The 126,125-nt window shown below is 43.0% G+C and overlaps 1 protein-coding gene across 7 annotated transcripts; it reads right to left on the bottom strand.

Moving 5' to 3' along the window:
• Positions 1 to 18,698: 18,698 nt before the first annotated feature.
• On the bottom strand, positions 18,699 to 111,937 carry SGMS1 (sphingomyelin synthase 1). 7 transcript variants are annotated; one of them, XM_077350385.1, is made up of 8 exons: positions 111,718 to 111,838; positions 71,510 to 71,581; positions 64,370 to 64,444; positions 30,668 to 31,515; positions 25,683 to 25,800; positions 22,820 to 22,973; positions 21,549 to 21,715; positions 18,699 to 20,338 (listed from the first exon to the last, which is right to left on the bottom strand). In XM_077350385.1, exons 4-8 carry the CDS (start codon positions 31,288 to 31,290, stop codon positions 20,159 to 20,161), a joined length of 1,242 nt encoding a protein of 413 aa, XP_077206500.1. In that variant the 5' UTR covers positions 31,291 to 31,515; positions 64,370 to 64,444; positions 71,510 to 71,581; positions 111,718 to 111,838; the 3' UTR covers positions 18,699 to 20,158. The 7 variants fall into 7 exon arrangements, with proteins under 7 accessions (XP_077206500.1, XP_077206498.1, XP_077206497.1 ...); XM_077350383.1 differs by lacking the exon at positions 111,718 to 111,838 and adding an exon at positions 72,012 to 72,090; XM_077350382.1 differs by lacking the exon at positions 71,510 to 71,581 and having other exon boundaries at positions 111,718 to 111,937.
• Positions 111,938 to 126,125: the final 14,188 nt, after the last annotated feature.

Genomic DNA, 126,125 nt, shown 5'->3' with positions numbered 1-126,125 from the left:
TGTTATATCTTGTCTGCCACTCAATACTGAACATTTTCTCATATATTATCAAATATTCACTATTACGGACAAAATAATTGCATACTGATCATGTATGAAATACTCATTTCATATTAGGTAGAACAGTCTGAAATCAAATATCATGGGATGGCAACTGCAGATTAAATGTTCAGTGAATATTCAATAACATCTACATTTATAAGGAGAATTTTGGGGAGCAAATCAATTCCATTTCTAATGCAGAACATGTATTTTAAAAACCAGTGAAGTAAATTGTGAGTAATAATCTGTAAACAGCTATTTTTTATTCCATTGTGGTGCTACAGTTATATGATAGAGACTTTCTAAATAATTTAAAACAGTGGTCCCCAACCCGTGGGCCGCAGCCCTGTGCCGGGCCGCGAAGGCCTTGGCGCCGGGCCGCAGCTCCCTTTTCCTGCCCCCCCCCCCGCGAGCAAAGCAGCCGCCAAAGCAGCCCGGCAAGCTTCTTGTTTTGGGAGGGGGGGGAAGAGAAGCTTGCCGAGCCGCAAGCTAATCGGCCGCTTTGGCGGCCAATTTGCTGGCGGCCCAGAGGGGCCGGGAGAGGGAGCCGCGGCCACCGGCATGGCGGCGGCGCAAATGCGCATGCGTGGACTGCCGCGCACAAGCGTTTGAGCCCCTGCTGGGCGCAAACGCGTGTGTACGACAGTCCGTGCATGCGTGTTTGTGCTGGGGCTGCCGCGCGGGGCCCCGGGCCGCCCTCTCCCACCACTCTGGAGCAGCGGTCCACGGCAACCGGAAGGTTGCGGACCACTTATTTTAAACGCTTTTATAAGTGTGGTGCATAACAGCTGCCTGAACCCTGAACATTTTCACATAGCTGCAAACTATGGCATGAATTCTGAAGGCCCCACTTATGGAACACTAAGTGCTGACATTATAAAATGATGTTCAATAATCACTGCGTCTTACAAGGAAGCACTAAGCTGAATGGAGATGACCCTTGAATAGGGCTGCCACCCTCCTGATGGCACTGAGAGATCTCCCACTATTACAACTGATCTGCAGATGACCAAGATTAGTTCCCCTGGATTAAATGGCTGCTTTGGAGGGTGGAGTCTATTACATCACTGAGGGCAAGCCTACATTAAGATAGGCATCCATCATGTTGTATAAGGACATAAATAGCAAGGCTGAAGTTAAGAAAATGCCTAGTAGACAACCAAGCAAACAGAAAGCCATATTCATCAGGTGGGGCCTGAAAATGTCCCTGATTTACAACTGGTATCCAGACTACAGAGATCAGTTCCCCTGGAGAAAATGGCTACTTTGGATGGAGACGTCTATAGAATTGTAACTCAACGAGGTTCCTCTTGTCCCCAGGCTCCCCCCCCCCAATCTCCAGGAATTTCCCATCACAGAGTTGGCAACCCTATGTGAAACTAGTTCCAAATTAGCCAGACAGAAAATGCTGAACCAGAAAAAGAAGGCCCGGGAGCCAGTCTCACCCATTTATCATTGATTAAGCACAAGCACTGGGCAAGGCAGGTGAAAACACAGCGTAATTGCAGTTCTCTAGATGAACACAGCAGGCCAGCCAGCAGATCAAGGTCATGATTTGCAGCTGCACTAAGATGTCTGAATAATTCCAAAGGAAAACGGGGTCTTGCTTCTGTTGCATTGGGGGGGGGGGGGAGTTAAAGTGTCTGACTTCAGCAACACACCTTTATGCCAGCAGAGTGCCTTCACCCCTCACAGCAAGTCCTGCTCACTAACATCTGAAAGCCCTGGTTCATTTGAAAACTGGGTCTGCAAAAGTTTGGGTTTCTGTATCACTTCCCCGCTGTCCTCTAACCGTCACAGTCTTGGGTAAAACGGCGCCTGAAGCCAGCTACTGTGCTGACAAATGGTAATAGTGTCATTATTGCCTCTAAAGATAACACCAGGCTATTGATGCATTCTGATGCACAACACATTTAACCTTGCCCTGCGCTGGCTGCCAGAATTTCCACTAGAAACATTGACCTACTTACTGTGAGGCGTCGATGGGCAACAGGGATGTTCAGCCCGGAGATAAAGGCAGGAAGTTAGATGCTACAAAACTCTGCTCTCCCTTTCCCCCCTTCCTTTTTGGGGTAGTCTTAAGGATGAGCTACATCCACAGCAGTTTTTCCTGGACTGTACCATTTCAGACTGCAGGATGGGAGCATTTAATCTTCTGGCACTCCTGCAGGAAAACATGGAAAGGCTGCACATCAGGGAGAATTGTTCTAACTTAGATTTTCCTTGGTGCTAATTTAGATTTTCCTTGGTGCTAGGTTTCTATATGCAGGGAATCTGGGTGCTCCCTATTAGAAAATAATAAATATGTAATTTTCCAGATCTCATTTTGAAGTACCACAGACACTGCCAAAATTAGTACCGTGCTATTCTGCTGTTATTGGGTAGCTTGTTTTTCCCCACATTTATCTCCAATAAGGGGACCCAGTGCAGCTATGGCACCATCTGTCTCCTCTCATAACCCCTTGATGAGGGACCAAGAGAATGTCCCTGCCCTCTAGGTAACTGCACGTTTCCATGACAACATGGGAATTCCACCTTGGATCGCCTGGTCCCAGAATCCAGACTCACTACTGTGATCCAGAAATGATTGAGGAACAGGTAAATCTATTAAAGAAATGTATATAAGCCCACTAGAACCACGGTCCTTTAACAGATAAAAAAGGTATTCAAAATCCATGCAAGGCAAAAATGCATTTTGACTCAACGTTTTTAGCACAGGTAGTCAACCTGTGGTCCTCCAGATGTCCATGGACTACAATTCCCATGAGACCCTGCCAGCATTTGCTGTTCTTCAGGGTCTCTAACCGATAAAAGTCCTATTTCTTCATAAAGCAATATATCTGCAAAAGGTATACACTGAGAGCTTAAACGTAATATTAATAGCTCATTACACAACTGGACTAAGCCATTTGAAGAGAAAAATAATAATAATTTGTGAACTCAAAATGCCATGTCATCAATTTGTACTGAGTGGAAATACTGTTTGCAAAAAAAACAAAAACAAAAAACACTAGCTGTTGTCTCCATTTAAAACAAAGCCAAGGACTTGCTAGTAGCACAATGACTCAACAGGCACGTAAACTTCATGCATACGCCAGGCCCGACTACTAGCGCCCTACCTGTCCCCCGAACACCTAGCCACAGTGATCCATGCAACGGTCACCTCCAGAATAGATTTCTGTAACTCGCTCTACGCGGGCCTTCCCTTGTCCTTAGTCCGGAAACTCCAGCTAGTGCAAAACGCAGCTGCCAGGGTCCTCACTGGTACACCTTGGAGGGCCCACATTCAGCCAGTGCTGAGGCAGCTGCACTGGTTGCCAATTGCTGCCCGGATCCGGTTCAAGGTTTTGGTTTTAACCTTCAAGGCTTTACGCGAGTTGGGACCCACATACCTGAGGGACCGCCTATCGCCCTATGCTCCCCGCAGAGCCTTACGTTCTGCGGGAGAAAATCTGCTGGTCGTTCCCGGCCCCAGGGAAGCACGCCTGGCCTCGACCAGGACCAGGGCCTTTTCGGTCCTGGCCCCTACCTGGTGGAATGAGCTCCCGGGAGAGCTGTGGGCCCTGCAAGATCTTCCATCATTCCGCAGGGCCTGCAAGACGGAGCTCTTCCGCCAGGTTTACGGTTGAGGCCGAGGCTAACATCTATGCCCCCCCCCGGGGACCCGGGACCCGGGACCTGGGATTGAGATTGGGGATTAGTACCATCAGTATCCCCTCTCCACCTGCTTGTAGTAGGAGGGGGAGGTTGATTAGCCTATCTTGCCAGGTTAGCTTGCTAACCGATAATGTTATATTGTAATTGTTGTTGAGGGATTTTAATGGATTTTATTGGGGGTTTTAAAATGTTGTAACCCGCTACGAGCCGTAAGGGAGTGGCGGGCAATAAATTGAAAGATGATAATAATAATAATAATAATAATAATAATAATAATATATCTAAAGCGACAGCCAACTATTCCCAAAGGCCTGCATCCCAAATAATACCCATAATCCCTAAAGGCTCTCCATGTGGAAACTCCAGCCATTGTATGACCACAGTGATTCTCCAGCCAAGCCGTCTACTAACAGATTTGACAAGTCAACAAGAGCCAGCCTACAAATGGGTTCTTTGCACCCAGTCCTTTGATTCTACACTACCCCAGATGGTAAATTGGGAGGGAAACCTATTAGAAAGCTTCCTCCTTCTTAAACAAAACACAAACCTTCCTGGACTTATAGAACTGATTTGTCCACAAAGGTCCTTGTCTCCCTATCACGCTATGTGACAGACCCCATGCTCTCTGGGGTCTGAAGTATACACCACTACTCTCCATTCTCCAACGCCCTTGATTGGGTAGGGGGACAGTGGTATTTTCTGCCATGTTGGGAATTTTTTTTAAGTCTTTTAATGGGAATTTTAATGGGGGATTTTAAGACTGCTGTTACCTGCCACAAGCCTATATAAATAAATAAATATGTTTAAATGTGCAGGGAGTTTTTCTTCTTCCATGCAGACAACCATTTAGACATCCACGCTGAGTCTCCAATGGTGCAGTCCAGCTAGAGAGATACCACGTGCAGAGGGTGCTGTGAGACTTTAAGGGCAGATTCTTGTGAGAGGCAGATTCCGCTGTAGGGTACCTGCTCTGTGCCAAGCCTATTTTTACAATGCCCAACTCATGACCACCCCTGTATGCCTGAGGAGAACATGCAGGGATCAGTATTGTGTGTCTGAACAGCAGAATTCAGCCAACCTGCAGCAGCACAAAATGATCCTGCACTGAGCAAAGGGTTGGAATAGATGTCCTGTCTGGCCTCTTCCATCATTCTAGTCCCATTATGCACACACAGAAGTAGATTTTCCTGTTCTACACAGGAAATTCCAGCTGCAAAAGCACACTGAAAGCGCATTATCCAACGTGTACATAATGGGCCTGTGATTCTAAGCTTCCTTTGTCCTAGCCCTTGGCAATTGCCCCCTGCTCTTATTTGGATACAACAAACTCCTTGTGCCGAATCATCCCACTGATTCATTTCATCCAGTGCTGCCGCGTCTGACCGGCATTGGACCACAAAGGGCAGAGGTCTTTCCAACAGGGAAAAGCTGACTGATGCCTTCCAAGCTTGTAAGGCTCTCCTGATAAATTTACAACCCCATTTAAAGAAGGTACCCAGACGCATCCCTCCCTGATGTGGCCAGGAGCTCTTTTTCCCCTGGTCTGGCTTGTGAACAAGGGAAACCTAGGTGGGCAGAGAGGAAGAGGTGGGAAAGGGGAGGGGGTGGAAGCAAATTGAAATCCCACTGAACCATCATTCCGGGTGTGGGGTTGAGCCTTTGCCTGCATAACCATCAACTTCTGCTGTGCTGCTCCCTGGTTTTTGTCTTGGTGATGAGAGCCAGCTATTTATAGCTTCTGGTTGCGGCACTAATTCTGAATTCCGAATGAACCAAGTGGCGCTTTGCCTCCCAGTGGGAGAAACAGGGAGCTTACAATTAGGCCCTCCCTGCCTCCTTAATGAGGGTCCTTGATTTATTATAGAAGTGTTGCTCTCCCCACCACACTGGTTTCGACTGCCTGGGCTCATTTCCTGTGAGGAGGCCTCAAAATAGCCTCACACTTGTTACCAGAGAAGACCTAGAAAAGAATCAGCTGTTTTTAAGAACAAAGAAGTACAGACACCTCCTTTTCGGTCCTAAATATACCTGAAGCACAAGACACAATCCAGCGGGTGTCAGGTGGTGAGCTCACCCACTGGAGACCCACCCTGTCCTGTGACACTCCCTGGTACAGCTGGCAAAGCAAGGAAGCTGCTGTTTCTCCCATCTGTCCATCCACTCTCTGTTTGCCCCCATGATCCTCTCCCCTGCTTGCTGCTGCAGGGACCCCAGCCTGTGAGGGAGGAGTTGGTAAGAGAACCAGGGGAGAGTTGAGGGAAGGGGGCACAACTGCAGGGAGCCTGTGCTGAGAACACAAAATGCAGGGGGCGATATGGCCTTGTTCTATCTTCCGGGAGGCTGAAGCATTCATTTATCATAGGGACTGTGTTCTGTAGCCAGGAGATCCGAAGATTGTCCGGATGCCAGGCAAGGGACATTCAGAGGTGGTTTGCCATGGCCTGCCTCCACATCACGACCTCTAGTGTTCTTTGGAGGAACTACCACCCAAACCCTTGGTGCTCTCCCATCCAAACACAAGCCAGGTCGACCCTGCTTAGTTTCCAAGATCTGACAGGATCAGGCTTGCCCAAGCCATCCAGCTCAGGGCTGGAGGCTTAAGCGTGATGTACAAGAGGCAGAGCCTTTTGGCAGCTGAGCCAGCTCCTGCCCTCCTCAGGGCGACCCAAGCAGCTGTGTTCCCCTGGGTAGCGATCCCCAACCTGTGGGCGGCGGACCACATGTGGTCCGTCGACTAATTGGAGGTGGGCCGTGAAGCATGCCTCCCCCCCCCCTGGCCCTTTACAACACACTTTGGGTGTCATTGTCTCCCATCACTCCCAGATGGGACTATCTCGTTGCAGAGAAACAAGCTCAGGGTTCCCATTGATTTGTCATTGTCATGAGTTAAAATTTCCATGAAAATAAAATGTTCCTTATGTTCATTGTTGTGGCGTGTCTGTATCTTATTTTGAAGGGATGTTTAAACATTACCATAGCGATCAGAGAGCGTTAGGGCAGTGGTTGAGAGTAGAGGAGTAAACTACTCCCCCCCCCACCAGGCCTCAGTAAAATTGTCAAGCGTTGAGTGGTCCCCGGTGTTTAAAAGGTTGGGGACCACTGCCCCTGGGGACAGCTCAGAGTGCCAGCAAAGGGACTGAGGGTGGAGGGACAGCACTTGCAAGAAGCAGGGCCGCCAGAGCGTCCCTCCTTGCCCACTTTCCTAGAATCCCTCCTGATGGACATAACATTTGCTTGCTCCTTCTGCAAAAGCACTAACGTTTATATTACGTTGGTGCTTCATTTATATCTTGGGGCTGTTAACACCCTTTTTGGGAAAACATTTTCAGCTGGTGCCTAGAAAACCAGAGAGCCAACCACTTCTCAGACATGCCACCCACATCCAAAATATGCAAGCATGCCAGACGGCTAAGTACACATTGGCACACATGCAGGCTGCCCTTCCTGCTGGCAGCCCAGGTGCCAACCAGAAAGCAGCTGGAACATCAGCGCACTAAACAAACTTTGGGCTCTTTCAACTGACCCATCATTCGCTCGGGCATTTCATGGGGAAGGCAGAGAACCGGCCCATGAATTGCACTTGGTTTTTCAATAAAGATATTTGCCAAGAAGCCGCTGAACAGTGTAAAGATTTTGCAAAGGACTCTGCTTTCGACGGCAGATATGGGCTCATGCAACTGGGTTCTTTGTCTTTCTCACACACAGACACAAACAAAGTCCCACTGCATGGAGACAACTTGCCTGCCAGTCGAATAATAATAATAATTAAATAATAATAATTTATAACCTGCCCTTCCCAGAAGGCTCCAGGCGGGTACATAATATTAACACGTTATAATCATATATAGACGTAAGGATTACAATCATAAATGAAGTACAATCCTGTTTACACTCTACTCCTAAAGCTACATCCTTCCCTCTGATGAGAGAAATAATGTAAACATAATTTCCTCAATTAGGTGATAATTTGCCTGATGTTTGAGCAGGGAGACCAGAATTTTGATGTTATTTTTGACCTCAACTGTACCCCTGGTGGAACAACTCGGTTTTGCAGGCCCCGCAGAAATGTCCTAGGTTCCACAGGGCCAGGTCTTGGCAGGGAGAGCATCCCACCAAGCTGAGCCAGGGCCAAAAAGGCCCAGCCCTTGTTTAAGGCCAATTTCAGATCCTTGGGGCTAGGGATCTTGAGCAAACTTTGTCCACTTGATCTTAGTCTCCTTTGGGGACATAGTGGAGGAGGCAGCCTTGCAGATACAAAGGTCCAAGATCATTTAGGGCTTCAAAGATGATGACCAGACCCTTGAACCTGATTTGGTCCTCAGTCTGGGGCCAGCACAGCTGGGAGAGCACAGGTCAAATATGCACTCTCCACTGGGTCCCATTAAGGATCTGCGTTATTGAATTCTGGCCCCAACAAAAAGGTGAAAACATCCTGTCCCAGGTCAAGAACACCCCACCCCCCTCAAAAAATAAGGAATATGTGTTCAAGCCTCTATAGGGTAGAAGGTAATGTAAAACTGAATATTGATATTTATTAAAATTAAAAACCCAAGGATTAAAGTATAGCCTCATTAAAATCCCTGTGTACATTCATACTAATGCTTCCACTGGCCAGATGCATTTTGACAGGGCTGCCTTTATCAATGGTCAGGCATAAATAGAAGAGCATACATAAAATATAGGGCAAGAAAGATTAAATATACAGTAGGCTCCTTTACACACAAGGATATGAAATGTTTAATAGTTAGGACACGAAGGACCTTAATCAATTCTATGGACCAGAAGGGCAGATAAGATTATTTGAGGCTTCTTATGTTCCTAATCGCTGAGGGTCGGATACGACTGAATGGATGACACCATCATCATGTTTCTAAAGCAGTCCCTGGTCCCAATGAGTGTCCAGTGAGTGTCCTATAGGAGCCAGCCTTTCCCCAAAGTATGCACACTTCCCCAAACCTTCCTGTACACCTCAATTCAGATCAGGACAACAGCACCTCCAGGGCAGTTTTAGATCAGGAAAATGGTGCACTGGGGGGTGGCTTTGTCTCCCCCTGCACTGCAGTCCCAAACCAAATAGATCGCCACCTGCCTGGGCATTGAATCCCCAACAGGGAACGAGTAGCCCTGCGTATGCAGTTAGCCCCTCATCTATGAACCTGGGGCCAGTCACTCCTCCTTGGCCGAAGCCACCCCATAAGATTGTCATTTGGGTACAATGGGGGAAGGGAGACCCATGAAAGCAGCCCCAAACTTCTTGGAGAAATGGTGGGATAAATGGACTAGCTTCCATCACCAGAAAAGTACCTCCCCCCCCCCATTTATAAATAGGTATATCATGAGAATGGTTACAAAAACATTTTCTTTCTTTGCATCAAACTCCAGTCCAAAGCAGCTTAACGAACTGGCTGCCATGTTTTCCCTCTCTGAGGATCCCGGAAAAAAAGCTCAACTCTGCTCTTCCCTTGACAACTTTATTTCAGAAGGGCTTTGATTTTACATGGAACATCAGTGACACCCAGTGGCCAAATGCATACATTACAGTTTTACCTTTTGAATATGCCAAACAGCTTTCTATGCCTGAAAAGGGTCCTTACTTGCCTTTGCTTGCATTACTGAACCCGTACCCCCCCCCCCATCCATTCAATCTAGATGACATTTCACCCAAAGTCACCTTCCTGGTTTCCTTCTGGTGTAGTTCTCAAGAGCTTGTTTGTAGCAGGGGAGCAAAATTTTCAGGTGTGTGAACTAGGAAGCCCTGCTCCCCCCCCCCCTCACCCTGTGCAATTGTATGGTTTGTGTGGCCTCTCCATGTTGCCTGCTCACTGGTCAATGCCACCGTCCTCCCTTTCTGTTCACTGGAGGAACTGAAAAGTGACAAGGGAAGGAGGATTTAAAGGGATCGGGCACAGAGAGGCTACTCACTGCACCCTGCAGGGGCAGGGCCCTTAAAAAGCCAGGCAGAGTCTCTCCCCATCAGGAGAGGGGCTGCACTGTTCTCTGGCCCCTGTGCAGCCCCTGCAGGGCACAGAAGGAAGTCCCTCTGCACCCTGCACAGGTGGAGCACTTCAAGAGCAGGGCTGTAACGCAAAGTGGGGGCTCCTTTGAAGGCTCCCTTCCTTGGGCAGGAGCTTTGAAAGACTGCAGATCCTTCCTTTGCATTGCAGCTGGCTGTAACATGAAGGGCAAAGGCTCATGGGAAGGCTCCCAGGCAGTTAAAGAGCTAGGCAGCATCTCTCCCCATCATGGGAGATGCTGCCCAGATCCCTGGCCCAGAGCCACCTCCACTGGGCATAGAGCAGCTTTGTTTGCACCCTGAAAGTTCAGAAGGCTCCTGGTGGGTGAGGCTTGCCTGTGAGCCTTTTGAACATTCAGCACATTATCGAAATTGGGAATCAGTCTTTATATATACAAGATTAAATGCTCATATCTTGAATGCTGTGAGTCTGGTCTCTGGAAACAAACCCATGCCTAATGGATTGTGCTATATGAAGTGTGGCAGTGAAGGAGGGACAGGTCATCTCACCTCTCCATCCTTAGAGCCTGAAAGGTTCTGTAGAGTTGACACTCAAATCCTTACAGCCCTATAGTTTTGGCATTTCAACTCATATAACCTGTGCAAAACCACCTGATTCTTCTAACCTCCTATATCAAGGGTACTCACACTGCGGCCCTCCAGATGTCCATGGACTACAAGTCCCATGAGCCCCTGCCAGCATCCGCTGGCAGGGGCTCATGGGAATTGTAGTCCATGGACATCTGGAGGGCCGCAGTTTGACTACCCCTGTCCTATATGCTTGAATGTCCAACTTGCAGCTTGTGTGGGGTAGCGTCTAACCCCTTATTACTACTTTGCCAGCTCCCCAAGAATCGCTGTAGTAATGCCAAAATGTGCATTGTCAAGATGCTTCTTGCTGCCTTTCCTTCCTGTGCCCCACCACTCTAGGAGGGCTCCTGGCTTAGTCCCTTCAAGAGCACATCTGTAGATCAGGTTCTGTGGTTGTCGTCCTTTCTAACATTTGCCAAAGAACTGGCCCACAAGTCACAGGATTCAAAACATAGATCTTCCTTAGGATACAAAGCACGTCTCAATCCAAGGACCTTTCAATCAGGTTTAGCAAAACGTTTTTCTTATGGTAAGTATGAAAACAGCAAAAGGAAGATGCAAGCAGAGGAGAACTGACAATGAATGTCATGGCAAAAATGTCACGGCCTGATCCAGCACTCGTTTCATGCAACCTTTCACGTGCAAGATAATAGTTGGTATACCCCATCTGGATCAGGAGGGGAATCCAACAAGTTCAGTGTGGCCCAGGTGAGACCCACCATACAGGTGCACAATTCTCATCAAAGGCAAAGAGGTGTGCAATCGAAGTCTCTCATGGCAGGACAGAAGCCAAGAGCTGGCTCCAAAGCGTATACTGTCAAGTCAAGCCACTTTGAGTCAAAGGCAATCAAGTCAGCATACAAGAAGGTGCACTTTCTCCCCCTGATACTGTCAGTGTGTGTCTGTTTAAGGGAAATGTGTGGTTTGACATATCCAGTCCTCTTGGGATTCGCTATATAATACCCTAGTTAAAATCACAGCCGTGTCTTGTTTGATACACAGGAGATCTCAGAGGAATTGCTCACCTGCTATCTCAAGAGGCGTCGTTATACACGGTTCTTGCCAATTTCCTGAAGTGCTGCCTCGCTGCAAGGGAAGTGTGATCAGGCTGGGATCAAAATGCACACAGCCAGGCAGATGCTGCATCGCAAGACCCCATTGTTTGGATGCGCAACTTTATAACCTGGAGAACAGAATTTTTGTCATGGAGCAAAGAGCTCTTTGGCAGCAATTACACGATGCTACAGGAAAGAACAGCATTCTTTCCCCTGCTTTGAAAAACACCTGAAGTTCTCAGGAATGTCAAGTAGCGCCCCTCGGCTTTGCTGCAAGGGGTTTTAATACTGAAATACTCCTCCCCCCCCTTCACCATGATCAGTGCAGCAGTGCTTAATTAATACAATTAATCAAAGACAATGTCAAGCAATTTTTTTTAATGCCACCATTAATCAGGTGCTGTCTCACACAAGGCCTCCTTCTGAATTGGAACCCAGTTTTTCTGTCCCCCACGTCTACTTAGGAGACGGGTAGGGAAAAGGAACTGAGAGACAGAACTGGATCCCATGAATAATTTCTTTAGTGGAAGTAGGGAAGGGATTCCATTTTCTACTCCCAGTGCAGTCTTCTTGCTGCTCTCTTGCTATTCCAGCGGTTTCCTCTACCTACCAGGAATGATAGGTGAAGACCTTCTGTTGCACAAAGATCCCTTCTGTCAACAGAGATTTCCCATAAACCCCACCCTACTGGGTGGTGTCCATTTCAGATTGTGGATTGTTGGGGCAATTCTGCACTTGTTAAATGTAGTGAAATGTTTAACTCATGAAACTGCTACATTTTTGGTGTTTTGCATGCCACCTCCAACATCCAGTGTCCAAGCAGCAAGCTGGTAGCTACATTTTAAAATCCTACATTTTAAAATCCTAAAATCCTACATTTTAAAGTGCTAGCTGGGGAATCGCATCAAGTGGATTTCCCAACCTAAAAAGCACAAGCTAGAACCAGCAGGCCACATGCTAAAGAAATGTGTGGAGGCAAAAAAGCCCTATCTCCGCCTCCAATGTCCCATCCTTGCACCCACCTCCCTCTCCCAGGGACGTGTTTTTTTGTTTGTTTTTTAAGCAAACTGCCTGGAGCAATGAATAGGCATTCAATTCATGCAGGCAAAGCAAATAATAATTTTCTCCACAGGTTAAACATGAGGCATACATCTTTAACATTTTCCCCCACCCCCAAATACCTTTCTTTTCCTCTCCCCACAACAGATACCCTGTGATGTGGATGAGGCTGAGAGAGCTCTGAGAGAACTGTGACTGGCCAAGGGCACCCAGAATTATTGGTCCAAGGGGTCCATGTCTAGGGGTTCCCAAAGAGGAGCCCCTCCCAAACACCATCCATTATATGCAGCCAGCACCGTGTTGCGGGGCGGAGGGGAGGTGCGGATGTTGATGAACCAACCATTGCACACATGCCTGTGTGTGTGTGCTGACAGGCGCATCGATGCCTGCATCTCTCCCCCACCCCGTGATGCAGCACTGGCTGCTTCAGGCACGAGTGGCCACTTCAGACACTGAAGTGCCCAACCCTATCCCATAGCATATAATGGAAGGATGGGAGCACCCTCTTTGGGAGTCCCTAGATATGGACCCCTTGGCCAGTCACAGTTCTCTCAGAGCTCCCTCAGCCTCACCCACCTCACAGGGTATCTGTTGTGGGGAGAAGAAAAGAAAGGTATTTGTAAGCCACTTTGAGACTCCTTTTGGTAGTGAAAAGTGGGGTGTAAAAAACCCAGCTCTTCTTCCTCTTAAATAATTAGTTAGGAACTTGTTGGTTAAGTGACAAACTTTACTTACCACACAAGATACTTGTGGCATCACACACACTTTTTCACATTTGTTATCATTTAGATACATTTTTCAGTTTATTTTTAAAGAATTGAGCTCCCCCTCCTCTTCAGGTTTATTTTGAAGCTGACACTTTCCACATTAGGCACAGCATGACTGATTTTCGAGTTAATTAAAATGCCGGTAGAACGCAAGCCAGGTTGGAGAGTTGGCCACTTGAGGGAACTAAACGTGTTACATCTCCCCGTGCTCACAAGGGCGCTGAAGTGCTATTTCAGTTACCTTGGGTTGAATTTTGATGAATTTATTTTTGCTTGCCTTATAGCCAGGAGTCTGTTAATGCTCTGTCAGGGTTATTTGCAATGAATAATACATTGACATTTTATTCTCCTGGGGGAAACACTGAATTTTTTAAGCCTTTGTTTTGTGTGTTCATCGAGGCTGGAACATTTTGTACGTAAAGCTGTAGGAAGCAGACTCTCTGGCAGCACACTTCTGCTCAAGTACTACTTATTGGTGGAATCCCAGCTATAAAACACTCTCGTTTCATGTAATTATGTTCCTATTTACTGTTGATCATTTCAATTCAGATTGATCCCAGAACCCTTCTGAAAAACAAATGAAACCCCCTCCCCCAAAAAGAATCTTTCCCCTAGCCTGCCTTGCTCCTCCATCTAAATTCTCACGGCCATATTTTACTCAAAATTAATGTTGATGGTTCCACCATATTGTAGAGTGGATTAAAGAACTACACCTGCTTGAACTTAAACCAAAACTTTCCCAGGGTTAGATTAAGGCCCCAAAGTATTGTCAAAAATGAGTATTATTCTAACATTGAATTATAGTATTTTTTCTGTATATAAACATCCCTCATAATCTGAAGCCACAAACTGTAACTTCTGTTTCCCATTGGGTGGCCGGGCCCTCGCGGAGGAGGACATTCCAGGGAAAGGAATAGGTGGCTAGTGCTGTGCCTGTTCAATGTTGCTTTGTGGAAAAGCTGGTGTTGAAAGGCCCAGTCACCACTTAACAAGGAGACTGGTTTCTCTCCATTCCCTGTGCCCCAAATGTAGTGGAGGCAGTGTGTTTTCCCAAATTTACCCATGCTCACACAAACATGAGCAAACTACCGCCAGGCTCAGATGCAGTGAATTCAGGAGAAAAAAGCAAAAAAAAACATTTTTTTTCCTCAATATCAATTGTAAGACTGGCAGACCACCTCTTTGGTATGTTTGGGATGATACAGGTAGTAGGCTAAGTTTTCAAAAATAAGCATCACACTGCCTCAATTAGTGTTCTTGGGTAGTGAGGTAGAGTGAAGAAGAAGAGTTGGTTTTTATACCCCGCTTTTTACTGCCTAAAGGAGTCTCAAAGTGCTTTACAATCACCTTCCCTTCCTCTCCCCACTGCAGACACCCTGTGAAGTAGGTGGGGCTGAGAGAGCTCTGACAAGACTGCTTGGTTAGAACAGCACTATCAAGACTATGACAAGCCCAAGATCACCCAGCTGTCTGCATGTGGAGGAGTGGCTCACCACATTATAAATCAGCACTCCTAACTACTACACCATGGATAGATAGATCCACATGCACTCATTTGGCAACTGTTCAGCAGCTGTTCTTGAAGACAGCATTACAGGGCATGTCCAGTTTCTTCATGGAAAGATGGGTGGGTAGAGTTAGGAAAGGACTGTAAGTCACTGTGCCGTTCCTTTTCTCCAGTCATCAAATGTCAGCATATCTGGCTAATGAAATACTGAGGGCCAGTGAGATGTAGTGGTTAAGAACAGCAGACTCTAATCTGGAGAACAAGTTTGATTCCCTACTCCACCACAGGAAGCCTGCTGGGTGACCTTGGGCCAGCAACTGTTCTCTCAGCCCCACCTACCTCACAGGGTGCCTGTGGAGAGAAGAGAAAGGGAAGGTAATTGTAAGCCTCTTTGAAATCCCTTCAAGTAGAGAAAAGCTGGGCATAAAAAACTGCTCTTCTTCTGGAGGTAAAGTGATGGCCATGTATTTCAACACAGCCATAATAAAAAGCATATGCTGATAGCAGAATCTACCATTTCTCTGCTGAGTTACAAAATTAGGTTATGAAGCATTCTACTGCAATAGTCTAGCTATCAAATATAAAATGTGCATCACTGGTACTCAAGAGATGGAATGTTTCCTCTAAATATTTAAGATTTACCTCAGTTGACAAATTTCTTCTTAAAATGGAATTAAGCAGCCCCACAGCAAATGGAAGAGATATCATTTTTAAAAGCAGTTGTAGCTACAATACAGGGCAGAAATGCCTCTTCCTGAGTAAAGCTTGTGTGCATGTATATACACAACCGAAGTGCAGACTCCACACTGGAGATTCAAATGACCCAATGCAACAGCAAAGGGGAGGTCACCGCCTAACATAAGGGCAGTCTTGGTTTCATGGGCATCAAATACTGTCATGGGAGTAGAATGATGCAGCAAACCTCCAAGGTAACCCCTATTATTATTTGCAGAGGTCCTTCTTGGACCCCTGTCCCCCCACGCCTGCTTTTCTTTGCTGCAACTAAATAAAAACATAAACGGCTTTCCAATCTGGTGTGTTTTGGGATAATGTCATGCTCAGCAAAGGACCCTGTTAGGCCTGCAGGACCATCAGAATGAGAATATTGTTAATTTAGTACCTTTTTGTCTCATCTTTCATCCCCAAGAGACCAGGGCAGTAACCATTCTTTGTTGCTCCTCTGTTGTATCCTCTTAGCCAGACTGTGCAATAAGTTGCACTGAGAAAGAGTACCTGGCACTAGAACAGCCAGTGAGTTCCATTCAGTACCTCAACCACTATGGCTACTGTGGCTTTATCACCTACCACACGTGTGTCTTACTCACAGGCTCTTTTGCCCACCTTTTCACTTGACCAGTCCTTGCTAAAGCTTCCAGATTGTGTTTTTTGGGGGTGGGGGAATGACAATTGGAAGCATTTAAATCAAAACCAAATCAGAAAACTCTGAATTTCTTTCAGCGGGCTATTTTTAAGACTAACTTGCACATAAATAAACCCAACATGGCAAAGTTCTCAAGCAAGCTACCCATGAAAAGCCACCAGGGGGCTCCAAGGGGCAGTTCATCTCCAAATAGTTCTGCAGTTCCTCATCAAACCTTAGCATCTTTTCAGTAAAACAAACTACCATTGAGGTCAACAACATTGTTTGTGGCAATAAACACCATGCGTTCAGATCACGTCCCTTAAAGCAGGGGTAGTCAACCTGTGGTCCTCCAGATGTCCATGGACTACAATTTCCATGAGCCCCTGCCAGCAAATGCTGGCAGGGGCTCATGGGAATTGTAGTCCATGGTCATCTGGAGGACCACAGGTTGACTACCCCTGCCTTAAAGAGTTCCAACTCAAGCTATGCCTAACCACTGCCATGGATTACAGCAACAGAACTTTTCAGTGGAACTTTTTCAATCACGTTTATGATTATACCTGTGATGACAAGAATATCTTTAAGTATCTAACTCATCCTTTGCTGCAAATTTCCCCCTTCTGGTTGCAGCACATCAGCTCCTACCTAGCGCTGTCTCACAAATTCTTTCCACATTACTTAATTCTAGTCAGCAACATTCATTCCATTTCTTAAGAGAAAAGCAACTGGATTCACTGTCCATGATGGGAAAGCACTACAAAACGCTCCCCACACCCTTCTGCAGAAGTATTCATCTGTGAATGCGCCATTAAAATCAAGTGGCCAGATCAGCTTTTAAAATACTTGACCTTGAAACAAAAGAACCAATAAGGCTCTCCATCATTCTCTTAAATTGCAAATGGATTAGGGAAGGGAGATCTATGACCTGTCCTTCTGAGACCTTACATTATGTTCAAAACAATACCAGGGCCTCCTGTGTTCAATAGGAACCAAGGAATGGCAGAAATGGTTTATTTTCCTATCCTAATCCCCACCCCCACCCACTTTTTGCCAGACTGGTGTAAATGATCTCTGGACCTATACATTTGGGGAGCAAATAGCTCTGGAGGGTGGTGGAATTCAGACTGGGGCTAGGGTACAGGGTGGGAGAACACACCTCTCAGCTCTGTTTTGATTCTCCTGCTCCAGCAGCTGCTTTTACTTAAAACTCAAGGCAGCAGGCAGCCTGTTAACAGAGCTCATGCCCTATCTGGTGGAGGCTTCAAATAACACACAAAAGGCCTGGTGCCAGGGAAAGGCTAGAGAGGGAACACACTCACCAGAGAGCAGGAAGCACGCCTCTTGAGGAAAGCCCTCAGGCAGGTCTGGAAGCAAGCAAGTTCAGCAGCAGCTCCGAGAACTTTGCCCAGAGAAGGCCAGACAAAGCCCAGGTGAAACTGGTGATGGCTAATCAACCTGGAGACAAGCCAAGCTGGCAATCATTAGCAGCAGCTGGGGAGAGGTGGGGCAGCAGGTCAGACAAGCCAGGCTTAAAACCAGGAGGGGAGGGGGAGAGAGAGATGGCAGATAGAGTAGCTAGGAGGGGTGGTTTAGCCAGGAAGAGTACTGGGAACTGTTTCCTTGCACTGTATATCTGGAAGACTGAATAAATGTCCAACTGAACTGGTCGGAGAATCCAGTGCATACTTAGGGTAATGGGACCAAAGGATGTTAGACCCTTACCCAGCTGTCTACAGGCTGCAGTATGAGAGGTCACCTGGATATAAAATGACCTGTCCTGCCACAGACATCCTTTGGAGAGAAGAGGCAGCCCTTTGAGAATCTGTTCTTCTGAGTAAGTGGTTTCATGGCAGGATTACTCCAATCAGTAGAGCCAGTTTTTTCTAAATGTGGAATCAAACCCATAGTAGTCACCAGCAGTGCAAGAGATCCCCACAGAAGGCAAGATTACTTAAGGGAATACTACTGGCTTTCAACTAGGATAGCTAAGGAAGCATGACATTACGTAGAAATCCATCTCCTGAGTGACATCATTTCACACACGCTACTGGGCACAAAGAAACAGCAGTGGGTCCAATTAGAATGTAAGACGAGCTGAACATCCCATCCTAGACGCATCTCAGTCAGGTTTCCAGCCTGGCCATGGGGTAGAAACAGTGCTAGTCCCCCTGATGGACAGTCAAATGTAAGTGGCAAATGTAAATAGAAAGGTGTGTGACACAGCTTATATCTGAAGCATGGCCTAGCTGCCAGTCAGGGCCCACCTAATGAAGACCATTTGCTTGGAACAGGGGTGGCCAAACTGTGGCTCTCCAGATGTCCCTAGACTAGTTTCCATGAGTCCCCGCCAGTAGCATGCTAGCAGGGGCTCATGGGACTTGTAGTCCATGGACATCTGGAGAGCTGCATTTTGGCCACCCCTGCCTTAGGAGCACACTACAACTGTACAAAGACTGAAAAACAGAAACTTTATGAAAGCCAGACTTCCAAACTTGTCTGGTTTGAACATCATTGAATGGGCAGACTTCAGAATAACTCTGACCACAGATGAACATGTAACTGTATGTATCAAAGCAAAAAAGGAAAAGGAAAAAGATATAACCAGTTGCTAAACAAAGGAAAACCATCCGACACAAGCAGTAAGAATTGTTTAAAAGCTGTTTTTATTTTCCTTCACCATTATTGTTTTACAATACAAATTTCACCTTGTTTGGAACACACAAAAAACCCTACAGAAGATAACTCTGCTTCACGTAAAATACAGAATGGATATATATATATATTTATATATATATAGATATATATATGCTTCTTCATTCTTAAAAAACTATTTTGTTCTGCACATTGGCAAGTATAGGATAGAATATGCTCCCCCCCCCCAACACAATATGTATGGCAGGACTGAAATTTTTAGTTACATGCAGTTTCTGCACAATTCTGTTTTCAAGAAATCAATTATTTTTCAATAATATTTTCATTCAGGGAATGAGACATTGTTTATACTGTTTGATTTCTGATTCACTGATCATCTGGAAGAAAAATAAGAAACCTTATAAAGAAGGAATTCATGGCTGTGTTCTTGCTATAGTTAAAATTCATATATGGAGTAGACAATAAAACAACTTAAAAAGCACGTTTCACTCCAACCTGCCAAAAATGTGTGAAGATCATATTTGGTTTTCCCTTCTGATTCAGTCATTTCAACATTGCAAGCAGATTTCCAGGTCAATTTAGATATAAAATCAAAATGTAGTTATGTGTACAATACATATATAACCTTGGATTCATTGAATATTTTATTTTAAATAAAAACTTCTGAAGACTGCCTACTGACCATACAATCAAGACAAGAAAGGCACTAGAAACGGACAAATCTTTCTCCCAAGAAGCATTTTTTTTTATTTTAACTCTTTTCTCTGACATGTAAAAATCTTTTTAGATTTTATTTTTACGCATATCATTTTGAAAAATAAAGTTAGGAAATACTTAGAAAATCACTTTACAACAGAATAAATTTTTTTTGCACTTTTTGACACTGTCACTGCAGATTTACAAAATCAAAGTTTACCAAACCTTTCTGTGTCTATCATTTGTAACTTCGGCAAACAGGTAGAAAGATTCCTGTGTTATTATCCCAGTCAGGTATTTAGAAACCTTCATATAGACATTATCTAGAAAATGGCTTACAGCCCAATCTTTGGGGCAAGAGATATGAAAATTATGTTTTCCCAAGAAAATAATACGCTTTATTCCCAGACGAGACTGGAAAGACCAGAACTTATGATATAAAAGCCTCTCTTTTTTGTTTATGCCGCTGCATCATATACAAAGAAACATGGTGATGAGCAATGCAAATCCAAAATCTATTAACAATAAATGTGTACAGTGCATGAGAAGTTACCATTTCTTTTATTGTTGTCCATCGCAGATCCTTTGGAGAGAAAAAAAGATCACAGTGCTTACCAGGTAAGAGAATAGATTAAAGTCAAGGTAATTTGTTAAAAGGTTAAAGGAGAGGGAGCAGTTCAATTTGTATGGCATCTTCTCTCGGGGAGTTCTTAGCACTTTTGGACAGTTCTCTTGCCACTTCCCATGGTGTAGCTGTTATGTGCCATTCACCAGTCTGCTGTACTTCGGTTGTCTGCCCACATGTAGTGCTGGCCAAGGAAATGGCCAATGATAGGAACGGGGTACAATGCCTCGAACATTCTTTTCAAAGTACTGGAAGGGCCTGTACCACCACACCTGTGCAAGAAGGTTTGTCTGGGATGCTTCTTTTAGCACCTGCAAAGAAGTATTTTTAAGAGTTAAAAGAAAACAAACAAACAAAATCCTTACACAGTAATTAAATGTATCCTTCAGTGTTCTACTGACAGATTACTTGCATTTAATTGTCCTATAATAACTTTTTTTTGAGGCAGATGGCTTGCATTTCAGCAGGACAGCAACTAAGAAAATGTGATTAGAGTACTGATCCCCAGCAGCCATCTCTGTAAACATTTTCCATGTACCAGTTTTTCCTTATTGACTGAGAAAAGATGCACAGTCGTGGATCTATCCATCACCTATCAATTTATTGGCTGAGATCTTAGCTTGTGTATGTGTGTGTACACTTCCAGCATCCAGAAGAGAAAACCTGTATGCAAACAATGCATGTGACCCTAAGGTATATACTATTTATGTATCTTTCCACGAAAGTCTGACTTCCCCCAAAGATGCTCAAGACACATTGGAGAAAAATGCACCATTGATTCTCTTGTCTTCTTTCCAGCTTTGTATTCCATAGAAATAAGTTCTAAGTTACTGTTTAAGAACATCTGATTACTTTTGTAGTCACACAGAGCTTACAAAAGAAAATCAATCCCCTCTCTATAAACACAATTAAGATTTAAAAAATAGTTTAAGAACAAACGTACTGAGTGTGTATAGCTTATGCTACTGAAATTTCAAGCTGCTGCCACATGTAAACATTTCATTCATTCCACCCATCTAGCATGACTGATTTGAAGAATAACAACCCTGATAACTAGATAGATTATGTTTACACGAGCAAGAAAGCCCATTGCAACCAGGAATGCAATGGGCGCTAGGACCCAGGGGACACCGACAGGTGCAGATCTCTCTCTCTCTCCCCCTCTCCACCACAGCAGAAGCCATAAGAGGTAATCAGGGCTGTTTGCAGCAGGGCTGGTTTGCGGTTTGGCAAAGGCTCTCTGTTTCTCTCTCACACACGCTGGCTCTTGCAGCATCTGAGAGCAAAGTGGCTAGCATCCAGGGAGGGAGGGTGGGAGCTGTAGGTACAGGGCCAATCAGGGTGCGGCCAGAGGAACAATGGATAAGGATATACAGGGCAAAACATTTTGTGTAGGGAAATATAGCACCAGATTTTTTTTTACCTCACATTACTGATCACAACGTTCAGAAATGGATCAGCCTAAGCCAAAGTGTCATCAACCCAGTGACAAATATGGAAGAAAAGGAGAGACAAACTCACTTGTTGATTGGCCATTGTGTGATACCACCAAAAAAGTCTTGTAGTGATGTAGTAAGCCACCACCACATCCACAGTGTAGTGGTCATGAGCCAAGAGAATACAGAACATCCCAACTATGCTGAGAATCCAGCAAATCCAGTGATACCACCAGAGTCGCCGAGGTGAATCTGAAACCAAGGAATAAATTCTGTTAGTCTGGTTCAGCCTCCTCTGCAAGAATAAGGTTGATCAAATATCACAACATGAAAAATCGACAAATGGGACACTGAGAATTTTGTTATCATGCCATTTAAGAATACATTTTTGCTACTGATGTTACAACATTCAATCTGAAAAAGCTGACCTTGCAATGTAAGCTGAAGTTAAATCACAAGTGGCATTTTAACAAGGAAATTCAGCATTGTTAAACAGAACCATTTAAAATGAGCTTTTCAGGTCAAAGACCAAACTGAATTTCTGGACCTGAATTCAGGCCAGTTTCCAGACACACTGTCATATCCAGTGATATTTTAAAAGCTGCTTCCACTTCTCTGAACACGCACTTCCCAATGACTTAATAATATTTACTTCTGATGCCAAACCTGCCAAGGTGTAAGCAAGTAGCTCATTAAGAGACCAACATGGCAAACAGAACCAAAGACCAAGGCTCTGTCCCTCTTCTTCCTCTCATATTCTTTTGATCTGAGCCCTTCTCATATTATATTGGTTTGCCTATGAATCTTGGGATGCAGAAGTGATCTACCAAGTCACTTTAATTATATCATTTGAACTCATTCTTTGACTTGATGGTCAAATTCATTTCCAGCAAATATTTTGTACAAAAATTATAAAATATTATAATTTTGATATTTGATATCAAAAAATATCTAAATCCAACCCCACCAAATAAGCTGTTTAACTCTTTTTGATAATGAAACGGACAGAATTGGGAATATAATGCATGGGGACTGGAGAGCAAGATTAATATAGGCTAACGTGGATCCTGTCGTTCTGAAGGGGTACCATACTTGTGGAAGCAAGATTTCTGATCCCCTTCCACTGGCAGAAGAGCCCTCTGTCCAATGAAAACACAGTTAGAATACAGACCCATTATATCCCTTTTAGCGATCTTCCAAAATGTCAACCAAAGATTAACACATGTGGCAGGTTCTGCATTAGCTTTCCTTGTTGGCATACTTATATTCTAAGGTACTCAAATAGAGAGGGAGTGATCTCAGATTAAAATGGCCAACAAACATTTCAACTCTGGTATTGAGAAAGATTATACTTACACTCTTTGATAAATAAATACGTCAAGGTTAACATAACCGTATGACCGCTGTACAGGTAATCGCCACACATATCATGGGCCCCTGTGATAGAAAGCCCTCCTCCAGCAAGCAACTTCATTATTCTCCTCATGTGCGATTCCCAGTCCCCAAGGAGCTAGTAGAACATTAAAAGAAAGAAAAAAACAATTTAGCATTTGTTATCTTGTAGTGAGGTACGCTTTGATTAGAACTGTAACAGAAAATGTGTTTATATCTAGTACATGCCTGATAAGACCAATTTGCCTATAGAACCATTTCTCTGATCTTGCATTGAGCAGGGGGTTGGACTAGATGGCTTGTATGGCCCTTTCCAGTTCTATGATTCTAGATCGTATGGGTTTAAGGTTGCAGAAGGATTCAAACTGAACATGAGTGGGGACCTGGGAGATGGCTTTCCCTTTCCTAGTCAAAGATTCCGATGTCTCAGTGATTCAACTGGAAAAGGATTAAACATGCATTTCATGTGCAAAGGAACTGGCAAGTAAAAGTGTGTAGTGCTGGTTGACCATACCCCAACTGAATTCCTTGGAGCCATATTACAGCTTCCAAAATGTATATTGAATTCCTGGTTAAGACTAGAAACAGGATTTATGAAATTTGAAGCCCAAATTTTCTTCGCTTCCATTTCTCTCTGGCTAAAGGCACACTGGACTCTTACAGGGCTATTGCCCCTAACCCCGTGTGACAATTACATATCAAAGTGGGGCCTAGCTAAGGAAATTAAAAGACTTTCTCCCCCCATGTTCTGCTAGGCATAGCGGTAGATCAGGTGAAAATAGCAATTAAACAAAGGACAAAAGATTCCAAGCACCAACAGGATCTTGCTTGTACCCCAAAATACCTTGTTCCACACAATACTAGATATGTACAAGCCCCAGCAGAGTGTCTATCCTTACTAGAAGCCAAACATCTTAGGAGGGCCTTCTCATTAGCAAGGGGATTAGCATTGCCTTCTGTGTTTCTGGAGGGCTGTTATAAGAAAGTGCCTAGAGCAGAAAGATTCTGCCCTGGGGAGGTGGAATCTCCTGCTCATATGATCCTTAGGTGTCCCTTCTATATAGCTGCCAGAACTTGGCTAATTTCCCCCCTACTTGAAAATACTCCAAGTTATACGGAGGAGGAAAAAAATCAAACTCCCTATGGAAAGGATCACACAGGTTGCCAAACATTGCGTCCAAGTCTACAGAGTCTGAAACACTCAGCTAAGGAGCTATAAAAATGACCTAAAGGAGAATAAATAACAATTTTAATGCTAACTTTTAATTTTCATATGCACATGTCAAATTTTAATCTTTTATACATTTTATTTAGTTATAAAATTTCAAAATTGTTAATCTTATTTATTTGCTGTACTTCTCTCACATACAGTGAAATGTTTATATTTTATCTTATATTCATGAAATATTTTGCACTTGTATTTGTTAACTAATTTTATCTGGCCAAAGTGCTCTACTGAATAAACTGAACTGAACATACCCCAATTGAATGGTTTGTTTGCAAACCTAACTGGTTCATGGCTATGACAGGCCGCGCTTTTAAAAGTTTAGCTACATGAACAGCTGAAGGACTGTGAAGAGTTAATTTGTCATAGAGCCAGAGAGTCTTGGATAACAGGCTGCGCCAAAAGAGCTAATTGGTTAGCATCAGCTGAGCAGAGAAAGACTAGAGAGCTGCATACCCAGCCACCACCGTGCCCATTCCCTCTCTACCTGCACTCCTGGCAGCAGGGCTAGGTGCAGATGACGGGTAGCTGAGGTGGCGGCAGTGGAGGACTGAGCAGAACTCAGTGCCAGCCCTGGCCAGCCACCACTGTGCCCATTCCTCCTTCACCTGTGCCAAACTCCACCTGAGGCTGAGGGCCCCAAAGGAGACAGCCATGGGTGGAAAGAGCAGGCGGCAGAGGACTGAGTAGGGCTCAGTGCTGGGCCTGCCCAGCCACTGTCGTGCCCATTCCCCTTCCACCTGTACTCCTGGTGGTGGGGCTGGCGTGGAAGATGGGTGGCTGAGGCGACGGAGGACTGAGCGGGGCTCAGCACCAGCCTTGGCTAACCACTGCCATGTCCATTCCCCCTCAACCCACACCAGGCTGCACCCTAGGCCTAAAGGAGAAAGCCGCAGGCCAGCCAGCTGAAGCGGTGGAAGACCAAGTGGGCTATACCTCCTCCTCCCAGACTCTTAGCCCACTGAGGCTGCAATCTACAGCCTCATGATAGCTTGTGGCTGTGTTTCCTTTGGAATCTGGGCAAACCTGGTAAGAAAGGCCAATGAAATGGTCTGGAATTGCAAAGCAGCGAGAAAGCCAGTCTGAGATTTTTATAGTGATAGTCGTAGAATTTATGGTCTGAAATCAACAGGGCAGGATTCCCATTCCTGATTCTTGTGTATGTACCTCTCACACCTTACAACAAACTGCATGGTTAATTTGAAGAGCTGGAGGTGTGGCTTAAATGGAAGGCAACTAGGGTGGAGCATACAGATTTCATTAAGCAGCCGCTACACCTTCTCCCTCATAAATTAAGCACTGGTTGAAGAGGACATGAGATAGAATCCCCCGTCATAATGCAACAATAGCTCTCCAAATGAAAACCAAAAGGATAATCACCCCAGTCAGCAAGAGAAGATGGAATAGTTATAGGATCTGGTCATTAGCTTCCTCTAAGGCTGAACAACAAGCAATATGGATTAGCTTTGCAATAAATGCTGCCAATTTTCTTTGGCAAGCGGTTCATGTCATATGGGCTGAACTGTTCCAAATGCTTGTGAGCTATTCAGAAAACCAGGGGGACAGGGGACTAAGTAATGATCAGAAGGGGAAACAAATTACCTTCGGAGAACAGTTGAAATGCATGCCAGGTACTGGAAGTGTCGTTACATACATTGTAATACACCGGTATAGGTACAGCGTGCCAACTATAAAAAAAAATCTTCTGCCAATAATAGACCTGAAGGGAAAAAAACAGTTCATCACTTGAAACGCTTAAGATTTCGGCATAAAATAAACATGTCAGCCCGCTTGTCATCCATGTACTATAGCACAATATGTTATTCCAATTCATTTTTATAATAAAAACATTAAACATGAACAATAGTTTACCCTTACTGAAAGCTTTTGTTTCCATTTAATAGGGGCAAAAAAAGACAAGTAAATGAACTAAGAGGACTGTTGAAAAAATCAGCGGCAGAATGCCAGACGTTTGAAACCCCCCAACACTCTGTCTTTACATGATATAGAAGAGAACCACAGCCAGAGTTATGCCAGTAAGAGCAGCCGTAATTCACAGTTCCCTTGAATTCTAATAGACAAATATCAGGACATGACCAAAATCCTGATATTTGTCCCACCAGGGCAGAATGCAAATTTAACTCTTCCTACAGGTAGCATTTTATTACTGCCATTCATTCCTACAAGAATAGGAAATGCTACATGAGGGATAATTTGTTTTATGTATCGCCGACTGTGCTTCACCACAACTGAAATTGATTTATAAGGCAAAGATCATACCTTATTCCATCCACAAAATGTAAATTGCTGGGAGTCTAGTCTCAGTTTGCCCCAGGGTCATGTGCAGAAAGGTTTCAACTCTTCAATTTCCACTTGTTTTTCATTTTTTGGAATCTGGTTCACACACCACTTCTCTAAAGCAGCCAGTTTCAAAAAGCAAAACCTAGTAGAGCCTGAAAGTTTCCACTCCCTCTTCCTTCCCTGCTCAGCTTCAGGGCAAACCGAGGATGCATGAACCTGAAATTTGCAACTGAACTATAGGCTGAGGCAATGATCTTCATCCTAAGTACCAAATCCCCAGTAGTCCCAGTATAGAAATTTATAGAGCAAGATCTGATGATGTCAAGGGTGGGGTCTAAGGTAAAGGTAAAGGTAAAGGTATCCCCTGTGCAAGCAACGAGTCATGTCTGACCCTTGGGGTGACGCCCTCTAGCGTTTTCATGGCAGACTCAATATGGGGTGGTTTGCCAGTGCCTTCCCCAGTCATTACCGTTTACCCCCCAGCAGCAAGCCGGGTACTCATTTTACCGACCTCGGAAGGATGGAAGGCTGAGTCAACCTTGAGCCGGCTGCTGGGATCGAACTCCCAACCTCATGGGCAAAGCTTTCAGGCAGCTGCCTTACCACTCTGCGCCACAAGAGGCTCTCTTGCCACAAGGGTGGGGTCTAGTTATATTTTATACCTTGACAATATTGCCCATGAAACTGTTTCAGTTTTGAATCCCTCATGTAAAGAGTTGTTTTGAGATTGTTCATGCCCATGGGATTCCCCCCCCCTGTTTTATTTGGCATACCCCCATCCTTTTACCCATATCATACTATATTTTAAAATCATTCACTCATTGACTTAATTGGTTCCTTATTTACTTACTTATATATATTTAATATAATACCCTCCCTTTTGGCTCAGGGTGGTTTAAATAGAACACGAGAGAACACAGGAGTGGGTATAATACAATTCAGCAACAACGTGAAATACAACAACTCTACATTTGGGACTGCTGTTTGAGAAAAGTCCCAAACTCCCATAAATCATGGAAAAAGTTTCTTCATATCCAGGCTATTAAGGTCTTCTCAGCCAGGGTGTCATGAAACCCTGAGGTTTCCTGACACCCCTGGAAAGGTTTCCCAAATTGGTGAGAGTTACATTTTTGTATATTTTTTAATTTGTTAAACATTGGGTGATATGACTATGTATAGTCATAGTGACCTACCCACGCCTCCCAAAAATGGCCAGTGATGGGCCTGGTGTGGGAAAGGGAGGGTTCCTCAGTAGATGTGTACACAGCTATACTTCCAAACCGTATTCTGCATGATCACACCAATACTGCAGTTTCTCAAAGCTTGAAGAATGTTTCAGGGGTATCTCAATGGTAAAAAAGTTGAGAAAAGCTTGTCTAAAAAGTCTAAAGTTATTTTTAATGTATTCTAACTGTATTTTAAAACTCTGTTTAAATCCATTTTCACTAACTTCACTAAAATAAATTTCGAACTCTTTGAGACAATGATGATCTGTCAGTGCTTATATTTTGGAAATCTTGTTTGTCTCTAAGATGCTACTGGACTTGAATCTAGCTCTTTTAATGCAGAGCAACATGGCCTTCTGAAACCAATTTTAGGGAAATGAACATATTATGGTCATCATAGGGAAGCTGGTTTGAATTTGCTTCCTTCTGTGCAGCAATCCACTCCTTTAAGTGGAGTGATTTTCTACACGCTTCTATGGATAATGCTTGTGAGCACTGTGGCACTACATCCATGTTAGAAGCTCATATAAAAGCATTATTTGATTCAATTCAGTTTAGTTTATTAATATGTACTATTCAGGTTGCTGGCAATGTGAAAATTGTTACATGATGCATTTTATAATTTGTAAATATGGATGTGACTTAAGAACTCCAGAACTCCCTGATTCTGAGAGGACCCAGGAACATGCCCTCAGTGTTCATTCACCAAAGCAGGTGGAATCTGTACGGAAAAGCCTGGAATGCAGACTTGAGTGATGGGTAGGAAACAACGAGAACACAAGAAGCTGCCTCATATGGAATAAAGACTCTAGATCAGTGGTCCCCAACCTTTTTATCACCAGGGACCGGTCAACACTTGACAATTTTACTGCCTGAGCCCCTGCTCTGCTTGCTTTCCCACCAATGCCCCTGACTTCCCACTGCTCACTGGGGGGCGCTGCCAGCAGTGCCACACCAAGGGGGAGCCCCAGCCATGGTGGCCACTGGAGAACACCAAAGGTGAGCCAGCGGCAGGACAGCCCCCAAGGCAGCAGCTGGGGAGGACGAGGAGGAGCCGCGGCCTGGTACTGACTGATCTACGGACCGGGACCGGTCCACGGACCGGGACCGGTCCACGGACCGGGGATTGGGGACCACTGCTCTAGATCATCCAAGTCAGTAGTTCATTCAGACTGGCTGTGACTCCCCAGACTCTCAGGTAGATGTCTTCCCCATTTCTTATTGCCAAAGCCTTTAACTGGAGATGGATTGAACCTGAGACCTTCTACATGACAAGCATATGCTCCACCACTGAGCTAGAGCCCCTTTCCAAAATATTAATATCAATATAAAAGCTGGTTCTGTTTCTGGACTTCAGGGATATCATTGTAACTATTATCCAGATGGTCAACAATTAAGCCCTAGGTCAGGGGACCTGTGGTCCTCCAGATGTTCATGGACTACAATTCCCATTAGCCACTGCCAGCAAATGAACATCTGGAGGACCACAGGTTGACTACCCCTGCCCTAGATCATCGGATACTTGTTCTTAGGCTCTGAGATCAACATACAATCAAACTACAAAGTCTTTTGAAATGATAAAAGCTCTTTTTTTTTGCTCAAATACAACCATTAGTTCAATATTGTTTGGTTTTAAATAGCTAATTCTTGGCATAACTTTGTCTGCCATCTCTGATATAGGCAACTGCATACAAATGTGCAGCAATACAAAAGTGGCGTTTATATAGGACCGGTAAAAATGTGCGCTATGCAAACATCCAAGTAGCAAACCATGCAGCATTGAGATCATTGCATGAATGTTTCCCTCTCTAATTCCTCAAGATAACTGCAAATGTTGGCATGATGTCAGATGCATACACAGCTCAAATTCTCTTCCTAGCTTATGAAGGCAAAACTTCACTAAGCCTTCAGAGCAGGGATTCCCAACCAGGGTTGGGGTTACACAAGAGCTTCCCTGGGATTACGTAGCCTTTTCCAGAAGTTTGAATAGCTGCTTACATCACTAGTCATCACAAGAGCCCACTTTCCCTGGAGCTTTACAGGCCTAGTCTCTTTCTCCACAATAGAAATAGTAAATGATTGACTGGCTGGCTCCTGCGTTGGCTGTATCATGTGGCTGCTAGAGTCCTCACAGGAACACCTTAGAGGGCCTACATCCAGCCCGTACTGAGGCGGCTGCATTGGTTGTGAGCTGCTGCCTGGCCTCAATTAGGGTCAGGGAACTTTTGGTCCTGGCCCCTAAATGGTGGAATGAGCTCTATGTTCCACAGGGCCTGCAAAATGGAGCTCTTCCACCAGGTCTATGGTTGAGGCTGGGGCGGCGAGGAAGATCAGATCGGGGCCCTCTGCTGGTGTTGAGCAACACTTACGCCATGTGTCATCTATGGTTTTGGGTCATGGCTCCTCTTACCACTTCCTCTACTGGATGTTGCTATTGGGGGGATGGGTACTGGCGTTATACCGCCATGTTTGTTTCATGTTGTAATTTTTATGTCCTTGCATTGATTTTAATTGAGTTTTTATTGAGTTTTTGTTTGGACTATTTGTAACCCGCCACAAGCCGGTTCTGGGAGTGGCGGGAAAGCTAAATCTAAATAAATCTATCTAAATAAATAAATAAATCTTACTTCTACGCCCCGTTCTCTGAAGGGGCATGTCACTACTTCTGGGGTTTCTCAAAGCCTGAAAAATATTTCAGGGGTTCCTCCATGATCAAAAGGTTGAAAGAGGTTGCTTTAGAATCATGAAAACAACAGAAAGAGCAGAAGGGCCTGAGGAGGTGACATGGCACTATTAACACAGGCGAGAACTGCTTAATAGCAGCTAGCAGATAACTTGCTTCTAAATAAGGACTTGCAAGTCAGATAACATTAAGAACACTGGAAAATATTTAAACACATCTCTCCTGTCTTTGGGTACTTTGTAAACCTTCTTAAAATAAAAATAGTTTCCTAAAGCAAATTCTGTGAGGGTTTTTTAAACACACTAAATTATTTCATAGTAGAAGACAAAGACCAAATAAGGATGACCAGAAGGTCCACTTCCAAAGGTTTTACTTACTTGTATTTTAAGAACAGCCACTGAAGAAACCAAAGCCCTACAAGGATCAAACCATTAATTTCACAGATAGAAAAGGCCCACTGCACCCGGTCAAAATGATCAAAAAAAGCATCTGGTAGGGGCGGCTGCACCTCCTTGGAAGGCACTCGTTCATGGACCACTGAGATTGTCACTGTGGTAAAGGTGAAGCAGCAAAGTGCATAAAGGAAAGCCAGAAATGTCTTCGTCCACTCCATGGGATACTGGGAACGGTCTGGCTCTGGCATGGGGATTTGTATCATTTCTTTTCTATAACCATTTGGCATCCCATTCAGTTTAGTTTTGTCACTAAAGCCATTTTCACCGGAGGGGGCTTCCGTACTGATAATCAAGTGCCCGTTGGCATGGCCGTTTTTGTGTGCCTCGATGTGGTGCTCCATTTTTAAGGTTTCTATCATGTAAAGCAGGCGCTGGCCATTGTCCGAAGATACACGCGACAAGGGGGGCTTCTCAAAATCCTCCTTTGTTAGACTGATCAGGTCCTGCCCAGTGTAATGTTCCAATGGTTCACAGTATTCTGGCACAGCATTCTCCAACAGCCAGTCTGACACCTCCTTGGGTGACCAGAGCACGACTTCTTTCATTTCGTCCAAAAACGTGCATCCAGTCTTAAAATCAACTCAGGCAGGGCGGCTGACCCTAGTTTTGTTGAACAGGAAACTGTTCTTTTGCTAGCTCATCCTGTCTGAAGGTTATCCGGAACCAGTTTTGCAAACTCATGCAGAGCAGTTTCAAATCACCTCGTGCAATTATCCACATGTGGCATATAAAGGAAATGTTCACTTCATTTTGGGTTTGCAGCTGCTTTTCTAAAATTTCGGAGTGAAAAAGAAAGAAAAATATTGTTAGAATACTGTTTACTTTTCATAGTCGCTATTGTAAAAAAAATTTTTTTTTTTTACTAGACTGGATCACTAAATCAGACAATTTATGCCTTACAGCAGGGGTAGTCAAACTGCGGCCCTCCAGATGTCCATGGACTACAATTCCCAGAAGCCCCTACCAGCATTTGCTGGCAGGGGCTTCTGGGAAATGTAGTCCATGGACATCTGGAGGGCCGCAGTTTGACTACCCCTGCCTTATGGCAATAAGATGAGTAGTTTTCATTTTTTCTTGTGCCAACAGCTAACTGATGCTAATGGCTTCTTGATCTACCTATCACTTTGCATTCTGTAATGCTAGACCTTGGGTGTCCTTTTTTTACATTGAGAAATACAGAAGCAGGTTTTTCCTAGCAGCTGTCCTAAAATGTTGTGCAGCACAGCTGTATGATGCATATAATTTGGGACAAAACCATCATCATAATTAGAGGTTTAAATCTACATAAGTCAAGTGCTACTTGAGATCCTATCGGGAAAACTCTGAGAATATATGCCGGCACGTCAAGGAGTAGAAGTACAGTTAACAAACCAACCATATTTTTAAATCAAATTTAATTTCTTGCTTTAAAATCTTTTAGATTTTATAATAATAATATTATAATAATACAAAAATAATACAATAATAGTACAATAATAATAATACAATAATAGAATTAAATCCTCCTTCCCCGAAAAAAGACCACCGTAAGGGATGTTAGAGCTTTCTTTGTCTGACTCAATGCCAGCAAAAACAGGAATTCTTATAGAAACTGAAGGAATCAAATTCTACACAATGTTTAAATTATGGCAGAGGAGCCCTTCCTACATGCACAGCTTAATGCACAGCTTAATTCCCTCCCCTCAATTTCGATTCTAGTCAGGAATTACTCCTCGGTACAGTATGATTCCTATTTGTTTGTTTGTTTGTTTTTTATAAAACCTCATCAGAGAAACCTTTACATGTTATTTATCTGCCTTAAAGTTCAGCTTACACTACAGCTCAATTTGAAAGCCCATAGCCTAACAATTAGAATATTATGGGTTCAAAACTAACTGTGGGTATAATTATTTTTCTTCTCACAGAAATGGCCATGCTGATTCAGTTTATATTTTTGCTCATGTTTTTTTTATCGAGAAGATATCATTACAGATGTTTGAATTTGCAGTTCTCAAAGCTGAGAACTTCTGTCTACATTGATAACATGCATTTCTTAACAACAAGAAATATTTTAAATAAACATCTACAACTGAGAAATCTATATGAGCAGAATCTATCCCATATCTCTTAAATGCTACATTTCAAGAAATTCAATGAGTGGAAGACGGAATAGATCTGGATAAACAGGAGATGTTAACAGCTAAGTGTGAGAAGGGAAGGGCATGAAAATGAAACTTTGAGGAGGGTACTCCAAAAGTCTTGAGATCTTTGTGAGTGTAGCCACACGGATATTCAAACAAATACAATAATATATATGCTACACAATGTTACTGTTTTAGTTAAATAAAACAATTTAAATGTCTATTTTTCTTTCCATTAAACACAGCAGAAAAGTTGTCTAAATACTAATTATAGTATTATTAAATTGGAGATCAATAATTATGACATCATTGTGAACTGAACTATTTCAGATAGTAATTAATCGATCATTAATTTTCTGGAATAACTATAAAACTAGCCTGAAAATTATTCTAAAAATGAAAACTTAATTTCAGCTTTCAATATGAAGGGAATAAGAAAGTAGTAGTAATAGTAGTAGTACTACTTATATCCTGCTTTTCACTACCTGAAGGAGTTTCAAAGTGGCTTACCTTCCTTTCCTCTCCCCACAACAGACACCCTGTGAAGTAGGTGAGGCTGAGAGAGCTTTGACAGAATTGCTCTGCGAGAAAAGCTCTAACAGAACTGTGACTAGCTCAAGGTCATTCAGCTGGTTGTATGTGGAGAAGTGGGGAATCAAACCCAGTTCTCCAGATTAGAGGCCAACATTCTTAACTACTCCGCCAAGCTGGTTCTCAGCAGCAAGAATAAGTCTTAATGTAGAAACTCATGCTTTACATTGAGTCTTTAATGGTTTAAATCAATTTGATTTAAATCAAATCCATCCTGCTCACTGTATTTACTTTCTCCTACAGTATAAATTTAACTGAACTGTAAGATCACAGAGCTTATCTAAAACAAAATACATGATTGGTAAACTGCTCAGGTTAGGAACACCAAGTCCACAAGCTGCTGTCATGCAAACCTATAATGCAATTATCTTTTTTTTTTTTGTTTTTTTCTCAAGGCAAAGCCTGGGACACAATGTGCCAACACAAGACACATGCCTGCCTTCCAGAAAACAAGGGCTGGTCTTTTCCTAGATCCTTGAACTCTGGCTATCCTTCCCAGAACCTTGAACTTTACCCTTCTTGAACTTTATATTTCTGTTTGCGGATGTAAAAAGCACATCCCGAGGGGTATTTCTTCTGTATCGTAGTTTAATGCCCTTCATTTAATTTAGAAAGAGGGCAGCCCCATATAGTGTCAAAGCACTTAGTCCTGCCAACATACATTGACTGTGCAATTAAATATCCATACAAATCAGGACGTTGAACCAAACTGGAACTTAAAAATCAACAACAGGACGAGGGTTTTGTTTTGTTTTCTTGAAAACCAGGACCCAAACCAAACTTCAAATCTCTCTGATATTTTGAACAGGAATCCCATCAAACAAAAATAGTAACAATTGAAAGTCAAGCACACGCAAGATTATTTTGAGGTACAGGTTGGGCTTCTGTCTACTCCAGCTACATATGGAGAAAATGCCTGATGTCTTAACAAGCAGTGCCAGGGGCATTGGGCCAGCAAATCTACTCCTTCAGTTCTTAGTCGCTCACTGAGAAATGTAGGTTTATCTAAAACTGGCTTCAAATCAAGACAGATGGCTAATTGATACGAAAAGAGAATTTCTTTAAAATATTTCAGAGGTATTCATGCCTCCTAGACAATGGGGGAACAGCAGCCAGAACTTAAATTAGGTGATTTTCATGTAAGCTGGCTAAGATGTCAACTTGACACGCCAAAGTTTTATTCCATCTTCTACTAAAATACCACAAGTTTCAGTGAGGATCCATGAGAAAATGCTGTTGGACACTGATGCATTTTGATCCTGCAATAACGGGTTTCAGCTGGGGATCAAAGAAAAAGCTACAAAGACTTTGTCAAAAACAAAGGCTAACCTGGAATTTTTGAAGTCTGATATTCTACGAGATGAACTACGTTTTTTGGCCCAGTATTGAGCCACTCAGTTGATGATCTTGAACTACTCAAAACAAGCAATGCTACAAGAAGCACTTTGTCAAAAACAAACAAACCCCGCAATACAAAAAAAAAGGGGGGGAGGGGAAGGAAAAGCAAGGCTCATAAAAAATAGCAGCCTTTCCCCAGAATCTTTTGTTTTGCTTCAGTTAAAATCAAAATATTCTTCAATATGAATTATACTGGTTAGCAAAACAAGTGTTTGCAGCTTCTGCTACACAAAGCAAGTACAGATAGAGCCTTTTCTGGTCTCAGGTTCATTCTGTTGTCTCAGCAATCACCTCACAATTCTCGATGATGTAACATAAGTATGAGCACATGGCTTCAAAATAAAAGATGACATGGTAGGAAACTACCTTATCTTGAATCAGACCACTGGTCTATCAAGTTCAGTGCTGTCTATTCTTAGTTACAGCGATTGTCCAGTGTCTTCCACATACATTCTTAGCATCATTTGCTACTGGATCCTTTTAACAAAAGATGCCACTGATTAAACCTGGGAATTTCTGGATGCAAAAGAGATGCTCTACCACTGAGCCTTGGTCTTTTCCTAAATGTATTTTTTCTCTTATCATTTTGGCTTTCTGTTTACAAATTTTTGTTTTTAAGAAACTTTTTACAAAATCAAACTGCTTGAGGTTGTTCTGGTAAGAATTCTGGAGACTTCTGCATTATGTAGTGGATTGGAAAATGAGGCTTACGATGTTACAAAGCAAAACAAAAACCAGAAGAAATTCAACCCTTTCTCCAAAAAAAACCAGTAAAAATTTAATTTTGTTTTCAAATTGCATCGTTGATGCATTCATTTTAGAGAGTTACATCATAAGCAAAATAGTGTGATGATAATCTACAAAGTGCATATAACTAGTACAAAACCAGTTCAGGGCATCTGAAGTGCTTACTAAACCACTTTTAAAAGTTAGCATCTGAACCTGAGAGTTTAAAAAAAACCACTGAGCCCAAATTTTTAATTGTGACTCCCCAATACAAATACTGAACCAAAACTGCTAACAAGAGGAAACACATCTGGGAACAATACCAAACAAAATGTAACACACCACTGCCATGAAGACAAAGTACAGAGTTAGCACAGATGCACATCAAAATTATATTTTGAGAAGACTCAACTAGGGTTGCCAGCTCTGGGTTGGGAAATACCTGGAGACTTTGGGGGTGCAGCTGGGAGTGGGAAGGATTTCAGGTGGGGAGGACTTCTATAGAGTATAATGCTATGTTCACCCTCCAAAGCAGCCATTTTCTCCAGGGGGATTGATCCCTTTAGACTGGAGATGAGCTGTAAAACCCGGGCATCCCAGGTCTCACCTGGGGACTGGCATCCCTAGGCTCAACAGTGGCTTTGATATGATAGCAGATACTGAGTGATTCCTGAACTGCTGCTTTCTTAAATAGCTTGCAAGGCAACACGCCTTCCTGAATTACTGAAAACAGGTCAGCTGGAGAGCCATAAGCAAGAAAGACCTCGGTTCTATCACTTGGAATCACATTCTTATGGAGAAATCTCACTAGAAGATGCAGCTTGCAGTCAAAGTAGATGATACTGCCTTCTAAATTTTGCCATAAGGAAGTGGTGCCGTTTTAGATCCTATTCCTTTACTCTTAAAAACGACCCTGATACACTGGGGACTCTGGTGTGAGGGGTACCTGCCTCTCCCCCCACATGCCATTTTCAGGACTCAAGCTGAAAAGAGCATGGGGACAAGGGGACAGCAGGCCCTCAATCCCCACCAGAACTGGGACTCTGTGGCATTTTAAAGTTAAAAACTAGGATCTAGCATGGTACCATGTCACTATGACAGACCTGGAGACTAGTCGATCAATATTTATTTACGGTCATTCTATACCAAGCACCTACATTAACCAAGACTGAATATCATTTAATATGAAAGCAAAGGATATCCTAAAGTAGCAACATGTGTGAGTCACCAATATATCCATGATCAGCTTAATGCAGCAATCAAGCTGCTCTAAATGAGATACATTTAAGAAATTTATTACTAATTAAAATCTGCTCAGAGTAGCTGACAGTTTCAACAAAGGCCCATCAGAGTTATGTTAGAAACACGAGGCAGGGTTGTCACCAGAATCTATTTATTTTGTTTGATTGGTTGGTTCTGGTAACTAGTTGACTCATTATTTAGCATAACAATTTAATTGACTGTAAAGTGACTTGAACTGCTAGAAGGCAGAATTTACATTTTCAAACAAATAAAATGAACAGGTTTTACTGAGAGTTCCAAAGTAAAAAAAAACAAAACATCAAGTTTGTTGGTCAAGTGGACTTTAATTTTTTACATTCATCATAGAAGTGCCATCAGGAGAACAACACATATGCCCAAACACACACACAGAACGCTATCTTGGACTGAAGTCCTTCTGGAAACAAGTTCCACTGAATAAATGAGACATGCAAGTAACAGCCAGTGAAGAAAAGTGAGAAAAGTTTATAGTCCTTATTCACGTGGGAGAAGAGCTTGAAAATGTGTGGGCTGTGGGTGGTGAAATCTCTGACGGATGCCAGAGAGTTGCTGAACAAGGTCTTCTAGTAGTCCCATGATGAGGCTTCAGTATCACACACACCTCTGCCTCGTTCCCACACAACAACCGCTTCCTAGTTTCTGCCCAAAAGAATTTCAATTATCTAGCACTTTCCCCTCCTTGGTCCACGTTCACAGAGCTTCAGAAAGTTTCTATGCACCTCATTTCAGTGGCCCAAACTGTCAGACATGCCTCTCACATCATTTAGGAACTTCAGAAATTTGTGAGTCACAGTAAATACTTTGGAAACAACATATTATTTGCTGTACGTAGATGCAAGTCCTTTGGTGAGGCTCCCTGGAGGGTGATGTGTTAAAAGAAATGAATCTAAGTTTTTGAAATGTATTTCGCTATAATGTCAAAATGGTCTGCCAGAATTATTTAAGCTTCACTGAATACCAGAGCTCTTCCACCGGGTTTATGGCTGAGGCTATGGCACGGAAGATCATGGGTCCCTCCAGGAGAGAGACTCCGGGTGAGTCTACATTAGGCCAGACCATCGCCAGAACAAACCATCATGATCCATGATGCCACCATGATGCACTGTGAGGAGATTAGTTGTGGGGTAGGAAGACAGCTTTTTTTGCCACCAGGGTGTATGTTATATTTAAAGGGGTTATAATATGTTTTATGTAGGGTTTTATTCTATAACCTGCTGCAAGATGGTTCGCCTATAGCAGCGGGTAACAAATCTTAACACCGCCCGTGGCGCCGCGGGCACCACGGACTAAATAAAACAGTAAGAGGTCCTGGGGCGAGATGAGTCCGGGATGAGGAAGGGTCCAGATTGGACCCTTCCTCATGACAGACAATTGGAGGGAGCAATCGGCAGGCGCGAAGCGCCTGCCGATTGGTCCCTCCGATTCCCAACCCCGCGCAACTGCGAGCCGAGCACAGCGCGGCTCGCAGTTGCTCCTTTGCGCTTCTGCCGAGGCCTACCTGCCGCCGCCGCCGCCGCCGTCGGAGAAGAAGAGAGCCTACGCAAAACGGAGCCGCCGCCCCACGGAGCCCCTGGCCGCCACCACCTCAGAAGAAGACAGCCGACGTGAGACGGAGCCGCCGCCCCACGGAGCCCCCAGAGCCGCGCCTCGCCTTCCCCGGGGCCTGGGGATCTTTTTTCCGGATCGGGGGGGAAGGAAAAAAGCTCCCCAGGCCCCAGGGAAGCCGATCCGCGGCTGGCAGAGCCGCGCCTCGCCTTCCCCGGGGCCTGGGGATCTTTTTTCCGGATCGGGGGGGGGGGAGGAAAAAAGCTCCCCAGGCCCCAGGGAAGCCGATCCGCGGCTCTGCCAGCCGCAGATCGCCTTCCCTGGAGCCTGGGGAGCTTTTTTCCTTCCTTTCCGGATCGGGGGGGGGGAAAGAAAAAAGCTCCACAGGCTCCAGGGAAGGCGATCTGCGGCTCTGCCAGCCGCAGATCGCCTTCCCTGGAGCCTGGGGAGCTTTTTTCCTTCCTTTCCGGGTCGGGGGGGGGGAAGGAAAAAAGCTCCCCAGACTGCAGGGAAGGCGATCTGCGGCTCTGCCAGACGCAGATCGCCTTCCCTGGAGCCTGGGGAGCTTTTTTCCTTCCTTTCCGGGTTGGGGGGGGAAGGAAAAAAGCTCCACAGGCTCCAGGGAAGGCGATCTGCGGCTCTGCCAGACGCAGATCGCCTTCCCTGGAGCCTGGGGAGCTTTTTTCCTTCCTTTCCGGGTTGGGGGGGGAAGGAAAAAAGCTCCACAGGCTCCAGGGAAGGCGATCTGCGGCTCTGCCAGACGCAGATCGCCTTCCCTGGAGCCTGGGGAGCTTTTTTCCTTCCTTTCCGGGTTGGGGGGGGGAAGGAAAAAAGCTCCACAGGCTCCAGGGAAGGCGATCTGCGGCTCTGCCAGACGCAGATCGCCTTCCCTGGAGCCTGGGGAGCTTTTTTCCTTCCTTTCCGGGTCGGGGGAGGGGAAGGAAAAAAGGTCCCCAGGCTCCAGGGAAGGCGATCTGCGGCTCTGCCAGCCGCAGATCGCTTTCCCTGGAGCCTGGGGAGCTTTTTTCCTTCCTTTCCCGGTTGGGGGGGGAAGGAAAAAAGCTCCACAGGCTCCAGGGAAGGCGATCTGTGGCTCTGCCAGCCGCAGATCGCCTTCCCTGGAGCCTGGGGACCTTTTTTCCTTCCTTTCCCGGTTGGGGGGGGGAAGGAAAAAAGCTCCACAGGCTCCAGGGAAGGCGATCTGCGGCTCTGCCAGCCGCAGATCGCCTTCCCTGGAGCCTGGGGACCTTTTTTCCTTCCTTTCCCGGTTGGGGGGGGAAGGAAAAAAGCTCCACAGGCTCCAGGGAAGGCGATCTGCGGCTCTGCCAGCCGCAGATCGCCTTCCCTGGAGCCTGGGGACCTTTTTTCCTTCCTTTCCCGGTTGGGGGGGGGGGAAGGAAAAAAGCTCCCCAGGCTCCAGGGAAGGCGATCTGCGGCTCTGCCAGCCGCAGATCGCCTTCCCTGGAGCCTGGGGAGCTTTTTTCCTTCCTTTCCCGGTTGGGGGGGAAGGAAAAAAGCTCCCCAGGCTCCAGGGAAGGCGATCTGCGGCTCTGCCAGCCGCAGATCGCCTTCCCTGGAGCCTGGGGAGCTTTTTTCCTTCCTTTCCCGGTTGGGGGGGGGAAGGAAAAAAGCTCCCCAGGCTCCAGGGAAGGCGATCTGCGGCTCTGCCAGCCGCAGATCGCCTTCCCTGGAGCCTGGGGAGCTTTTTTCCTTCCTTTCCCGGTTGGGGGGGAAGGAAAAAAGCTCCCCAGGCTCCAGGGAAGGCGATCTGCGGCTCTGCCAGCCGCAGATCGCCTTCCCTGGAGCCTGGGGAGCTTTTTTCCTTCCTTTCCGGGTTGGGGGGGAGGAGGAAAAAAGCTCCCCAGGCCCCAGGGAAGGCGATCCGCGGCTCGCAGAGCCGCGGGTCGCCTTCCCAGGGGCCTGGGGAGCTTTTTTCCGGATCGGGGGGAAGCTCCCCAGACCCCTAGCGCCCGCTGAATTTTAGTTTCAGCGGGCTCTACTACTAGTCCAATATAATAATGATGATGATGATGATGATGATGGTAATATATCTAAAGAGGAATAAAAACAGCACAACCACTACTTCACCAAACACATTTGCACTCATTAATGACAGACAAGCAACTGAATCAAACTTTCCATTTGGAAAGGAGTCTTACTCCTGGATGCAGCATAATTTGACCCTGTAGTCTGATAAGAAGATTCTGAGGAAAGATTCTCCCCAATAGTAAAATATCTTACTAAATGTAATTCCAGACACACCCTTCTAAGATCACTGAAGTCAGGGGGGCTTAGAAGGGTGCAAACTGTTTAGGATTGTACTGTTTATAAAATCAGCCCTAGTCAATCATTGTTACTGTGGTCTTCATTAACATTTGATCTACCCTTCCTTCAGAGCCGTCATGTCAACCCATCCACCCTTCCCAAAATGGCCAATGATGGGCCTGAAGGAGCCCTGGGTGGGTGTGTACACAGCTATCCCAAGCTTATTCTGCACTATCATGCCACTTCCAGGGCTTCTCAAAGGCTAAAGAATGTTTCAGGGTTTTCTCAATGGTAAAAAAGCTGAGAAAGGCTGCTTCAGAGAGCTGAGGGTGATTCACATGGCATTATTCCAGTTTAATCAGTTCTGTTACACAGAGAAAGAGGGAGTTACTTTTCAAGGCTATCCTGCAGGCTCCAAAGCTGTGAAATTTTCTCCCCAGGTTGTCCCAAGTCTATTCTATTTTACGGACCAAATTTGCTAGTTCTTCACAGTGCACAGTTCCAGGCTGGTTCTGTTACACTGGACAGCATTCAGTCTTTAAACTGCTCCAAAAACTGGCTTTTCATATGCGGCTATCCAAGTAAGCCTAGGTGACCAGAGTCTAGCTACATTCCAAACACTTTAGGGTGTGGTTGGATGGAGGTCATTGTTCAGTGGTTATCTTGGAGCTCAGTTCCATGACATTTCAGCACACAGTTAAAGCTGGGGATTAGTGTGAGTCTACTGCAGATTGCATACATTGTATAAAGTGTGCTTTTTGGTGTTGCTCCCTGAATCAATTCTATAAAGGCCTTCCCTTGCTATGAAGTCACAGGAAGGACCTGAAGGAGTACTCTTGTCCCCTGAAACTGTAACTAGGACAGTGCTAAAAAGGACCTACACTGTGTTGCACAATCACAGATAAGCCTGTTACTAAAGCACTTCCTCAAACCCTACATTTTGTTCAATTTGCAATTCTATCATTTCTGAAACCTACAGTTCTGGATGCCGATTTTGCACCCCAACAATTCTGACTGTTTTTACAAGCTAGTTTCACAAATGGGCATAATAAACTTCCAAGAGATGTGCATTATTGAGATATTTCAATCTTTCCTTATCTAACAGTCCAGCAGCTCCACTTAGTAGTGAGTCATCCGGTAACTGTATCTAATGAGATAGATGTTTGCAAATTAGCATTACGATGTGAGTAGGAATTTTCTCCATTTTAAAAGTAGGCTAAAAACAATACAGGTTGAAACACAAGAAATAAACATTCCCTCCCCCTCGCTCTGGAGCCTGCTGAATTCTGACTGATCTGAAACTGGATATTGCAACAGATCTGCAATGTTTCTTTTTCCTGACTCGAAAGAGCTTTCGTCCAGATGCTGTCTTCTGCACTTGAATAGTTCCAATTGTCAATCTCCTCTCTCCTTCCTGCTTGTTGGGGGGGAGGTGCAGGTACATGCCAGCACCTGTAAGTACCTTTTACTTTCATCTCCTTCACCAGCCAGCTCTGAAGCCAGAATGCAGGGCAGGGGAGAGTGAAGTGGAATTTGCGTGAAACTCCAACTGGCACTGAAGAAGCATGAGGCTGGAGAGGGCTTTATTTCCCACATTTTGTTCCCCAATTCTACAGCCAGAGCAAGCCACGGTAAGGGGAAGTGCCAGAGGAGCACAAGGCAGCTTGTCAATTTAGATGGTCTGTACCTTGGGAGGTCTTAGGATGGAACTATTAGATATACAGTTGCTGTTAAATAGTCACGTGAAAATATCTTTATACTAGTAATCAAGCCCGCTGTACCTGGAATACAGCGGGCGCTAATGGGGCCGTGTGCGGCCCCCGAGTCGGCAGGCTGCAATTGCCGGCGTGGCGGCAGCCTGACGCGTTGGAGGCACCTTCCGCCTCTTGAAGCGTCAGGCCGCCGGCAAGGGAGCACCCGCCAGCCATGCTGCGCCTGGCTGGCGGGTGCTCCCTTGGCAGCGGGGCGGCAATCGGAGAGCCCAATCGGCAGACGCTTTGCGCCTGCCGATTGAGCCCTCCCATTGTCAGTCCGGAGGAAGGGGCCAATCGGCACCCTTCCTCATCCCGGACAGAGCCCGCCCTAACTCCTCCCCCCAAGGCCTTATCGCATTATTTAGTCCGCAGCGCCCGCAGCGTCACGGGCGGTGTTAAGATTCTATATATAATCCACCCAAGCCTGTAGTCTAAAATATTGAAATCATAATACAAAATGGTTGTTACTGCAAAGCAAGTCTGCAATATGATGGTGATCTCTCTCTGACTTATGGAGAACCTATAGGTTTTTCAAGGCAAGAGATGTTTAGTGGTCGGTTTGTCAATGCCTACTTCTGCACAGACCATTTCCTTCATGGTCAGCCATCCAAGTACTAACCAGGGCAGACACAGCTTAAACTGGGGTCTGGCTTCATTGCCATCCAACAATCTGCATATAATCTGGATATAATCTCTCTCTGCTTACCCCCTCCCCATCTATAATATGGATATGATAACAGCAGACAGTTCTTCTCGTAAGTTTGCGGTGCAGGGAGTGCTTTTAGGGCAATTTTAAAGTTTATTTCACCCACCCACGCACACACAAGGCGAGCAAGACCTCAGATTGAAAGAGAATGGACTAGTTTGTTGGCTTCTGGTTTTAGCCTGTGCTGCAAAATCGCTGCAAGACATAAAACATTTTCTATTTTCTCTCCTGTAAGCATCCGCTATTGTTACTAACAAAGTATGGGCAAAGCATTAAAATAACACATTTAATCCTGTCTGTAGACAGAGGAACCATTGGTTTAGTGCTCTCTAATAACTATTCAGGGAAAACGTGGCTAACTAAGCAAGCAGCTTCTAAACTTCCCTTTGCCCAAATATGCTGAAAGGAGCCCAGCAGTGGGCAAAAGAATAATTAAGCCCAGGGGCAAATATAAATGTATCTTTTGGCCTCGCAGGGCCAAATGCAGGATATTAGCAGGGTTTCTGGGTAAACAAATTATATTTGGGATATTTGACTGAATAAGAAAAATAATCTGTATGCAATGATACCATCTTCTCCATTCTCTTGGGGGGGGGTGAGAATAGAGACGAGGACAACAGTCCAAACAGATGGCATTTTAAAGCTCTTTAATGCTAGATAAAATAAACTCTCCCGGATTGGTGACCGGCTCAGTAGAAGGCATCAGCATGCCTATTTAACATCAGATTCAATTTGTGTACGACAAAGCTGCTCAGAATGAATGTGACCATGTGACTTCAAATCTGTCTGGCTTATCGTAAAAGGCTGCACCAATTCACGTCCTGTTGATCCACATTTCCCAATCTTACTTCTTCATGGTGCTGAGGGAGAGGCCTACAAATAAGTCTGCACCAGCAACATGCGTGGCGCTCTACAGAGACAAAGAACAACAACTCATGAAAATAACCAAGAAGCAGTCTAAGTAAACAGCATCTCTGTGCCAAACAAAAAAGCATGCTATGGTACTAAATACGGCTAGTGTATAATCAGAACTTTTCTCAGAAGATTCTGTTGCTGTTGCTTCACTTTTCTCCTGTGGCTCTTGGTGTAGTGGTTAAGAGTGGCCGCCTCTAATCTGGACAGCCAGGTCTGATTCCTCGCTCCTCCACATGCAAGTATGCAGCAAACTACTTTGCCTATTTCAAAAGCTTACAATGAAAATATGAAAATCAAAAACATTTGAAGTGTGGTTCAGTAGCTGGAGCATTGGATTAGCATCTGGGAGACCCAGCCTCAAATCTCTACTCTGCCACAGGAGCTTGCCGGTCACAGCCTAACCCACCTGCCAGGATTCTTGCGAGGGGAAGACATAAGAGAGAAGAATGATGTCAGCTGCTTTTGGGTCCCCACTGGGAGAAAGGCAGGGTATAATTGAAATAAGTAAATCAAACATATCCATTTATTGCCAGATGACTAAGAGCTACTGTGTGCCAACACAGCTACACTATGCAGTTTGCTACCCACCATTAACTCAGGAATGGCCAACTAGGATAATCAGGCATAAACAAATATTACATTTTTAAGGCTTCCCTGAGTACAGCCATGAAAGAACCAACTATACTGTATCGCTCATTATCTGGATCCAGTCCACCTTTATTTTTGCTATTCTTCAGATGCGTGCTGGACGGCTTCTCATATCTGATTCTCCTTCTCAACAACCTTTCTAGACCTACTGAGTTCCTCTGCCTATAAATCGTTCTACCAGCCAATCCCAGAACTGGCAAAGGGCTTCTGGAAACCCTCTACATGCAAGGGGAGCAGGGGGGTTTATTATTTTATTAGCATTTACAAGTTATGAAGTGCTTAAAAGTTGCTGTTCGCTTATGCCTGATTTAGCCATTAGTGGTGGAAAGTGCTGTTAAATCACAGCTGACATTAATTGATTGATTGATTCCTAGCCTGCCAGTTCTGCAAGCTGCTCATGGTGGGTAACAAACATTGGTTCTCAACAAAAGACCCATTAAAATTCCAACAATACAATGAAATCCAGCATACCCTAGTGGCAACAAAAATTCCCCCTCCACCCAATCCAGACAAAACCGCACCTTGAGGTTATGAGGAGTAGCCCGAAATCCCAGTTTAACCTGGGGGGGGGGGGACAATCTTACCTGCCCTGGACTCAACCAAAGATCTGGAGGAAGTGCTTCTTTTTACAAGCCCTGAAGAACTGTGACAGCTCCGTCAGGTTCCTTAGCTCTCCCAGGAGCTCATTCTACCAGGCTGGGGCCAGGACCGAGGAAGCCCTGGTCCTAGTCGAGGCTAGGCAAACTTCCCTCAAGCCAGGGATCTCCAACAGAATAGCAACAACTTACAACAAACCCTTGGGATTTTCAAGGCAAGGGATATTCAGATATGGTTTGATACTGCCTGCCTGTGTGTAGTGACCCTGGACTATCGTGGTGATCTCCCATCCAATTACTAACCAGAGCTGATCCTGCTTAGCTTCTGAGTTCAGGCTAGTAAGGCTTTCATGAAACCCTGGTGTTTCTCGATGGCTCTGGAAGGGCTTTCCGAATGAATGGGACTTAATTAATTATATATACATATATTAAAGTGGTCATGTTAACCCACCCAACTCTCTCAAAACGCCCAATTGTGAGCCTGGAGGAAGGAGGAAGGAGAGGGGCGATGCTTCCCAACAATATTCTACATGATCGCAACACATCTGGGGTTTCTCAAAGCCTGAAGTATATTTCAAGGCTTGCTCAATGGTTAAAAAGTTGAGAAAGACTGAGCGAGCTGGATTCATCCAGGTCAAGGCACCTCAGTCATTACAATTCACATTTTGTGTATTCATGCTGAGGATCTAAAATAAAGACGGATCAAATACATTTCAGATTTTATAACATGAAACTCACACTTGTCACATTTGAATCCCACACATTTTCTAGAGAGTTTAGGGGCATCATTATCAAGTTCTTATGTCAACCTCATCCTATGAGGTAAACAAGGCTGACTGAAAATGACCTGACAAAAGCCACCTAGTACAGTTCTTGAGTTAGTGGTCATCTGAACTCAGGTGTCCAAGTCCAGGATTCTAGCCACTACATTAATTCATACAGGGTTGGGCCAAGATCTGGCAATGCTACATGGAACAGAATAATTTATACACACACACACACAAAGCTCCAACACACACTTCCAAAGTAGTGGCTTGCTTGAGCATCCTTTCCCTTCCTTGTTTCAACTTGGCATGATAAAGTAAAGCAATTTGGGGGAAAATAAATAATGAGTCTCAGCTATGCCGTCATCTATCAATTCATTCAAATTATGCCATATAGGCTTTATAATTGCTCAGACTTCTCTGGACTGAGCCACTAATGTGCTGACATACTATTATTTTGGTGAGGAACACAAGAGAGCATTAAACAGACAAAAGGGTCAGAAGCATATTGTCAGAATCCTGTGGGTTCTGCCATTATTTAGGATGTTTATGTAACCAGGATATGTAGAGATTCATCTCGGTGTAAAAGATGGGGCAGCTTTTCCCCTTTGTTGTAGTTTATAACCCTGATGTTCTTTCCTGCCTTTCCTCCCCCTTCCCCCCTTCACCTTTCAGAAATGCATTTGCTCCATTCCTTTTCCCTTCTCTCTTGAAGCCGGATGCCCATCTGCATGTTAAAACTGTTTGAGGCTGGGGGGGGGGGGGGGGGCAGGGTTTGGGATATATGCTAAAACCTTTGTCCATGACCCCAGTTTTGACAATGCTCTGACAAACATACTTTCTTACTTAATAAAGAAACCTTTGACTTACGCCAAGAGTTTGCTTTTCTGGGTAACTGAAGATCCTCACACATACTACAAAACAATCAGTGGAAACTTGATTCATTCAAAAAGTATGCCACAGCCTCATTTTCTTGTAGGATTTTAAACATGGGCTACTTTGGGAACAACAACCAGTGTATGATCACTTTCAGGAATCTTTTTGATCTCTGGTGGTTTATCTTAGGTCAAAGACATGCAGAAAGGGAATTATGATCTTAGCGGTAAATCTCATCAACCTCGAGGACTCATTCAATTCTTCAGGAGACCCTGGGTATTCTCTGGAGTATCTCCTAGATGGCAAGAAGAAATGTGTAAAATGGAACTGTTTAGGAAGGTGTTCTTATAAAAGAGATAAGGATATACCACAACAAAATTGTTCACAACGGCACTTTTTATGAAGGAAATGAATAGGTTTTTGGTTGTATTCTAGGTTTTTGGTTGTATTCTAGGTTTTATTACATTGTTTCTGTGTATAATCCAATTTCACTGCATTGTTTATTGTATGGTTATAATATTGGACTCCACTGCAATGTGTTATTTCTATAATCTGCCTTGAGTTTCAACAAGAAAGGAGGAGGAAGATGAATACATAAACCACAGTGCATTGTTTCTTGTCTTAAAAGTAGCTCTCAGCACAACAAAGCTAGTTATTCTCCCCTCATATCCTGTTTTATAGGAAGTTTTAACCCAAGAAGTTTTCACCCTGGTCCTTGCTGCTAAGACAACGACTTGAGTTGGCTGCTCTGCACCAATGCTTCTCTAGTAAAGCAATGTTAGTATGCCAATATATATTGCAGCTTTAAAATAATGTAACAAAGACAACCACCCCCTCCCCAGACTTATTGTTCTTTATCTATACCAACCTTTCTCAACCTTTTAACCAATGAGAAATCCCTGAAACATTCTTCAGGCTTCGAGAAACCCCAAAAGTGATGCCAGCATGTTACACCTCCCTGCAACGCCCCAGAAGTGACCTGTCACTAGCAGTGGCATCACCCAAATACTCCTAATGGCTGTGACATCACGCTCCATCACCCCCTGCCCATACAATGCCAGAAACTGTCCAGCAGCCTATTCCACTAGGCTGGGAACAGGGCCCTCCAATACAATTAAGTTAAAACGATAGTACTTACCCCTCTGGACTCCCAGTCACCTCCACAACAAGCCTCAGGTGGCAAAGATTGTTATGACTGGGACCCTTTCCAGGGCCATCATTGGCCAGTGGGGGGGGCATGCCAACATGATTATATGGTCATATCCCCCAAAAAATTTAAATTAAAGAATACATAAACATTAACTCTTACCCAATCAGCAAAACCCTTCCAGGGCCATTGAGAAACTCCAGGGTTTCACTAAACCCCTGTTGAGAAAGCCAGATCTATACAAAAGTAATAGAATCAGCTGTCTGTGATCAGGTCTTTCTGTAACATTTCTTAGAATGTGATAGTAAAATCCCTGATGAATAACAGCTCAGACGTGGAGTTGTACATCTACAGTCAGATAGTCCAGTGCACTTTGCTCATGTAATGCTGCTGGTGATTATGAACTGGCACCATTCTGTACTATGAGTCATTTTGTCAGTAAATGGATCTCAAAGCTTTTGCAAGTGGGAAGGGGGAGTTGATCCCTCAGGCCTGAAGTCTGCCATAATGCATTAGAGAACAAATGGCAACTACTGAGATTCAAATGTTCTGAATTCAAGGTAGATAAGCTAGATTTTATGTTATGGTGCAGTGACATCTTGGTCCTATTACTTCAGAAAATAGGTCATGTTGAAAGTAGCCAACTCTGTACATTTAAAAAACATTCTTCCAGAAACCAGATCCCAGGAAAGGAAGGGCTACAAGCCAAAGGGTCCGAAGTATAGAAATTATCACCGAATACTAATTATGTATTCCTAATTCCTATAAAACTCTATAAAACTCAAGGTGGCCCATGTGGTTCTGTTCTCTCCTCCAATTTATCCTCACAACACTTTCCTTGTGAGGTAGGTTAGGCTGGGAAAGACCCAGTAAATTTCATGGTGACACTCTAATCTCTACACCACACTGGCCTACATGGTAGAAGAAAACTGGTAAGCAATTGGGATTAAAAATACTGGTTAGCAACTGAAAAAAATGATCACAGTCAAGCAGCACACATTTAAAAAAGATAGTATGCAAGCATGTTAATCTAACAACATCCCAAATAACAGCAGCGTGATTTTTTTCCCTATAGGAGGCCAGGCAAAATACTACAAAATAGTAAGACAAAGTTTGAGTCCAATGGCACCATTAAAACCAACCAAGTTTTATTCAAAATATATAAGGTTTTCTGTGCAAACACACATCTTCAGATATAATTAAACTATAGCCCCTGATATTTGTAAGCATGCTCAGACCCATGGAACAGAATGTCTGGGAACTCCAGAGGAAGGGGGGGTGGCATTTCACATGCTTTCCTCCACTTGTGGTAATTTGGATCTGACCCTATACGTTTTCCACTTTAGGACCTTTGAAAGCCTGCTCATTTTCCTCTCTCAGAACACTCCTATATGTTCTCTTTCTTCTGGGGAAGTCTGCAATGTGTCTTTCTCTCCTTTTCATACTCTGTGCAAAAACATGGCCACAAAGAGGCACTCATAACAAAAAAATTACTGGTTGTTACTTTCAACACAGAATTTCCAACTTCTTTGACAGTTTACGGCAACATTAAAATATTAAGGCTTTGCAGCTCTTCCACAAGCTTGTAACAATACAAACAGTGACTCACTGTATCCACTTACGCTGACAGAATGAGTAAACAGAAGATGGGGGAGCTGTGCAAGGGAAACGTGAGCAGCAAAAGTTACTTACTACTTATCCTTAATTTTCAGTGGCTCGCAAAAGGTTTACTTTTACCTTCACAAGTTCGTACATGTCAATTCAAGTAATCTGAAACCGAAACAATTTTTTTTTGCCATAACCAATCATACTGACAGTCATAATTTTACAAACAGGCTTTGCAAGAACGGGTTAGAATATTTACCAGAAAATGTCACAGTAACCTTGGCTGAGGTGAGGAAGCACAAGCTGAACGTACTAGTTAGCAATTTACTAAAAAGCATACTGTTTATTTGTAATTTGATTTACTATCTGTGTATGGCCTTGAAGATTAGTACTAACACCTTAACTCTGATCCAGAGCTCTTATTGGCTGCCAATGCAGCTGTTGGAAGGCAGGTCAAATATGGGCCCCTCCAGGGGGTCCTCATCAGCTGCATTTTTTGCCAACTTTAACTTCCAGGTCAGAGCCAAGAGTATACCTGCATAGAGCAAGTTACAATAATCTAATCTAGAAGTGACTGTTGCATGGAAGGGGTTGGAGCTCTGAAATGTAAGGGTCCTCCTAGGCAGAGGGGCGAGCCAAAGGACAAGAGACAAAGGGATCTAGATCACTCTAGATCAGCCTTTTTCAACCTTTTGACCATGGAGGGGCCCCTAGAAATAATTTTTCCGGCTTTGAGGAGTGCACTTGCGAAGAGCCCCTTAGGGACTTACCAGAACAATTCCACTCCTGTACTAACAACTCTTTTGCTGTTGTGGAGAGTAAGAGTCTCCATGTTGGAAGGTATTAGTCTGAGGAGGGATGTGATCTCTTATAAGGGACCCCTTCCTTTGGCAATGGACCAATATCCTCTAGTAGTGAGGATACTTCTGGGGGACTGGGGAAAAGCAAGGTTGCAGACATCATGCAGTGTCTAGAGGAGTTGATACGCAGTGCTGGGAAGGACACAGCACTCATGGTGCACATTGGCACCAATGACATTAGGAAATGTAGTTATGTTAAGTTACTCATGTGGCCTCATTTGGAATACTGTGTACAATTCTGGTCACCATATCTCAAAAAGGACACGGCCGAGGACAACAGAGATGATTAGGGGGTTGGAGTGCCTTCCCTATGAAGAAAGATTGAAGAGTTCAGGACTTTTCAGTTTAGAAAACAGATGGCTAAAGGGGAATATGATAGAGGTTTATGAAATTACAAGTATCAAAGCCCATTTTAAAAAGCCACAAGGCTTCTAACAGGCAAGGAGGGAGGCGGAGTGCCAATCAGATGGACTTGGACGGACAAGGCCCCCGACAGTCTCCTCCCAGGAGGCTGTTTCCCAAATATATAAGGGAGCAAAATAGTGTTAAAGCAGTGGTCCCCAACCTTTTTATCACCAGGGACCAGTCAACGCTTGACAATTTAAATGAGGTCCGGGGGGGGGGGGTAGTCTTTTGCTGAGGGACGTCGCTGCCGCCTGAGCCCCTGCTCCGCTTGCATTCCCTGCTGTGCCCCTGACTTCCTGCTGCCCACTGGGTGGCGCTGCCAGCAGCAGTTGCACAGTGCCACGCCAAGGGGGAGCCCCGGCCATGGCGGGTGCCGGAGAGCACCAAAGGTGTGCCGGCGGCAGAGTGGCAGGGCAGCCCCTGAGGCATCAGCCGGGGAGGAGGACGAGGAGGAGCCGCGGCCCGGTACTGGCTGATCTACAGACTGGGTTGGGGACAGCTGTTGTTAAAGAAGCATGGGGTGGAGAGAGATGACAAAGAGAACATTTTCTCCTTCTCACGAAATACTAGAACTTGAGGGCATCAAATGGAGCAAACAGCTTTAAAAGGAAAAATTAGATAGATTCATGGAGGATGTCCGTCATTGGCTGCTAGCCAGGGTGATTGGGAGCCAGGAGGCAACACCAGGAGGCCTCTGTCTCTATGCCCTATTTTTGGCCCTCCAGAGGACATGGTTGGCTACTGTGTGAGACAGGATGTTGCACTAGATGGACTACTGGTCTGATCCAACAGGGCTCTTTTTATATTCTTATGACCTCGGTAAACTACAATGCCATAGAGTCTACCCTTCAAAGCAACCATTTTCTCTAGGAGAACTGAACTCTGTAGCCTAGAGATGAACTGCAGATCTGGGCGATCCCCAGAAGTTATATAACAGTTTAATATAGTGAAATTTAAAGAATTATTTTTGAATACTGAGAACCAGCTATGGACAAAGGCATATAGATGTTAATCAGAATGCACAAAGACAAGAGTAATGGACGCTTCACTGGGACGAAAGTGGAAAGCAGGTAGTGGAAAATGCTGTCAAATGGACTTACAATAATATAATAAGAAATGTTTATTTGTATCCTGCCCTTCCCTGATCAGCTAAGGTTGGGTAAATAACAATTTAAAACAATCATGAAAAAATTAAGCATTAAACCACTTTAAAAACAACCTCCTCTTGATTATTCAGACCCTTGTGGAGGTTAATTGGAGCTTGGATTTTTTTTAATGGAAAGAACCCTAGGGCTGAGAGGTTGAATTCCTTTGTTACAAAGGCCAGATCTGATATATACATATCACTCTGTCAAGCCAGGGCATAAAAAGGTAAAGGTAAAGGTATCCCCTGTGCAAGCACCGAGTCATGTCTGACCCTTGGGGTGACGCCCTCTAGCGTTTTCATGGCAGACTCAATACGGGGTGGTTTGCCAGTGCCTTCCCCAGTCATTACCGTTTACCCCCCAGCAGCAAGCTGGGTACTCATTTTACCGACCTTGGAAGGATGGAAGGCTGAGTCAACCTTGAGCCGGCTGCTGGGATTGAACTCCCAACCTCATGGGCAGACAGCTTCAAACAGCATTTCTGCTGCCTTACCACTCTGCGCCACAAGAGGCTCTATCCAGGGCATATATGCCATAAAATGTAATGCCAGGTAAAGGAAAGGTAAAGGTATCCCCAGTGCAAGCACCGGGTCATGTCTGACCCTTGGGGTGACGCCCTCTAGCGTTTTCATGGCAGACTCAATACAGGGTGGCCTTGCCAGTGCCTTCCCCAGTCATTACCATCCCCCCCCCCCCAGCAGCAAGCTGGGTACTCATTTTACCGACCTCAGAAGGATGGAAGGCTGAGTCAACCTTGAGCCGGCTGCTGGGATCAAACTCCCAACCTCATGGACAGACAGCTTCAGACAGCATTTTTGCCCCTTACCACTCTGTGCCAGGTACCAAAGATATAAACTTTTTAAAGGATAACTGTTGGTATTCTCACTACAAGGCCTGGTTACCAAGTCAAGTGATTGGGGCAGACTAGACTCCCCTGATTTGTAGAAGAAACATCAAAGAATGCCCCCCATGGGCCAAAGAACAGCTGCTGCATGGGAAGGGGGCATGAATATGGCGGTGGAACTGGATGTCAGCAAACCTCAATAGAAGATCATTTGCACCCCTCCATGTGCAAATGTGGTCACCTTGAACAGCATCCCTGGAGATGCAGGCTGAGCAGAGAAGCAAGAATGCAGCTGCAGTGGTTCCCAGCTTACCAGTGAATCTGCCCTTGAAGTGAAGGGGCTCCTGCTTGTCTGCTGCAGATAAGATTATTCTGCCATGCTGAAGTTGCAGTTGGAATGGATTCACCCATGCAGCCTCCTGTTCCCTCCCTTGCACCAGTTGCTCAGGGGCCACATAAGAGCTCTGGACAGGCCAATTTCAGCCCCTGGGCTTTATGTTTGACAGCTTTCTCTAGGGTTTTCAGGACAAGAAACATTCAAAGGTGGTTCACCATTGCCTGCTTCTGTGTCACAACCCTGGTATTCTTTGGACATCTTGAACATTAATGTATTGAATGCGCAGCACATCCTTTTGACATCTAATCTTTTCCTGACTTCTATGTTTTTCTTTCACACCTTTGAATCTGCTTTGCCTTTTCCACATCAGCATGCACTCAACATGAACCTACAAAGATGGCCTTTGTACATTTCTTTCAATGTGTTTTGCCCCACAATGCTCCACTTGCAACACTCTGAACTCATCACTGTGGATGGTATATGCTTCCATGATCACGTGTTCTTCTTTAAAATTCATCGTAGTTATGTTAAATTATAAAGCTTACCTCATGTTAAAATCTCTCCTTATGCTACAAAGCAACACAACCTGAAACTGCATGTAAGATTTTGCTTTTTTTTTGGAAGCCAATGGAAATGCTATATTTTTTTATAAAACAAAAACTGGATAAAAGTTCCAATTCTCAACCCACAGTAAAGCTTCTTGTGATTTAGGAATTTTGAAATTGTAAAAAAGGTAAATTTTCTGCAATTTTATCAGAGCTTTAATTTGAATTTTAAAGGTAATTTTGATTTAACTTTAATTTGAATGTTAAAGGTAATAAAGGTTATATGTTTTTAGATATAGCTTTTCCCTACAGTGAATTAAACTCCATTTTTTACATTGTAATGTTATTTTATGCAGACAGGATATAAAATATGTTCAGCTTCCACAAGAATCTATAAAGAATTCTGAAGATCCCCTCAGGCACAGAAAAAGCAAAAAAACTGTATTTGCCAAATGGGATAAAAATGCCACGCCAATAAGAGTATGATAAAGAATTTAAGGTTACATGTTCTGCTTCAAAATAGTTCATTTATTTATCCACAGGTGAGAAATGCTCCCAAGAATTGCAAATACTGCCTTCTTACAATATACACCTTTCTAAGCCCCCTGATTTCAACAGACTTAGAAGGGCATAGACTACATTAGACTGCACTGTTAGTGAAACTAATATAATGTAAACCACATTGTAGACCACACATTAGTTTATGGTCCACAGAGAGAATTAATACACTCCGAGTTGCTGGCACAACCTGTTTCAAACACCTACACGGCATTTAAAGATTCTAAAAATATAGTATTCCTATTTCACTTCTACATAAATAATTATGACAGTTGTCATAACCCTATTATACAGTGAGTCACCAAGTGACTATCGCAAAGGCATCACCACCCAGGGCAAGTTAAGTTAAGAGAACCCAGGACTGGGATGCTTTAGACAGAGATTACTGCTGACAAAAATGAAGATAGCTTCAAAAAAGAAACTTGTGCAAACCTTTCCCACCCCACACAGAAACAATTGCTGTAGGTCCATGAAATGACTCACACATTCAACCCTGCAGCTCACATTTATCCTGAAATAACACTTTTATTCCAGGGATATATACATTAAAAAAACCAAATAAACATCAAGGCTATGTAAAGAGCTACAATGGGTGTAACTGCTATTATAAAAGTCATTTGCTTAGAACTATATTAACCTACAAATGTTAATCAAACATGCTCTAAACCAGCTTTTCATTTTAATGCCTCAAACTTTCTGCTGTATGTTTTATCACTCTTTAGAATTCCAGGTCCACTACATACTGAAATACATGTAACTTTTCCAATGTTAACTGAGGAAATGTTGCTCTTCTCCTCCTCTTCTGGTTACTGCCCTTTCAGTATGCATGCAAAGGGCATTCCCATATACTAACTTTGAGATGACTTCCCATGTGCCTTTCAGAGCTTTAAGCAAAAGATTCCCTACTGTGTTCACAGAGAGTCTTCAAATCTCTTTCCTTTTGATTTCGTCAGAAACAGGGAGCTGCATCAAAAGCCAACACAGAAAGCAGCAAACCAACAACACAAGCTGTAAATTATATATGCCTAGACCAGATAAAGCTCTTAAATAAATCATTCTTACCAAAGCCACCACTTAACTCTCCAGCTGCATTTCTCGGTGTACAAAGCAATGTCACTAGCTTTTAAGCAAAGAGGAGTTACACCATGCTGGGAAATACAGTTCATTTGCAGGAAGCCTCTGACTTATGTAGGAGGAACTATTTCCCGTTAACTTTAAGCCTATCACAGTTCACCACAGCTTGATCTATTTCATTGAAGTCTGCAGAAACTCAAGAATGGGGACGGGAGTGCCGGCAGAATGTAAATTTTACGGTATGCTGGGTGTGGCAATCAACTAGCTCAGTTTTCCGGAGCTTAAAACAAAAGAGGCCATTATAGGATGAAAAAGAATTTATTCTTATTGTTTCCAGAAAGTGTAGTTCCCCAAGCATTTGCAGAGCAACTTATAATATTATGCGCTTTATAAGTTAGATTTCTTGACCGTAAATAAAATGAGGTGAACATCTAAAAATTCATTCCAATTCCTGACCGCAAAAATGTTGGCACATGCTCAAGTTATAAACTGTCATCTCATAATATAATATTCGATGCCTGCAAAACAGAATAGTATTTTATTTTTAAAACAAAACCAGTGTATACAAAAGTAATACCATATGATTGAATCACAGAGAAAGAATGCATTGAGTCTGTGGAAAGAGAATCCTCTTTTTGAACTGCTCTGACAACACCATCTTACACCATAAAAGATCAAAACATTAACCATAACAAAGGAGGCGGGCTTTAAAGATGGGCTATATGGCAACAGTGATCTTAGAAATGCTCTTTGGTGCACTGTTGCATGTACAACAATGACAACTACAATGGTGCTGGTCAGGTAACTACTCCCATCTGGAGCCACTATCTCTGGTAGTATTCCAAGAGCATAGTTGCTACTGTCAAAATATTGATTCTTATGAGAGTTAACAGACTAATTAAGGAAGTGTAAAAGGATAAAAACAGGCAGAGCATGGAAGCACACATGAATACAAATATTACAGGCATTCTGGAATAAGGGCCAAAATCAGCAAGAACACACACAGAGATGATGAAGTCATATCATATACGGTAGCAATCCCCAACCTGTAGGCCGCGGACCACATGTGGTCCTTCGACTAATTGGAGGTGTGGAGGTAGGCCCCGAAGGACGCCTTCTCCCCCCCCCCGGCCCTTTACTTCATCCCCCCCAGCCCTTTACAACACAATTCATTGTTGTGGCGTGTCTGTATCTTATTTTGAAGGGATGTTTAAACATTACCATAGTGATCAGAGAGCGCTAGGGCAGTGGTTGAGAGTAGAGGAGTAAACTAACTCCCCCCCCCCCACTGGGCCTCAGTTAAAGGCACTGAGTGGTCCCTAGCGATAAAAAGGTTGGGGACAACTGATATACGGTATAAATGAGCATGGGAGACTCATTATAATGCCAACCAGAAAGGGAAAATTAGTAGGTGAAAGCTCTATATAGCACTAGAAAGTAACAAGCTGCAAGAATTACAGTACAATACCTTGGTTTATTATTGCACTGTTAAATGCTAAAATGTAGACGTTTTCTGGAAGGCACACTTCTACTGAAAGCATCTGTGTATTTTTGTAAGACACAAGATTAAGTAAAAGAATTCAGCACAAAGCAACTGTGCAAAATAAATTCTGTTCATATATTCAGAGTATATACCATCTCTCCATTATGAAAAGTGCAAGGTGATGGATGATAATATGCAAATCATAAGGGAGGATTCACAAGGTCTCACAGGGAATCTCATTCCCCCCTTTATCTCTTCCTACACTAATTCCTCTTTCCCTCCTCCTGGCAGCCCCCATATCTTCTCACCTTTCTCTGCTTCCTTTCCACCCACCAGCCAACCTTTAATCTGCCCCATCATCTGTTATATTTAACATTCATTACTTTATTTATACCCATCCTTCTCCCCACTACAGACTCAAAGCCATTTAAACTTTTCTGATCTCCACTTTATTCTCACAACAGCCCTGTAAGGTAGGCTAGGCTAGGAGCATGCAATTGGTGTAAACTCTCCCAATGATTCATCCATGGCAAAGTGGAGATTTGCACTTGGGTCTTCCAGATCCCAATCTAGAACTCTAACCACTAATTTACCCAGGCTTTCGTCAGGTGACTGCAAATTACTTGGCGAGAACTTGCTCAGTGGTTTCTGCTAGATGTAGCCCTGGGAAGTACTCCCCTGAAAGACCAAACCAACAAGTAATCCATCTGTTGTGCTTTGGAAGCTTCCAAACAGTATTCAAGAAAAGCTCCATGTAATAACACAGGGCTTTTAGAATCATAGAATCATAGAGTAGGAAGGGGCCATACAGGCCATCTAGTCCAACCCCCTGCTCAACGCAGGATCAGCCCAAAGCATCCTAAAGCATCCAAGAAAAGTGTGTATCCAACCTTTGCTTGAAGACTGCCAGTGAGGGGGGAGCTCACCACCTCCTTAGACAGCCTATTTTATGCTTGCCAGGTTTAATATCCTCCCATATGCAGTTATGGCGGAGAAATTTCATAAGATTCCTTACATACAGAGACACTGCCCATGTAAACAAGGTTCTATAGAAACCATACAGCACGTTTTTTTTTACTGCCCCATATATGATGCCATTTGGACTAAAGCTCTAGACTCACTCTTAGTTAAATGTATTGGCTACCCTGATAAACGCAAGGTACAGTTCCTTCTCTCCAATCAGGATCCAGATACAATTGATTAAGTGGCTGAATTCCTACAAATGGCAATTAAGCTGCGTGAACTTAAGAACTAATTGACTGTATTCTGATTTGTCTTATTTTTATGCCAATAAAGGTTGTTGTTGTTGTTCTTGTTGAAAAGCTCCATGTAAAGACTATTATCAAAACTTTAATTAAGGCATGAAGAAGGAAGCTGCCAGGGTGGACTCTGTGCTGCTAATTTTTTATAAGGGTTACGTTACTGCATGACTATTGGGGCCGATGCAAATGTACTGTGGACAGGACAAAGGTTAAAAGATTAGTCAGGCTAAGAAGGTATGTTCTCTCCAAGGATTACATCCCAAGAAGGCTGAAGGATTAGCCAACGTCTCAAAGGTAGCATAAACTCCTATGTGCTCTCTGAACCTTAAACCTCAGACTGCATCTCATATCAGATACAGATCTCAGCCCTAGTCACTTACTGATCACAGGCAAGCCAAATTCACTGAGCCTTTCATCACCTTTATTAACTCTAACAGTAAGGCATTCTCATTCATAATTTAATAATTATGTAGGTTTAACTAACCTCAGAAAACAGGAAAATTCAGACGCTAAAAAGAATTGCACATCTATAAAAGTTAAGCGGCAATTTTGTGAAACTGATCAAAGGATTTATGTACCTAATTATCTCAAAACGTTCAGATAATAAAGCTTTTACAAAGAGAAAAAAATATTAATGTTATTATTTTATATATTAAATATATTAAAATATATTTATATCACATCTTTCCACAATGCACAAAGTGACCTACAAAAATATAAACACCTACAGTTAAAAATTGAAATACATAAGACAACATACTTCAGGTTAATGGGAACTCCTGCAACATATATCACCATGAGCTGCCAAACACACTCCTTAGGTACTTATGTCAAAGGTGTATTAAAATTATTCTGCTTTGCAACTTTTACAGAAAACTAAGCAGGAACTTTCTATACCATATTTGTCAGGCTGTTACGAAGTGCGGCCACAGCTACTGAAAAGAAGAGCTGGAGATGAGCAGCCCTTCTGCAGACTGCTGGAAGTGAGGCACAGTCACCTTAGTTGGGTCACAGGACCATCTGGGGAAAGGCTGCTCACTAGATATGAGTCCCGCCCTGTGATGGGCTTTAAAGGCAACAACCAGCTCTCTAAATTGTGCCCAGGAGCAAATATGCAACCAGTGAAGCTGCCAATGCACAGGGGGTTCCTGAAGCAACTGACTTTTTGTAGGAAAAGTTCCTTCTTCAGAGACCATTCTCCCTCCTGTAAGGTCTGTCTGCTTAGCCAGTCTGCCTGGCTGTTGGCAGAGCCCTTGATCTGTAATTAATAATAGTAATTAATAATAATTAATTAATAATCCATATGAAATGTTCCGGTGGAAGGCTGGAAAATTATATTGCATGGTCCTTGCTTTGATGTTCTAGGAATCCACTTTGGACTGGATCTAATGTTCCTTGAAATGGTCGTCTTCTCACCAGAATGTTGGTGGCATACCCTGTGTTGTTTAAATGTCCTGTTCAACCTTTCTGTCCAAAAACCCGACTGTCTAAAGAATCTGGATTGCTGTTCGCCTCTGCTAAAGAAGGCTATTAGCTGGCTCCAGTTGAGTTTTTTTTTGGTTCTGTTTACACCTTGGTGGGAATGAAAAGAAGCACCACTGAACTGTCATATGTCAGCACACCTCAAGGCAGGGCCTTTCGTTTGTCTCTTGTTTCTACCAAGATCTTATTTATTTATTTATATTTATTTAATTCGATTTCATTCCTGCTGCTCTCAGCAAGCCAGCTCACGGCAGGTCATACAATAAAACCCCACATAAAACAAAGTATAATATCCCCATTAACAATATACCCCAGCAGCAAAACTATCCCACCTCCACAACTCTTACAGGCTGCTTCTCGGTGTGCCATGGAGGACTATGCGTGCCAGCAGTCCACCAGTGGCGATGGTCTGGCCAGGTGGCAATCTCTTCTAGGGGGCCCATCCGATCTTCCATGCCCTGGTCTCAACCAAAGACCTAACAGAAGAGCTCCATCTTGCAAGCCCTGCAGAATGCTGCACAGGGCCCTCAACTCTTCAAGATGATCTCTTATCCAGATGATCCCCAAAGAGTCTGTCTCTTTTAAGTCCACTGGCTTGGCCTTGGGGCGCCTGTTTGGCTTTTACAAGCTTTTTCTTCTTTGCAGAGGGACTACTGGAGCAGACAGCATCAGGGCCATGAAGTCCTTGGCAGTCTAGCTCATGCCTTCAGTTAAGAAAGCTGCTAAAAAATAATCCATCTCCATTTTTGGAGTTGATTTAAAGCACAGCAGTGAGAGCTCACTGCTATCTGCCCTTACTTGCCCTTGGCAGTCTAATAATTAGAGTTTCCTCTTTTTGGCACTGGGGGGAATGTTGAAATAAGGGCAAGAGGAGCAAGGACAAAATGTTGAATGGTAAGAAACTAAGTTTTAAAAAGAGGAGGCTGTCTCTGAAGCTTGTCTCCCTTCTGAGGCAGGAAACAAACCAGAGGGGGTGACTTCCACAAGTCAGGAAGCTGAAAAATAGTTCTTGACTCCCTTAATGCACAGTGGGGGTCACCCAATCAAGATGTCCTCCACCTCAGAGGGAGTAAATCTCTACCAAAGGACATACATAGATAATTAGAGTGCAATGGTGAAAGAATCAGTCTTGCAGAGACATCACAGATCATGTTTCACTGATATGATCGCCCTTTATCCTTAGTCCTTCCAGACACTATTAAGATATGTTAAGATACTGGCCAACAAACAATATCAAAAGCTGACAACATGTCAAAAAAAATCAACAAGACCCATGATTAACCAGTATAGTATATCCTTGAGTAACACAATCTAAATATGAAACACAAAACTCAAATCCAATTTGCAAGAAGTACCCTTGTTCTACATGCTTCATTTCAATCAGATTTATGGTGCCATTTGGTGCAGCCGAAGTATCACTAGGAGCCAGTGTGCTGTAGTGGTTAAGAGCAGCGGCTTCTAATCTAGAGAGCTGGTTTGATTCCCTATTCCTCCATATGCAGCCAGGTGGGTGAACTTGAGCTAGTCACAGTCCTGTTAGGGCTGTTTACACAGAGAAGTCCTGTCAGAGCTCTCTCAGCCCCACCTATCTCACAGGGCAATTGTAAGCTGCTTTAAGACTCCTTTGGGTAGTGAAAAGCGGGGTATAAAAACCAACTCTTCTACTACTACTGCAAGGAAAGGTGTTGCTGTCAGACATAGAAGCCTCCTATAAAAATACATATTTACAAGAGAGGAAACCAAAGTAAGATGGTATATGCAGAGAGTAACTGATACTCTACAGTGATGCTGCAACTCAGTTTTTGAGGGGTTCAGGAATGCAAACATTCTGGTTCTGGCCAATTTCATAATCTCTTCCCTCTGATCTTCCCAACAATATGCCTTTCAGATGTGTGTGTTGTTGTTTTTTTTACTGAAAACAACTTTTCTTCAAACAGTTCCAGAGACTGCAAATGAAAATGTTCATGTTTGAAGCAAACCATGCTGCTATCTAATTTCCACAGTATAAAGGAAAATCTAATTGGAAAGTACTGATTTTTAAAGTAGCATTCTAAAAGTCTGTTACAGGATTGCTTGTATCACATTTGGATAAGTGAAAAAATATTGGTTTTGAGTCATGAGGTTAATACTGGGTGCATTTTAATCAATCAATAAACCTTTAATGGTATAATATGAAAAAACAGTGTAACAATAAAACAGAATAAAATAGTGCATGTCTAAAGGGGGCTCATTTTGTACTAACAATTTAAAATACTTTAGTATGTGTATATGACCCAGCTACTGCACAATGATATTACATTTACAGCACATTTTTCCCAAAGTTGTGACACAAAACATGCTTCATTAAGGTAACCCTAACCCCCAAAAAATCAGGGACGAGATTAATGTTTAAAAGTATCTAAAGACTCTTGATTCCATAAGGGGTGGCTTTCAAAAAGCACTATGCATCTATGCATAGGCGTTTAAATGGATAAGTATTAATTTTAAAAAATTAGCACGCATCGCAGGACCTTTAAAACATGGGGAAAGGGGATTGGCTTCCTGACGATTGACAGGAAGAAGAGATTCAAGTGGGTAGCCATGTTGGTCTGTTTGAAGCAGCACAACAAAATCAGAGTCCAATGGCACCTTTAAGACCAACAAAGATTTATGCCAGACGTGAGCTTTTGAGTGCAAGCACTCTTCCTCATGTATAAAGCGTATTGCTCTCTTCCGCCATTTCCAGCAGCAGTTGTGGAGCGTGAGAAGCGCAAAAAGGCAGAAGACTACAGCGAGACAGCAAAAAAGTGAGGAGTGGCCGGGAGATGTGATAATATTTAATGCTACACCATTCAGCTGGCAAAACGCTATTTTTACCGATGTGTGGAAATGCCCCAGGAAGAGCCTTTTTTGTGCGGAGAAGAACTATATTATCTGATTAACACTGTAGTAAAGACAAAAGTGAGGGAACTGCTTGTTTTCTCTGTGGAAGAATGCTGAGACCCAGCCCTTCATGAAATTCGTATCACAAATGTTGATGGCAAAGAGCAAGTACGAGCCTCAGTTGTTGAGGAGTAAGTACAATTTGTCATATGTTCAGAGGTGTTCTACCATCACATATTCCAAAACTCATCTGTAGTCCTGAAAAAAGATTCTAAGGTTTATTCCTAGTGAACTCTAGCACAATTGGCTGCCCTGAGACCCTTTCAGGGAGAGGGAGTGGGAGTGGGATATAAATATGATAAATAATATTAATTAATCTCTGTGCAGATAATAATTTTCTTTGTCCTTTGGACCTTTCTTTTCTTGCACATAGTGAATCTGTATATGTAGTTTAAGCCCTCCTGAAAAGTAGATGTCAATAGGAAACTTGAAGGAAAAAGGGACATACCACATTAAGTTTATAGCCAATCAGGCAATGGGACTGAATGATTAATATCCCATACAGCCTTGCAACAGGTGTAGTTCTGTAGTCCTCACACTGATGGGAAGAGATAAGACATGCAAGGGAATTTTGGAAGCTGCAGAGTAAGAGATGCAAAGGGCTAAGTATGAACATGAATTGTACATATTACTTGGAATTAATCCACCAAAAAGTGTGGATGAAGGCTACTGGTTCACCTTCAGTATCCTAACCTTTTCTGTGATAAAATTAAGGCTGAGAAAGAAGCTGGTTTCTTCTTTGGGTATTATTGCTTCTGGGGTTCCAGAATGAGAGGCACTGAAATTCATTTGGATAAAATCCAGAGTGTTTATAAACTACTTCATATTATATTAAAGTTTATATAAGACTTCATATTAAAGTGACAGTCAAGGAAAGTTGATAAGCATGTATGTTTCAAAGTCCACAGACTATCACAAGGAAGAGCTACAGGGGCTAGGTGATTATCACAAGCAACTATGAAAAGATATATACATGAAATAAGGTTATCTGCAATAGTCAAGCAAGGGTAATTTTCCTACATTACAACACCACAAGACCAGCAGTTCTGAACTTGTAGACCACAATGTCACCCAAAACAGAACAGCTACAAACCAAGGAAAGCAATAAAACTACTATCACTGCGTTATTAACATTTAATTTTTAAAGCGTTCCAGAGGAAACTGTCATGAAAGTTAAATAATGTACAGCAGTGGTCCCCAACCTGCGGGCTGCGGCCCGGCGCCGGGCCGCGGCTCCCTCTCCCCGCCTGCCCCCCCCGCAGTAAAAAATTTCCCAGGCCGTAAGCTTGCGGCCTGGGAAGCTTCTTACTGCGGCAGGGCAGGGAGAGGGAATCAGGGCCGGGCTGCGCCCGTGTGGGTGTGGCCCGCGCGCGCGGGTGCGGCCGATGCGTGGGCGCGGCCCGTGGGTGCGACCAATGCGTGGGCGTGGCCCGCACGGGCGCGGGCCGCGGGCCGCAGCCCGATGCCCTGCCGGTCCCCAACCTCAGAAAGGTTGGGGACCACTGATGTACAGTATGATGATCATGACCTACTGATCTTGTGCATTCAAATTTAGCTTATAAAAAAAGGCTTATAAATTCTAGAAAGGGAGGGATAAAATGACCAGTTAAAGCAGAGTACCAACAAAAGAAGAGAATGTAGTTGAGTAAAGATAAGCCTATAGAAGTGAAAGAACTCCATTCTATATTTCTAATGAGGCATTCTGACTTCTTGCTTATTTCAGAACTTTAAAAATAAATATATTAAAGGAGTAAGGCAACCCATGCTTACCAGTGTTGTTTCTTGGAGTCACAGCACCGTCATCCATCCTTTCAATCCGCTGAAGACATGCCTCTGAGTTGCTTCCTACCAAAGCAAAGGATTCCATTTCATGAATTTATTATCCACTGATATATTACCACACAAGTATATTCTCCTCACTGCCTTACATACCTTAAGACAGTATTCATGTCAATGGTTTCTACTGAGAAAATCCCCTCCCCCTTTTGCGAGGATTGAAGAAGGCAATTGTGACTGGTCTTAATTTATTCCTGGTCACTACAATGGAGACTTTGGTACTGAATAAGCATGGGTACAGATTTCAGCTACTTATTGGGGAAAAAACATTCACCTATAAGTGAATGAGTCTAAAAATTTCTCTCTCTAGAATGGGGAAAAGACACACTTTAAATGTGCCATTTAAGAATAACGATTGTTCCTGCTCAAAGTAACTGTACTACTGTAAACTAAGTAATTAAGAAAAATTCACTTCATCCAGAGTATGAAAATGCCTTTATTGGTGCATGTTGCCTGTAACAAAACATCTTATGGCTCAGTCCCAAATAAAAGACAAAATCTGTTGTTTATACTGAAATGCCTTGCTTGATTGTACTGTGCTTGCCCGGAAACTAAACAAGAACATTCTTTGATCTACCGAGACACAGAGCTCCACAATGTAACAAGACCAACCCTATAAATTGTGAGAAGAATGTACTTATGCTGGAAGAATCTGACCAGCTTCCAAGGCTAGAAACAGATGCGAATTCAAACTAACAGCAGCAGTTCGTGACACTAGGGTTGCTGACCTCCAGGTGATGACTAAAGATATTCCCGAAATTATATCTCATCTCCAGATGATAATTAGGTATGCCAGCCTCCAGGAGGGACCTTGGGATCTCCCAAAATTATAGCTCATTTCCAGACTACGGTGATTGCTTCCGCTTGAGAAAATGGCTGCTTTTGATGGTGAGCTCTATGACATTGAACCCTACTGAGTTCCCTGTCCTCGCCGGGCTCCATCCCCAAATCTCTAGGAGTTCCTCAAACTGGACCTGGCAACCCCTTTCTGTTCACCTGCATACACTGGGTGCTGTTGAGGGTGGACTCTGTGACATTATTCCCTGCTGAAGTCCTCCCCCTCCCCTAAATCCTGCCTCACAGCTCCACCTCCAGATCTCTAAAAATTCCCAAAGCTGGCAATCCCAACGAGCACATGGATGCTGCACAAGTAGAGCATGACCTCTTAAGTGCTGGATTGAGATGTCGAAAATCCATAGTGGAATCCTAAAGAGCTGCACACTTCTAAACTCACTGAGATTTTTAAAAAAATTGGAAGGGAATAACTCTACTTAGGATTCCACTATCAGATTCACACCCCTGCATGGTTTTGAAGTAGGAGAAGTCATTTCTCTCACTGCAATCCTATGCAGAGTGATTAGAGCCTGAATCCAATGAAATTGCATAGGATTGCACAGTAAATCAGCCGCCAGGGTTTTATGGGTATAACACACTATCTGAGCTCTCAGAAACAGTGTGATACAGGTCTGCTAGGTAACAATTACATGTTTGTTAGATCGGCTTTCACATGCTAACTAGCATGCTAGAAACAGTGCTCTGATAATCGTGCTACTTTGCTTTTGTATGTATTTCAACAGATAAAGAGTTAGGATTAAACCCTACAGCAGGGGTAGTCAATCTGTGGTCCTCCAGATGTTCATGGACTACAATTCCAGCAAACGCTGGCAGAGGCTCATGGGAATTGTGGTCCATGAACATCTGGAGGACCACAGGTTGACCACCCCTGCCCTACAGGACGCCCTGTTGTGCCACAACAAGCCTTAAAAATTCAGTTGCCTTCACTGTTTTTCTCACACAAGCAGCTACTGATAATTGTCTGAGGTGCAGCCTCAGGGTGCAACATACAGCATGGCCTCGCCTTTCTATTTCACAATCACCTGCACAGTCCTCTACAAAAGAGCTTCCTCTAGATACATGGACTTATGCCATTCTCCTTCCACACCATTAAACACTTTATATTTGCTCCACACTCATATTCACCCAATTTATGTTACTAATCTTTTTTTAATAGGTTAAGAGTTTTGGACTAGGCTCTGAAGACCCAAGTTCAAACTCTGATTCCACCATGAAACCTTGCTCAGTGGTCACTGGCCCAAGACCACCCAATGAGGTTCACGTTAACTTGGGCTACTCTTAGACTGACTTACATATTTTTGAGAATAAAATGGTGGATGGGAACTATGTAAACTACTCTAAGTCAAGTGACCATTGGGGAGAAAGTCAGGGCATAAATGAAGTAAATAAATAAATAACATATTACTTCCAGTCTCAGGTTTTCAGTTGCCCTGGGTTCTAATGTACCTGATTCAGCATGAAGAGCATACAAGTAAGCGAAAAAACTCCATCTGGGTTGTCTGAAAATCACCCCAATGTACTACTGAAGTTATATGCAAGTGTACATTGTCATTAATATCATACTATGATTTTAAAGGGTAATTAAATGGCTACTGCAGTTCTTGAAATAGTAGATGCATGCGCCATGTTCCTCACATTGTTATCCTATCCTCTCTCCAGTGAGCTCAGGAAGGTGCACATGGACATTTCCCCCTCCCCCCTTTTAGTCTCATGTGAGACAGGGTAAACTGAAACAAAACCAATGGTCCCAGATCTACCAGTAATCTTCATGAGCAAAACTTGAACCTCCCTGCTTTGAGATGAATAATAACACAGTGATAACCAAACAAAACTACTTGCCCTCCAAACCAGAACTGAAAGTCATGAACATACATGATCACTCATGTAACAGCAAGCCATATTTGTTATTACGTCTGAGACATTTCTTAATAACCTGAAATAATGACATTTACATAACATGGTAGAAATACTTTCAACAAAGTCACACCAACCAATCATCATATACTGCAGAACTTCAGCTAACTGGCATTATTACTTGTTCTACAACTTGTTTTAATGAACTGCTCCTGTATGCCAACTGCGGTTTTTAGAGCCAGTGTGGTGTGATGCTTAAGAACAGCAGACTCTCATCTGGAGAAACGGGTTTGATTCCCTGCTCCTCCACATGCAGCCAGCTGAATGGACTTGGGCTAGTCACAGTTTTCTCGGGGCTGTTCTGACCGAGCAATAACGTTAGAGATCTCTCAGCCCCACCTACGTCACAGGATGTCTGTTGTGGGGAGAGGAAAGATATTTGGAGGCCATTTTGAGACTCCTTTGAGTGTTGAAAAGTGGGGTATTAAAAAACAGCGCTTTTAAAACTTGGCGCTTTCTAGCTGTTCCCCGAAGTAAGATGGCTCCTCCTGGCATCTGCTGCAGCCTCTTCCCTCTTCAGTGACCTCCATCTTGTGGAAAGGGCTCACTCAAGGCAGTGCGGAGAGTACTACCTTTAAATGTTTTTAGGAGACACTGGGAGGCCATAAAAGCAATGGCTTTTAATGAGGTTGAAGTTTGGCATTTTCTTGGGAAAGGAGGTGCTTGGGGTTTATTTATTTATTGTTAAATTTCTGTTGTACTTTTTATGTTTCTAATCTTAGAACTGTAAATTGCTTTGAGTCACAAAGGAAATGAGGGGTATAAATCTTTTAACAAATAAACTTGGCAGATCCTAAATCCTATTGGGTGTGCAGGTGCTATTTACACTCATCTCATGGGGGAAAGTCTTTATATATGGCTGCATTTTTTGCCCCTGAGGACAACGAGAGAGAGAATCGCTAGCTCTTGTCTTTCTGAATTGCCCTTTTAAATCTAATATTGGTCTTAAATTTCTCAGTTTATTGTTCAGTGATAAGAAATGTCAATCTGATGATTTTAAGGTTGTTTTCCTCATGTCTAATCAAAATCCAGAAGTAATTGAGCAAAGTTTTTGCTATTGGCAATGAGGCATCATGAACAGAATGTATTATATTTTAATACCTGATTAAATTTATGTTGTACCTGTAAACGATTCCCTTAAGTATATTATTCTTATAAGCCAATAAAGGCTATGCTATGCTATGTGGCCACATAAATAGTAGGATTTCCTTTTATTAATTTACTGATTTGATTAGTTAGCACTTTCTGCCATCTGTAACAGCATGGGCAAGAGCTAGTTTACTGATACAGTCAATGACCAGTAAACAGTAAACAACTGAATAAGGGCTAGAAACACGCAACAACAAGGTATGCTAGAAGTCAAACACAACCACAGAAGCAATTGTGTTTGACTTCTAGCGTATCTTGTTATTGTGTGTTCCTCGCCCTTGTTCAGTGCCAGCTTCCTTCCTGGGGGAAGCCCTGGCCTAGCTTACTTAAGCCAAGCAGGCGGACATTTCCAGAGTGTTCTTGCTCTGCTGTGGCAACGGTTCCAAACAGAAGTGACACATCATGCAGCCCGGGTGAGTCATTTGTAATATGCAACAGATGGTTTCAGTTCTCCTTAAAATATAAACAGCTCTGTAACTGTGGAGGCAAATTTTTATAAAGCTATTTCAAGCACGTGGATTTCCATGTCAGCATCTGTAGTAGCAGACAAACGGTGCCTTTATATTCTTGCACAAAACTTCACCCTGAATCAGCATATTCTTTAAAATTGACTTTCTGGAGAAATATCAAGGAACACAGGGCAACTTTCCTTACTGAAAGTTACAAAATATGGGAGTTTCATTTATTATAGCTGGCTGTCAGGCATACTTTGAGCCTGTGAGCCTAAACAGCCACCAAATCTCATCCTTTGCCACAAACACAACCCTCTCTTTAGTCTTCTAGCCTCCTGCAGATTAGCCTTTGGAGTCAAAACTGACATCTGCCTTCCTGTTAGCATGCTTGTGACAGCTAGTTAGACCAACAACAGCTACTGAAAATCATCACAAAATGAGAACGAAATCTCTGCTGCTTGCAACTACAGGCACGGAAGGGCTGTGAAGGGTATGATGAACTATTTTTTGGTCCCTTTCCTCTGCTACAGGCCAGGGAAGACCCTGAAACAGCAGCAGCAATGGAAAATAAAGAGCTTTATAGTATGCATCACAACCCGACAACAGAGAAAGGTTACTGGAAAACAGATCGATGCTAGTAATGCAAGCTAATTAGCTGTATCACATGCCCACAGAAGGGCGATTTCATTGTTTTAAGCATTCTTCTATTTCTTTTCAGTAATCCCTTTCCCTGATCCACTTATAACAAAAAGGCTAAAAATTACAGAAATCAAATGTAAAACAATTGGTAAATAAACTTAAGAACAGATCAAAGAGAATGGACAACCAAAGCCCAACATGAACACACTAAAATAAAGCATTGACTGAAGAGCTTTACCACCATTATTACCACCTCAAAAGAATAGTCATAATCTGTTCCTCAGTCTTAGTAGGGATGAGTCCAAACATTTGTCAAAAGATAGCCCCATGTAATGTACATTACAACAGATCAGTCTGGAAACAGACCATAACTGCAACAAGAAGAGTTTCCACGAAAAAATTCCTGGTCACAGAGGCTACACAGAAATCCAGGAGTGGTGCTAGATCCAAAAAACAAAGCAAAAGTGTGAACATGGGCTCTCAGGAGTACTACCACATCCATCCCGGGATGAACCCCAATGTCCAGATGAAATGAATCTCCAATTGTGGATTCCAATTCTGGTAGTGCTTAAGCTGAAATCCATATACTGAAGACACTCAGTCCTCTGGGATAAAAGATGGAGCCTCTACAGCCCCAGAATTCAATTCCTTGAAAAGCAACAAGAGGTGAAAAGCAATTACTGGTTTTAATATTATAACAAAATTTAGAATCATAGAATCATAGAGTTGGAAGGGGCCATACAGGCCATCTAGTCCAACCCCCTGCTCAACGCAGGATTAGCCCTAAGCATCCTAAAGCATCCAAGAAAAGTGTATATCCAACCTTTGCTTGAAGACTGCCAGTGAGGGGGAGCTCACCACCTCCTTAGGCAGCCTATTCCACTGCTGAACTACTCTGACTGTGAAAATTTTTTTCTGATATCTAGCCTATATCATTGTACTTGAAGTTTAAACCCATTACTGCGTGTCCTCTCCTCTGCAGCCAACAGAAACAGCATCCTGCCCTCCTCCAAGTGACAACCTTTCAAATACTTAAAGAGGGCTATCATGTCCCCTCTCAACCTCCTTTTCTCCAGGCTGAACATTCCCAAGTCCCTCAACCTATCTTCATAGGGCTTTGTCCCTTGGCCCCAGATCATCTTCGTCGCTCTCCTCTGTACCCTTTCAATTTTATCTACGTCCTTCTTGAAGTGAGGCCTCCAGAACTGCACACAGTACTCCAGGTGTGGTCTGACCAGTGCCGTATACAATGGGACTATGGCATCTTGTGATTTTGATGTGATGCCTCTGTTGATACAGCCCAAAATGGCATTTGCCTTTTTTACCGCTGCATCACACTGCCTGTTTATGCAGTTTGAGTCCAATAGCAACTTTAAGCCCAACAAAGATTTATTCAGGAGTACATGCACTCTTCCTCAGACAATGGAACAAGGAGAAGAGTATAGATAGGATGAATAATTAGTAGCAAATTAGTAAGGTGTCATAACATCCAAATTATGCAATATGATAACTCTTTGCTAAAAAAGCTAATCAGTCTTTCGGGTTCAATTGTAGTTGACATAAACACTGGAAAATAAAAATGCCAAGATTAATAATTAATGGCAGACACTTTCTCAGTTGTGAAAAGAAATAATTAAAAGAGACTAGTTGCTTGCCCCATCCATCTCCACCCAAGATTTAATATTATGGTCCAGTTTGATGGCTGGAAGTCTACAAAAGTCAGAAGGTGTTGCTAGTTAGTGCTGCTAGTTAGCATGGCTAGCACAAAACTGGCTAACAAATTTGATAAATAATCATTCTAAAACTTAACATGGAAAGCATGGAACATTCAATTCATATAACAAATGCAAAAAGCCTAACAAATGAGCAAACAACCTCCCCCCCCCAAACTCAAATGAGCAAATACGGTCATAAGCTCAACAGGCATATCACATATACTCAAGCCTCAAAAGCACTCCAAAAACACTTATCTCACAGTTAAAGCAGCACTATTAGTTCCTCATGGGAGGAAAATAGTAGAGAAGAAAGAGTGAAAGGGAGATAAGGAATGGTAGAAGTAACAAACCCTTTGAACAGTTTTTACACCCACTCCTACCACGCCCATCGCCCACAGGGAAAGGAGGCTTCAACACTGAACCTACAAAAGAGATAAAAGGAAAACACAAACCAGAGTAAAAGTTAAGGAAAATGGAGCAGACATAAAATGACAGAGCTAAGATAAAAAGAATAAAAAGAAATATATTTAAAAAATTAGAATAAACAGATAAACACTAGAATAGCGTTGTAAGATAAAAAAATAAAATCCCTAGAGATATAGCAGTGCAACAATGCTCCAGGATTGGCACTTCTTGCCTGCTAAAACCCTTGATTCTCCCCTGCCTCATAAAACAGAAAATAAATATAAGAATATAAAAGTATTGAAGCTAAAACAAACATAAAACAAAACATAGCTACTCCCTCTCAAGCAGTGCACAGCCCTGGAGTGCCTAATCCCTCTTGCAGGGAACCTGGAGGATTTTTTAAAATCAACAAACATAATTTTGAAGTTCCACACTACCGGAGATTACCTGTGGTGCAAAGAAAACAGAATAAAGTTGGTAACCAGTTTTCCACCTAGAGTGTAATTGACCAACTATATCTTGAGTGGAAATATTCTGTCCGCACGGAGTATAATGGAATATTCCAATATACAACATTCTAGAATGTGTTTGGAGTCATAATATGGTCAATTATGTCCCAACAGTTATGTGACTTTTTCTTTAAAGGGGGAAGGATCAAAGCCGTATTATTTCTTCAGAGATGCATAAAATAGAAAATGCTATGGGGCTGCTTAAAAATGTTCTGTGTTTTTTAAAAAACATGTTTTCTGAGGCAACTGCATGAATGGCAGTGTTGGCCATTACAGACTTCTTTGCTGGATCCTGGTCAGTTTGCTACCATAATTCTACTGGCATTGCTAGCTCCAAATCATTCAAAGCAAGATTACTTGGGCTCAGGATATATTTGGGAGGGTACATCATACAGCTACTCTACTGAAGCAAAGTCAATCAGAGTCTGGCCCATAGTGGAGACCTCTTTGGCGTCTTATATAAGCCTTCTTCATTTGTATGATAGAAAAAGACATTCCCTGACATCTCAGGAAAGTTATCTTGGCTAATAGAATGCAGATCAAGATTTTAATCAAAGCACTTTAGTCACAATCAAGTTCTCTCTACTGGCAGTGTTTTAGAGCAAATTAATTTTGTATACTAACAGCTACCAGCCAATAGCTGTCACTGGTAAGCCATATTAACTATTCCGGAGCACCACCACTGGAAATAAGGTGGCTATTCAACTGGATTTCCGTATTGATAAGCCAGTGATATGTCTGCACACACCCTTGGTTCCTAGGAACTACATACATTCTCATTATTTGTTAAGAATGGCTTGCTAGACCCAAACTGCTCAATAATCCAGTGACTCCATCATGCCTACCAGAATGGAAGCTGAAATACATTCATTTGCATTTTGTGGTTTCACTGGGGAATTAATTTTCAATGTCATCAGAAACTAGGTTGTATTACTGTTAAAACAATTTTTAAAAATCCAGTGATGAAACTGGCCTGTTGTAACACTGTACCTTATTCAATGAGTTATTCTGTTCCTCTCTTATTCAATGAAATAAGTTCCTCGCTGTTCCAAGATTTCACAAGATAAATACAATCTAGATCTTGAATCATATTTTATTAAGCTGGTTCAGCCATTATCAAGGTTCTTAATATTATGCAATGAGATCTTTTATTTGCATTTTAATTCCTGGACCTATGCAGCACACTGCTCTCGTGTTTACAAGGTTCGTTTTGCAATTAGGAGAGTGCCTTGTTTTTAAACAGATTAGAACTGTATTGGTCAGGGTTCCAACAGGAGCATTTATGCTGGAAAGAAAAGGGGGAAAGCTTACTCTATGGCAGGGGTAGTCAAACTGCGGCCCTCCAGATGTCCATGGACTACAATTCCCATGAGCCCCTGCCAGCATTCGCAACAGTGAATGGCAACAGCGTAAAAAAATTACACATAACTAGAGCACTATGCTTATTGTAATGGAATCTGCAGTGCTACCATTTTAACCAGCAATAATATTGTGACTACTAACAATTGTGATACTGGTTACTGTAGGGCCGTTTATATCCTACAATGGGTACAAATTCTATAAAAATGAAAAGAGCTGAGAGTGGTAAATTTATTTGTTTGTTACATTTCTATACCGCCCTCTCTTGAGGCTCAGGGCAGTTTACAATAAAAACTTATAGCTCACATTTCACTGTGATGCTGGTAGAGTACAGAGAACATAGTTTTGGACTCATAACACTTGAATGCCATTTGAACACGACAGTATAGGGAATATATTAACAGTTTTTGGCTTCTAACATTTTAAACACAATATCATTTTGAACAATCATAAACTGTGTAACTCAACTGTTATCCACTCAACCGTGAGTGCGGCTTTGTTTAAAGAATGTTTGGGTCCAGGGCCATCTTAATTTGTTCTCTTTGGGGCACTACTGGTCGTTGGAAGGGGCTACTGTGATGGTGTTGCTCGGTTGGCCTCAACCAAAGGCTTGGTGGAAGAGCACCATTTAGCAGACCCTGTTGGAACTGTTTCAATTCTAGTAGGGTCCTGATTTCTTCTGGGAGCTCATTTCACCAAGTGGGGGCCAGGTCAGATAAAGTCCAAATGGGCTTCCTTGGGGCCAGAGATCACCAGCTTGCTAGAATTTGTGGAGCATAGTGATCTCCAGGGGGGTGTACGCAGAGAGGCAGTCCTTCAAGTATGACGGGCCAAGCCCGCATGCAGCCTTGAAGGTGATTACCAAGGCCTTAAGCCTGATCCAGAATTCAACTTTTAGTCAGTGCTGCTGTTGGAGCATGAGCCAGATGCAGGTCCTCTGGGGTGTTCCTCTGAGGACACTGGCTACTGCATTCTGTACCAGCTGGAGTTTCTAGAGCAGGGATAAGGGTAGGCCTGTGTAGATTGAGTTGCAGAAATCTGGAGTTGATGGTCTAGAAGTGTTCTGGGGGTCAGGTAAGGTGATAGCAGCTAAGCTTGATGCAGGTGGACGAATGCCAGCCATGCTACTCTTGTAATTTGTTCCTCAATGGAGAGGGAGGTATAGAAGATCACTCCTAGGTTTCTGGCTTAGTGTGCTATTAATAGTTGCACCCTATCCAGGTTGGGCAGTCTCGCTTCCTCGCCTGGACCCTTCCTACCAAACCATAGGACCTCCATATTTGAAACACTGAGTTTTAGACAGCTCTGCTTGAGCCAACCCATCACTGCTTCCAGGCATCCAGCTAATGAGTCTGGGAGTGAATCAGGGCAACCAACCATCAGGAGGAGGAGCTGGGTGTCATCAGCATACTGATGACATCCCAGTCCAAACCTCCGTACCACCTGAGCAAGAGGGCAATTGAAGATATTGAATAAAATTCAGGAGAGAACCCAAATCACACCAAATTCCAAACTGCAAACTGGGGGAAATGTACTGCATACAGCGTATACTGTAGAGAAGGGAACTGGGGTTGTGCATTTGGGTATTCCCAAACAAACAAAAAAACAATACTATAAAAATTGTGTGGTGCTCTAAGCTTCAGTGAAGGCACACACTTTAAGACAAGTTTCCTTTAAGGTTGTTTTTACCTTTTCAATTTTTGGGAGGAAGCTCCTGCATTTCTATAAAGAAAGTCAGGCTTGTCCCAATAGAATCTAGTCAGAAATTTAATATAAACTTGTAAAAAGGTTTGCTATTTCATCTCAAGGATAGTTTATTAAACCACAGTCAAATTTCAGTACAGGAAATCACTAGTTCCCAAAAACAATTTTTTAAAAAACAAACAAACACACACACACAAAAACCCAAACAAAAAATGAAGCAAGGGTCGGTTCGGCTCTTTTGAAAGAAAAAAATCTAGTATGGGGGTATAAGGGTTCGTAGAAAAGTGCCAAACCTTGTTCACACCACAATCACCAGGGCTGTGTTGTCCTCATTGTACAGGGCTGCCAGGGACCATGTGGTCCTGTGTTTGTGGTACAAATATGCACTTGACGTACAACATATGGACCTTACCTCAGGCACACAATACATATCTGATGCACTCTGGTGCCAGGCCAGCAACATTATGGGGGGGGGGGTGGTACGAGAGGCAGGATGTGGGTTGCGGGGTCAGCCCCAGGTTCCATCTGGAGGCTGGCATCCCTATCCAAGAATTGCTACAAGGTCACTTATTCCTATTCTTAAAAAGAACAGGAGTTCTCCATTGATGCTACTGCCAATATTTTATCGCCGTAATTAAAAGAACTCTCCCTAGTTGACTGCACAAGGAGCCTCTTTGGTAATACTAGAATGCTTTATCCTTACTATCTCTGTTGTGCACATGAAGACATATTATCCCTTTTTTCCTACAGAAGGTAAACCAGGACAAACTAATCTAAATTATGTCAGTGGAAAACTCTGAAACACATCTCTAATACGCGATTGTTCTAATTCTCCTGAGCTTCCTACTAATCAAGTATTTATCATCATGTTCTTTCTGGTGAAGATTCAATAAGAGAGGAACATGTTTTGGATGGCACTCTGAAATAAGATTGAGATTAAGTACCTGGGGGGGGGTGTCTGTGGCAGTTCTCTGCAACAGCAAGCTTGGGTCTGTAGAAACAAAGGTTACTGGAGAGTTGGGAATGGCTTGTTTCAGCTCCAACTGAATACTTCTTATTATATGAACATTTCAAATCTTGTCTTTAAGTATTATGAAATTAGGGGGCGGGGGGCGGAAGAAAAGATAACCCATGAAAGCCATATGCCACGGAAGCTTGCTGGGTGACCTTGGGCCAGCCACACACTCTCAGCTTAACCTACCTCACAGAGATGTTGAGAGGGCAAAATGGAGGAGAGGAGAACAATGTCAGACCCTTTGGGTCCCCACTGGGGAGAACAGTAGGGTACAATGGGGTTAAATAAATAAAATTATGGGACAAACACAAACCAACTGTTGTACAAATCATTAATTTAAAAAATGTAATAAGAAAAATCACTGTTCAAGAATGGGACTGGGGACACACAAAGTTCTGCTACCAGCATGCGGTTAGAACATGCAGTTTTTCATTCTTTCCGGGGCTGACCTGCCATCCTTTCTCAGTGAGCCTTAGTCAACTTTTAAGTTAGTCTGTTAACAGCCACTTGGCTGGTTGCATATGGCAAGTTAAGAATAGGCAGAGACACTTTACAAAACATAGTGCTTACAACAGGGGCTTGCCAGGCTATGTTCTTATTTATTTTTAGATGTCTATTGAAGAATCTCTTGTTTTGCTAGGCCCTCATGGTAGCATAATGAACAAAGTGAATCTTTTCACAATAAACAGTACTGTAATACCGTTTATTTAAAGGCGCTTCTTTGCCTCCATTTTGAGAAGGTTACAAATTTCAGACTCTTAACTTTTAACTCTATGCCCCATAATATGGTTTGCTCTTTCTCCTGTCCTTGATTTTCTGTGCTAGAACATCCAGCTTTATGAAGAATTCTGGGAACTGCTTTGTGCCACTGCTTTGGGCCAATCTGGTTAGTCCTAATGAAAAGATATTACATTGCTGCTTGGTTTTTTACAAATGAGTCAACACTGCCATCTTTGTCCATTTGCCAAAAGTAATTTAAACCACTCATTACAATCCCATATATTCTTTTTTTTTTAGAGAGATAGAATACTAACACAACGTCCACAGATAGAATACTAACACAACGTGGTCACGGGGTAATTTCCTCGAATTATGCATTGCTCCCCATGTCTAAAAACCTTGTTCCAAATAACAGCTTAAAGGAAGTCATCTTCTCTTTTCTAATTCAGCAGAAAAATGAAGTCGTAAAGATGCATTGACTATTACAATACACTTTCTTTCCTGCAACATGTAAGTGAAAAAAAATCAAACTTTAGCTCTCTTTCAACTAATTCAGCTAACTGCAATGTTTTTCTTTCAAAGTATATACTTTTACCATGTTTCCAAACAACAATTAACACACGACACGGGGCACAAAGGAAAGAAGACTATTACTCACTGTATTTACTTCCCCTCCCCCACCCCTGCTATTTAGCAAATTTCCCAATCTGTGCAGTTGTGGCTAAAGCAAAACTCATGATGCATTCCAAAAGTGATAGCACATACATTTTTTTTCTTTACAAAGAGCATATCTTCACATATGGATAAATTTCACATTTGAAGTGGCTGCAAATGTACAATATTCCACAGACATTATAGAATTGTTAATCCCCTCTTGGCTTTTGTATTTCCATATTAATCATACCTCCTATTATGCTGAAGCACAAATCTGCGAAGATGTTGAGGTTACCACTCGTACAGTGCAGCCCTAGGCAGAGTTACAGCCTTCTAAACCAGGGGTAGTCAAACTGTGGCCCTCCAGATGTCCATGGACTACAATTCTCATGAGCCCCTGCCAGAGGCTCATGGGAATTGTAGTCCATGGACATCTGGAGGGCCGCAGTTTGACTACCCCTGTTCTAAACCAACAGGCTTAAAAGGCTGTAATTCTCTTTAGGATGGCACTCGCAGCTCCTCTTTCACCAGGACCAACCTGTCAATAGGTTTTTAGTTCTGATGTGCAGGACAAGGATGACATGATCCGGGCTCAGTGTAACTTTGAAAACAGAATCCCCACCCCTCTCTTTTACAGTTACTGTTTTATTGTCTCTTATTTTGGATAACTGCTTGGAAAATCAGCAGATAAACCAAATTCCTGTCATCAAAAGCCGCAAGAGAGACATCCAGTGTGCACTGGGAAATGAATGACAATGGATACTGAGACCGTGAGTCATGCCATTTTCATTCTCTCAGTACAATTGACGGCTATATGAGAGATCAGGAAGGATTTTCGGGCTAGTCCAGAGCTGGTGGCTGACTCAGGTCAGGAAGGAGACTTTGACCATTTCAGTCCAGCAGGAAGTTTATTATGCCCCCACCTGAGTCATACCCACGTCCCTTTGCTGTGCATACCTACAACCCTCTTGACATTCCAAGCATGCAGTACTTTCTACTAAGGTTAATTAAAGGAAAGTTAATAAGTAAAGGGCTAAGATCCAGTATCACTGGGTCCCCTCCCCCCTTTTCCAGCAACAAGACAGCTCTGCTCAGTGTGATGGGGCACTGACCGTGATTTACTGATGCTTTCTTACAAGGGTTTGGGTAAGATAAATGCACAATTGTAAACGTGCAACAGATCTTGTCCTGAGGCTAGGATGGTAGCCTGTAGTGTGCATGCGCACACACACAAAACACCACTACCACACATAGCGGAGGCCTGTCAAAATTCAAGGAAAGGGCCTAGAGAAAGTTCAGCTATAAACTGAGCAGAAGCAACAACATATTTCTCGTCCAATGAACGCCTCCTTGATCCTAGCCATGAAGACTGGGAGAGCACAAGGGGAAAGAAAGGCAGAGGCTCTTCAAGCATGGTTTGTGTGCCATTCAGATTTCAGCAGGAGAGGGGAGCTGTCCTCTATTTTGCCCCAATTCAGCTCCATTTTGTTCACCGTCATGCAATTGACTACAGCTTTCAGGACAAAAACGACTGCTCTCAGGTGCCAAGTACACAAAACATAGAATTTATGAGGATTAGTAACTCTAAACCAGCTTGGCAAAACAATATGACTGAGCAGGTCTCTGGGGAAGGGGGTGTAGACAAAGGATTTGCTGGTCATAATTCCTGAGCTGCGAAGGAGTAGTAGAAACCCCAGATGTTACAGCTAACCTTGAAATACCAGTGCATTCACTACACTGTTGGCTAATTAGAGATATATTCATACAGTAGAGAAGAGGAGCTGCTGAGATCTCTTAACAACAAAGGGCAGATGACATTCTCTGAATGGTGGTATTTCAGAACCAAAGGAGAAAGCAACACTACGCTGTCACAACATGCCCTATGAATAACACAAGAACACAGAAATAATTCTTTGCTCAATCTGAATTAACTCTTAATTGTTCCAAGGCAAGACCCTCACATCACAACTCTGCAACTATAAACAACTAGATTTGTTTAATGTGTCATTAGAGGTTTGTTATGTCGGCAGGAGAGTACCTTGTTATTAATATTCCCTTGACTTTTAGGCTAATTTTGATAGCCTGATGAGTTCTCCACGGTATCTTACATCCTGAATTCATATAGCCACCACCTGGCATGTATAATGATGCAGAATGACTATCTATGTTGTGCAGAACTCTACTCCTTTGTTGTAAAGAAACCTCAATGTGATGAACTTATCTCTAATTAGCAAAGTGTAGTAAACACATTGATATTTCAAGGTCAGTTATAACATCTGTGGTTTCCACTATGCTCCCCCTCCCCCCGCCCCCAAGACCTGCATAGTCACATTGTTTTGCCAAGTTCATTTAGAGTTACTAATCCTCATGAATTCTATGTTTGTGAACTTGGCACCGGAAAGCAGCTGGCTTTGTTGTGAACCAGTGCCCGGAAGCTGTTGTCAAATGGATGAGGGTGAACAAAATAAAACTGAATTGAGGCAAGACAGAGGTGATGGTAGTTGGAAAACGCCATTGTTGAACACATGAAGCTGGCCTACCCATATCATCTGAACCAGTACTGTCTTTTCTAATTGTCAGTAGCTCTTGCCAGGTTTTGAAGCAGAACCCCTGCCTATAATGGACCACTTGATCTTCTAATTGCAGCTGTCATGGATTTAACCCAGGACTTTCAGTATACAAAACATGTCCTTTACCACATGAACTATGGTCTCTCTCCCTTAGTAGTAACTGATTTATCTGCAATTGATCCGGTAAAGACTGCCTATCTCGCAATTTGTGGCTGAAATTATGGGCAATGTCGAACAGGGGGCTGTATTGTGCTTGGGAACTTTAAAGACACTTGCAGTAGAGAGCTTTGTTTTACTCTTAAGCATTTCTGTGGACAGACTTTAGCTGGAGAAGCCTCGTTCGTTCATTGCTTTCCCCGGTCTAAGGGGGAAAAAATGGTGATCGCTTCTCCGGAAGTTCGGGGGCGAGAGCAGGGGAGGGACATTCTTTCTACCGCTACATTGAGAACGCACATGTCTTTCGCTGATGTGTTGCAGCTTGTGCTCAGAAGTGTAGCATTTTTTTCAGGGGGAATCCACTTTTCCATTTCCCAAAAAGTGCTACAACGAAGCGATTTTTGCGGGAGTGTTGCAGATTGTGTATGACGTCATGCGGAACGTTGAATTAGTAGCATTTACCAAAGGTAAGATTTCTGCTACATTTAAGTTGTGCGGAATGGTCTTCCACTGGTCAAGCAGAAGCCCTCTATTTCTATGCCAGATGGATCATGAACCAGCACATCATTCCACTCCTTTGTTACTTTAACAAGTGCAGCAGACAGCCATGCTCCAAATACATTATCAATGTGAGCGGTTAGAGAAGCACCACATGCAAACAAGCTGTTCTGTCTCTATATGTAGGCCCTGTTCCCGCCCGTCGCAGCCGTTCCCGCCCGTCGCAGCCAACGCCACGGGGGGGGGGCCTGCCGCGCCATTCAACACACACACACAGAGCTCCTCCTCCTCCTTCTCCAAGGTGCCCCTAGACATACAAACTAGCACTGCACAATTAAAGACATTGTTTGTTCAACTAAGTTTTTGAACCTGAATAACTCTGTTCGCTATTTTTATTAATCTGCAGAAGTTTGTACTTCATTGAAGAGAGATTTAAAAGAGCAGCATGCCTATTCAATGTGTTTCCTTTAAAGATACTTAGAGCTTCTCTGAGCATTATGAAAACAAACTTGGGTTGTGAAATTTAATACCATATTCCACTTTACTGTGGAGATTAATTTCCTCATTTCAACAGGACTAAATTCTTAAGACATATGTAGGCAGATACTCACTTTAAAGAAGAGGAAATTTTACTATGCACATTATTATGCAGTCTCAGTGCTTTAAAATAACAGTACAGTCTAGTCTAACCCCCCCAAGTCCAGGAACTGTTCGACAGGTCATACAGCATTCATTTGCAACAACTCATGTTGATTGCTATGTAGACACAAACAGCAGAAGCAAGGTTATTTGCCTAACTGTGCAAGCCTCCAATTTGTAAAAAAAAAATATACATATACTTGCATTCTGAAGTGGCCTTCCAAAACCAAATATAATCTTACCTGTTCCACATCTCTTTCTGCGGCTATTGCAACAAAGATCCTGAGGAACTTTTCTTTTTGAGATTTCTTCTGTGCAATTTTTCCCTCAACCTGTCAGCAGAAAGTTATCCCAGTTCAAAGGCAGAAGAGCTTCCCTGCTCAACTCAATGGGAGGAAAGACTCAAACATGCTAAGGAATATGCACGAAGAACTCTCGAATAAGCCAGTATTCGACTACATCTGCATCTAGCACCATCTGATCTGAGCCTAAATCTGGGCTAACAAATAAGCAAAAAGTTTTTTAACTCCCATGCAGCTTGAAAGAATGCATTTTCATGGAATGCATGCATTTCCATGGATAAAATTACTTTTAAATGGAGCACTGCAATTCCATATTATTCATTTCCAAGAATTTATCTATTTTGATATTTAAACACTGCTTTTCTTCTGAAAGGGACACATTTTATCCACAAAATTTTTATTTTATTCAAAAGGGACTCATTTTATCCACACAGATAAGCTAAAAATTAGTGGCCTACGGTTCTCCAATGAACTTCCATGGCAGAATGAGAATGTGAACCTTAGTCTTCCACATCCTAGTCCAACATGCTGAACACTTCATCATGCTGGGTCTCAGCACACACTCCCACTTAGAGATGCAGACTGATCTAAAATAATTACTAATGCCAACAGAAGTGGGGGGGGGGGGAGAATGTCAGTGGACTATGACTACATTCAGGAGTCCTCTTCTGGAGGAATCTATTTTGAATTTGCAAGCAGTCTGGCTGAGGAAATTGCTCCCTGGGATTAACCCCCAATTCACTAAAATGGCTGCAAAATTCTGTGCAATTACAATTAAATTACATCAAATAAATACAAACTCCTAAATAATTTAAAAGACATTTTAACTATTTTAATTAATTTATTAATTTTATTAAATATTATTCTCCCATCAGGTAATTTGTTTTTTTCTTTTTAGCTGTTTTTACTTTAATTTTTTTTTAAGCTGTTTAAAGGTTTTGTCCCATTCTCAGTTATTTTCAGTACTATTCTTTTTCCCTCTGTTTATGAGTGGTTACTGGATTACAATTTCTTGAAACTATTTGCAGTACATACAATAAGACCTTCATTGGCATTATACAAAAGACGTCCCATTAACAGTGCTACATAAAACTGATGCAATTCCAGATAAAACAATAACTGCAACATTAACGAGTAAACTGAACACTGTGTAAACTATCTGCAGTTTTAATTACAGTGTGCTGAACAATTTCTTTGTATTCCTTTTCAAACTGCCTAGACAGCCGTAATAACCTAAACTGAGCTGAACTGAACTGACTACACTCAGACTATTCAAAATCTATAAAAACTGGGTCTTGCTGGGTCAATACGCCTCCAAAATCTAGACTATCTTCCTCTATTTTACAAATCCTTAATACTCATGAATGAAATTACAGGAATATGGAGACAAACAACTGTTCGCTATGAAACTTGTATTTCTTGTATCCCAAAGAACTCATCATTACTAATTAATCTTTGCCAGCACCAACAAAAACACTCTAAAGAAGACACGAGTGATAGTACCAGTACATTTGTACTCCAGTATGAAATGGTGAAAACCTGACTGGAGGAATAGACTGGAGCCTGAACCAGAATACAGCGAAAGCTGGAAATCAGATAACACAGTAAGACTGATTAAAGCAAACTGGATATACTTGTATAGTTATCAACAATCAATTACACATCTAAAATTAATCACGTGCAAAGAAAAGCAAGGCTCTTTTCTCTCTCAGACCTCTGTGTGGAAAACTGTCAGAAAAGAACAGAGCAGAGCATATTATTAACTAGCCAATTCCAGTCACTGCCTGCCTGCCAAGATCTGCAAGTGTGCATCTAACTTTCTGCAATTCTCAGGAGACTTTAAGTGCATGTTTGTATAATCTCAAAGGTTACAAAAATGTTTCAAAAGGATTTCTTTCTTTGACAGAAAGAAATTCGGCATTACCTCACATCCAAAAAATCAATTATGGACTTCCATTTGCAGAGTAAGCTATTGGAGTCCAAATCCCACAATATGGCAAAGAACAAAATGGAGAAAGAAAAAAAAGAACTTCCAAATTGGCACAGAACAGCAAACAAAAATCTTCTAACCAGCCCATTAAGAAACATTATAGAGTGCCATTCTAAGTGACGTACTACCTAACAAAGAGAGAAGAACTCTTATCTGTAAGAAGCAATTATCATAATTCAAAGAATGGTGCTTATTTCTTTCCCTTTTCAGCTTCTAAGATAAAGGGGAGAACCTTTACTGCCAACAGCCATAGGTCACAGGAATAATAAAATAACAAGCCAAAACTCAGTATAAAATGGCTAAGACATAGGGCTATTACACACATACAGATTTTCACCAGTCAGCACACTGACCCTTTTAAATTGTCATTTTTAAAGCACTCGTGTTTATATCTGTGCTCTGATACTGCGCTGTTGTTTCTCTGCATATGATTATACACTCATTTCTCATGCTAGCAACGTTATGCTCAAAATCCTACAAGCTAGACTCCAGCATTATGTGGACGGAGAACTGCCAGAAGCACAGGCAGGATTTCGAAAAGGCAGAGGAACTAGAGATCAAATTGCCAACATGCGCTGGATCATGGAGAAAGCTAGGGAGTTCCAGAAAATAATCTACTTCTGCTTCATTGATTATGCTAAAGCCTTTGATTATATGGAGCACAACAAATTGTGGCAAGTTCTTAAAGAGATGGGAATACCAGAGCATCTTATCTATTTATTGAAAAACCTATATGCAGGTCAAGAAGCAACAGTGAGAACCGGGCATGAAATCACTGATTGGTTCAAAATTGAGAAAGGAGTTCGGCAAGGCTGTATACTGTCGCCTTGCCTATTTTACTTGTATGCGGAGCACATCATAAGAAAGGCGGGGTTAGATGAGTCACAAATTGGGATTAAGATTGCAGGGAGAAATATCAACAACCTCAGATATGCAGATGATACCACTCTAATGGCAGAAAGTGAAGAGGAACTGAAGAGCCTCTTGATGCGGGTGAAGGAGGAGAGTGCAAAAGTTGGCTTGAAACTCAACATCAAGAAAATGAAGATCATGGCAATTCCTCTCAATTCCTGGCAAATAGATGGGGAAGAAATGGAGGAAGTAACAAGATTTTATTTTCCTGGGCTCCAAGATCACTGCAGATGGAGCCTGCAGCAAAGAAATTAAAGGATGCTTGGTCCTGGGGAGGAAAGCTATGGCAAATGTAGATATCACCCTGCTAACTAAAGTGTGTCTAGTCCAGGCAGTCTTCCCAGTTGCAATGTATGGCTGTGAAAGTTGGACCATAAGGAAGGCCGAGCGTCAAAGAATTGAGGCTTTTGAACTCTGGTGCTGGAGAAGACTCTTGTGAGTCCCTTGGACTGCAAAGCGAACAAACCGGTCAGTCCTAGAGGAGATCAGCCCTGACTGCTCCTTAGAAGGCCAGGTCCTGAAGATGAAACTCAAACTACTTTGGCCACCTCATGAGAAGGAAGGACTCACTGGAGAAGAGTTTAATGCTGGGAGTGATTGAGGGCAAAAGAGAGAAGGGGACAACAGAGAATGAGGTGGCTGGATGGAGTAATTGAAACAGTCGGTATGAGTTTAATGGACTCCGGGGAATGGTAAAGGACAGAAAGACCCGGAGAATCATTGTCCATGGGGTCGCGATAGGTCAGACACGACTTCGCAACTAACAACAACATACATTTGAAAGACTTACGACAGCAAATCCTTAAGGGGGGCATTTCCTCTGTTGTGCTAGACACTCATGAGCAGGCCATGGTCAGCTGCAATGTCACCTGACCAGCACTCTGGCACCTGCTGCTGGCTGGGCCTCATGAAAATACTAGTTCACAGACATGAAGACCTCAACAAGAAATTTCCATGAGAGCACATAGCCTTTTTAATGACAACACTACAACCTTTCCCCCTCAGTGGTATGCTGTTCTTTGTAGGGAGTGGATTGAAATGCCTTTGAGGGAATTAAAAAATTAATTTCTGCTGGTGTCATGTTATAATAGCAGAGGTGGGAGGTTCTGCACCGAACAAGGGATGCCTCGAGCTCCCATTGGTGGATGAGGGACTAAGGGCTGTCTGGTCACCCATTGGTGTAATGTGGCACAGGGGAGGAGACCAAAAACACGCTAACATTTATGCATACGAAAACAAGCATCTTCGACACTCTGCGCCTGCGTGAATGTGCTGACTGGTGTGCCAGCAACAGCACTGCCACTCCCCTCCCCCCACGTTGCTGCCTGCCTTGGGCTTAAATGGCCGCTGAAGCGTGTGGAAGTGCACAAGCCTATCTCCAATGGTATTTCATCAGATTGGAGGGAGGTGAGCTGTGGGATGCCACAGGGCTCGGTACTGGGTCTTGAGGGCAATATATAAATATAATAAATAAATAAACATTTTGCTCACTTATCTTGACGAAGGGGTAGGAAGACTCCTCATTAAATTTGCAGATGACACCAAACTGGGAGGAGTAGCAAACACCCCAGAAGACAGAGATAGATTTCAACAAGATCTGAACACTCTTGAAAAGTGGGCAAATGAGAACAAAATGCAATTCAATAAGGAGAAGTGTACAGTTATACATCTGGGTCGCAAAAATGAGAAGCATGCATACTAGATGAGAGATACACTATGGGGTAGCAGTGTGTTTGAACAAGATCTTGGGGTACCTGTGTACTGTAAGCTAAATATGAGCAGACAGTATAATGTGATGGCAAAGAAGGCAAATGCAGCATATCAACAGAGGCATCACAAGATGTCATAGTCCTATTGTATACTGCATTGGTCAGACCACACGTCAAGTATTGTGTGCAGTTCTGGAGGCCTCAGTTCAAAAAGGAGAGTGACAAGGATGATCTGGAGCCTGGGTACCAAGCCCTATGAGGAAAATATTCAACCTGGAGGAGGCTGAGAGGGGGTTGCTGTCTTTAAATATTTGAAAGGTTGTCATAGGAGGGCAGGGAAAGGTTTCTGTTGGCAACAGAGGATAGGACCTGCAGTCATGGGTTTAAACTTCATGTAGAATTGTCCCAGCTAGATATCGGGGGGGGGGGGGGAGGGGATTTCACAGTCAGAGTAGTTTAGCAGTGGAACTGACTGCTAAGGAGGTGGTGAGCTACCTCTCACTGGCAGTCTTCCTGCAGCAACTAGACAGATACTTATAATGGAATCTTTAGGCTAATCCTGCAATGAGCAGGGGGTTGGACTAGATGACCTGCATGGTTCCATCCAACCCTATAATTCTGTCCACCAGTTCAACTATCCAGTTCCCATCCACTCAAGAAAATCAGCTCAGAAAAAACATAGACAGATGTACAGAGAAGGAGGACATATTTTCTTTTATAAAGTGATCCCTAGGAATTAAAATTGTTTAACTACTCCCATACTATTTTCCCCCTCAAAAATGCAATTAAAATCCCAAGCTTTCCTGAGAGACAAGAAATACCTTTTCCTACTCAGAAGTACTTTTAACACAGTAAAAAAGGATATTATCCTTTCTTTTATGAATCCCAGGAAGTAAATAAATATGAGATTACTGTCTGTAATACACTGTATTATTTAGAGTCTTTAATGGTGTTTTGAAAAACAAACTAGAATTGTTTGTCAATTAGTCCACACTCTGAAAGGCTGCTTTGACAAATTTTTGACAATGAGATCATTTGCAGAGCAATAACCCAAAATAACCGAGGCCTTGTGTATAGGCAGCCATTTCTGTGCTGTCAGCAATTACTGACACTGTGCCACAACAGTGTTAAGCACTGTGTTTCCTGGTGTAAACAGTGCAAAAGGGAGACAACATTAACAGCTGTGAGGCAAGGGAAATGTCTCAAGGAGTCAGGGTCCTCAGAACTATATTACTAAGCAATGCTCAGTACTGGGTATGGACACTGACCCATTTAGGTAAGGTTTGCCCAGACATACAATTAAGCAATGCAACTGCTTGGACTGCCAAAATTCTACGGATGCCCAACTCTGTTATGAAAATCCCTTAGAAAGAGCATTGCTATATGCATAGCAGAAGGGGACTCAAGCAATTTGTTATAACTCCCCCAGGGACATGATTAAGAGATTGTCAATTTATATCAGCTGCCATAGCAGAGGCACCAGGCATTCACCCAGATGTCACCTTTAACAACCATTAAGTCAAAAGGTGCACAAACCATCTTGTTGCCCAGCCCCACAAACATGCATATCTCAGTATTCCCATGTATCTTTTAAAGAGCCAGTATGGTACAGTGGTTAAAGAGTAGCAGACTCTAAACTAGAGAACTGGGTTTGATTCCCCACTGCTCCTCATCCAGCCAGCTGGGTATTCTTGGTCCAGTCACAGTTCTCTCTGAGTTCTCTCAGCTCCACCCCAGAGGGCAGAGGAAAAGGAGGTGATTGCAAGCTGTTTTGAGACTCTGGGTTGTGAAAGCAGCATTTAAAAACCAACTATTCTTCTTTCTCATATGGAAAATTTTGGCTAGAAACTAATTATGGCTTGCCATGGCACAGGAATGCAGGCATACAGGTTAATTTGAGAAATCCCCTTCCCCCATCCCAATTACAAATATGAATTAAATGTTGGTTTGCGATCCCAATTTGGAGGGTGAAGGGTGAACTAGTAAAACCACATACCTGCATTTAAGTACATCTTGGGTAATTGGGCTTCTCTGTACAAGGAAGAAGGGGGAGATGTGAGATGTGTGTGACAGTCTGGCAACACATACTGTCTGTGCGCTTCTTGACTTAACGGCAACCGAAAGTGACGCTCACATGCAATCACAGTTGTAAAAATAAAGATGTGCCAGACATTAAACATGAAAACAAAAAATACACCGCTAATTCAACAGAGCATACATTAAACTGTTTATGAGAATAGAAATACAGCAAATTTTAGGAATTATACACATTAATAGGCACAATTTTCCCAAAAAGCAATAGAAGCATTTCAATTTGAGTATGGGTTCACTTTGACCTTCTTCTTGTAAGCATTCTCAAAAATTACACATACTTTATAGGAAACTGTCTCAGTAATTCTTACAACAAAGCCTGTAAGAATTATTCCCATACTGAGGAAGAACGGAGGAAGCTATGGCTGAGAAAGAAAGAACGGGCTGCCTGAAGTCTTCCCTTGAGCTTGTTTGTTTGTTTGTGCATTAAATTTCTAGCCCGCCTTCCTCCTTGGACTCAAGGCTGGTTACATATAAAAATCTACATAAAATCCCACCCTAAAAACAACACGGTCCAAAAATTGACTGAGATGGCAAAATCCCTCCTACCTCCTGCAGTCAACTAACAAGTTCTTAAGTGTGTTAAATGGTAAGGTGGGGGAGAGTTGCCACTGTAAGTCTAGTATAGGTTATACAAGCCTCCTGAGTTAATGGTGCAGACAGACACCAATTTGCACAGCAGAAAATCAGATGTCAAGCCACACAATACTGAGTGAGCACCCAGATTTAATTTTAAGCTGTGGCTCAGTGGCAGAGCATCTGTTTGGCATATAGAAGGTCCCAGGTTCAATCCCCCACATTTCTAGTTTGAAAGATGAGGTAGTAGGTGATGTGAAAACGGACCCTGGAGAGTTGCGGCCAGTCTGAATAGATGGACCAATGGCCCGAGTCAACATAAGGCAGCTTCTTATTACATTTGTATGTTAAACAGAGAAAGTATTGCCTACTCAGACAGGCAGCAGCTCTCCAGGGTCTTCAACAGAGGTTTTTAACATCCCCTATTACCTGATTCTTTTTATCTGGAGGTTTAACCTGGGACCTTCTGGATTCCAAGCAGATGTTCTACTAGTGAACCATGGCCCTTTCACAGGATAGAATAATGCCTAGGAGTCCTTGGTTCAATCCCTAGCTTGGGTGCACTTTCAGTTGATAAAAGAACAGACCTGTTGTGAACATTAATTGGAAGTTATCCAACCTGACCTTTTGGGCCGGAAATACAGATAAACAATTTAATGTATCAATTTATATGCATATTATGCTATCTACCCATTTATGTAATCAAGTGCTTACGTAATCCTTCTCCATAAGGTAAGCTAAGTACTGCGTATCTCTGAAATTCACAAGAGATCTCAGTCTACGATCTTCAACAGGGAATCATAACTGCCTAGGAGTTCTGATAATTCTGAATTAGAGAATGGGAAAGAAACTAATAAAGGTACACATTCAACCATTCCTGCATTCAGATCTGCATTCAGATCTGCTCCTTAAGAACCAGATTTTTGTGTAAAAGGTTTGTTATCCCCCAGGAAGATGACTGTGGCGTTTTTCATAACTTCTGAAACAATCTTAGAAGGATGTTTTCCTCAAATTATGAACAATTTTAAGGATGACATTTTTAAGGACCTTTAAGAACATAAATGGATCTGAGAAAAAATTATGATCTATCTTTGAAATAAATTCATAAGATGTCCCTGTATTTGTTTTACAAAAGCAGTATCTTCTTCTTCTACAATTTGTGAATATATAATTGACCCTACATGCTAGTTCTTCACATAAACTTACAAAAAAGGGTTTTACATTAGGCTTTGATGGACCTTGAGGAGATAAGACTCTGCAGTTGAACTACTGCCTTAAGTATCTCTGAATATACCACAAGTGTACGCACGGTTTTTCTTGGTACAAATAGTACAGTAAATCTTATGTTATATTTAACACGTATACTGCTGAACATGATATACAGACTATACAGGTACTAGTCTCTAGTTGTATAAGTGAATGCATGCCACTTCTTTTGTACAAAGAGATGTATACGTGTTCAGTATAACATATAAACATGGCTAAAAAGGGTGTTGCCAATAGGCTATGTTGCATTGAACTACAGACGAAAGGTAAACTTTTAAAACTTTTGTTACAGACCACCTTACAGAATTTCAAATATGCAGGATCCACAGTTTACAAACTTTCAGTAAAAACGAGAACAATTCCCAGTTCACTGAAACCATTTCCTTGCAGGAACATATCATAGAAACCAAAGCCACAAAACATCTGCCCAAACTTTCCATGTACCGACAGAAACATGCCCATTCCAGTATGGCTTGTATGTACAGCACCCTAAACAGATAATCACTGACCTCTAAGTTATTCAGAGCATCTTGCAACAACTACAAAAAAAGGAGCAGAAGAAAACAGCAACACTGAATTCACAGGGTACTAGTTGCCAGGAGAAGAGAACGTTTTCCATTGTTAGGTGTCCTGTTGGTGAAAAACTTGGCAGGATGGAAAAGAGAGTGAGGTTTTACAAATAGTGTCCAAGGCTGTCAAATTAACATTTTTGTCTTTTGTAAACTTACTTCCTTAAAATAGCTAGAAAGAGTCTTTCCAAACTAAGCAGTATTTTGATCATATGAATTTATGTTCCAAACAGTGCAATTAAAAATCTATCATCGCAATTCAATAGAGCATAGAAATGTTTTGGCACAGAGTTGCTCAGCAAATGAGATCATATTGCTTTGCAGGAAGCATCTTTACACAGATGTCCACCTGTATATGTATCATAGTGCTCACCTGTGCCATGCTCAGGATACATCTCTTTAAGTGTTTGATGTCCCAACAGACAGAGGCCAACCAATTATTTTGCATTATTATATGAACTTTAACAGGGCCAGTCCATTTGATAATCAGCTCCTGCAAAGCATTTTGTAAAGTAGTCAAGAAAAGCACAAATAATATAGGGTATGACGGACTATGCCAAGGATCCCCAAGTTTACGGGAGTGGCATAATGGTAAGTGCCAATGGAATCCTGTGCCAAGAATCTTCGCTCATGTTTTAATTTCAGTGGGGCAAGTTCTGAGTAATAAAGAACTCAGTAATTTAAACTTCCAAATACTGGCTCTTCTTTAAAAGCATGTATAGAGTTATAATTTAACAGAACATATACAGGGAAGCAGAGTACAATTACATCACATCACGCATACATCTTAATTCATAATATTGGCTTTAGGCCTCGTAATCCATCATCCACATATCTGAGGTTTAATTGCGTTTTAAAAACTGCATCCACAAGAGGTCTTTTTCTTTGATCTGCCTTCTCCCAGAATGTGTATCTTAGAATATCATCAGCCTGCAAGCAGGAAGTAACAGTCTAGTACCTACCATCCAGAGTTGCTTTATAGTATTAATTTTATGATACTGAAACAGTCTAAGAAGGCATTTGTTGGATTTGGGGAGGGAGGGCAACACACACACACACACACAAATAGACAAGATACAATAAGGACTCATAAAAAGTAGCAGCAGCCCTTCTTAGTTAGTCTGAAGGCAAAGTTAAATATGAATATAATTAGTTTATCTCTTGAAAAGCTTTCTTTTAGAACTGGCTTTTTCTCAAATCCAATCAATCTAGCCAAAAGGCAATGGGTATTTCTGAATACCCTATCCCCTGTCATGCCTGAGTGCTAAACTATGCTAGTTAGAGGATGAATCAAGGGACCTGTGTATCCTGCTACGCTGTTACAGTAGCTTACTTAAGGACAAAACATTTTCTTAAGAAGGGCAGCAATTTCTTCAACTTCCCCCCCCTTCCACTACCCCTCTGTGATGCTTCTGAGGGTCCAGTGACCCTTTGAACAAAATGGAGGGAGGAATCAGATGAAGAACTGAAAAAAATTGCCATATCTTCTTTTTTTAAAAAACCTTTTCCTTAAATGTATGGTTGGATGTTGACCAATCTTATCAGCACAGATAATGTGTATTTTTAAATAGGCACAGACAAAGAGAAAACTGCAGAGAAGAGGAAAGGAAAAAAAATTAGAAAAGGTTTTGGAGAATCTGAGAAAGATCAGATTGAAAAAAGCAAAGCCTGTTTCCTAAGTTGCTCTCCCTTCTGAGGCAGGAAACAAAATGAAGAAGAAAGCAGGACATCTTGTCCCTCCTGGAGTAATCTTGAAGAGGCAGTAAGACAGGATCCCTTCTTGTCTCAGCTGTTATCTTCCTGAGTGTCCTTGCAACTATTTCTCTCATTTTTTCTTCAATTACTGAGATTGTATGTTATTCCAAACTGCTGTTGGAGATGCCAAACTGGAGGCAGGAAGCTGGAAAAATAGTTCCTGCCTCCCTTAATAGGTTGTGGAAATCATTCTATAAAAATGTCCTCTGCCCAGAAGAACAATTCCGCAAGCGTCAACACACATATCAACTTTTTGAAATAGTTAAATGCTCTATGAAACCAATAATGCCACACTATGGAATCTTACTTTTTGATTTCATTATATTATTTGTTACAGAAATTAGGAAAAAGGGTTGCTCACTCTCACCAGGTTTAATGCCAGGCAACTCCAAATAACGAGAACAGGTTTACTGCCTATTTAGCACAACTGTCTTTAAAGTCCTTTGTGTTTCAATAGCTGCTGTTAATTTACTTTATTTCTCATTTTATTTCATTTTTCTTCTAAAAAATTGTAGGGGGACCCAAGATAAAAGTCAAGATAGGAACTTTTCAGTGATTTTTTTCCCATTCTTAGTAAGCTTACATAATGCTGTTGAAGTTATATTTATTACAATGTTTAAGTCCATTTCTTTGTTTTGCAGCATTAACCAAATTTGGTAATTTGCATATTAAGGCATCTGTTTATTGCTCTGCTGAAGTTTATGCTTTAATAATCAAATGGCCAATCTTGCAAGTTATTGCAAAGAGAGAAACCATTTTGCTCAAAGTATTTGTGCACATTCCAACTTTTGAACCACTCTTTGGTGAAGTTTATTTATTTTGATCTATATAGTTCAGTATCATGCCCCCAAATGTTCATACCAATGTATGATTCATGAGTAGAAGTTGGATTTACTTCTTCCATTTTCACACACAGAGGTGACTCACAGGAACAGTCCATCACATGGGAAACCCAAATGTTCCAAGAGATGAGGATAGAAGAGGAACAGTAAACACAGACAGGATAACAATCCTTCCCAACATGTGTTGGGACATAATTCTGTCATTAATTTTATTTTATACTTTCCCCCCTTAAAAATCCCAAAATGCCACTCTACTACCTAAATCAAAAAAATTAGTCAAGCACACCGATCAACAAGAAAAGGTGAACAATTAGCCTTGCCAGGCTTCAAGCAAGATATTCCCTTCCATCAATCATGTATTTAACCTGCCACCATATCCATCCTTTTTCCTACTTCAAACTTCTCCTTTTATGTTGTGACTGAAATTACCTGAAGTGCAGTAGATAGGGAAGCATTGTTTTGATTTTTATAAAAACCCTAGAAGTGTATGAAATGCCAGTGAAGAAACCCGAGCAAACATCTCATAAAGTCAACATATCCTTCCTTAGCCTCCACAAATGGGTCTCCTAGAAGGAGACTGAAACAAGCTCTAACTAACAACTTCTTACTGAAGTCTTTGTTTTGTTATTCATGTACTACAATCAAAGTTTTAGTGTAAATTCTTTGGGATCTTTTGGGAAATCCTATGTTAATGATTTAGCTGAGGTGAATAATTATCCATTGCATAACAGATACTCAAGTTCTAATAGACTTTGGGGTGGGGAGGAGAGAGTGGGCAGAACAGATTATTATAGCACTCAGATACTTACAAGACTACTCAGAACAAAATTTTAAAGAAACTGATTGACGAGGCAATCCAAAGCAAGACACTTTATATCCATTTATTTCAATGTGATTACAAGAGAGTACTTCAGTTTGAGATTGCCTTGCTAGATTGTATTTCCTTGAAGTTCTGTTCTACATATCCTTACCCCTTAGTAGCTCTCTAATATTTGTGAAGAGCCCTTCTGGGTGGAGCATGTCCGGCCGGTATCCGGGTTCGCCTTCCTGTGTTCAGACTGTTTCTGGCCGGACACGCTCCACAGCCCCTAGAGGGCCTGCCCCTAAGAAGCAACTGCGCTCCGCTCCGAGACCCTTGCCTCCAGACTCAGCCTGGGCACTGAGGCGAGGAGACCTCCAGAGCACTGGCCAGCGCTATGCTTGACCTGAGGTGCACTGAGATATGGAGCGGGAGGACTGGCCACCACCTCAAGTAGACAGGTCCTGCCTGGCACTCACCTCCCTCCCTCCCCATTCAGGCAACCCCTTGCCCAGCCATCCCTCCCCCCATGTCTTGCCTGCATCCGCAACGACAGGCTGTGCTGCAGCAGCAGCCAGGGATGCCGTGCAGCAGAGCAGGCCTCCCTGGGGCCGCGCACTGCTGACACGGGCCACCAAGCACTACCTCGACCTCACCTCCTGCCCCTCCTTCCCTCCCTCCCTATCGAGGCCATCAACGCCTCGCTGGCACAATGCGCAGAGGAGCCTGTGCAGAGCCCCAGTGGTACTCAGCCACAGAGAGCACGGCGCACCCACCACCCTGGCTCTCCCTCCAGCCCTCTCCACACACACAGCACGGTACCCACGGTTCTCGGGCATCATCCCCGGCTATGCCCGGCCCCTCCACAGGGCCCTGAAATAAATCTTTCTTTTTAGTAACTCTACCCCAGAAAGCAAGAGGGGAGATCACCAGTATATATTTGTAATATCCTAAGATATGGTTTTAATATGAACATGCTTACAATTGTTCTCATTACTGAACATGCCAGCATTATTAAATTCTGGATGAGGAAACCTCATCAAAATACTACACTGAAAATTATGGTCTCCAACAGGAAATTAACAGGCTCGGCTCTGCAGCAACCTGATGAACACAAATGTGGAAATAAGGTTTGCATTTATTTAGAAAGCAAACAGAAAATTCATCTATTTACAGGAAGATTCCAGGCAACAGAGAGTCTCACAGAACATCTAAACACATTGAATCTAAGGTTGCAGGGGAAAGGAAAGCATGTGTGTGACATGTATACTGAATTGAAAGTTTTGAAGCATAACTAAACATTTTTGTGAAGCTAGTTAGTGAAGGTAACTTTTCACACTTCTTATGCTGCAATGGGCTGAGAACAGCTTCTCACCTGAAAAATTTCTCGACTTGGCTTGTAAGCTTTAGCTTTTTCTTATATCATCTAGTTCCAGGATCCCCAACATTTGGCACATGGGGGCCGCACTAGAATGCCCAGTGCCTAAAGAATCATAGAATCATAGAGTTGGAAGGGGCCATACAGGCCATCTAGTCCAACCCCCTGCTCAACGCAGGATTAGCCCTAAGCATCCTAAAGCATCCAAGAAAAGTGTGTATCCAACCTTTGCTTGAAGACTTCCAGTGAGAGGGCGCTCACCACCTCCTTAGGCAGCCTATTCCACTGCTGAACGACTCTGACTGAGAAAAACTTTTTCCTGATATCTAGCCTATATCGTTGTACTTGAAGTTTAAACCCATTACTGCGTGTCCTTTCCTCTGCAGCCAGCAGAAACAGCATCCTGCCCTCCTCCAAGTGACATCCTTTCAAATACTTAAAGAGGGCTATCATGTCCCCTCTCAACCTCCTTTTCTCCAGGCTGAACATTCATTCCCAAGTCCCTCAACCTATCTTCATAGGGCTTGGTCCCTTGGCCCCAGATCATCTTCGTCGCTCTCCTCTGTACCCTTTCAATTTTATCGAGGGCCACATCTTAAACCAGAATGTGGCAAAATTATTAACCTACTTATTTAGATCAAAAGTAAACATTCAAAGGTAAATGAAGAAATGTTAGCTTTAATGCATCCATTTTGGAACAATATTTTACTGTGGAATCCTTTTATTTAGCTACATATGTTTACTTAGTGTGATTCTTGTGGCTGTTTTCTGTTAGCCAAGGCACTGATGTCCAAGTCAAGGTTTTTGACAGACACTCTTAAAATGTCATGTAAATGTTCATCTGTAAGCCTTGATCTACACTTCAATTTCACAATTTTCATCTTGGAAAAGGTTTGTTCACAGATGTATGTGGTGCCAAAGACTGTGAACATGCCTGCAGCAAATTTTTTAGCTTGATAAATATATCAACTTAACTTAATTTGTCCACACACACTAATATTTTGTGACAACGTATATGCAGTCCAAAAGCTTCTGCCAATTATTCACATTCTGTAATCTTTTCTTAAGAATTTCTAGAACAGTAGCCCTTAGCTTGTACTAAAACTACTGCGATCTCTTCCATTTCCTTAGCCTCTTGGCTCTACAGGGGCCTTTCTCAATCTTTTGACCATGGAGCTTTTGACCATGGAGGACCCTGAAATAATTGGTGCTTGGTGCTTTTACAGAGTACATTATTTTCTTGTCATCTGCACCCATCAATGTCAGCCAGATCTCTGGATTACTTTCTGGAACAATAGAAGGTTTCTATAGGTAAGATCTGGATTTAAAACCAAATTAATTATGGGGGGAAAGTTATAAACCATGCAAAACAAATTATCAGATTCTACAGTTTCCACTCAATGCACGATCTTCTAATTCTAGGCATTTTGGTAAGAGAATTATACAAAATTGGAAGTTTAAAAGACTTTTCTTTTTTGACACAATTTGTTGCACAAAGCAGTAACTTCTTAAGTCTGAAACTGAGTAACAAAACCAGTTTTTCCAAAACACAACTATTATAATAATATCTAGATTAGCAACCCCCTTTTGAAGTCAGACCTTTGAATCAGAACTGTATTTCAGAATTTCAGCAAGGAACAACTGAAACAGCGTTCAAAACAAACGCCACTGTGTTCCTTTATCTACTTTTCAAGCACATCAGCACAGATCTTTGACCTTTAGTTCAGAACTTTAGATTTAAAAAGTGGCATGGGGAATGTAACAGCTGCCCCATCCCGATAATATGCTCCCTAGTTCAGCTCTATAATTGACCCAGATAAGCATGTTATGGAACGCCATTCAGATTACCAAGCTGCTGCCTAAATTTCACTTATTCCTCAGAGACTCCTGTGGTTCTATGAAAACTGAGCTTGGACATTATCAAGAGATGGTGGAAGATGTCCATGTCAGTCACAATATTATGTATATACTATAAAGCATACAAGGAGCAACTTAACCAATTTAAGAATTTTGTATAGCACCTAGTCACATTATAAACTTTAGTACGATTATTATTGGTTCTTCATCTTCAAGACACTGGCATCCTGAAATAAGAGAAGACAGGAATTTGTGAAGAAAGAAGAGCAGGGTAACACAAGGAACTGAAGCTTATCAACATGAAAGGAAGCTTATTAAAGAGCAGCTTATAACACACACACCCATAAAAAACTCAGTATGCAGGACAGATGTAAGAAGTTGTGAAGATTAGAATAAAAAATCTTCACCCTTGATCTTCAGCTCTACTTTCTAGATTTCGTTTCCCTTTCAAGGATGAGATTGAGAAGGCTGAATAAGCAGCTCTCATTGTAGTAGTTATGACACACACACACACATCCCAGCTCAGAAAAGCTAGAGAAAAAGATATCTGGTTAGAAAATCGCTCCCTGTCTCAACAATTTACAAAAGGCAAGAGAAAATGCCACCAACTTTGGCACAAGACATATGCAGGTCAATCAACATTTGGTGGGGGGAAATGCCAGCGAGTCACAACTGACATGGCAATCCCACGGGTTTTTCAAGGCAAGCAATGTTCAGAGGTGGTTTCCCACTGCCTGTCATGAACCCATTATGCACGGGGGTTTTAGCGCACATTCGGGGTGGAATGGCGGCGACTAAAATCACGGATAACGCACGGAGCCGGCTGCAACCGGCTGCAGCTTCGGTGCATGCCGCCGAAAAAGCCGCGTCAGTGAAACGCGGAAGAAAGCGCAGCTTCCGGGTGAGCGGGGCGCAACCAGAAGCGGCGCCCGGATCGGCACGTGCATAATCGCCCCGCCCCGTGTATAACCGGTATGCGTCGCGTCTTCCCCCTCCGCGTTTTCCATGTGACCCGAAATCGCCGTTTCGGCGGCCGTGCATAATGGGCCATAGCGTCAAGATCCTGAAACTCTTTGAATGTCTCCCATCCAAAAACTGCTTAGTTTCCAAGATCTGACAAGATCAGGCTAGCCTGGGCTATCCAAGTCAGGGCCAATCAACATTTAGCTGCATCAATTTGAAGAAGAGCTGTTTATTTTTTTCCATACCCTGCTTTTCATTCCCTGAAAGTGTCCCAAATAAGCTTACAAATACCTTTCCCTTCCTTTCCCCACAACAGACACTGTGTGAGGCAGGTGTGGCTCTCACAGAGCTGCTGTGAGAACAGCCCTAAGAGAACTGTGACTAACACAAGGTCACCCAGGTGGCTGCATATGGAAGAGCAGAGAATTAAACCACTTCTCTTAACACTATACCATGCTGGCTCTCAGATGGAACAGACTAAAATAATTTGGCACCATCTGCTACCAAGCCTGTTTGATGGAAATTCTAAACTTGTTTGGCCAATCTACCCTTTCAATGGTTAAGACCTTAGGCAAAACCATCAGTTTACTCAAATAATGAGATATGTCCATATAAATCCTGAACGATTAGCCCAGTTTACAGATCTTGATTTCATGAGCTCCTCCCCTTGCACCATAACATCTTACCTTCACAATAATCTTGTTCCCTGATGATTTGCTACCGTTCCAGATGCAAAGCCTTCTACACTATTCCACTCTTTACTGCACAAGTCTAAATCACAACAAAAGAAGGCTATCCAAGATTCAACTGGACACCAAGTTCTGCTGCTCCTTAATGCCCAGAGGAAGTGTGCTTGACAGCAGCTAAAGAGCTAGAGGGAGACCAATAAACTAAAAGTCCCCCAAGACCCCTCTAAGGTTGTGGGCACAAGAAATAATCCCCCCATCCATCTACAGGAGCAGTTACATCCTCTCACATCCTGGGAGGGGTTGATTCCAGCGAGTGACTGGAATTGACTCATGAAATTTTGCTAAGAACTCAAAACTAAGATTTTCCCAATTCCACCGTGATAGCATTAAACAGTTCCATATATTTCAGTCTTAATTACATTTACATGGAGGTATGTCCCAATGACTTAAATAAAGCCTGTTTCTATGCATGACAGTTCAACATTAAGTGCCATTGATTTCGGTGGATTTAGTACTTAGGAACTAAGGCTTTATATTCTCAAATCCCTTATGTTATTATGGTTGTTGCTGAACAGATCAGCATTTGTTTTCCAGGTGAGTAATTCTTGCCTAATAGGCTTTACACAGCAACTTGATAGTTTGTTTTGCCCTTATAGCTCTTAACAAAATAGGCCATCCTGACTGAATCTAAAACTGGACTGTACGGAGGCCAAGCCAATCCATTTGATTTGGTCACCTTTCCTGCAATGCACTCCCACTGCCAACATTCCAGATCCATTCACAGTTCTTCAATCTACTTTTACCCAAGGAGTTACAACCTCTTTGGCCTGGTTCCGTTTTGTCTTTTATTAACCGTAATCCTCATGGTTTGATTTGAAAAGGAATGGAGAGGAATTTAGGAGGGTTTCCGTTTTTGTTTTGAATTATTTGTTTTTTGAATTTAAGGAAATCCACTGTGATTTCCCTATGTTTAATTTAATTGCAGTACTTGTCACTGTAGTACTGTTCTCCTACTTTGTTTCATTGAGATCCATTGCTTTAAAAATAAAAGATAACTGTGTTTTTAAAGGAACTATACAAAAGCAAGTTAGATATGAAGTTCAGATCTCCAACTCCATAAGAACTATCCCTTATAAATAAGAATCTGCACATACTTATGCAAACGAGAACATGGGATATTCTTGGCCATTCAGAATTCAATATACCCAAACATTTGCTATTTAGTAACTCCATTATTAACATAACAAAGCAATGACTAATTACTAATATTAATATTATCCATATGCATATGCAAATATGAGGGTAAGATGCAGACATATTAAGCAGGAGACTTATCTCTGCATGTTAACCCCACCTTTGTATGTCTCTCTTTTCTTTTCATTTAACTAAATTCAACTCTAAAAGTTGCCCCATCAAGAATGAAGCACATATCTATCAATTTAAAAACCAACAAACAAGGTGTGTTTGTGCTAGGGAACTTCCATTAGAGTAAATGAAGAAATACCTTACACCTTACAAACAGATACTAACAATCCCAACTACTCAGAAAGCTAGTCCAAATAAAGGTGTGTTACCCTCTTACAAAAGATGCAGAGGCTTTACTGTCCACCAAGTCTACAAAGGAAAGGTCTTCCACAGTTACGGGGCAGATTCCCTACAAATGCACTGGACACAACTCCCACAGTAACCAGCACATCTACATCATTAACATTTCTCCTCCCTTCCTTCCTGGTGACTAAGGAAACAGGATGCAAGCACTCCAGGAGACCACAAAGATTCTGAATGAGTTTTAAAAGCAATCTGTAATGAGACATCATAGGCAGGGGAGACGCCTGGATACACAGTTAAGTTTACTGTACTATCATTGTGAAATTGTACCAGTTTCCTTGTAGTTTCTTTCCTTCTGTTAAGGGTATCCTTAAGGATTATGATTATTGCAAGAAAAGAAACTATATAAAAATACAGAGGCAGTCTTTTGAGTTATTAAAGACATGGCTATAAAGGGACAACCCTCCCACTACCTTGTAATGACATTGTAGGGGCTTATGTCATGCTACTTTTTGCCATTCGTAATTACACATAAGGCCAGAACCCCCATTTATCACAGTTCAACAACTCAGAACAGCCTTTTACAACTTTTTGACAGTGGAGGAGCCCCTGCAATAAATTTTCAGGCTTTGAGGACACCCCCCCCCCCAGATGTCTGCTGGCCATAACTCCCCACCAAGATCCCTGGAAGCATGATAACGATCTGAATCTTTCACCCTTCTTTTACTCCCTCCCCCCAACTTTACTGCTACTGCGTTGGCTTTGCCTCATATAAACCAGAAAGAAGTGCTGAAAAGTGCTGTAACACCTTTCAGCCAATGGGCTTTCACTGGCAAGAGTCTTTACAAAAACCTGTAGGTATACAGGTGGTAGTACTGCAGAATATTTTACTGCAATTACATTCTGTTCTGCATATGAAGAGACCTCTTCTATCTTGACAGATAAACTGCAACTGCATGGCAAGTTTGTACTTGAAAGCAAAGATAAAACTGATGGCAGAAATTTGCAGTGTGGCAAATCAGCAGTAAGAGGTAAAATTGCATTACAGAAAGATTTTGTGGACTATCCATGAGTCAGTATTTGCTGAGGGGAGGAGACAGGAGGAAAGAGTAAGGTACAGCATTACAGAAGCATTAAGCCTATTAAGAAATATTCCTGTAAATAGCAGTCCTGTAAATAAATACCTTAATTCAATATTTTATATCTGGAGATTCAGAAGTTTTACTCAACCAACACACGTAACAGAACCACTCTGTCTATTAATAGCCTGGCTGGCAAATGGAGACATTCACAAAACTGGGGTGCACACAATATAGGGGCCTCCACCTATTTGGGGGACTCTCCAGCAATGCCTTGGTACCCACCCATTCCTCGACACTTTTCCTGCTCTAGAACAAGAATGATAGAGCTGAGCTCCAGACCCCTTGGATCAATCATTTTGAAATTTGGAGGGGAGTCAGGGAAGATCCTCCAGGAGCTACTCTGAAGGTTTGGAGGCTGTACCTCAAACATCCAACCTTCAGGCCCCAGGAAAGGTGGGAATGCCAACATTCCCATTATAGTCTATGGTGCCATTGACTTCCATGGGTGCCGAAGCCGAGGCGGCTAAATTCTTTGATAAATGAGTAAATTTATATCGTTCCTAATGGGGGGGGGGGGAGAAAACTTTCAAGAGGCACACTTTGTTGAATGAAATATTATTTTATTTCTAGCATCACCTACACACATGTCCGCTATTTCGTTGCTCCAGGAAGTTCGCCATTTTTAAAAAAGTTATTCTCACCCACGGATTCATTAAAAACTTTGTTTAAGATGCACAAGTGAATTACGACTTCTGGTCAATCGACTGTGTAGAATTCTGTATAGTAAGAAGAATTACATTAGCCAGCACAGCTTCACCTATTTTGATCAGGAACTAAAGGTACATCATGTGATTCTTCAATACCCTGTTGGCTTGGGAGGAACTTGCAGGCCACCTTGGTAAAGCTCTGGCAGCCAGTGCATCCTTGCGTGCTTAAATCAGCAAAAGCGGCTCCATTTTGTATTATGTGACCATATAATGCATCAATGTGAAGAGAAATTACAAACAAAATTGCAACTGATCAGTCCTGGTTGACAAACAAGAGAACCTCACTATTCCCATTCATCTCAGAACAGCTTATATTACTTTACAGACAGAAGGATCATAAATATTGACCCTGTTATAATATTATAGTTACAGATTCAATTTTCACATATTCTCAGCCTAACCTACCTCACAGAGTTGTTGTAATGATACAATGAGGGAGAGGAGACTGATGTAAGTTACTTTGGGTCCACACTGGGGAGAGTGGGGGGGGAGTACATTCGGCAGTAAAACATGGGAAAAAGAAAAAATAACTAGGAAGCGAATTTACATGTTAAAAGCTTGAATGCACCAGAGAGAATATTAATGAAAGCATTTCCATGACTTTCCATGACTTACTTAGGATTTCATGACAACCGTCCTTTTGATTCAATGTGGAAAATATCTACAGTTGACAAGATTCTGTCAACAGACAGAAACTCCAATCAACAGGATCTGCAGAAAATAAGCTCACAGAATGAGACAAAGGAGGTAACAAATATGCGAAGAAAATGAAAGAAACCAGAAAGTTAAGCTTTTACAGAGAAAGGTTCTAATGCTAGCAGTCTCCACAGCCTATTTATCAAACTGAAGTTTAAAAACATTCTCCATTCAACCAACTTTAAGTACAGCCACCTCTAGCAGCACCATTAGCCACTGATTTTATATTTTTCAGCACCAGATTGCATGTTTGCTTGGAAGTAATTCCTACCAATTTCAGTGGAAGTTGCGTTCAAGTAGGTGTGCTGTGGACGGCAGGCTTTGTTACAGTAAGCAGCAATTAACCTAAGAGTTAAGAACCTACGGATCTTAGGATGAAAAACAGAAGAGGGAGGTTCTAGAACTTCTTTATACAACCACACATGGGTAAAAATCAATGTAGGTGCTATTTTCTCACAGACGCCTAACATTTAACTTGGAGACTGAGCCTGGGCACGTTTATTCACAATCAAGTCCTAATATGTTCAGTGGAGTTTACGCCACAATAAAGAGTACATGACTGCAACCTTAATAATAAAACCTACCACTTCCTATTAATAAGTCACCTTTTCTAGAAAAGAAAGGCCTGTCCTTTATGCAATTGCTATGACCACGTCAGTCCTTAGGTACAAAGAGCAATCTGAAGCTCTCAAACATCCAGCAAGTTAAGTGACATTTACCACCACTGTAGTCATTTTCTCATTATTGGGAGGACTGAAGCATATGGGTGCATTTCTTTTCCGAAAGGAGGTAAAAGATGAATTTTTAAAAAGAGAAAGAAATCTGAATGGGAGCCTACACTATACTCTATTGCTTCTTGGTATGCATCAAAAGAGAATCAGCTTTTCAACATTTTCTAGAATTGTCTTGGGGGAAATGAGTGCTTTCACCACTCCCTTCCGGAACATTTGGTAGTGGGGAAGGAAACAGTAAAAATAAATTAAGGCTGCTGTTCTCCTGTCCCTGTGCATGCACACACACATACACACACACAAACAGAGAGAAAATATGCAGTCTAATGTCAAAGTTGTTTTTAGCTTTTTTTCTGCTTTAAGTAATGGGATAAATCTATGAGCCTAAAATGAGCTTTAACAAAGAAAAAGAAAAAAGGGAAAAAACAGTCTGAAGACTAAAGCAGCTATGATACACAAGTCCTACAAGTGCTTCCACCAAAGTTGGCTCCATTTTATTGTTAACTTTCTGACAATTAACAAATTAAAGTAGTGGGCACATCTCGCAAATCAGAGAAAGGCCTACCATCTTGCAATAGTTGAAGCCGCAGGCTATGCACAGCACAGAACTGGATCAGTACTTGAGGCTGGAATTTTTAGCACAGATTATTAGCAAGTCCACTAAATTTCAGAAATGCTGTTTATAGTCTATGTGTAAAAATCTGGGTCACAGGCTAAATTTCCTGCTACATCAAGTTAACAATGTGGCCATGGAAGGTGATAAATTTCTCTCAGTGGAATACCATCCCATAGCCAGTGTTCCTTTTCTTGCCAAGATGCTTGAGCAGGTGAGAATAACATGGGGAGCCTGTCTCTGTTGATTCTCCTGAACCTCCCCAGTGGCTTTCAGTATCATTGACCATCCTTCTGGAGAGGCTGACTGTGTCAGGAATAAGGAGCACTGTGCTTTGGTGGTTCTACTGTTAACTTGATTGACTGATTCTAGATAGTGGTTCTGGAGGACTGCTGCTCAGCTCTATGGAATTTATGCCATGGAGCCTCACAGGGGTCCATCTTGTCCTCCATGCTTTCTCACATCTACATGAAACCACTGGGAGAGTTCATCTTGGGGATTTTAAGTATGGCGCCACCAGAATGCGGAGGACACCCATCTCTATTTTTCCTTAACTCCTGAGTCAGTGCCAATCTTGACCGACGGCCTGCAGAAAGTAATGAGACGGATGAGGACTGATAATGAACCGAAGCTCAATCCAAACAAGATTCTTGGTCAATGACAAAGCTACCTGAGGAATCAGCCTGTCCTGCAGACACTTTGATTACTGTAATGTGCTCTACACGGGGCGTTTTTGAAAACCATCTAAAAACTTCATCTGGTCCAAAAAGCTATTTTCAGGGGTAAGATACAGGGATGTATCATTATCCCCCTCATGATAAACAAATCAGAACTCGCTGTCCATCCATTTCTAAGCTTAATTCAAAATGGCTGGACAGCCTCCTCCCACAAGTTCAACCTGCCTGCTAAGAACTTCCTTGCTAGCTTTTTTCTCTGTGCTCTAGCCTTCCAAGGTGAGGAGGGTGGTTACCAAATACAGGACTTTTTCAGCAATGGGAGTATCCTTCCCCTTCAGGTTCCCCTGGCACCTATGCCACTCTGTTTTAGTCATCCAGCCAAATTTATATTTAAAAGGACTTTTGTTAAGAGTTGGATTTTGGCAGCAGATTTGTATTCTGCTTTTAAGTCTATGTGAGACTCATTTTAAGCTGCTCAACATTATATGTTTTTATGATCTAGCTTTTTAATGCTGTGATTAATTAACAATTTACGATATTTAAAGTTTTTATGTTTTATTTTGAAAACCACCTCAAGCAGCATCCTTAAAGCTGCAGCACAGAAATTTTCTAAACAAAAGACTTTTCACTTCCATTAATGCCTCAAATCACAAGTAAATTAGTACCCTTTATCAAACATTCATATTTTACTCAAAATCATATTTGGAGCATTGTAAATCCAGGAGTAAGTAACCTCTTCCCACCATAACAACAACAACAACAACAACACTAACATTTTTTTGAGACTTCAAAATACTTTTTTGAAACCAGAGTGGTATAGTTGTTAAGAGCGGCAGCTCCTAATCTGCTGAGTTGGGTTTGATTCCCGGCTCCTCCACATGCAGCCAGCTGGGTAACCATGGGCTCATCACAGACCTAATGGTGCTGTTCTGACCTAGCAGTCCTGTCAGAGCTCTCTTAGCCTCACTTACCTCACAGGTTGTCTGTTGTGGGGAGAGGAAGGCAATTGTAAGCTGCTTTGAGACTCCTTCAGACAGTGAAAAGCAAGTTATAAAAACCAACTCTTCTTCTCCTTTCATAGCAAATAACCCTTTCAAAAAAACACCGTCATTCAAAAGTTATTGTTGCTTTTGAATCAAAGCCAAGAACAACTCCTTGTGTTAGGCAGAAGTGCAAACCTGACGCACACTGGAGCTCTCCATGGAGAACCCAATGGTAGTTATTTACTTCATTTATACCCCACTTTTCTGCACAATGTAAACCCAAAGCAGCTTAAATAATTCCCCTCTCTTCCATTTTATCCTCTCAACAACCCTGTGAGGTAGATTAGGCTGACAGTATGTGGCTGTTCCAAGATCACCTAGCAAGTTTCCATGGCAGAGTTGTGATTCAGACATGGGTCACCTAGATCCTAGTCCAACTTTCTCACCCTTTCACCGTACTATGAAACCCCCTTTCTGTCAAATGCATGCTTTAAGAATCCTTGACACATTTTTGAAAAACTTCCCGGGGGGGGGGGGGTTTAGTATAAGTCACATGTAATTTTTCCTTCCAAAATAACAAGAAAAGGTATACTTCTTTGAATAACTTTAAACTATAGTACTCAGTTTTCTTTTTAAAATAAAGATTTTAAATATATCCCTGTGAAGGTACTGACAGTAAGAGCCTCCTTGGACAGAACGCAAATGCTACACAACGGTGAACTAACGAGGAAAATACGAGCACGATAAGCAGGAAGCAAAAGGATGTTTCAAATCTAAATGCATGAAGTGTAACTATTATAAGTTGTGTCCCATCAGTCACTTCATTATCAAAAGGGTGGGTAGCAATTTTTGCCAATTCCTCTCTCCTGCAGCAAATCTCAGACCCTTCCGCACATTATTCCAGTCCACTGTCCCCCAGGAACAGCATTTTGTTTGCTATTTTTTGGCTACAGCAAGCGGAAAAAAAAACAAAATGTCACACTTCACTGATGGAGAGCCTCCCATCTGAAGAGATTTTGGGCAGAATCCAAACCTATGTATTTCTAACCTTTATATAAGAGATTACTTTAGTTACAGATATTTTTGTTTCAGAAAATATATACACTTAAAACAAGATACTTGGTTGATAGATAATTCCTCTATCAAAAGTCTCTGCTGAAAGTAAGCAATTTGCAAAATGAAATACAAATACAGCACCAAAAGGGGTATTTTAAGTGTACAAAACCAGAAAGTTCAAGTGCAAAGAGCACAACTGCTATCTCACTAAGAAAACCTAGATGTTTTTGAACACAAATGTTTCTCCAAAAATTATTTTTAGATGCATCAAGTATTTTTAAAGAATTTTTTTCACAGGACTCAAGACACCTTTATTGGCATAACAACTTTTCACAAGAAAGAAATCTCATACTTAATTTTTATTACACTTTTGGAGTATCTTTCTTTGTTCTCCAGTGTTTGGTGTAGCCTCTTTTTGCCTTCACGGGCAGTAATATCCAGACTATAATTCTACTATGGAAAGTTTTATTCAAAGCATAGGCCTTCATGAGCACATATAGCTCTTCAGATAGATTGAAATGGAAGTTACCGGTCCAAACACAGCATACTTCATAATGATGAGGTTTAACAGATGCAAGGACCAAACAAGAATAACAAACTTGCTTTATAGAGTCATCATTTGTTTACATTTAATTCCTGGGGAAAACATAGTGAAGTAAATATATCAAAATTAGAGATTGATGTGTAAATGCATCCTTCTTGATTGTGGAAACCTGAGAGTGATTAATTGAGAATTATAAAGTTTCCCATCCCAGAAATGAAATGTAATTCATAACAAACGAGACAATAGAAAGTCCTACAGTAAACATTTCATAGTACCCTGTTGTCACTATGGGACATGAAGATATCAGTTAAAAATGCAGCAGGATGGTTACAGGATGAATTATAAGAATAAAAAAAGTTTCTAGTACTTTCTAAGGGATTACCTAACTCATCAAGCCTGGAAAAGTAAAGGCAAATACATCCTCAGGAGAAAGTGAAGTATTGCCAAGGTCTCCTCTGGTCACCAGCAAGGAACGGAGGGACAGGGTTGCCAGATGCAAGTTGGGAAACTCCTGGAGATTTGGGGATGGAGCCTGAGGACACAGAACCTCAGTGGGGTACAATGCCATAGGGTCTACCCTTCAAAGCTTCCACTTTCTCCAGGGGAATTGATCTCTTTATTTTGGAGATGAGCTATAATTCTAGAGGATTACCCCAGTCCGACCTGAAGGGTCCTTCCCTAAGAAAGTGGCATTACTAACCCAACATTATTCAGTTCTACTTGTTACAGGCAAGATTTAACTGAGTGTAATCACCATATAAGAACAGAACAAAGTTTGAGTCTGGTGGTACCTTTAATTCTGGATATAAGCTTTAGTGTACATCCACACTTCTGCCTAAGTGTAGAAAAAATTATACCAGTTCCCCCTTCAACTTCATTTTTTTAAGAGGGTGCCCAAGTCACTTGCATTTTAGCCTCCACCCCTTTTATATATAATGTATAAATCTGCCTTAAAACTCTGTTCACCTAGAAGTTGAGCTGTTTGGCCTTCCAAGCATTACAAAAATCAAAACTGTACTTAATAGAAAGCCTTTTCTCTGATGAATTTACATTTTAACACCCACTGTCACATTCACACCTTTATATTCTTTAAGGAATACAGTTAAAAGATCTTTAAAGAATGTAAACAAGCTAGAACCCAGTGTTACTACCAATTAAATAAGAGAAAGTTACATGACATCATAGATCTTAGGGCAGTTTGTCCACATTTAAAGTACATATTAGCACAATTAGCACACTGCAACCAGTTTGCGAAACCAGTCACCAAACAATGGTGATAATGCATTAAGTGCTAGCTTGCGCCAGCAATTCAGCCATAGTATAAACTCTTCTCTCATCATCATAGCATATCCTCAATCTTCTTGTAGGGACCCAGAAAAGCTACCAGATCAGTGGTTCTCAACTGCCATAATGCTATGACCCCTACAGTATGTGCACACGCCGTCCCCTTCCTGCTCACTGTGGCACTCACCGTGGCGCTGGCCTCTGCGCAGCCTTGGTGAGCTCCAAGGCAACGTGGAGGAGGCCAGCACCATACTGCTGCCACTCCTGCTCACTGTGCCGCTGGACTCCTCCGTGCCACCTAGGTGAGCTCCAAGGCAGTAAGAAGGAGGCCAACGCCATGCCACCACTGCGACCCCCAGGAAAGGGCCAAACGACCCCTTGAAGGGTTGCGACCCCCAGCTTGAGAACCACTGTACTAGATGAAGCCAGTGTGGTAAAGTGGTTAATGGCAGATTCTAAACTGTAGAACAGGATTTTATTCCCCACTCTTCCATATGAAGCCTGCTGATTGACCTTGGGCCAGTCACAGTACTCTCAGAATTCTTTCAGCCCTCCTCCCTCAAAAGGTGAATTTTGTGTAGAGAGAAAAGGAAAGGGGATTGTAAGCCATTTTGAAACTCCCTAAAATAGAAAAAAGTATGGTATAAAAACCTACTCTTTTCCTAGCTGCATCATACATCAACTTAAGCCACATGAACGTCAGTGAATATTAAAAGCCCTTTTCGATCATTATGATGAGAGTGGATCATATGCCATCCCCCCAAATTTGCACAATTTCCATTTTGTATGGAAGGGCTATATTTGCTGTCTTGGTATAAATGTATCAAAAGGCCTCGGTTCCAATATAGATCTACCAAAATACATATGTTGCCTCTTTCAAATTAAAATGTGCTGGTGACACCAGTTCTTCCTCCTGATAGATGGCTACCCTGAGTCACCCCAGACTCGTTATTCAAATGCCTGGAAGCAGTGACAGGTTAGCTCTCAATGCTTCAAAAACGGATGCCCTGTGGTTTACTAGGGCTTTCTGTACTACTAGCATTTTAGCACTAGTCCAACGTCCCACTGATGTATAGTGTAAAACAACCACATTTATTTGTCCCACACGTCAACACGTTCAAGTCCTTCAACCACTGGCTACTATCCAGGAAAACTAATGTCAACATAAAAAAAAAAACCCAAAGAAATTCTGAAGACACATCATGCATTGAGAAGATACTGATTACATGTTATAAAACTTTAGTTGTTCAGACAAAATAATACTGCATGATGTAGAATCTTTGACTGTTGTTGTAGAATATGCAACTTTATCATATGACTCAGATACCTAGCTGACATCCACAGCTTCCTCAAAGGGGCCAATGAATTCTCTCAGCACCAGGGTCCCCAAATGACAGCTGACCCTGGAACACCCCTTCCCCCCCATCCCAACACTAATCTCAGCAACATCCCCTCCCCGCATGAAGCTTTTCTCCTTAACCACTTTGCCTTAACAGACAGTATATCCCCCATGATGAAAAACTCCTTTCAGCTACCCATCTTAAAGCTGTTAAGTGGCTTCAGTCTCTCAAACTGAGATGTCATCCAAAGTACGGGGGGACAGACACTTCCCTGCCTTATACAGCTGTTGTGACCAAGCCAATCCACGCACAGCGCTTCGCCCAAACACAGCAATATGAACAGTATTATTGTTATTAACATGCGCTCAGCCCAAGGCGCCATATAATCTCTGCGCCGTGCACAACCACCCTGCACTTAGCCTCCTGCTGTGCGTCTTCCCGTCAATCGCAACCTCTCCTTCCCCCCCCCCCCCCCCCATATACACACCGTCACCAACACCAGCCTTCTTCAATCCATTCAGCGTCGTATGCTTCTCTCAGGCCGTCACCTATGGGACGAACACGGCCATCGGAAGCAGGGCGACACCTTTCCAAACCCGGGGGCACAACCTGGTTTAGGGCCTCAAGGGGAACCTCCCGGGCCTGTTACTCAAAAGCAAGCCCCGGAAAGTTCAGCGAGAATCATCTCTGCCGCTGCTCCCCCTCACCCAAGGGTAACCCATTCCCTGAACCGCTTCAGTTGTGCGCCTGGCGTCGGTTTCCCACCCCCAAAAAGCTGCTTCCTTCAGCGGTTCTTTTGCCTTTCTTCTTTACTTTACCATGACACCCAACACACACACACCCCCGAGGCCCCCATCCCCACCAGGGCGAGTATATCCTAGCAACCCGCCGGGCCCACCACAGCCCCCGACGACGCAACGCGCCTCCCTTCCCTTCGACCCCACCGTGGCTCCCCTCCTCTCCGCCCGCATGCTTCCCGCCTCCTTCGGACCCGACCGCTGCTGAGCCGAACGCTTGGGAGGGAGGGAGGCAGGCAAACCGCTGGCTTCCAACGCCTCCGGGGTCGGGTCGGGTCTCCCGCCCCCCTTTCCTCCCCAGGCAAAGGCCTCGAGAGCCCCCCATCGCCTCCGCTCTCCCGCCGGGCCCCCTGCAAGTGGGCAGCTCCGCTTCTCCCCCCGGCCGCAGCGTCCTCCCCGAGACTGGCCCCGTGCCCGCGCTCGCTGCCCTTCGGAGCGACAGGGGGAGAGGCAGAGTCCGGCGGCGGCGGCGGCGGCCGGGCCGTGGCGCATCTGGCAACCTGAGGCACTCACTTCGCTCGCTGTCCGAGGGCCGCTCTCCTGCCTGGCACTGCGCGGCGGAGGAGGGCGAGAGACCGGCTGGCTGGCTGGCTTGCAGCGGCGGCGGCTGCCGAGGAGTCGCCTTGTGGCCGGTCTGCCGGGGCGCGGGACGAGGCTTAGGCTGGGCTCGGCCGCCGGGTGGGCGACTGTACTTCCTCGCGCGGGCCGCCCGCCTGCAACCAGAGGGACATCGTGGGACAAGAGCGGCGGCGGCGACAGCAGCTGGCGGCCCGCGGGGTCTGGGACGGCGCCGGAGCTGGGGGCGGGCGGACGGGCGGGCAAGCGACGGCTGCCCCACGTGACGGGCCTTGTCATCGCGCGCAGCCATCTTCCGTCCGGGCGGCTCCGCCTGCTGGCTAAGTGGAGAAGGAAGAGGAGGGAGCGCCTCGGGAGTCGGCAGCCCGCGCAACGTCCAGGCACGGAGGGAAGGGAGCCTGCTCGCGAACGGCGCTTGTTTTATTTATTTTGCACGCCTGCCCGGTTGGACTGGCCCCTTTCCTGCGCCTCGACACCTCGAGCCCATTGCCCATTGCCGCTCGCTGCCGAGGAGGGGGCCGCGTGGTTGTTCCGTCGAAGGGAGGGAGGGAGGGAGCGTGTGGGGGATTTGCGTTCTTGCAACGCTCGAGCCTAAGCCCGTGGACGCGGGAAATAGGGCAGGATTGGTAGAGGAAGAGGGCCTCAGAAGGATCACCATCCAGCGTTCCGGAACTGTGTTGTGAAGATCGCTTCAGAGGGAAGCCCTGTTGGGAGGGCAGCTTCCAAGTGGGATCTGGGGATCCTTCATCTCCAGACTACAGAGAGCAGGAGAGAGATCTGTTTTTGTTTTGTTTTTTGGTACCCTGCTTTTGACTAGCCGAAGGAGTCTCAAAGTCGCTTACCTCTCCCCACAATAGATACCCTGTGAGGTAGGTGGGGCTGAGAGAGCTTTGAAAGAACTGTGATAAGCCAAGGTCACCCAGTTTATTGCATGTAGAGGAGGAGTGGGAAATCAAACCTGACCCTGGAGGCGTTGGAAGCTAGCCACTACACTATGCTGACTCCCAGTTCCCTTGGGGAAGATGGATGCTTTTGAGGGTGGATTCTGCAGCACTGTACCCCACTGTGGTCCTTGTCTGCCCCGGTTCAATCCCTAAATTTCCAGGAGTTTCCCAACCTGGATCTAGCAGGTGTGCAGTAGAACAGCTAGACTGGAATCCAGTAGCACGTTAGAGATCCACAGGATTTTCAGATGTACCTGTTCCAAAGTCAATGCTCTATTCATCACACACAAGTAAGAATGGATTTCTCAACATCTTATCTCCTTTCCTACTCATGTCTGATGAACAGAGCCGTGACTTTTGAAAGCTTGTACCCCAAAACACTCCTTGGTCTCAAAGGTGCCATTGGACTCCTGTCTGACTGTACTGGGAAGCTTTAACTGGTTTCAAGATAAATTGCAGTGGAGAGAGACCTGTCAGATGGCTTCTGGACATCTTGGGATTGTTATGGTTTTGGTTTTAGGGAAATTGTATTGGGTTTTTATATATGTTGTAACCTGCCATGAGCCATTGGGAGTGGTGGGCTAGAAATCTAAATAATAATAATAATAATAATAAATATTATTATTGCTGCAAGGTATGGTGGCAGCAGTAATTTTTTAAACGGCCCCATGAAAGAAGAGGTCCAAATAGCAGGTAGAAGAGCATCTTCAGTCCCAGAAAGTCAGCAGTGGTCTCTTGTGTTCTAAACAAGCTTACTTAAAGTAATTTTTATTGTTTTGCCCACCCACAAAGCTGGTTCTAATAAATAAAAATAAGTGAGATGTTATGCCACTGATATCAGGTGAAACCATGTGAAAGACAAGTCTGGAGCTTTTACACAAGAGGCCTTAATGAGCTTTGAGCTTTCCCCTTGGATGGCTTTCAAACCCTGCATGAGAATCAGCCATGATTGTGAAATGGTTCACCTTTCCTGTTGCTGTTCATATGGAAACCACGATTAACAATGAGTGTAAAGGTGAGATTATCCGTATGTCTTGCCAAGAAGCTTGAGGGTGAGGTGTGCAGTGAGGACTTGGAAGGTTCCCACATGTCTGTGTTGCAATTTGTGACACTCATCAAATCTGTGTTGATCCAACTTTTTGCCCTCTCCCTTTCCCCCTTTTTTTCTTCTGGGGTTACCCAAATCAGCACAAACAGTATGCTTCACAGCAGAACGTACAGAGATGCAGAGTTCTTTGTAATATAGCCTTGTGCTGCAGGCAAAGATCTGTGGATTAAAGTTTTAATCCCAGGATTGGCATTAGAAGAGGAAAAGAACAGGCTTTCTTTCAGTCCCTTTAGAAAAAGAAGGCAGCAGTTTCTCAAGCAAGCCTCTCCCTCCACCCCACCCCCGCAAACCAGTTTAAGGTGATGAAGCAACTAACTGACAGTTACCCCAAACAAACTCAGCACACTTGAAGAATAACCTTCTGGACATTTAGTCCATACAAATCTTGACTCCGAAGTAACAGACACCTGCCTCTGGATCCTATTCCTTCCTGAAACTTCATGCTTTTCTTTAAAGATGCTGCAGCCTACGACATTAACCCACAGCACTGTGATTACCAGAGGCAATGATTCTGAGGTTTAAATCTCTCTGGATTCTCCAGATGAAAAAGGAGAGGGCTGAAGCAACAAGGGGGCCCCGGGCCAAATCCAATAGGACATGAGGGAAAGCTCATTTTAAAGCATCTTCTGTGGCACCAAAGAAACAAGACTCTTCCATCCATTCCCACTGTGTCTGCACAGTATAGGGCAGAGCCGTTCTGGGATGTCAGAGGCCTGTTTGGATCTGGCCTACAGGAGGAGATGGACTGTACAGTGGCCTGTTGTGACCATTTTGCTTAGCACTTTGCAGAAAAAATCTCAAATCCATTCCAACTTGTATTCTGTGATAGCAATGACAGCATCAGATGGTGACAGGGTGCCAACTTGCCCAGTTGTGAGAGATACTTTCCAGTTTATTCAGACTGAGAAAACAGACAAGATCAGTGGAAGTTTGAAGCCTACCACCCGCTTGTATGACCGTTGCGCCTCCTGATTCTTTAAATCTTCCAGCAGAGACAGGTTGACTGGGTTCAAGAAGTAGTTAATGCTTACTTAAGAGGGGGTGGTTGTCACAGGCTTGAAACTGGCTGTGATTTGTCCACTTCTAAAGACCTTTGACCCATGACCTCTCAGTAATCATTGACAAGTCTCAAATATTCCAGTCTTGAGCAAGGTCACTTAACAGGTCCACGACTCTAAGCCATTCTGGATGAGGCAAATTGTTTAGAATCTGTTTTCAGGCTTGGTTATGAGTCTGCTTGGTGAGTGACTTGTGCTGGGAGATGGACAGAGGGAGCATGACTCGGTTGATCCTCCTGGACATCTCAATGGCTTTCGATACCATCGATCATAGTATCCTTCTAGACTGGGATTGGGAAGCTTCCATTCCTAACTGGACAATGGGTTTCAGAGTGTGTTGCTAAGGGCCTGCTGGTCAGCCCCTTGGTCTTTGGCCTGTGGGGTTCCACAAGGTTTCATCTTGTTCCCCATGCTTTTTAACATGAAACCAGTGAATGAGGCCATCCAAAGATTTAGGCTGGGCTGTCACCAGTATGCAGATGCTATTCAGCTCCACCTGATCTGAGATTGTAGAACCCCTGAAATACTGCCTGGGGGCAGTTTTGGAGTGGAGCCAATACACTGCAGCTTAATCCTGATAGGAGGAGAATGCTACTGGTGGGTGGAAGGTCTGACCCAGGATTTAAGGTGTCACTCATTTTGGATTGGGTTAAACTCTCCTTTGAAGATTTTGGAAGTGAAGGACTTTGCACTGTCCCTTCGCTTCAATCTGCAGAGGGGGACTACATAGAGAGATAGATAGGCCAGGACACAGACTATCTTTTTGTCTTTAGTCTGATGTTATCCCTTTTTTAATGTAGATTGCTCTTCTTTGGGGAAAATGACTTCCTTCTACTCTGACCCCTATGCATTGCCACACTCTCCATCTTGGCACCATGAGAACATGCCTCTTGAATCTCTGCCCACTCTAGCTAGGTACACTGGATTAGAAAGCTATCTCTATCCTGTCTAGAATGGAGTCCCCTATAATAAAGAACTCTTATTAGTATGAAAAGATAAAAGAGACACTGTTTGTTGTTTTGATTCTAGCCTGCACTCACACACTAAATAGCTTCCACTGTGTTGTAAAGCCTTGAGCATTCTGCTAACGCACTGGAATACTAATATTCCAACAGAAGGAAGAGGTCTGTAGTCTGAGGTTGTTCTTTGACCCAGGCATAGGGCTGGATAAGCAGATGGCAGCTGTGGTGAAGAGTGCTTTGTATCGGCTTTGGTTAGCCAGTTGCAGCTATCCTGGACAGAAAAGATCTGGCCACTGTGGTACCTGCCCTAGCTACATCTAGATTACATTACACTGCAATGCTTTCTGTGTGGGTCTGGCTCTTGAAAAGTGTTTGGAAACTTCAGTTGATACAGAACACTGCAGCCATAAAGTTGACCAGAGTGGGTTATAGGGACCCTATTACTCCAGTCTTGGCTTACCTACACTTGCTCCCAATTTGTTTCTGGGCACAATTCAGGGGGCTGGTTTTGAGACTCTTGTCCTTTAAAGCTCTCTATGGTTTGGGACCAGGATACCCGAAAAACCACCTAATCTTTTATGAACCTCCCCAACTATTATGGTCATCATTGGAAATCCAGCTTCAGGTGCCCTCACTTTCTGGGATTAGGCAGGCGGCATGCCAGAGAGAACCTTCTCAGTCACGGCATCCAAGCTCTGGAACTCTCTCCCCAGGGAGATTTGTCTGTCCCCTTCTGTTGTTGTCTTCCAATGATATTTTATCCTATCGCCAAGTGTACCTCGGACTGCTATTTACACTACTGTTCTTTTCTAGTAGCAATTTTAAATGTGCAAAGCTACTATAAAAATATTTTCGTTAATATGATTTGTTTGTTTATATGCTTGCTGCTATTTATAGCTTAGTGTATAGTTGAGTTTTAAGATTTGTTGTTTACTTTTGTCTGTTTATTTACTGTGTAGTGATAGAATATGACTTTTAGAAAAGTAATTCAGCAATAAATGAATGACATTTGTAAATTGAAGCAAAGAAGGGTGTGGTAATAAAGAAAGTGGAATTTTTTTGTAGTGGTTTAGCATTCCCTCTGATCCCGCCTTCCTAACCAATGTTTTGTATGTATTTCAGCTGTGTTTTTAAACTCTTTTAAAAGTTCGGGAGAGGGGTTTTAATGGTTTTATGGTGTATTTTATCATGTATGTTTTAAATCAGTGATCCCCAACCTTTTTATCATCGGGGACCGGTCAATGCTTGACAATTTTACTGAGGCCCGGGGGGTGGGTTAGTCTCTTGCAGAGAGCCGTCACCACCGCGGCCTGAGCCCCTGCTCCACTTGCTTTCCCCCCGGTGCCCCTGACTTCTTACTGCCCACTGGGGGGGCACTGCCAGCAGCAGCTGTGCAGTGCCACGCCAAGGGGGAACCCCAGCCATGGCAGTCGCTGGAGAGCACCAAAGGTCAGCCGGCAGCCCTTGGGGCAGCAGCCAGAGAAGAGGACGAGGAGGAGCCGTGGCCCAGTACCGAATGATCCACGGACCGATATTGGTTCCCGGACCGGGGGTTGGGGACCACTGTTTTAAATTACCTGTTGCATTGGCAGCCTGTGTAAGGGAGAAAAAGGTAGGATATACAGTTTGTAAATAAATAAAATCAGTAGTATAGATTCCTGGGGTCAAACAATGAAATTATGTGTCTTTACTACAGCTGCATTGACATTAAAAATAAATAAATCCTCACATATATGCATCATGCTCCTTTCTCTGTATTTAGAACACTTCACAAGTAACGATTATCCCCAGTGCTGTAAGGTAGACCAGTATAACAATTTCCTGTACTACAGAAGGGGTTGTGAGACTGACTCATCTAAGGCTACTTGATAAATTTATGGTTGAAGTGAGATTTGAACCTGTAATTTAGATGACAGTCTTGGCCTTTATATTATACCAGATCCTTTACAAGATACCTTTGGAGGGGTGAAGCAGGAAGTTGCACCTTCTGTATGTTTCTCACTACATAATTTTCCTAGTGAAAATGAGCAGGTCTGACCAAGAGTCTTGCTATGTATGCCCTGTTTTATTCCCCCGGTGATACAGACCACTTGGGATGGGATGGATTATGCTCACTTTTCATACCACAAACAGTTTAGAAAGAGGCTTTTCTGCAATTCTATGATGACATGTATGGACACGCATTATTGGGAAAGGGAGGAATAGGGTTCTGTTACTGAAATCGGTTATGTGAAATAGGTAACTGGATATATGAATAATTACTTCAAGGTAACAACTGTAATAAATACCTGTTAAATTGTAAAGTTCTAAAGAAGTCAACCAGGGTTTGCTGTGGGATTCCTGAATGGGTGGGAATTATTTTATAAATATATATATATATTTTAGATTTGTTGGACACTTATCTGGTGATATGATCACATATGGCCATGTTGACCCACCCACCCCCTAACTGCCAATGATGGGCCAGGAGGGGAGGGCCCCAAGTAGGCCTGTACATAGCTATGCTTCCCAGCCACGTTCCGCATGATTTAAGGAGGGCCACAGGGTTTTTTGCCATCTGTTAAGATTTTGTGTACTATAATTGGTTTTAAATGGGGTTTTATTGAATTTTATTTGTATGGATTTTCTTTTTATGTGACCCGCCACAAGCTGACTTTTGGGAGAGGCGGGCTATAAATCCTTAACACTGTTTCGTTCCCTTATATATTTGGGAAGCAGCCTCCTGGGAGGAGACTGTCTGGGGCCCTATCCGTCTAGGTCCACCCTGATTGGCTCTCCCCCTTCAGCTCCCACCCTCCCTCCTTGCCTGCTAGAAGCCTTGTGGCTGCAGCCTCCATTGTCACCCACGAGGAGAGAGGGCTTTGCGACCCGTAGGTACGCTCCTGCTGGGAAGGAGCTGGCGGGGGACTTTGGAGTGTCCCTGCAGGCTGCAAAGCCCTGTCGCCACCGGCGGGGCCTTTTCCACTCCCTTTAGCCTGCTTTGCAGGCCAAAGGAAGCCACAGCCACCCTCTCACTTCCTCCTGCCTGCCGCCCCTTTCAAATCCCATTTTTAAAATGGGCTATGATACTAGTCTAATAAATAAATGATTGCACCATTTCTGGGGTTTCTGGAAGCCTGAAGAATGCTTCAGGAGTTTCTAAAAAAAAAAAGTTGAGAAAGGCTACTTTAGATGAAGAAATGTTTATGTAAACCAGCACATAGGAAACTGCTTTATCGTGAATGTAACTTTTGATCTCTCTATCTCAGTCCCGTCTACTGTAAATGACAATGGCTCCAGCAACTTCAAGCACAACTGTATAATAGTCTTTGAAATAGAGATGCCAGGGACTGAATTGAGGATTTTTTTTTCATCGAAATATATCTTCCTGAGCCCTCAAAAGCACAGACCCCTGATGGGGTGGGGATTAGAATTCACACCAACTGGAGGGAAGTTTCTGAAACTATTATACAAATAACTGTTTTCCTTTTTTAGGTACTATCTACAAATATACTTTGGGAGAGTGAGCAAATTTTATCTTACAAATGCCAAGTGTGCCTCTTACTGCATCGATCAGTTTGCACTAACCTCAGCAGAGGGATTTTATAGTTTGTTTTGTAATCCTGATTAAAAACAAGCAAACAGCAAAGCGGGTTTTTTCTGTCGTGCTTGCTTTCCTCACTGCTGTTGCATTGATTCTGTCCAACCAAACAAATAAAATTGTAGCCTTAAGGTCATTTCAGGGACTAAGAACATTTTTTCTTCTTGACTGCACTTCTTGTTCTTTCTCTTTTCTGAATTTCTATGTCCATTTTATTTTCAGTCACATGCTAAACTACTTGAGGCAGAAATTAGATTTTTAGCCCAGCTCCATATGTCATCACCTACTATCTCTGTTGTGCTACTGCTAGTCTGCTCAAAATATTTTAAATTTGTGTAGTTTTCCCCCCCTCTGTGTCCCTCTCATTCAGCATATGGACCCTGTCTTGTATAAGAGGCCAGACACAGGGAAATGAGCCCAATCTTAGGCAGGATCCAGCACTCTTCTTAAGAATATAGACTTCTCAATAAACCTCATAGATTTAAGACCTCTTTTGTTGATTCCCTCCTGTGGAAATTACAGAGTTTTACTGAAATTGGATGCGAGCCAAAAAGGAAAACCAAGTGCAAAAGAAATTTCACACAAACTAATCTGAGAATCTCCCAGATTCTCCAAAAATAGGGGCTTACTAGTAACACAGAAATATTGACATATTCGAATACGGCTTTATTGTTCGTTTACAAGCTACAGGGATAGTTGCAAAGAATCCTAAATAAAGGCAACAATATTTTTTGCACATTACAGAATATAAAGCCATGGATGTATATCATGCCAGATAATTAAACCAAGTGTAACCATCTCATCTTTCAAATAGTTGCAGGGAAATATGCAGTGTCGATGCTCCAAAGCAATAAAGCTGCTAAATTACAGAGTCAAACCACAAGAGCTAGGAAGTCCCTTGTACCCTCACAAGATGATGCCCAAGCCCATAAAAGACTGGAATGAAAGTAGTACTGTGACAGATACTATATATGTTTCCCCCTCTAGGACAACGGTTCTCAACCCTCCCACCATGGCAGTGGCAGTGACCCAAAGGGGGTCGTAGGGTTGCGCCAGTGCCAGCTCCCCTCCCCTCCGTGCCACTGGTTGCCTCAGCCTTCCATGATCACCAGTACATGAGCAACCTTACGATCCCCTTTGGGTTGGCACAGTCTCCACCAGCAATTCTCAACCCCTTCCCTTTGGGTTGCTGAGCGGTGGTGGTCTCAGCAACCCCCCTGAAAGAATATCAACCCCCTGGGGGTCGGGACTCCCAGGTTGAGAACCAATGCTCTAGGACATAATGACAAGTACAAGATCATAAAGATGCATTGAGCTGGTACCCACAAAGATTTTGCCCCACATCATATGAATGCAAAGTCATAAATGATGGCATCTTTAAGACATAACATAATGCTACTCATCCACATTCACAAAGCAGGAATGAATGAACAGACAGGATAACCTGTGAAAACTAAAAGGAGGCAAAAAAACAAGGATAAATCATCCAACAGATGGCACTTGATACTAACAGATCATTGTTTATCATGTAGTACTGATAACAGGATGGACAGATTAAAGGACCAGGACTGCAGAGAGCCACCATGGAACCCTTGAACAAAGGTTTTTCTCCCTCTTCCCCTTTGGAGCTTCTAGACCCACCCTATTCACCATATGAAAGCAGATCACCATTATCTGGTGAACTCTATGGCTCCCTGGGATTTAGTCCCTCTTCTATCTTCCTCTTGGCAGCCCAGGCATCTCTGTCGTCAGAGAGATGAGATGAACACAATAAGTGACCAGATAAGATCTTTTGCTGTCTCAATCAAAATTACAAACCATTACATATGGTATTATGCAGCATATGTATGGTTTGTAATATGCAACAAAAAACAGCATATGCAGCAAAACCAAAATCCCATGCGGAGGTTAAGAAAACCCCAAAATACCTCAACTAACATTATTGCCAGTATTCCATTTCAGTCAGTAAAAAGTGGGGGCGGGGGGGCATTTCCACGGCTGTTTTGGCCTTTGAGGGCTAGGCATACTACCAACTTTGCTGTACACCTTGCTGGCAAGTGACTTGCATGACTTGCACAGGACTGGCTGCTTGCTATTGTTCAACAGCAGTTACCCCACAAAAGCCAGCGTGGTGCAGTGGTGAGAGTTTCAGACTAGGATCTGAGAGACCCAGGTTCAAATATCCACTCTGCCGTGGAAGCTCATTGGGTGACTTTTGACTAGCCGTGTGTTCTCAGCCTAACTTCCCTCACAGGACTGCTGTGAGGTTAACATGGAAGAGAGAAGAAGAATGTGAGCTGGTCTGGGCATAAATTGTAGAGAAAGGTGGGTTATAGTTCTGCAGTCCTTGATTGGGAAGTGGCACACACAAAGTCTTCCAATGAGTAACGGCCAGGCACAGGAGCATCCAACATGGTTGTTTGGGCACTTGGAATAAATCTGGAATAGTTTGCACTCTATGATGTTTCTTTCTAGAAAGCAATTCTAAAAATCCTTTAATCCTGGGGGGGGGGGGGGACGGGACTGATTGCCAATAACAGGCAATTTGTTCTTATATGCTGCTTTTCTCTACCACTAGTCTCAAAGCGGTTTACAATCACCTTCCCTTTCCTCTCCCCACAACAGACACCTTATGTGGTAGGTGAGGCTGAGAGAGCCCTGATATTACTGCTCAGAACAGCTTTATCATTGCTGTGGTGAGCCCACGGTCACCCAGCTGGAGGAGCGAGGAATCTCCTAACCACTACCCCACTGACACATGCCAGTGATTCCAGCATCCCACCTACTCCTCGAGTATACCTTAAGTTAAAGGTTTGGTTTCCATTTAAATGTCAGGCTTATTTGTTTCTATGCTGAGCCACAGTTTGACCACCCCCAGTTTGGGAGTATGTCAAGTTGGTAAAGGCCGTTTCAAAACCGATTACTGCCTGCTTCTAAGCTCAAGCTACTGCTGTTAATTGCAACAAGGGTCTTTATTTCTCCTAGAAGGGTGCATCTGGTTTATTCCCGCTTTCCCTCTGTGAATTCAAAGGGAACCCACAAATACATGATTCTGGATGAGCTATAAACATTGAAAATGTCCTCTTGGGTGCTTCTGGGGCAGCAGGAGCAGAACTGTGATAGGTCTTGAACTAGAATCCCTGAGGTTCCAAATATATGTGCTTAACATCTATGCAGGATTCCTGCAGTGGTAGCATACAGCTAAGGTCTTCAGGGGAGCTATTTAACAAAATGAAAGGGCTTCCACATGTCTGAATTCCTTCTTGATCCTTGTTGTTGTTGTTATGTGCGAAGTCGTGTCCGACCCATCGCGACCCCATGGACAATGATCCTCCAGGCCTTCCTGTCCTCTACCATTCCCCGGAGTCCATTTAAGTTTGCACCTACTGCTTCAGTGACTCCATCCAGCCATCTCATTCTCTGTCGTCCCCTTCTTCTTTTGCCCTCGATCGCTCCCAGCATAAGGCTCTTCTCCAGGGAGTCCTTCCTTCTCATGAGGTGGCCAAAATATTTGAGTTTCATCTTCAGGATCTGGCCTTCTAAAGAGCAGTCAGGGCTGATCTCCTCTAGGACTGACCGGTTTGTTCGCCTTGCAGTCCAAGGGACTCGCAAGAGTCTTCTCCAGCACCAGAGTTCAAAAGCCTCAATTCTTTGACGCTCGGCCTTCCTTATGGTCCAACTTTCGCAGCCATACATTGCAACTGGGAAGACCATAGCCTTGACCAAACGCACTTTTGTTGGCAGGGTGATGTCTCTGCTTTTTAGGATGCTGTCTAGATTTGCCATAGCTTTCCTCCCCAGGAGCAAGCGTCTTTTAAATTCTTTGCTGCAGTCCCCATCTGCAGTGATCTTGGAGCCCAGGAAAATAAAATCTGTCACTATCTCCATTTCTTCCCCTTCTATTTGCCAGGAATTGAGAGGGCCGGATGCCATGATCTTTGTTTTCTTGATGTTGAGTTTCAAGCCAACTTTTGCACTCTCCTCCTTCACCCGCATCAACAGGCTCTTTAGTTCCTCTTCACTTTCTGCCATTAGAGTGGTATCATCTGCATATCTGAGGTTGTTGATATTTCTCCCTGCAATCTTGATCCCAATTTGTGACTCCTCTAATCCCGCATTTCTCATGATGTGCTCTGCATACAAGTTAAATAGGCAAGGTGACAGTATACAGCCTTGCCGAACTCCTTTCTCAATTTTGAACCAGTCAGTGATTCCATGTTCAGTTCTCACTGTTGCTTCTTGACCTGCATATAAATTTCTCAAGAGACAAATAAGATGCTCTGGTATTCCCATCTCTTTAAGAACTTGCCACAATTTGTTGTGCTCCACACAATCAAAGGCTTTAGCATAGTCAATGAAGCAGAAGTAGACGTTCTTCTGGTACTCCCTAGCTTTCTCCATGATCCAGCGTATGTTGGCAATTTGATCTCTAGTTCCTCTGCCTCTTCGAAATCCTGCCTGTACTTCTGGAAGTTCTCGGTCCACATATTGCTGGAGCCTAGTTTGTAGGATTTTGAGCATAACTTTGCTAGCATGAGAAATTAGTGCAATGGTGCGGTAGTTTGAACATTCTTTGGCATTGCCCTTCTTTGGGATTGGAATGTAAACTGACCTTTTCCAATCCTGTGGCCATTGTTGAGTTTTCCAAATTTGCTGGCATATTGAGTGTAGCACTTTTACTGCATCGTCCTTTAAGATTTTGAATAGTTCAACTGGAATGCTGTCACTACCACTAGCTTTATTGTTGCTCAGACTTCCTAAGGCCCATTTGACTTCACATTCCAGGATGTCTGGCTCCAGGTCAGTAACTACCCCATTGTGGTCATCAGGGATGTTAAGCTCGCTCTTGTATAGTTCTTCTGTATAATTTTGCCACCTTTGTTTAATCTTTTCTGCTTCTGTGAGGTCCCTACCATTTTGGTCCCTTATCATACCCATCTTTGCATGAAACGTTCTCTTCATATCTCCAATTTTCTTGAAAAGATCTCTGGTCCTCCCCATTCTATTGTTTTCTTCTATTTGTTTGCACTGTTCATTTAAGAAGGCATTCTTATCTCTTCTAGCTTTTCTCTGGAATTCTGCATTCAATTGGGTGTATCTTTCTCTTTCTCCCTTGCCTTTCACTTCCCTTCTCTCCTTAGCTATTTACTTGATCCTTACATTGTTTCATTCTGGGCTTCTTTCTACATCTCCCAGCTGTGTCCTTGGCTATTTTACCCTCTCCACCACCACCACCACCCCCAATTTGGATTTATAGTTTTGCTAAAAGTGACTGGCTTCACCTTGACCTGAAGCAGTGCTTTCCAATGACTTAGCTGCATTAGCTACTAGTTAACTTTGAGTTAGTTAGTCCCCCAGGTAGAGGAGAATGGATCCCGCAGACAATATAATGCAAGGATTTTACTCGGAAAGGATAAACTTTGGGAACAGAAAGGCTCATGCCAGTGCTGTGCTTCTTTCTTCAAATGTTTTTGGGTCTGCAGCTGCCCATAGCATTTATTCAAACAATCAGGCAGTCTTTCCAGAATTCAATCGCTCATTGTGTTAAGCATTGACCACTGCACATTTTGACTACTGGTAACATGCTTGATTGTTTCCATATGCGTGTGCTGAAACATTTGCATTGCTTATTTGCGTCTCTCTCCCCTGCCCCAGACAAATCTCCATATTGTATATGGAAGCTATGGCTTGTCCACCACAGATGGACATTAAGTAAGTGATAACTACTGCAGCCTGGTCCCTCTGGATCTTTGCCAACCTCATTGGCTTAGGATCTGGTTGTTATTGAGTTCCTGCACAGTAAGTCAATGCAAGCCTGGACAATGATTCCAGGGACTGGTTTCTGCAGCATCTGTCGTAGAGGTTCATCATTTTCTGGGCTGCCTGCCATTTCATCTGTTGTAGCTGAGGGAACAGCACAAGGCTGAACTCACTGAGCTCCTGTGGCAAGTTTTAGCTCTTGCTATCTCTCACGTGTCTAAATGCCTTCCTTAGACATTTTCTTGGCAAATCTTGTCTGGAGTGGTTCTTCTTCTCTTTCATTACAATATGGAAAGTCACCAAATAGGGACAAATGTGAAGTTCTGCATTTAGGTAGGAAAAACCAAACACACCAGTATAGGATGGGGGAGACTTGTCTTGGCAGTAGGATGTGCGAAAAGGATCTAGTAGTAGACCATACATTGAACATGAGTCAGCAGTGTGACTCGGTGGCTTAAAAGGTAAATGGGATTTTGCTCTGTATCAAACGGAGTATCGTGTCCAGATTGCAGGAGGTGACAGTAGCGCTTTGCTCTGCTCTGGTTCGGCCTCACTTGGAGTACTGTGTTCAGTTTTGGGCACCCCAGTTGAAGAGGGATGTAGACAAACTGGAGCGTGTCCAGAGGAGGGCAACAAAGATGGTGAGGGGTTTGGAGGCCAAGATGTATGAGGAACGGTTGGGGGAGCTTGGTCTGTTTAGCCTAAAGAGGAAATGACTGAGAGGGGGTCTGATAACCATCTTCAAGTATTTAAAAGGGTGCCATATGAAGGATGGAGCAGAATTGTTCTCTCTTGCCCCAGAGGGACAGACCAGAATGAATGGGATGAAATTAATTCAAAAGAAATTCCATCTAAACATCTGGAAGAAGTTCCTTATAGTTAGAGCGTTTTCTCAGTGGAACAGGCTTCCTCGGGAGGTGGTGGGTTCTCCAT

This window comes from Paroedura picta, chromosome 8 (genome assembly GCF_049243985.1).
Source record: "Paroedura picta isolate Pp20150507F chromosome 8, Ppicta_v3.0, whole genome shotgun sequence".
Lineage (NCBI taxonomy): Eukaryota > Metazoa > Chordata > Lepidosauria > Squamata > Gekkonidae > Paroedura > Paroedura picta.
The sequence above is the reverse complement of the archived record's forward strand: the minus strand, read 5'-3'. Positions and strand labels throughout refer to the sequence as shown.

Excerpts from the sequence above, each read along its gene's own strand:
- SGMS1 (XM_077350382.1), bottom strand. The coding sequence starts at position 31,290 with ATGAAAGAAGTCGTGCTCTGGTCACCCAAGGAGGTGTCAGACTGGCTG. Across the intron at positions 25,801-30,667 it reads TGGCTGTTCTTAAAATACAA|GTCTATTATTGGCAGAAGAT; the intron begins GTAAGTAAAACC and ends TTTTCCCTTCAG. Across the intron at positions 20,339-21,548 it reads ACACAATGGCCAATCAACAA|GTGCTAAAAGAAGCATCCCA; the intron begins GTGAGTTTGTCT and ends ACTTCTTTGCAG.